Source organism: Equus quagga, chromosome 18 (assembly GCF_021613505.1).
Source record: "Equus quagga isolate Etosha38 chromosome 18, UCLA_HA_Equagga_1.0, whole genome shotgun sequence".
Lineage (NCBI taxonomy): Eukaryota > Metazoa > Chordata > Mammalia > Perissodactyla > Equidae > Equus > Equus quagga.
In genome coordinates, this window is record NC_060284.1 from 21,357,753 (window position 1) to 21,459,842 (window position 102,090).

At 41.7% G+C, this 102,090-nt stretch overlaps 2 protein-coding genes across 2 annotated transcripts; one reads left to right on the top strand and one right to left on the bottom strand.

Moving 5' to 3' along the window:
• Window positions 1-3,578: 3,578 nt before the first annotated feature.
• Window positions 3,579-63,379, bottom strand: LOC124230090 (translation initiation factor IF-2-like). Its single transcript, XM_046645837.1, has 3 exons — window positions 63,222-63,379; window positions 60,075-60,896; window positions 3,579-3,627 (listed from the first exon to the last, which is right to left on the bottom strand). Exons 1-2 carry the CDS (start codon window positions 63,377-63,379, stop codon window positions 60,146-60,148), a joined length of 909 nt encoding a protein of 302 aa, XP_046501793.1. The 3' UTR covers window positions 3,579-3,627; window positions 60,075-60,145.
• Window positions 63,380-64,212: 833 nt separating this feature from the next.
• On the top strand, window positions 64,213-67,140 carry CCN1 (cellular communication network factor 1). Its single transcript, XM_046645484.1, has 5 exons — window positions 64,213-64,533; window positions 64,813-65,026; window positions 65,380-65,736; window positions 65,868-66,079; window positions 66,192-67,140. The coding sequence occupies exons 1-5, from the start codon at window positions 64,471-64,473 to the stop codon at window positions 66,492-66,494; spliced, it is 1,149 nt and encodes a 382-aa protein (XP_046501440.1). The 5' UTR covers window positions 64,213-64,470; the 3' UTR covers window positions 66,495-67,140.
• Window positions 67,141-102,090: the final 34,950 nt, after the last annotated feature.

Sequence of the window (102,090 nt, forward strand, 5' to 3'; positions counted from 1 at the left end):
ATAGATAGATAGATAGATAGATAGATAGATAGATAGATAGATAGATAGATGATAGATAGAGATAGACACACGTGCATATTCTAATTCATGAGTCCATGTCAATACTTCTAATTCAAATTTAACATTATAGTTTAATATTACAAGTCTCTTTACTATCAGATGTTTTAAAAGAAGAATGAACAGAAGTGGTAATGAGTTGGATGTGCAGGATAAGGAAAAGAAAAGATCAAGAATGACTCTCTAAATTCACTGCTTGAGAACCTGAGCCTAGATGGATGCTGCTGCTGCTGCTGCCATTTTATCAACATAGGAAGTAAGATGAAGGAGGAAAATTCATGGACGTGGGGTGAGAAGTGAGAAATCAATTGTATATAGTTCAGTGTTTTATTTTATTAGTTATAAAATTAAATAATCTATTTAAGAACTGACACACACAGGTGAATCAATGACAAGACAGGGATTTTACATAGGTGTAAATATGTAAGCTATATTCAAAGTACCAGTCAAGATTCATCTAACATTGGGTACTTTTCAAACACCATTAATTCTGTGAAATCTCTGTACCCCAGTACATGGATGAAGCTTGACACCTGAGTATGACTTATCAGGGCAAGAAAATCTTGCTTAAGCAAAGGAGGGAAAAAAAAATGAAGGTGAAGATCTTCCGGGAATTAAAGGAGAAACCTTAAAACAACTCTGGATTTAAAACACGGTGTATTTGTTTGCTAGGGCTGCCATAACGAAATACTGCAGACGGGGTGGCTTAAACAAGAAAAGATTGATTTTTCTCACAGTTCTGGAGGCTAGAAGTCTAAGATCAAGGTGTTGGCAGGGTTGGTCTCTTCTGAGACCTCTCTCCTTGGCTTGCTGATGGCCACCTTCTCACTGTGTCCTCACCTGGTCATCCCTCTGTCTATGTTGTCTGTGTTCTAATCTCCTCTTCTTATAAGGAACCAGTCATGTTGGATTAGGGCTCACCCTTATGACCTCATTTTACCTTACTTACCTCTTTAAAGACCCTATCTCCAAATACAGTCACATTCTGAGGGACTAGGGCTTAGGACTTCAACATATGAATTTTGGGGAGCCACAATTCACCCCACAACACATGGGGTAGAAAAAAGCTCTGTGATAGAATAAAGATAAATGCTCGAGAAACTTAGCATGTCTTCTTGATGGCTGGGTCTCATTTCTGACTGGACAAATACAATCTGGTCGCTTTATTACTCTACAATGGCTTGAGCAAGTTTGAGATGATGATTAAATAATGAGCCACACGCTCATCCACATTTCTATGGTCAACGATGAATATACACAGAGAAAATTAGAAACAGAAGGATATATCCACCCAGTTTCCGCCAAGATTTTCTAGGCTTTGAACTTGAGTCATTATGCTTAGCTTGCTTTCTGCCAGGAGGGTGGCATTTAATCATTGCTTTTCCCTTCCTTTTTTAGGAAAAGTAGCCTTGTGCCAACCGACTCATCTGATATGAGCCTTCACTGTCACAAATGATATGGGAGTGGCAGGTTTCATGTATCTCAGTATAGGAAAAATTAAAGAAGAGGAAATCAAGTTTTTTAAGGATGCTAGAAGACTGGCACCTTCACAAATGGGAAAAAGGCTAAGGGAAGGGCTGGTGAAAGGACTTGACTGGGGACCTGCTCAGCTAGTTAAGGACACAGTGAGGACTCCCTCTTTTGACTCCTGTCCCAGTGTTCTTTCTACTTCACCACAACTAAGTAGCTCTGTGTTTAATTTTTTTCTGTTTAAAAACATTCTTGGAAATATTGCTTACAAATGATTTGAAATGCCAAAGAACATGATGGCACAGTGGTTAAGAGCATAGACCGATCAAACAAGCCTGTGTTTGAATCTCAGCTTTATTATTTACTATGATATGGCTTCGAGCAGGCTGTCTAACTTTCTGAAACCTCAATTTCCTCAACAGTGGAACGGGCTAATAACAGCACCTACCTTAAAAAATGGCCCTGAGGAGTTTGTTATAGCATTATTTCAAAAAAGACTAGTATCAGGTACATGGTAAGTATTCAATAAATAGGTGGAGTTATTAGTCATTATAATAGCTTAAAATTTATCAGAAATCAAATTTTCCATTCTGGTTTCCTAGGTGAAATGAAGCAAAGATAAATAAATAAGTAAACAAACCCAGAAACATCATTAGTTAGACCTCTTTCCATTTCACAGCCAAGAGGATGTTTATTACAGTGTCCCAGGATCTAACAGTTGAGCACAAGGGCAAAAAACAAGCTTAACAATTGCGTCAAAAAGTGTCACAAACCTAAAGATAAAAAATCACAGCCTAAGGGGAAAATCAACATCTCCGAGGGAGTAGAGTAAGAGAAAAGGAAGTTCTGAAACAAAAGAAAGAGCCTGGGGGAAAAATAGATGCTATCAGATCTACATGCTCAACAAAAGCATTGGTGCAAGCCAGGAGAGAGAGACCACTTTCCAGATAAGAGTGGAGTTAAGATGCCTAAGGAAAGTAAATGTTTATTTCCAGCAAGAAATACTCCTTTTCTTTCAGAGCCTGGGGTCCCTTAAGGTGACAGGGCCCTGCTGGAAAGCCTCTCATCCAAAATTAATGACATGCTATTAGTATTTTAAAGTATCTAATTGTGCACATGGGAAACGCTAGCCTCAGTTGAAGTAAAGAGCATTTTTGGATGGATGTGTAGTACAAGGGATATTTACTGAAAAGGCTATTTATTTTTGTCAGTCTTTATTACTTCAAAGGCCAAAAACAAGTAGTAAAACCAGAAGTGAAAGCACAAAGAATGATTTTATCCACAAAGCACGTAGGAAAGACGCGGCCGGGACACTTCTGGAACAAATGTCTGCAGTTTCTCCAGTTAAAATGAAGAAGGGCACTTTCAGTTATGTGGTCTCTTCAGTTCTTTGCTTGCCTGAAATGGTCACCAGTGACCCAGATCCATCCATACATTTTGTTTATTCTTCTCCTGCTGATTTCAGTTCTTGTCTAAGTGCTACGTTGAGAACATTCTGCAAGGCAATTTGGCAGTATTTATAAAAATGTTTAATATGATTATTCTTTGATCCAATAGTTTCACTTTTAGGAGCTTTTCCTATAGAAAGTCTAACTAAAGTGTTTGAAGATACGGATATGAGGAAATCTACTGTCCTATTGCCTGGAACACTGTAAATGAAAAACAATCTAAATTCTCATCAATATGGACTGGTTAAATAAATCATGACTTAGCCATATACATGCCCTGGAGTCAGACCACCTGAGTTTGAGTTCCCATTTCACTACAACTTATTAGTTGTGGCTACTGTAGTTATTTTCTATTGCTGCCATAACAAATTACCACAATTTTAGAGGTGTAAAACAACACAAATTTATTATCTTACAGTTCAGTAGGTCAGAAGCCCCATATGGGTCTCACTGGGCAAAAATCGATGTGTTAGCAGGGCTGGGGTTCTTCTTGTAGCATCTGGGAGAGAATTCTTTTCCTTGCTCATTCAGGTGTTAGTAGAATCCTGTTCCATGTGGTTGTAAGACTAAGGTCTTTGTTTCCTTGCTGGCTGTGTGCTGAGGGCTGCCCTTCACTCATAGGGTCCTCTTGCTGGTCCTTACACATAGACCCCTACATATCAAAACCAGCAATGGGGCGTTAAATCCTTCTCACACTGTCATCTCTCTGACCCTGCTTCCACCATCACATATCTCTCTAACCAGGCAGGAAAAGGTTCCACTTTTAAGGACTCAAATGATTAGATTGGGCCCACCCAGATAGTCTAGAATAATCTCCCCATCTCAAGCTCTAACCTTACTGTCAGCTGCAAATTCCCCTTTGGTGTGTAAGGTAATACAGTCGCACGTTCCAGGGATTTGCACGTGGACATCTTTGGTGGCCATTCTTTTACTTATCATGCCTCTCTAAACCTCAGGCTCCTCACCTCCAAAATAGCACTCTCTTCCACCTATGGTTCTTGTAAACTGCAGATGAGACAAAAACTCTTAGCACACAGTAATCACTCAGCAAATGTTAGCTATTATCATCATTGCTTGTTAGCCATTAAAAAAATGAGACAGAACCATATTACTGAGATAGAAAGAAATTCAAAAGATATATTTAAGAAAAGTAAGCTGTAGAAGAGTGTGTATAGCATAACCATCTTTTTGTAAAATAAGGAAAAAGGAAAAGAAAGATAGACATTTGTATCTGCATAGGGAAAAAAATGTCTAGATGGATACCAAGAAATTAAAATTGAGAAGGTGAGCACAGACTTGAAATTTTTTAAATAATGCATATTTTTAAATTTAAAGTGGTAGCCACATTAGGAAGATAGAGTGTTTATCTTCCAAACCAGCATGAAAACAAAAAGGAAATAAAGGAATGATTACTTATAAAATGACAAGAAAGAAGAAGAGGAAGAAAAGCACTGAAAAGCGTTGGTAAATAAATTCCGAGTAAGATGCTGGAAATAATCCCAAACATGTCAATAATCACAATAAATATGAATGGATTACATCTGTTTATTAAAATACAGAGATTCTTAGATTGGAGAAAACAATAAAATCCAGATGTGTGAAGATAGCATTTAGGTAAAATTTTTAAACAAAAACATTAACAAATATATTGATTATGGAAAGATACATATTTAGTAAAAGTATAGGAACAGAGATGGAAAGTAAAAGTGCCAATTTCAGGCTGGTGGTTGCCTCTAGGAAGAAAAGAAAGAAAATAGTGTAAGAGAAAGTTACAAAAGGGATATCAATTATATCTCTAATATTTTATTTCTTCCTAACAAAAACAAAATATTTGAAATGCAAATGACTGGATATTTGCCTTTTAAAATTCTGGTTTGTTATATTCTGTACTTTTCTGTGTACATAACAAATTTAAATTTTTTTTATTTTTATTTTTTGGTGAGGAAGATTGCCCTGAGCTAACATTTGTGGCAATCTTCCTCTATTTTGTATGTGGGATGCCTCCACAGCATGATTTGATGAGTGGTGTGTAGGTCTGTGCCTGCGATCCAAACCTGTGAACCCTGGCTTGCCAAAGCAGAGTGCATGAACTTAATCACTAAAAAAGCCAGCCCCTAAAAAAATTTTTTTAATAACTGTACTGTAAAATCAGAAATAAAGATGATGTCTTGATGGCACATGTAATTTGAGTTCTAGAAAAAATTCTAAAATTTTAGAGGTAAACATAAAATTAGGGCAGACAGATGAAAATGTATTTCCACTATCTGTCCATCAGTTAAAGTTACCACCTATTGGACACTCACACTAGGTTAAGGATGATACTGTTTGAAAATGCTCAAAATATGTACACGAAAATGTTTAAGAAGACTCGAGCAGAAACATGCATGCAAACCTAACACAGTTCACAAACATCAAGAAACAAAGAAGCAATTGGAATAGTGATTAAATTTCTCAGAGAAATTTAATTTTGAGCCAGATTCTGAAGGAGGAGAGGTTCCTGGATTTCTAAGAGGGAAGAACTCAGGCAAGAAAATGGACTGTGCCAAGGCACAAAGAAGGGACCTCATCAACAGAATGCAGGGGACAGTAGTAGATTAAGGTGGTTGGAGGAGAATTTCCTTCCTGAAATATTGAAGAGCTATGAAAACAAATATAGGTGTTTACAAGGACATAAGCACAGAAAAATGTCAATACACAATTAAATAGAAGATTTAGGCTACCAGGAGAATAGATCTGACATCACAGGTTTACATTGATCATTGACAATCAAATTCTTTCCTTTATATTTGCTGGCTCCAATGGAGCCACAGTACAAATATAAAGCATAAAGAAGATATTTATGAACTGCTTTGAAAGAAAGAGGAGAAATGCTGATGGAGAACCATGAGTGAGCCTCAGTTCATGCTCCATTGGAAGTGTTAGAATTCTCTCTCTAGGGTTAGATACAACTATTTAATAGATTAACGCAGACAAACATCCTCCCCCCAAAGAGGAAAATCTATTTTGAAAATACCCCACTTAATGCCATCAAGATATTCTAATGTTAGGCTAAATTCATCTTTCTGCTTTCAAATTAATTTGAGTGAGGGGCTGGCCCAGTAGTGTAGTGGTGAAGTTCGTGCACTCCACTTTAGTGGCCCAGGATTCGCAGGTTTGAATCTCGTGCAAGGACCCAGCATAGCTTGTCGAGCCATGCTGGGGTGGCATCCAACATAAAATAGAGGAAGATTGGCACAGGTGTTAGCTCAGCAGCAATCTTCCTCACATACACACAAAAAACAAATTAATTTGAGTGAAAGGCTCAACCTAAGTTATACTGGGAGGATGTAAGCGGCCATGACACTAACTGGAAACTTGAATCGATCCAGATCTTGTGGCTTACAGCACAGAAAGTGCCCTGTGATCCACCTGGTCAATCACCAGGTCCAGCTGCCTCTGGATCCTCATCAGCTTCCCTGTGGTCTCCCCAAGAAACAACTACCAGAGTGAACTCATGCTCTCTCTCTCTACAGGCCAATCTGAACAAAGCCTCGCCGTGCTTAAAGGCTTCCCCAGTGGTCCTTGCAGTGCAGTTCCCTCACACTGATGTGTCTCTGTGAGTTGTGAAGTGCGTCACAGGTCACATGTTACTGATAATTAAGCCCCAAAGATTTCAACAACCCAGTTTTCTCAGCCCTGTGTCTAGAATGCCTTCTCCCCCATCGCTCAGTGACTGGCTTTGCTTCCTGGCAAGCTCCTGCTCCCGCTCATCTCCGCTCAGTTGCTCTCTCCTCTGTGAATCCATATTCCTGACTTCCCCAGCCAGCTCAGATTCTTCTCCTAAAGCCTTGCTGTACTTTGTATCGACTTCCGTGTAAGACTTGTCTTGTTTGATTGCAACTGTTTATACAACTGTCTCCCATTCCATGGTGAGCTACTTGAGGACAGAGACCACGTCTTAGCATTTTTTATATTGCCAGTAAATAGCAGCTTCTGATACATCCTAGGCACGTAGTGAATATTAATAGATTCTGAATGAATAAATTAGTACTACTACTGATATGGGGCTAAGAGATTCCCCAGTCAATTAGATCAACATTTTTTCCCATTCTTGCTATATGTGACAGCAGGGAAAACCTTTCTCTCTAATTATGTCAAATAACACTGTTCCATGAAGTCTCTGCATTTTGAGAGTAAAGGTGGAAGGAATTGTTTTTCCTTTATAAAATTAAAGGCTTCAATTATTGGCAAAGAGAAGATGCTATATTCATTAGAGGAAAGAGTGGTCTGGTAATTCTTTCTATGTTCCTGTAACTAATTACAGATAAGTAATTTTTAAAAAATTAGTGCCCATAAAAATCGACCTCAAACCAATAAGGATGATGAGTTGAATCATAAAAATTCCATGCTATTTACATTTCCTCACACACACTCAGTGCATTTATTCTAAATGGAAAAGGACAAATATTGGGATAAAAACATTTAAACTACAGAAACAAGAAACTCCAAATGCTTATCCTGCCTAAAGGGCAGAATTTAATTCTGTGCTAAACTACTGTATGTGGGATTAAGAGGCGTGGTTAACCAAACATTTGAGAACAAGTAATTACCGCTGAATCGCTCTATCACATATTTGTCTCACACATAATTTACACAACAAGCCCACAGAGGGGAAGGATAAAATGCTGTTTGAAACATTTTTTTCTAGCCGCAAATTTTTCAGGATTACTTTTTTCCCTCCTCATCAAAGATTATTTATTCCTATGGTCTGGGGTTGGATAACGGTGGGATATTTTCTCTCTGCTATATAGAGACAAAGAAATAACATCTTCAACCTGTTATTCTTGGCTGTGTCCTTCTAGCCCGTCTCAGGCATCTGAATGTGGAGGTGCACAGCCCTTGTAGTTGGTTTATGTAATACTTTCAGAGTGGAGGGGATATGCAAGGGAACATTTTTATTTATTCATTTATATTTTCATTCAATAAACATTTATGAGACGTCTATGCACCCAGAATTGTGCTGGGCTCTCAGGATATCAGTGAGCAAGACAGGGTCCCCACTCTTGATGAGCTCACAGTCTAGTATCAGAGACAATTAAACCACCAATTACAATGTGGAACAATAAGCCGCCGAGACAGGAAGAAACACAGGGGGTTGTAGGGATCTGACACCTGTCTGGGAGGGTCAGGGACAGCTTCCAGCAAGATGGGCCATCTAAGTTGCATCACACATGACCTGTAGGGCCCAGACAATTGAAGGAGGGTCGGGAAGTGGAAAATTCAAAGCTGAGGGAAGAGTTGGAAGAGATCAGAGTATGAGCGGGAAAGTGGTAGTAGACGAGGCAGGGTGGTGCTTACTAATGGAGCGGAGCAGATATTTACAAAGATATAGAGTCTGAGCATCTGAATAAAAATTTCCTCTGCTCACAGCCCAGCACCAGCTTCTTCGGCCCTCCGCCCCCTCTCTAGCTGGGATACCTGCAATAAAGAGGACAGTTGAGAGCTCGAGTATATTTGAGAGAGACGTGAAGCCTCTGGACAGCAGCATCTTGGCTGGACTGGTCTGGCATTTGCTCTCATTTTAGCATTTTGCATGAAGCAGGGTGATAGGTGCCATCAAACTATAACTTGTCTGCATGTCCAGACCAGCTCTGGCTGTAATTCAGTATTTGGCAAGAGGCTGACCTGGGGCGAGGGATTTAACCACATTGTGCCTTCGTGCCTTGACTTTAGAATGGATTGCAGTGAGAATTAAATAAGTGAGTATATGTAAAGTGCTTAGAACAGAGCCTGGCCCAAAACAAATGCCCAATTAATATTAGACATATTTATTTTACTCCTCATATGGGAAATGCCGATGAAGCTTAGTTGGCCAGTTATTTAAAGAAACAGCACACCATTTACAGGAACTGAGCTCAGGAGTAAAGTTGTCGTTAATATCTTTAGCCCTAACAGAAGATTAAGACAGGTAACCCTGTGAACACAAAGGTTGAATTTTGGCGGCCATTCAAAAAAGTTACAATGAAGTTTTTTGTTTACGTCCATTCATTGAACACTGACTACCCTCACATTTTTGAGTGTCTACTGAATGTCAGCATGAGGGGTATAAAGATACCTGAGATGGACTGACAATCTGTTATTCGTTCAATACATGCTTCCCAAGTACCCAGAAAGTACAAAGTCAATGCTGAGGATGGAATGATGCATTAGACCCTCCAGCAGAAGATGACACAGGCTACAAAGAGGCAGGGACAATAATAATGAACGCTTTCTTTATACCAGGCTCTGTGCTAAGTGGCTTACCTGGAATATCTCAAAGTACTGTGGGAGTCGAAAGGATGGAGACGTGGTTCCCCTCTGGGGTGATGAGGGAAAACTTCATGGAGGTGGAGGCATCAGAACAAGATCTTAGAAAACACTTTGCTTCTGGAGCACTTTGCTCAACCCTGGTTTTACGACAGGACAGATCCAATGGTCTTTTCTAAAGATGCTTCTTGGTACAAAGACTTTTAAAGGAAATATCCAATAAAACGGGATAGTTTCTACTAAAAACTTTCATCTGACTACAAAATAGAGCCACTACCAATCTGAGTAAGAGTCCAGCTGTTGCTTAAAAATTAACAACTTCTCATTACATTATCAACACTGATAGTCATCTTGCCTGCATCACAGTTCCAGTCCCATCTCTCCCGGAATGCTCCTTCTTTTCCACGAGTCACTGGGAATCACGTTTGCAGCACACTCGAGGATCCTGCTCCCAGTTATTGGTTGTGTAATTTATTGATAAAGCAAAGCCAAATATGAGTAAGAAGGAAAGTCTAATTAGAAATGAGGCACTCAGTGTCCCAACAAGGAAAATTCCAGAGCTTCAAAAATAGAAAATCAGTGATGCATAGTTTGAGGGCTTTGTTGCTGAAGAAATAATCCCAGTATTTAATAAGACAGAAAATGGATTAAACAGATGGGGGAAAGTTATCAGTAGCAGAGAATGGGCACCTGAAGAGAAATAGAATGATTTAGAACTAAAATGACTCTAGCACACACTGAAGAATATCTATTTGTGTCCCGAAATAAATTTTACAGAAAATCTGTATGGAAAAGAATATAAAACGAGCCACGAAAACATAACAGGTTATGGGCTAATACAGAAATGCTGGAGTCACTTTTTTACTGGATTAAGTGGCCAATTTAGTTAAATAGTTGATTTGTATGACTTTATTTCTTTATTGAATTGACTACTTGAGAGAATCAATCAAAAAAATAACTTCTAGTAGAGTGTGCATGCAGCTTTATTCTGATAAACTTGACCTTAAATATACAGAAAACCTTTTTTTATAACAGAGAAACCACCCCAACGGCACATGTATCTATAGTTTCTTCTCTGCCTATACCTATCTGAACACGTTTTCAACCAGTTGACCATCTACACTTAGGTCGGCTCACAGGACCTGCATTCTGCCTTATAGGAAAAACAGCAGAATCTCAGTATGTTTAAAACTCTTTGAAAATTATAGGACCAAAAACTCAGTTTTGAGGGTCAGTGAGTTGCTGCATGATGCTTACCAGATCACTTAGCCTCCACGCTTTCTAATTATTATATTGCACGACTAAAAGAATGATTTTCACACACATGCACACACCATACTCCTGAGCACAGAGAGACAACAGACTGATCAGGAGACCCTTCCATCTGCTAGAAACAGAGAACTGGAGACAAGAGGAAAACATAGCTTCTGAGTGATGGCATAACAAGTTGCTATTTATACCCCATCTTCCCCCAGTGATGTGAACCAGGGGTCATTCCCTGCCAGAGAACAATTTTAGAGAATGAGCTTCCTGGTGAGCTCACAGCTTAACACTGCTTGTATCACCATCTTGAGTCAGCAGTGGATAATGCCATGCAGAATAAACTAATTTTAGTCATCTGTGGGATCCTTGTAAACACTCCATAGTGACTGTTTTAAAAGTTGGTGTGAATTTGCTATCTCTGCTTCATTTCCTGCTCCCAGTGATCCACTAGGGGTATTTTTAGATGACAACATCCTACAGGACTTGTCTAGGTGAGTTGCTCTGTTTCAGAGCTGGCATTTGAAACTTCTCCTACAGATTCCAAAGTCAGAAGGCCTTCTGGTTAAATGAACCAGAGAGGTGACTAGCAAAGATGACAACAAAGGACACGGCAATGTAAGTGTCCTATACAGGCTAGAGGAAAAAGCGCTGCCCACATTACTCTCATTTTAGCAACACTTCCAGTGAGTCCCAGCCCACAGCTACATGGAGGGGGAGATGAGGAGAGACAAATACTTATCCCTGAAGGTAATCACATTCCCTCCAACTATTCTACTGTACATTTGGAGTGTGACATGATCCCCAGCTTCTTAATCATCTGCTCATTCTGTGAGGCACCTCTGGGCTCTGAGTCACATTTCACTGGCAGTCAATCACATGCTGAATATAGAGCTCCTCTAATTTGTTCAGTATCTCGTGGGTCACTGAGAAAGAATAGGGCCTGAGGACAAACTCCACTGGTCAGATCGCCCAGGCCCAGGTGTGCTATCACAGCCTACCACACTTGGCCAAGAACTCATATTTCATGGAGTGAGAGCTATGTGTAAGGCCTTGCACTAGGGTTTTGTGTTTCCGAGAAAGACGCTGGGTTTGGCTGTATTTATCAAGGAATGTGGAAACCGAGAGGAGAGGCTGGGTTGGGAAGAAGAGGGTAAGGAGAATTCCAGGCAAATGAAACCCCTGAGGTTGGCAGTGAATAGCCCATCAGCCAGAAAGAATGTGAAGGGATCCAGTCATATGTGAAAGAAGTTTCTTGGTTTTTGGCTTCTTCTTGAAAACCTTCAACACTAGAATGTTTGATATCAATTTGTCCTAGTCTAAAAAGAGAATTAGAGAACTTCAAAGGAAGTGTATGAGGAGCAAAGGGAGGAGGGAGGAAAGAGGCAGAATCGGAAATATTAATATGGAAAAAGAGCGAAATGGTGTGTCCTATAATTATTTTTATAAGAAAGGCAGCTAACAAGAGTTCCAGTGTAGAATTTCTATTTCTTGGATTTGTTGAAAGTAACTTTGAGACTCTTGGATTTGGGGGGCCAAGACTTTGCTATAGGAAACTTCATTTAAATGCCTCTTTCCAAAGTAAACACACATCATACCAAGATATACAACCAATGTGTAGCTTCACTGTGCAGCTGGAACACGCAGCCCCACTGATTGATTCTACCTTACCGAGAATCCCAGTGTCCTCAATTACCCTTCTAGAAGCCAGTTTGATGGACTCCCAGTTGAGTAAAGCAAGTCTTTCAGAGCAGAGGCAGCTGCCGCCGTCTGACCCATCTACTAATGAAAGGCGTGTCAGCCGTCTCTGTGAACCATGCAGGCAGTGCCCCTGCAGGATCCTAAGAAACCAACCTTTTGAGGAATGTTGTGTTAAGGAATGTCTGGAATGTTTCTAGTCCTGAGAGTTCCCGGGAAGCCTATATGGTCCATCATGAGGAATGAGCAAAGCAGTATTACAATGTTCAGCAAGGCTGATTCACGTCAGAGGGAGATCAAGGGGAAAAGTCATTAAGATGAGGGATCTTTTCTCAACCACTAAATGCAGTTTCAGAATTTCTTCCTGGATTCCAACTGCACCACACAGACCATCTACTATAGTCCCGGGCTAATGAGAGGGTAGGTGCTAAATAGGCTATAAATTTTAAACTACAAAACTAGCAGCTACCTGCAATTTTTCTCACACTGGCCTTTAGCTTAGCATGTGAATGAGTGAACACCGTGAAAATATCAGCACAGCTGCGCCTTTGATTTTATGTTATTAACAACGGTTATTCATGGAATCAGGAAGTTCTATTTCTAATTATATTTTAAAGCTTTTAAATATGTTTAAAGGTTTTTAAAATTCTATTTATAGGTTGAAGTCTGTAGGCATGTATACACGCACATATATGAATCCACTTTGCCTGAATGCCTCTTTTGTTTAGCAGAATTGTAAATTTGTTAAGGCTGAAGACTTTGCTTTAATAAAGATATTTAGCATTTATAAAATCATATTTAATGTGCAGAGTAACATGGTCATTTATGTTTTACTTTGCGTTTTGAATATTCTCCATCATAGGAGTTCTCAAACTTTGTGTCTGCATTCCACAGTGAGAAATACATTAAAAATTTTGATTCAGTACACTCAGATGTATGCACTTATACGTTATTTATATACATATATAACTATGTAAGACTGTATATATGTGTGTATATATATGTATCTGAGACAAAATTTCATGAAACAAAATCTACCCTTACAAAGTGTGATGTACTCTGGTGTTTTCTATTTTATCCTATTTCTTCATTTGGATAAAATATCAATCATGACTCAGTTTACTAATTTCCTTACTCACTAATGGGTCATGATCTGAAGTTTGGGAAATCCTGTTCTACCTGATCCTTTAAGTAATTTCATAATTCTATTAAAGGAAATAAAGTGTTGCAATGCAATAATATGGGTATCCATTTGAAATGATTCAAGGAAATAAGTGAGTGCTAAGAAAAGGACTCTGTATCTTTCACTTAAGCTAATTATGATCATTATTATGATGTTATCACATTCTGGAGAACATTAACTTTTTGAAAATGAGAATAGTCATGTTACTCTTCTTCTTTTTAGACAGCATTTTTCACAACCTTTCAAACTTAAAAATTAAGCTGCCTCTTTTCCTTAGTCTTTCCACCACCCCTCCACCAACTTTTTTAAAGAAAAGATAATGATATTTAATAGAACACAAAATTAAGACTAAAAGTCTGGTTTTACCATAACAGACTTCTCCTAGATTGCCTCAGGATTATAAAAAGGCCATACACAGCATGAGGATAAACAAAGAATCAGGCTCTGGGCGCTCAATGATTCCTTAGAAGTGATCTGTAAATGTGACTTTTGAAGATAAGATCAGACATTAATTACCAAGAAAGGGTAATTATTTAAAAAAATTCGTGGTGACACCATCTGTGAAAATGGAGGTTCATTCCGTAGTGTGAATACTGATTCCCTAATTCAGAGGTCCTCTACTTGTCGATAAAATTGATGGGCTGGGCAGAACTCAGCAAGTTGAAGACGCTGAGGGAACTATTTCTGAAATAGACGGTGTATTCCACCTTAACACATCTGGTTTGTAAATTTAGATTTTTGCCTACTGAGTGAATTAAAATGGGCCCTACTTAGACCTTTTCTGCCCACAGAGTTCACAAATTGGTGTTGAGAGATAGGTATTTTAAAAACACAAATACCACAAATAGCACCACGTGGATTTCCTGGACAGCAAGACAGACAGACTCTTCTGATAAGAATGACCTTTTGAGAATTGCCTCACTGGACTGGCCCCTCCTCAGTAGCAGGTTGGGTGGAAACACTGTACAAATAACTTCCCCACCCAGAGCAGGAAATTTTGACTACACAGCTCTCAACATGCCCTTCTATCCCCCACCCCACTCGGTTCTGCACAGGCCTCCCCTGACTCTCCCACCACAGTGCTCACCACACCCAGCTGTGCCTGTTGACTTCTGCCTCCCTCACTAGGCTAGACTCTAAGCTGGAGGGGGCAGGCAGGGTGTCTATCCTGTCCAGTGTTGCATCCCCAAACCAGCATGGTGAACTGGGCACATTTTTTGGGCACTCCATAACAATGTGTTGAGGGAAAGAATAGATGAGCGAATGAATTTTAAATTAATCACCCACCTGCAGCCCCCCTTCAAGAGTCAGCCTTCTCCGTACATCCAGCTTAGCAAGAGGCAAGTTCCAAGCACTCTTCAGGGGAACCCCTCCCTGCAAAAGTCAACAGGGAGCCTCCAGCCAGCGTCCGATTACAGCTACAGCCCATGGGAGCAGCCCTAGGAGTCTCAGAGGGGGTGGAAGCTGCTGATCCAGGCATCTGGAAAATCCAGAAGCAGCAGAGGTGGTGACATCCAGGGTCTGATAGAAAAATTTAGACATCATTTTTGCCTTCTCTTCCTCCAAACTTTTTGCAGCAAGTACTTCACTGCTAAAATGAGAGAAAGGAAGGAAATATTTTACAGGTAAATTGCTATGGACAGCATTGCCCGAGGTATATAATAAGCTTTCCATAAATATTTGTTCAATGAATGAACAAAGAGGGAGAATCCAGTCCCTATACACTAATTGCACTGCCTCATTTCTAGAAACAAGTCGAATCGGAATCCTGCTGATAAGAAGAAAGCCTGAATGGTGTATCAGGCCTTTAGCAGCTCTTTGGGAGAACTGAGGACGCACAATTGCCCTAGGTTAGTTCTTCCAAAGTGTATTCTAATGCACTCCACAAGACATTTTATGAGGAAAGAAGAAAAGGACTGATTTAGGAAATGCTGCAAATAGTATTCCTTTCCTATAGTTTCAAAATTCATATTAAAGTATCAAATGGATATCAAACAATCTGAATGGCTCTACAGTAAAGTCATTTAACCATGTTGAATCCAGGACATTCCAAATTCATCTGACTAGTGAAATCTTATTTGAAGGTAATGCCTACTATCACAGTTAACAGTTTGGGATTAGCAGGACTACTTCTGTCCCATGACCCAGGCACTTCTAGCATCTTCCAATCTCTGACTCTTGAGGCCTGAATCCACTACCTACTTAACCCTATACGAGACACAGGGGGACCTGATAGAGGTCCATTACAACTTCTCCTCGCTGTCTCCAAACAATGGGAAAAAGGCAGAAGCTCAGGATACTCTACATGTCAGTACCCAAGCTGCTTTCTACTGATTCTATATTCAGTTCATTCATGTCTCACAATGCCACCAACCCAGCATTTATGGCTTCTAGTGAATAATAATAATAGACACTGGAGAATAAGAATACCTGCCATTTATTGTATAGCTACCACATACTTTCCATACTGTATTATGCTTTACCTTTTCAATACCTCTTGTGTACCTTACATTGCTCACGATGAGCCGAGGAAGTAGGTATTTTTGCCCCCATTTTATAGATAATCTTTAGTGCCTCAAAGATGTTAAGTTCTGGATATAGAAAAAGTGGTACTCCGAGGGAAGTTTAACTACCTTAAGAAACAAGAAAAATGTCAAATAAACAATATACCATTATTCCTAAAGGAACTAGAAAAAGAAGAAAAAATAAAGCGTAAAATCAGTAGAAGGAAGGAAATAAAAATCAGAGTGGAAATAAATGAAAGAGACTAAAAAGATAATAGAAGAGACTAATGAAACTAAGAGCTGGTTCTTTGAAAGGATAAACAAAATTGACAAATCTTTAGCTAGACTCACTAAGAAAAAAAGAGAAAAGATTCAAATAAATAAAATCAGAAATGAAAGAGGAGAAATTACAATGGATACCACAGAAATACAAAGGATTATAAGAGAATACTGTGAAAGGCTATACACCAACAAATTGGATAATCGAGAAAAAATAGATAAATTCTTAGAATTACACAACCTTCCAAAATTGAATCAAGAAGAAATAGAGAATCTGAATAGACTGATCACTAGTAAGGAGATCAAAACAGTAATCAAAAACCTCCCCAAAAACAAAAGCCCAGGACCAGATGGCTTCCCTGGTAAATTCTATCAAACATTCAAAGATGACTTAACACGTAAGCTTTTCAAACTTTTCAAAAAAACTGAAGAGAAGGGGACACTTTCTAACCCATTCTATAAGGCCAATATTACCATGATAACAAAACCAGACAAGGACAACACAAAAAAAGAAAATTACAGGCCAATATCACTGATGAATATAGATGCAGAAATCCTCAACAAAATACTACCAAACCAAATACAACAATACATTAAAAGCATCATACACCACAATCAATGGGGATTTATTTCAGGGAGGCAAGGATGGTTCAACACTCACAAATCAATCATGTGATACGCCACATTCACAAAAGAAAGAATAAAAATCACATGATCATCTCAACAGATGCAGAGAAAGCATTTGACAAGATTCAGCATCCATTTATGATAAAAACTCAATAAAATGGGTATAGAAGGAAAGTACCTCAACATAACAAAGGCCATATATCACAAACCCACAGCTAACTTCATATTCACTGGTGAAAAACTGAAAGCTATCTCTCTAAGAACAGGACCAAGACAAGGATGCCCACTTTCACCACTCTTATACAACATAGTATTAGAAGTCCTAGTCAGAGTAGTCAGGCAAGAAAAAGAAATAAAACTATCCAAATTGGAAAAGGAGATGTAAAACGGTCACTGCTTGCAGATGACATGATTTTATGTACAGAAAACCCTAAAGAATCTACCAAAAAACTATTAGAAATAATAAGCAAATAGAGTAAAGTTGCAGGTTACAAAATCAACATACAAAAATCAGTTGGGTTTCTATATAGTAACAACAAAGCAGCAGAAAGACAAATCAAGAATACAATCCCATTTACGACTGCAACAAAAATAATAAAATACCTAGGAATAAATTTAACCAAGGAGGTGAAATGCCTGTACACCACACACCGTGAAACATTGTTGAAAGAAGCTGAAGAAGACACAAAGAAATGGAAAATATCCCATGCTCAGGGATTGGAAGAATGAACATAGTTGAAATGTCCATGCTCCCTAAAGCAATCTACACATTCATGCAAACCCTATCAAAGTCTCAATGACATTTTTCATGAAAATAAAACAAAGAATCCTAAAATTTACATGGAACAACAAAAGACCCCAAATTGCCAAAGGAATCCTGAGAAAAAAGAACAAAGCTGGAGGCACCACAGTCCCTGATTTCAAAATATACTACAAAGCTATAGTAATCAAAACAGCCTGGTATTGGCAGAAAAACAAACAGAGATCAAGGGTACGGAATCAAGAGCCCAGAAATAAACCCATACATCTATGGACAGCTAATTTTTGACAAGGGAGCCAAGAACATACAATGGAGAAAGGAAAGTCTTTTCAATAAGTGGTTTTGGGAAAATTGGACAGCCACATGCAAAAAAATGAAAATAGACCATTATCTTACACCATACACAAAAACTAACTCAAAATGGATTAGACTTGAATGTAAGACCTGAAACCATAAAAATCCTAGAAGAAAACATAGGCGGTACACTCTTTGATATCAGTCTTAACAATATCTTTTTGAATACCATGTCTACTAAGGCAAGTCAAACAAAAGAAAAAAGAAACAAATGGGACTACATGAAACTAAAAAGCTTCTGCATGGCAAAGTAAATCACCAACAAAATGAAAAGACAATCTATCAATTGAGAGAAGATATTTGCAAATCAAATATTCAATAAGGGGTTAATATTCAAAATATATAAAGAACTCATACAACTCAACAACAATAAAAACCAAACAGACCCAATTAAAAAATGGGCAGAGGATCTGAACAGACATTTTCCCAAAGAAGAGATACAGATAGCCAACAGGCACATGAAAATATATTTAACATCACTAATTATTAGGGAAATGCAAATCAAAATCGCAACGAGATATTACCTCATGCCCATCAGAATGGCTGTTACTAAAAAGACAAGAAATAACAAGTGTTGGTGAGGATATAGCAAATAGGGAACCTCATACACTGCTGGTGGGAATGTAAACTGGTGTACCCACTATGGAAAACATTATGGAGATTTCTCAAAAAATTAAAAATAGAACTACCATACCATCCAGCTATTCCGCTTCTGGCATTTATCCAAAGAACACAAAAACCCTAATTCAAAAAGATGTATGCATCGCTATGTTCATTGCAGCATTGTTCACAATAGCCAAGACTTGGAAACAACCAAAGTGCCCATGAACAAATGAACAAATGAATACATAAAGAAGATATGGTGTATACATATATATATAGAGAGACACACACACACACACACACACACACACACACACACACACACACACAATGGAATACTACTCAGCCATAAAAAAGATGAAGTCTTGCCACTTGTGACAACATGGACGGAACTTGAGAGTATTATGTTCAGCGAAATAAGTCAGACAGAGAAAGCCAAATACCAGATGATTTCACTCATATGTGGAAGATAAAAAACCGACAACAAACAAACACATAGATACAGAGAAAAAATTGGTGGTTACTAGAGGGGGAGAAGGGAAGGGGGGGCAAAAGGAGTAAAAGGGCACATTTATAAAAAAAAAGATGTTAAGTTTTGTGGGATCTAATGACACCATTTCTTATGCTCCCTCAACCACATTAATAAGAGTTGACACTTATGTAGTATTTACTACGATCCAGGCACCAAGTTTTCACTCATTTAACTCATAACAAACCAATGAAGGTACTATTACCATCCCCATTCTCCAACTGGGGAAACAGGCTGAAGAAGTTAGCCAATCTGCCTAAGGTCCCACAGCTAGAAACTGGCAGGGCTGGAATCCAGACTGAGGCTGACGATTTTTATTGGTTCTATAATAAAGAAAGCCATTTAACCACATTTGACCCAGGCCTTTCCAAACTTGTTTGACTGGGGAATCATTACTTGCAGGTCCTGCCTACTATTACAGTTAACAACGTGGGAGAACACGGTTTGGGAATCACAGGCCAAACTCCGTCCCCTTAATCCAAGTACCTCCAGCCTCTCACAATCCCTTCTATGCCCTTTACCACGATGCTCTACCCGCTCTCTTAGGGACCCTGTAGAATCCGTTTGCTGCCCATGTTTCACTAACCACGTCTCCTGGCTACAGAAGCCAGATGTCAAAAACTGTCCATCTGCAATTTTGATTCTCTCTAAAAGCCTTATAACGTAACCAAATCAGTGTAGCACGTTCGTAAAAGTTAATGTATAATAAATTATTTTAGAATATAAAGTGACTTTTACCTCCAATATCCATATAGAGAAAAACAATCTTTTGTGCTTTGAGCAACTAAAAAATACTAAAACCCTAGAGGTCTCCAGCATTGTGAAGTTACAAATTGCAGTGTGAATATCAAGTAACTCTACGAAGGTTGTGTAAAAGAACCGAGTTCAACATGTCACCTGCAGTCTCACTATTATTGTGACGGATAAAATCTAACATGTATTGGGTGTTTATCATGGGCCAGGTACTCTGCCATGTGCTTTCCAAAAGCTATCTTATTTCACAACATCTTTATGAGATCCATACTGTTGTCACGCCCATTCTACAGAAGCAAAACCCAAGGCATTAGTTGTTTAAGTAACTTGCCCAAGATCACACAGTTACCTAGCAAGTGGTAAAGCCCAGAAACGAAGGGGAGAACCTGGTTTTTAAATGTCCCCAGCCATTTTAGATGCTACCCCTGGGGTGCACAGAGCAAAGCCAAGTTTGAGCCCCCAGGATCTAACAAAGTGATCATTTGCTTTTTGCAAGCCCCACATTAAAAGGTACATGACATCCACCAAATGGTTACCCTTGGGGAACCTTCAAAATATGTCAACTGGAAAAAAGATGCCAGAGGGGGAAACCCTAAAACCTTTCATTGCTCCAAGATGATATGTTGGTTTGGCAGATCTGGCTCATCTTAAAAGGAGGTTTTTTCGGAAGGTATAACTGAATAATATGGTATTAAAGAAACATGATTCGAGTTCTCATGCTTATAAAATCATGGTTGTCATTTCTAGGTTTGCTGAAGACTGTTTTGCAATCCCTCACTAAGTTGGAGAAAACCAATACTGTACACACTTAGGTACATTCTGCTCTTTTCTTCCCTCATCAAAGAACCTCATAGGGTTTTTAGTATTTTTAGTTACTCAAAGCACTCAAAACAAGGATTGTTTTTCTCTATATGGACATTAGAGGTAAAAGTCACTTTATATTCTAAAATAATTTGTCTTACACTAACCTTCACAAACATGCCACATTGATTGGATTACTTTATAAGGCTTTAGAGAGAATCAAGACTGCATTAAGAAAGTGATGAAAAATTTAAAATAACTGGAGACTTGAGCAGTTTATGGTTTTCTTAAAGACAACTACAGGTGTATTTTCAAGGAGGTAAAAGAGATGAAAACAAAAGGTAAAAATGATCATCTAATGAGGCACAGAGGCAGCCTTGCGAAGTTGCTCCTAAAGAAAATCTCGAAATCAAAAACTGTAGAATAAATAATCCTGGGAGGAGATAGAGCATGAGGTTAAAAAAAAGGCTCAGAGTGGGGCTGGCCCAGTGGCCTGGTGGTTAAGTTCAGCATGTTCTGCTTTGACAGCCCTGGTTCAGTTCCCGGGTGCAGACCCACACCACACGTCAGTGGCCACACTGTGGCGGTGACCAACGTACAAAATAGAGGAAGATTGGCAACAGATGTTAGCTCAGGGTGAATCTTACTCAGCAAAAAAAAAAGTAAAGAAAAGGCTCAGAGGCCTATAGCCTGAGTTCATTAGGTGTGTGACCTTGTACAAGAGAACTATCTTCCCCATACTTAGTTCCTTCCTATTTAAATGAGGTTGTGAACAAGACCTACCTCCTAAGTTTGCTTGCTGTGAAAATTAAATAAGATAATTTATAAAAAGCCCTTAGCACAATGTCCAGGAAGCGCTCAATAACTATTAGCTATTAAAAGCAGAAAGTGTCATTATTGTTGCAGCACACATGAATGGGTGTGAAGGTACTTTAAAACAAAACAAGAATAATCATAGGTTTACTGCTGTAACATAAATAATAGAATTGATACGTTGTAGGTGCTCAGTAAATATTGAATGTATGAATCAACCAATCAATGAATCAGTGAATGGAGTCACAGGAAGAAAAGCTTACTCTCAGAAAAGCTAAATTCTTTGCCTTCTTCCAGCCCCTTCATCCCCTCTAATATATTCATCAGAGAGAAGTTATCCACCATAATTCAGAATAGTCTTTCTATATTCCTCATGCAGCATCTCAGTTCAGTGCAGTCGATTTTAAACTTTTTCCAAAACTAGATTAATATATACACAAGTGCACAATGAACTTATAAACAAAAACTCTAAGTGATCACAACATCATGATAGGAGAAAAAGAGGTTCAAAGATGAAGTTATATTGAACTTTTATTTCTTTAACTTTTTTAAAAATGACTTTTATTTCTGTCTAAATAGTGTGATTTAAAATGTATGAATGTTGTGTGAAAAATATACTATATATATTTTTCTTTATTATTTTTTTTCGCAAAAAGACAATTATAAAAGAAAAGGCAGTGTGTTGAGCTAGGAAGTGGGAAGGAAAAGCAGAGATATTGGTTGTTTTCCTGCCGCTAGGAGAGATATCATTATTTTACGTTCCTTCAATTCAGTCACGTACCTTCAGAAATTGCTTTTGGCCTCTTTCCAATTCTGAACCATGAGCGAAATCACAAACACATTCGACAACAATATGTTCCTCTTGCGTAAATGTCTCTTCTAGGCCACATACATAATTAAAATCCTGTTGACTCAGGAATAATGTCTCAGAACTGAATGTCCAAACTCTGTAACTTTGCTTCCTTTTCTAACCAGACAGCACTGCTGCCAAGAGCTTCTGGGCCCTCTGCCTCTTTTCTCCATGTATAATTATTATACATTATATAGCATATACTTGATTTGCCAAAGCCTGCCAGAAAAGGTTCCTGTGACTACTTATTTGAACTTGTTGTGTATACACGTGATGAAAAACATGGTGAATCAAAGCAAAAGAAAAAGAAGGGGTGGGGTGGGACTGCATGTGCTTAGCAACTCTTTTTTTTCCATGGAAATGAGATGAAAGACTTAAGGCCAAGCAAAAAAAAAACAAAAACAAACACACACACACACATGTATATGTATTGCTTTAAAAAGCAGAATTCACTTAAGGTGAAAGAATATTTTAAAAATTAATGATGCCATATTATAACACAAATTCTTGGTTTCCAATATTTGAGATGAGGAAATAGACCTTAAAAGGTCTTCAAAATGTATATGAGGCATAAAATAAAGCACTTTGGCTTTCCTTTACCTTTGGGCAGCACCAGATTTAAACCAGACATGAAAATCTATCCTATTTTTAAAGACCTCTAGAGAAAGAGGTTGCACAACGTTTCTTAGGAAGTTGTTCCAATATTCCTCCCACTCATAAAACTCTTACATTCTAACCTAAATCCCTCACGCTCTAGTTTCAGCCCATTTCCTTTTGCTCTGCCTAAGTAGGGCTGAAGAACAGTCGCTTACTTACCAAACCAACATTATGAGAATATTCCCAGTGCTGTGCATTTTTTTCAGCAATGGAAATTAAACACACAGCCTGCAGTTGCCTGGATCTCTTCTATTCCTCCAAAAATATTTAGATATGATATTGGCTGTTTTTCAGTTTTCTGAAAGTTCTCCATTCTTCCACAAATCTTCAGAAAGACCTGCCCATCTTTTAAAGGCTTTACTCTGTTATTTTAGTACATATCTATATAAGCTACAAGTAATTGCAGATTTTAGTTTATCTAGCTAATTTAAATACATTTTTCACCAAATAGCTTCCTACTTATGCTCAGTTTCTTGTAATTTATTCTAGAACTTATTTCAGAAAAACAGTGGTCATCAAACTTTGGTGTGCAGTGGAAAATTAGGGAAGCTCCTTAAAAATCAGATGCCCAAGTCTTGACCCCACTCAGTAAAGTATAATCTTTAGGATCCTGACATCTTTCAGTTGCTCTCATTAGGAAGTCTTAACTTGGTTTAGTTAAGAAGAGCACTTTTTAAAAAGTTATCAAGCCCATTATTAAAAATAGAAACAAATCAAACAGGAAAAACACTAAAAAAATGTCTTCTCCTTCTCTTCAGTAAAGCCCATTCTGCTTTTGCACTTAAAACTGACACATTAACAGTCAAGTATTTGGTGTTCTCCTGGACATCGACATCACAACCCTCATTAGCAGGGAAATCAAAACCAAACCAAATCTGTGCCTACAAGTTTCCCACACTAAAACTAAATGCACTGCCAACAGGCTATTGATGTATAATACATTATCACATGAAAATGAGATTATGACAAATACAAGACTACCACTGTCTGCAAGTATATAATGCATTCAACATAAGTTATGCAGTAACTCTTTCAAAATTTATGCTGGTCTCGGTGGATATGAGCTCATTTAAAGGACTCTAAAAGGCAAGGTAAAGGAAGAACTAATTAATGCATAAAACAACATGGAAATAGAAACATCAACATAGTGGGAAACGCTGAGGAGGCGTTGGAAGGTTCTCTGTGACAGGGAACAGCATCCTTTCCAGGAAATTTTAAGGTGAAGTGGGTTAGGTCTGTGCTTAGATCCTAAACCATATGGTATTATTATTATTAGTGTTGGATTGCCATAAAAGGGGAACTCCGGGGGCCTGCCTCAATGATTTGCCCAGGTGGGCTTGATTTCATTTCTTTCTCTGACATTCTTAAGCATCAGTGTTGGATGTACCGAGGCAGTTGGAGCTACCTCAGATAGTCTGTGCTCTGCATTTTCCCACAAGTACACAGGCAAAAGGGAAAAGCAAACAAAACAGCACACTCAAAGCTGCTAAAGCAACCACAGAAATGCAGGTCAAAACGAAAGAGTTCAGAAATTGCTGCCAAAGGAAAAAAGTCAAAGTGACAAAAAGATGGCAGCCAAATGCCAAGAAATATTCAAGGACAACTCAGGTGGGCCAAGAAAGGTATCTCTTGGGATGAGAATTTTCAAGATCTATTCTCTTAGCACCTTTCAAATGTACAATACAGTACAGTGAGACACTGCATTACACCATTCTGGTCAATGATGAAAGCGTACACAATGCTGGTCCCATAAATTAATACCATATAGCCTAGGTGTGTAGATATGTAGTAGGCTAGACCATCTAGGTTTGTGTGAGTACACTCTATGATGTTCGCACAACGACGAAATCGCCTAATGATGCATTTCTCAGAATGTATCTCCATCAAGTGACTATGACTGTATTATTAATTAAAGTCACCATGCTGTATATTATATACGTAAATATTGAATCATTATGTTGTACACCTGAAACTAAGACAATGTTATATGTTAATTATATCTCAATATAAAAAAAAAGAGATATCTGTTCTTACCAATTTGTCCATGAATGTGTGCCCATGGGGTCAGTTATACTTGACACTGTTGACTAGCTTTTCTTTTCTTTTTGGATTCAGGATCATCGTCCTTTTCCAGTTCTTCCCCAAACTTTCAAATTCTTTTTCCTCTGGTTGCTCTGTTTTATTTTCAATGAATTGTTTACGTGGTGTTTTTCGCTACAGTTTCCATTCTTAATTCTCTTCTCTTTTCCCTCTATATTCCCTTTGTTTAAAAATCTTATCTGCATCCATGGCTTCAACTATCACCTAAATGAAGATGACTCTAAAATTACATCTGTAGCCCCATCTCTTTCCCAAAATGAAATTATAGATTTTTAAATGCCTCCTGGACATCGTCATCTGGAGTAGGATTCAATGTGTCCCAAATCAAACATATTACTTTTGCTTCCAAACTTACTGCTTCTCCCATAAAATGTTCCTGATCACCAATTCCAGTATATGTGTGTGTGTTTGTGTGTGGGGGGGTGGGCGGTTTCCTCCTGCCCCCACCACGTAATTCTCAAGACACCAACTGGATGTCCTACAATTCAAGTCAATTCTAACACTATTTACCCAGAGATAGCATCAGATTCCACTGATTAAGTGTTCAGTCCTGCAAGACTGTCCCACCCCAACTTCGGACACCAGTCCCAAGGCCAGGTTATTACCTGTGCTTCTGACCAACTTACTATAGATTGGAGATTCCCATGACCTCCTCCTTGGATTTCAGACACTAATTGCAAGTTCAGGTTGTTATCTGTACTTCTAACCAACTGGCTATAAATCAGAGGTTCCCACACCTTCTCCTTGGGTTTGATTAATTTGCTAGAGCAGCTCACAGAACTCAGAGAAATATTTTCACTTGCTAGATAACTGGTTTATTAGGGAAGGATATAACTCAGGAACAGCCAGCTGGAAGAGATGCATAGCGCAAGGTATGAGGAAAGGGCACGGAGCTTCCATGCCCTCTCCTGGTGGCCACTCTCCCCAAATCTCCCCATATTCACCAACCTAGAAGCTCTCTGAACCCTGTCCTCTTCCTTTTTGATGGAGACTTCATTACATAGTCATGATTGATTAAATCATTGGTCTTTGGCAATTGATTCAACCTCCAGGCTATCTCCCCTCCCAGGAGGGCCGGGGTGGAACTAAAATTTCCAACCCTCTAATCAAATGGTTGGTTCTCCTAGCAACCAGCCTCCATTCTTAGGTGAAGTCCAAAAGTCACTTCATTAACATAATGAGTGACACCTTTGTCACTCTCGACACTTAGAAAATTCTAACGGTTTTGGGGGCTGTGAGTCAGGAACTATGGAGGAAGATCAAATATATATAAGAAACGTAGTTTGGTCATTTGAATGGCCAAATATACATTTTTCTTATACATCACAGTTTGACATCCCATATCTTCAATTTCTGTTAATAGCACAATCCTCTCCATCATGTCTATTTCTCCCTTTGCTGTACCCCATAGGCTAGCAAGTCCTATTGATAGCATCTCTAAGGCAAAGCACATGTCACATCCACTCTCACTGGTTCTCCCCTAGATTGACTCTTCATTAACTCTTGCCTAGTCTATTGTAACAGTGTCCCAGAGGGGTTCCATCCCTAAATCGATTCTTGAAATCATAGGCAGGTGATTTTGATGTCACAGTTTGATTCATCATCTCTCTCCTTTTTGAAATCTTTCTATACTGCTCCATTGGCTATCAAATTTAGTTCAACTCTATTTTTATAAAAATAAGAAGTTTATTGAGTGCTTTACATATATTATTTTACTTATTTCTCCAAAAAACTTATAAAGCTTGTTTGTGTATGAAATAGATAATTATAATTATGAAATATTTTCATCAATTATGGATATATCATTGATTCAGTAACCTCTTTTTAGGTGATAAAGAAATATTACACTAAATATCCATATTGACTGTAAGATTCTTCTTGATTTCAAAAAAAATTAAAACAAGAAAAAAATGTGAGACAAGGAAATGCAATATCATCCCATTTTATACCAAGTCAATGCTCTTTTCACTATACTATGTTCCCTTATCATTTGGCCTAGGGTTCAACTTTTTAGTCTTTTTCCCCTCTTTTCGCTTCGTGTTCCTTGCATTTACTCACTCCTGTGCCTTGGCCTTGATTTAGGAATCTGTGTTCCTCCTTACTCCACATGTCCAAAGACGGCTATGCTTCAATATGTGGCTCAACCCCCTGCTTCTTCATTAACTCTTTCCTGATTCCCCAAATGAAAGCAACCTCTTACTCCTCTGAACCATCATACATTTTGCACTCTCGTAGGAAACTACTCTCCGTATCTTGTAACAGGGTTATGTATACTCTCTCTCTCCACTAGAGGGTAAGTTTCTTTGAGATCCAGACCGTAACTCACACATCTTTGCACAGCTACCCCCAATGCCTTCCTCCTGTCCTCACTTTATAAAGCCTGGCAACTTCTCACATATGATAGCCTCAAAAAATATTTATCAATTGGATAGCTAATCAGAACACATTTAGTACTTTTCCTCTATCATTCATTATGAACAAATGAAAATTGATGGTCCCCAAGCATTTTGCTACTACTCAGCCAAGAATCAAGGTGTGGTACTTCAAGAAAACTTCATTCTGCTGCCACAGTCAAGTCACAGCTTGACAGGCCTGCAGAGCTCACTTTTTTTTTTTTTTTTTAAAGATTTTATTTTTTTCCTTTTTCTCCCCAAAGCCCCCTGGTACATAGTTGTATATTCTTCGTTGTGGGTCCTTCTAGTTGCGGCATGTGGGACGCTGCCTCAGCGTGGTTTCAAGAGCAGTGCCATGTCCGCGCCCAGGATTCGAACCAACGAAACACTGGGCCGCCTGCAGCGGAGCACACGAACTTAACCACTCGGCCACGGGGCCAGCCCCTGCAGAGCTCACTTTTTATAAGTCATGGTCTTTTTATTTCTCCAAGATTTAAAACTTTTTTTGAAGGAGGCTTTTTAGAACTTAGGCTAAACCAACTTTCCTTTTAAAAATGTAAAATCTTTCCAAGCAACAAACAGAAGAAACGCCCTGTGTGCTAAAGTGGAAATTTTTTGTCATTTTGTTCTTGCCATCGCCTGGAGGGGAAGTTGTTGCGGGAAACCTAAATATTTCTTGGCCTTCGCCCCTGCCCTAGTATTTCATAGGAAAGTGTTACATTAAAAAAGAAAAGCATTTCACAGGAATTTTTTTATTCCTCATTATTACAGTCTCAGACGTTAGTGACGCTACATAGATTTGTTTGGTTATGTTTTATAGGATACAGCAGAATCTTGTGATGATCTGCTACTCAAACTCTTCAATTTGGTGGTGGAGCTTGAAAAAACTTTAAACACATTTTCTCATTTAGTTTTCAGAACAATCCCCTGATATAGGTATTAATATATACATTTTACAAATAAATCAACTGAGGCTCAGTTATTTAAGAATCCTTTCATCCCAGGTCATATTGCTAATAAATGGCAGAGGTTGGGTTTGAATGCAGATCTCCTTATTCTAGGGTCTGAACATTGTCCATAATACTACAAGGGAACTTATAGGAGAAACTGGTGTTTTTTTAATATGAGACCATTCATGGGAGAGTCTGACAAATTACTCTCATGTCCTGACCTTTGAAAAGACACCAAGAGTGAATAATCTGAAAAGCTTGCACATGCAAGAATCCATGTGATTTTAAAATGTGTTTCCTCAGCTCACTACTGCTTAGATTCTGAGAAAATCAGAATTTTCTATCCTCTTGAACCTCCTCTCTACGTTCTCCTATTTCCAGCTATCTGGCTTGGAATGTCTGTCATAAGAAAACAGGCGGTTTATGTCACCTCAGATCTCAATTTCTGAAAACCTTCCAACATCATAAACCCAGATAAATGGTGATAACATATGAGGATCCAAGGGCTAGATCAATGCTTCTTCAGTTTTTTGAAGGAAATAGCCCTCTATCTATCCATAACCTCAATCAATGTATTGATTTATGAAAAGCCACCCACAAACAGGGAGAAAGTGATGGCACCACCACGCAGGCCCACCTTGTCCAACCACAAAGTCTGCTTGCATACTTATCCCCTCCAGCCACCCTCCATCCCCTTGCCACTATGGCTAGTATTGATTTTTGGCTAATAATCGTTAAAGATGAAATGGGGAAACACAGGTTTTCAGACCACACCAAGGAAATCTTTGAAACAAACCTATGTTGGTTGGCTTACACTGAGTGATTTCACAAAAATTTATGAAATGTATGTTTAGTCTCTATAACAACCTTGAAAGATGGGCATAACTATCCCCATTTTATGAATGAGCATACTGAGGCTCAGCAAGATTAGATAACTCACCCAAGATCATACAGCTAGAAAGTGGCAGAGTTGGGATCCAAACTCTCTGTCTTCCTTCAAAGTCTATGCTGTTAATGATTCTACTACACTATTTCTCAGATCTATTTTTATGCAATATTAAGACGAAGATGAAGTCCAACATAATATACCACCAGATTATCCTCACAAGGAGCCAGTAAATATGATAACAGAAGACAAAGAATGATACAGAACTCCCAATTTGTTTCCATTTCCTCCCTCCTCACAAGAATTATTCTTAATTAAACTCTCAGTCACAACTATCTGTATACACCTCTAAGACATTGAACCTTAAAAACAACAACAATAAAACAACAACAGTTCAAACTTTCTACTGTTTTGAAGAAAACAAGAATATAGGAACAATAAACTATGAATAAACTACCATATATAAACGATACTCTGAGATCTACCTGGGTGACAGGCATCTCCCAGCAAGACTTGGCTGTATGACGCAGACTTGTTCATAATGAACACAGAAAACAAGCAACTGCCTCTAAAGCTGTCTTCCATCAATTCCTGTGGTTCTGGACCATTGACCAATGCCAAAAAGTTGATCACTTCAAGAAAACATACCCACAACAGCATGCAATCCTGGTATTTGGTAATTCCTGAAATAGTTTAGGCAAGTTGAGAGAACACTAAAGAAAGGAGAAACATAGCACTTAAATTGGTCATGGTGAAATTGGAGAACAGCGGGTACAGTTGTTCTCTTTGGGCAGCATGGTGCCATCTTTGTACAAGAGTACTTGTTTAAGTAATCATTTGAAAATCTTGATGGGTTTTATCTGTATATATCTATAAAAGTGGGCCTGAAAATGGAAAAATAATTACTTATACTATTGATCTCTTATCAATAGTATAGTCTCATAAACTAAATACAATTAAGATGAAGATGGAAAACAGTGGCCAAGCCAAAAGCAGAGAAATCTTTGCCTCAGTTGCATGATGGTTGGACTTCAGCCAGTACTCCATGTGTCCAGCGGTGAAGGGAAAGAGTTAAATTAATCAGCATAAAGAAAATGCTAGAAATATGCAATTAAAGGCTATCTCTAATTCAGGAACTTTATAGCCTTTTTAGTTTGGTACTAGCATGCTGTTTACAATAGGTAAGTCTATTATTTGAGTCTTGCAGGTTTGTTCATCTTTTCAGGAATGCATCACGTCCGGAGGTACGTAGAGGACTGCCGGTACCCAGCTGTTTTGTCTCCATGCCCATTCATTCAAACTAAACAAATTGGATGTCAGAGTGATGAAGGCTGCAGAATAAGAATAAGAAAACTCAAACAACTTCTTTAGATCCAGGAGTTGGAGCAAGCATCCACATTTTTGCACGGAGAAGAGCTGAAGCTAATGCAGCTGCAAACCAACGCCCAACAGAGGCATAGGCACATGCAGATGGCACCGCTTGAAGGACAGATAGCCCTCAGGGTTGCTCCCTCTTTCAGATGTTGTGGGGAAAAGAAACTAGATACATGAATTGCATTGAAGTTCACCGTTCTAAAGAACAGCTAAAGAAACAACCACAGAGCACAGGAATTTCTTGAGCGGATGAACAGCTGCCAGTGAGTGCCCAATTCTGTCCACAATTTGCAGGCCATTATTTCCTTCATTCAGACACCCAGAAGCCCTCTTTTAGGTGTGTTTTTTATCTGGCAGCTCTACCTATCTTAATCAGACTGCCTTCCCTCATGCTAAATAAACTGGAGAAGAAATTTCTACCTACCCACTCATCAAGGACTACAAGATTCAACTGACATCCTGCAAACCTCAGAATGGAACATGAATCCTTTAACTACCTGGACACAGTAGCTGACTATCAGAAAACTGCCTGTGGCCTCCACACATCGCCACACTATTTACACAGCTGATGGAAGCTTGCCCTGGTTGAGGAATTTGGCTCTAGAGGATTCCCTTTAGAATTCCCAAAGGGCCCATTCACCCTGTCACACCCGCACAGATGCCTGTGGAGATAGGAACAGTGGGGTTCATTTTCTAACTTCCTCTGTACACACTATAATTCGACATGTTTATTTAAAAATGGGGGGTCAGAGAAGAGCCGGGGGAGCTACAAAACCTAACATTATATGAGATATTTTCAAAAAATATTTTAAGCAAAGTCAACAACCCCCTTCCCCTGCCACTCAAACATTCCTCTGCTTCATTCAGCAGCCTAAACTCTGCCCTCCACATTCACAGGCGCGAAGCAGGGCCGGGACGTGACTCCCGACAGAAAATGAACCTTTCCAAGAAGCTCAAAAAGTCAACCAACTCCCGAAGCAGAGAGGAGACAAGCAGCGAAGCAGAGGCCCTGAAAAATCTTCTTTAATAATTTAAAGCCTTGCCGTTAGCAGGAGAAAAGAAAATATCAGACACATGATTTTATCAAGACAATAAGACACAGCAGAGGTGATGAGGGAGCGACAGAGTAATTTCCTGAAGCCCTTCTTGCTTTTTTAAAGGATCAATTTGTATTCTGTCAATTATTAAACTATGTTAGAAATGACAGTAAGCTATCGATTTCTCCCGCTCTCACTGCTAACCGTGATGGCAGTGGCAGTCCCATCCTGCCAGCGGTGGGGCCTGCTTTTCCCAGTTGTGAATGACTTCTTTCACTAGGGAAATTGGTCAGGAAACAACTCTCCATTCGGGAAAGAGGCACATATGAGATGTAAATGTTATCCAAAATGTTCCCTTTCTTAATTTCCTCCCTTGCTGCTAATTTTCTCCGAGCCTAAATAATTAATCTTCCTACACTCCTCAAATAAACTCCATCTAAATCAGCTCAGCCTAAAGGAGAAGAGGCAGCTGACCCTCCCTTCTTTCCTTTGGGGAAGGCAAAAGGAGAGTGGCCAGATTAAGGGCCTAGGTTTTGATGCCAAGCTCACTGAGTTTGACTCAACTCTGCTAAGTGACTATGCAATTTTGGACAAATTACTTTCATCTCAATTTCTTTCTTCATATCAATTTTCTTATTTGTAAAATGGGAAAAATAGTAGTTCCTAACTTCTGGGGTGGTTATGAAGAATAAACATAACACACCTTCAACAGTACCTGGAACCACGTAAGCACTCAGTGAAAGTTCCTAATTACTATTAGTGGCTCTTCCATCTCTAAAGGGCCAGATTCAAGCAGACCACCCAAGGACAGAAGGCAAACAACACTGATTAGAGACAGAAAAGTCATAGATAGAAGAGTTCTGAGCTCTTCATGGAGCAGAAGCAAATGAAAATCAATGTAGTCATCCTTTTATTAAAAATCTAAATGTGATATGATACTGGTAATTATTTACAGGCTAAGGGTTTACAAGAGGTGAGGAGAAGACAGTCTTCCTATATTCATGATAACGGGCAGAGCTTTATTCGAGAAATTAAGGAGAACTTCAAAAAAAGTAATTTAAAAATAACTGAACAATTAAAAAAAGGAAAAAGAAAAGAAATGCCTAAAAAAGAAAAGGTTAATGAATAAGCGACTCATTCCACGATCTCCGTTATGACGCTGGTGTTTAGGGAAAGAAATAACCTCATATTATAGGCTTTCTGGGATGCAAGCAGGGAGTTACACTATAAATTATCATGTACTCTGGGGATTGAGTTAGACCCATCGTGTAACTCAATCTCTGCCCTCACCCATCTCAGAAGGTCCAGCTTGAACCCTTTCCCATCCCCTCAAAAGAGAAATTTGGCCTTGTAATTATGAGAAAAGAGGCCAGAGTAGGGAAACCCCAGGTGGGAGGGCTGGAACAACCACTTACTAGCTACGTGGTGGTAGGTGAATAAACTTGCTGAGTCTCAGTGTCCTCATCTGAAAAATGGGGCTACGAATTGTAGCTATCTCAGAGGGCTGTGTGAGCATTTCATGTGACATGCACATTGGGGATACAGGTCTCCCACCATAAGCGGCAGCAGGCTGAGCCTGATTCAGCTGTTCGTTAACAGATAAGAAAACTAAGATCTACAGAAGTTAAGATCTAGTCCACAGTCACAGAGTCGATTTATTTCAAATCTTGGATTAGAACCTAAATCCTGATTCCTAAATCAGTATGTTTGCACTAAACATGCTTCCGCCTCCATGGAGCTTTGCAGAGATTCTCCCACACTGATTTTGCCCTTTTCTGAACATCAACTGCATTTTTAACCAGTACCATCAGTGTAACTCTTGGATAGTCTTAAATGATAAATTTGTTCCCTCAACCATATTGTAAGTTCCTTGAAGTGACAGCAGAGGTTTCAAATGTCTTCTATCTTTCCAAAGGCGTTTACTCAAATTCTGGGCACACAATATTGTTAATTGATTGGTAGAGTGGTTGCTTGAGGAAGAGATTTTACTCCAAATAAAATGTTACTGTTGATGCTGACCAGCTGTTCAGGTCTGCAGAAGATTAGATTAGAGGAAATGGGTTTTGAACATGCCCAAAGAGACCCATAAAAAATTAACTGCAAGGGAATTTAAACACAGGAATAATGGAGCAAAGAAGGCTGAGGGCTCTCTCCTCGTGTAAATGTTTTTAAAAATAGACAGTCTATTTTTAGACAAAAATAGATTGATACAGGCCGTTGGTTCCTAACCTGTAGTTGGTAAACCCCAAATGTTGCAGAGTTACTGCAAAGGATCTGCAAAATGATTTATACATCACACTTTGTAGAATGAATAAATAATGTCTTGTACCTTCCTTCCCCCAAACGCATGTCCAGTCCATTTTGATTTAATAAAATACAAATTCTTTAGAAGCATTGTGGATTTGGTTGTAACTTTTGTCTATGTTGTCTTTTTTAAATTGATCAATAAAACAGTGGCTAACATTTATTGAGCATTACAGTGTGGCAAGCAGAGTGCTACATTATAGAGATTATTTTGTTTACCTCTTATTAGTACCCAGAAAGTAGGTACCGTTGTTATCCCCATATTACACACAAGAAACTGAGATTTTTAGAGTTTAATAACTCATCCTTCAGTTATGCTGGTAGTAAATAATGAAGCTGGAATCGGACTCCAAAGCTTGTGGTATTACCCATTGTGAAGCCACTTGCTAATTGACGGCTGTGAAACATTTTACCTATTTTCATCCATGTATGTGTGTATAGGAGGTGGGTGTTCATTCATGAAATTTGATGTTTGAAAAAGATTCTCATATCTGCACAGGCTAGTAACAGCACAGACCAGAGGTTAGAAGTGGCTCCAGGATCATTAGCTCTGTGACTTTAGACAAGCCAGCGCTCAGAACTAAGGGACTCAACCGGTTGATTTCTTGAGACAGCTCCAAGCCAGAAATTCTATCATTCTATAATTCAAACCATCAGTTCCCAAAGCAGATTCTGCAGAATTCTGGTTGCAAGGGAGGCTCCAGAGAAAAAGGTTTCCACAGCCAAACAGGTTTGAGAAACATTATAAACTGAAAGAACGATCATACACAAAAGAATATCATCTTTTGGAAATTCATAATTACACTTTCACATATTAAAAGCTCTGAGAAGTCCTGCAGAGCCCTGGATTACACAAAATTAAACATGTTCTCTTCTTGTAAGACTTCTCAACAAGGCAACTCTTTTCATTTTGTGTAACCCAGATTACCCTAAAAATACTTGGGCATTAAACCCCTTCTGTACATAACTATTTCATGGAACTAGTTCCACAGAACATTCGTAGGTTATAACCCAACTTTGGCAGTTAAAATATGTCTGTACTCATGTGGGAGGCTATGAAAAGTGACCTTTTGAGAGTCTTCCAGAAACTGTCATTCCATAGTGGTATTGGCCTTCAGAAAGCTCTTGGGTCTCAAGGTATGTTTATCTAAGGACTATACCTACTGCTAACTTTTTTGTTCCTCTTCAAGTACGGAATAAAATTTTTATAACAATGACACCCTGAAGGTTATGTTCTTCTATTCTTCAAAATCTATTCTAGACTAATGGTTCTCAAACTTTACCATCATCGGACTCACCTGGATGGCTTGTTAAAACAAAGACTACTGAGCACCCCCAACCCCGGAGTTTTTCCTCCAGTAGCTCTGGAATGAGGCCTGAGAATTCACACAACTAACAAGTTCCCAGGTGGTGCTAATCCTGCTAGACCTCTTGTATTAGATCTGCACCACGAGCTAGAACGTGGAGGATGTTCAACCTCTGCTTCCGTCATCAAGGGCTGTTATCGCTTCTCTTGCTTTCTGGAAGCTTGACTCTTTGATATTTAGCCAAATGTCTATAGTATTTTCTTTGTGCTTTAAATTATTTACTTTCAAAAATTTCAAAAGCTTCAGGAATCAAAGATGAAGAGAGGAGCTAGGAGAATAGAGAGTGTCTTTGATCAGGCTTTAACAGAAGAAGATATTCTGAAAATACTCAGTTCTCATTTATTTAAGAGCTAAATCTCTTATTTCTCATTTAATCGTATGGATTAAATTTCAGTGGGGTGAACTTATTCTTGTCTCCTTGGAGAAATGATTCAGCAATACTTTGTAAATATAGATAAGTTTTATATTACTGACACTTGGGCTGGGGCTCCATTCACTGGAACCAACAGACCTTTAATTATTACAATAGAAATTTCTATGATGCTAGAGAAGCTATAGACTCAAGGGGCCCTTTAAAATAATGATGATTATAAATGTAGCTACAGAATCATAAAATTGGCACCGCCTGGTATAATGGATGTGTTCCCGGAAAATTGCAAGTTAAATTACTGTCAATTGGATCCTATTTACATATTTACATATTCTAATTTTAGATATGCCCAACTGACACTGTTTCCTAACTCTTTAGTTTGAAGTTTCCACTTCTTTTGTCCTCCCCAGTCCTATTGGCCTGTCCAGGAAGAAAGGACAGAAACCAATCTTTACTGAGCATCTTCTAAGGGCTACCTCATTTCATCTACGTCAAATCTATGATGAGGGATTGATCCCAAGAAAAGCTGAGGCCCAGAGAGGTTCCAGTCACATGGATAAGTGGTAGCATTAGGACTAAACCAGTTGTAGCCAGTCCAAAGTCCACTCTCCTTTCACCTCACCTCACCAGCTACTCTGCAAGTCCTTAGTGATCCTTGGATGGAATAGAGGAGCTCAAGTATTAAAGGCCCACCGTAGAGGAGAATTATTTGGTGTTGGGATGAATTACCCACAATCTATAAGCTTTAAAATTACTATTTTCACATATGTGTCACCTTAGAGGTGAAAAGATCTGAAAGTGAAATTAAGTGAGAGAGGCAGGGTGGGTGCTAACTAATGGATAAAATTAAATCAGAACATTTTACTCAGAAGGATGCAAAATATTACACCTTTACAGACTGTTGTTTCATAAGCCCAGCAAACATCCCAAGGATGTAATAAAAAAGTACAGTTTCAAGGTTCTCCATGAGCACATTTACATTAATCTGATGCTTGAGAGGGCACATACAGCATCAGTCGATATGCTCTAGCCATAGAGAAAACCCCACCACCAGCTTGCTAGCAGTGCCTTGGTTATATAAAGCAGTTCACGGCAGGGTTCTTGGTAAAAGGGAAAACATCCCATATACCCAGGCTCTGAAACCCTGTGCAAACAAAGTTCTTCCAAGTAAGCTGAGCTCTGCCCACGGAGCATTCTTTAGGGCTTAGTATATGTGTAAGCTGAGTTCCCTGCTATTATCCACACTATGTCAGGAAGGATTTTATGAATGTGTGACCTTAGGTTTTAAAAGGAGACCACAGAAGTTGACAATGACCTACACTACCCATGAATGTCAGCCTTTCAGCAAAGAGAACGTTACTGATGAATCCAGGCAACTACATAGGGCTGCTCTGCAACTCTGAAACCAGGCAAGAAATTGTGTTTAAATAGTTGCTTGGGTGTGAGAGATACGGCAACTGGGCTATTCACAATACCTCTGAGAAACTGTTAGAAATAAACAAGGTTTGTGACTAGAGCTGTACTACTCCACGATCTGCTGGTTTCCACCGGTTGATTTCCCAGATTACTTTGGTAACCTTACGTCAACAGAAACCCAGCTTCTTCTGAGCATACCAAACACCACTGTACTGCGTAGAATGGTACCAACTACTTGCTCATTCAGAGGGTCGGGATTTCTAGATTAGAAACACAGACCAATATGAGTTACTACTTTCCTTCCTTCCTTCATGTAACATTTACTAATCACCCACTTATATGAGAGACAGTAGTGATATAAAGATGATAAGACATGGTCTGTTTCCCCAAGGGGCTCAGTCTAATCTACAAAATAAACATGAAATACACATGACACTACAAAAGAACAGATGTTATAATAGAAGACAGAATGTCATGGGAGACCAGAAGGCAGAGGCCTACTGCATCATGCTTCACAGAGGTGACATTTCAGTTGGGTGTTAACTGATGATTAGGAATTTTCCTGCTGGAGAACAGGGTGATAGAACTCTTTAGGCATAGACAAGATCATAAGCAAAGACGTGGCAGTGTGATAGGGCATGGCATGCCAGGAAATGGTGAGAAGTTCTGTGTGGTTGCAAGCAAGGGGAGCTGGAGGGAATGATGGAAGAAATAGCAGAAAGTCTACATCTTCTTACCCAGGGAAGGGTTTGGGGTGGACTTGGGAAATTGAAGGCAGGTTTCCAGGACTGCTGAGGCATAGGTTCACTGGGAAGGGGGAGAGTGGGTGGGATGAAATCCCAGGGGAATGACTAGTCTACCAAGTATCCAATCCAAATACATCTGGATAAGTCTTTGCTGAACGAAGGTCCAAGCCCAGTGATGAACTGTAGCACGTCAAGCCATCATCTCTAGAGAAGGAGTCACTGCTACTGCTTCTCTTATAGATCAGGAGAGAAAGAAAGCCCTTTCCTTTCCTTTCAAAAGGATACTACATTACCTCCTACACACACTGGCCATCTTTTCTCCCCAAAGCCTCCAATGCAACTTCCATACTGCGGCCAGAGTTTTCTTCCTAAAACACAACTTTAAAACCTGGCTTCTCAGTAGCTTTAGTGGCTGAAGCTCAAATTCTTCAGCAGCCTTAGCTTTTCCTCATACAATATACCTTTCTACACTTCTGTGCTTTTGCTCATGTAGGAATGACATGACTTTCTCCCCTATTTGTAATCTGTCAAAATTCTACTTGCCCATCAAAGTCCGACATAATGGTCACCTCCTCGATGAAGCCTCCCTTAACTCTTCCTGTCACGACTGTTCCTTCCTCTTTGACCTATGTCACCTTGCTGGTTCCAACTAAGAACCTATCTATGCTGCCTTGTCTTTTAGGCAGTCTGTGGGAGGTTTCGATGGAGTGGGCATCTTGACTAGGGAGAAGGGAAAGAAGGGAGGAAAGAAGCTTGGCTTTAGAGTGAACCCAGTAACTGACTCCTAGACAAGAATCAGGCTTTCAGAGGCTGTTGAGCAATAAATAAGTGAGACACAGTTAGAAGCCAAAGTAAAAGATGGTATTTTCCAGAGATGGCCACAACAACATTTCCCAAGCTTTTCTACAATGTGGCCTCCCATCAAGAAATGGAGCCTATTTCCCTCCCTTGAGTCGGGGATGGCCTTATGACTCACTTGTAGCAAAAGAATGTTGCAGAGGTATTGCCACATGACTTCTGAGGCTAGGTCAGAAAAGACCTTGCAGCTTTCTCCTGGTTCTCTTGGGATGCTTGCCCAGCCTCCATGTAAGATGTCCGATCACCCTGAGACTGCAGTGCAGCAGAGGCCACATGTAGACAGTCCCAGCTGAGCTCACACTTCTAGCCTTTCCCACCAAGATGCCAGACCTGTGAGTAAAATCTAATCTTAGATCCTCTCAACCAGCCTATCTGCCATGAGAGTACCACTTGGTGACTGAGCCACCTCAGGAGGAGCAGAAGAGCCTCTCAGCTGAGTCCTGTCCAAATTCCTGACTCACAGAATCCATGAGATAGAATTCAACAAGTACTGTGTTAAGTTACTAAGTTTTGGAGTAGTTTGGTATTCAGCAGTAAATACCAGAAAAGCCAGGGAATGAATCCTGACCCTGCCTTTTATTCCTCAAGCTAATCAATCCTCTGAAAGAGTTATAATCACCAGCCAATTCAAGACGAAAACTTCTGGGACCTCCTGAAAACATCTAGGGTGCTTGGTGAGAACCAGTGAGTAACTTGGGTCCTAACTGTGAACATGAGGCCAGAAGCCACTGGGGCCAGAAGCCACCTGCAAAGGACATGCCGCTAATCTGACCAGTAGAAGGTGTCCCATCATATGCCTGCGGAGGTCAGAGGCATGAAAAGGCGCCCTGTGCCTGGCAGACGGTAGAGACTAGAGGCTCGATGAATATCTGTTGTATGAATTGACTGAATCCAGGACCTGAGGCTCTATTGGTGGTACTGTTTATGGAGAGGCCAGAGCAACTGAGGCACCACAGGAAGCCATAATGAGCTTGTAATTGTTTATGTAACACAGATCTCTCCTGAGGCATTTTAGGCAGAGCGCTCGCAGGTTGGAGAGTTGGGGCCAGCCTGCTGGACTCTGTGGTGGACCTTCTGAGGAGTGTGCCTGGATGTTGTTTGTTTTGCCCTCATCTGGTAACCCAGGCCTCTGTGCCTACCATGAGCATCCTCACTTGGAGGTTATACTTGTCGCTCACACAGTATTTACATTTCTCTTCCCACCATTCCATGGAACTCATTAGCTAAGTGTTAGCACCCACAGATCCCCCAATAGTTTTCAACCATTATTCTGAGCACTAAATGAAGCATTCCTCTTTCCTGAGCTCTCAATAGCTTCTTTTTCCTGAGGACCATATTTAATATCTCTCATATGGATTTAAACCTGGTAATGCCTGAAGGAGAGGTTGACTCAAGACCAATGTACAGGCCCTCATAGTTATGCTGAAAAGGACACTGGGAGATTTCTGATCTCCAAAGCAGCTTTCTTCCACTGGGAGAAGAGATCAGAATCACATCCCATGTTTTCAGGAGACCTTTAATATTTTTATTCAAGGAATATTTTTGAAGCCATAATTCTGACTGAGAATGTGCTTTAAGCTAGAATTTTATGAGTAAGATTTTGTTGTGATTTTTCAAATGGTTGGAAATTGTATTAGCCAAAGACCTTATTTTCATTAAATTGACAACAAATTAGATGATTTTCAGGATTATAACTGTTTTCCCTCACATAAATACTAAGATTTCCAGTCTCCTGGAGAAATCTCAACTTTGTCTCTGTTTTTAGAATAAAGTCAGAGATTTGTTAACTATACTGCAACTAAAATGTTAAACAAAAGGGCATTTCACTCCTGGATTCAGGTTGAGAAAGACTTGAATCAAAACAAATGGAGAGACTGGCTTTAGAGCCAGACAGAATCAATTGTTTTTGGGTCAATTTGGGTTTGGGGAGCCTAATGAAGATTGATCACTCAACAAGGACTGGGATTAGCACACTGTCACTCATCATTAACCACCGCAGTACCCCAGATTGCCTCTCTTGAGTCAAGACACCTTTGCTTTCACATGCATTTTTCAATATTCTTGACTAATGGCATACATGTTAATCTATTAGCAGACTAATGCATGTTAATTACCACTTACATTATTATTCAAATATTTAAGAGTGACTGCTAAACCACTTTTTAAATGTGATACTATGCTCCATTATGCAGTCACTTGAAGCTAAATCTACAAAACCAAGCAGTGCATTTCTCAATGGTCTACTGTCTCCCTGGACCCTAAGTTCCTTGAGGGCGGGATCTGGGTAGGATTCATCTTTGAATGCTTCTTGGTGTCTGGCCCAGTCCCGTGCATACTGGAGTGAAGTAAATAGTTTTGGAATGAATGAAAAGAAGCCTCTTTGAATAAGAAAGGGTGGATTCCACTTGAACACATAGACTGGTTCTCTGGTAACATGTGATTTCAAAGGGACATGTGTACAGCCCTGTAGAGTTTGCAAGCACTTCCACACATTTATTGTCTCTAAGCCAAATGTCAAAAAGCTTGTTTTACTGTTGAGGAAATCAACCTTTAGAGAGATTATGAGATTCATCCCAGATTTTCTGATTCTGCAGTTTATGGAATTAGAAAACAAAACCACACATACACTCAAACACAATCGGCCAAAATTCACTCAAGAGGCTCATGTTTTTAACATGGTCTTAATCTACCCACCTCATTATCATCAAAGCTATATTCACAGGGGGAGGGTATTGGACAGCACATCTAAAATAATCAGTTTCTTCAATGGCCGCCAGATATGCCCACACCCCATTCCCACAGAACACACAGAGTGGCTGATGAATGCTGATGTGGCTGAACCTGCCGACCCAATTTCTAGTGCATGCACAGGAAATTCAATGCCTGGCTTTGCAAACACCTAATCATCAGGTACAATGTAGTGAGACAATGAAAAATCAACTAAAAATCTGGTCCTGAAGAAAGCTGAAATTAAGTATTCTTGACCAGAAATGTTTAGACTTTCCTTGCAATATTAGGAATATGGGAGTAAGGCAAAAATCTCCATAATGCTACTTATTTTGACATGTTTTTAAGCATTATATAAATACACTTTTTATCAAAATGATTTAAAGGCTGTCAGCACTCAGCTCGCCATCCTCCTACCCCTTGCAGTTCCACAAGTGGGGTGTGAGTGGCAGGTCCAGCAGAAGGCATGAGCAGGCTGGGAAGAGTTGCCGCCTCCTTCTGTGAGTCAAAGCCAAAAAAGGTTCCTCACCGCTGCTGGTTCTTTGATCTCCTGCTCCCTATTTTTAGAACTCTTCTGTCCAACACCCTCTGCCCCCGTTGCCATGACCTTTCGTGACACGCTTCTTCTGGAGGTTATTTTGGGATCATATTCCCTTCCCAAAGTATTACTACAGCTAGAATTAATGTATGAGGTAGAGCCATACAAGTCCTCGCTTGAAAAAGTACCCAAAGCACATGTTCCCACATGAGGGTGAGCGCTGGTGTACAAAGGACAGATACATCATCCATATTTTTAGTCATCAAAGCATTCTAGAAGGACTGCTTAATGTAGTTGATACCACAACCTCACAAGACAGCGTTGTCTAGGTGCAGAATCTGGGCACGTGGATTTACAAAATGCGTCCGGCACAGCTAAAGGGATATATGTGTGTGTGTGTGTGTGTGTGTGTGTGTGCATTGTTTAAGAGGTAGAGAAAGGGGAGACATAACCATAAAGAAGATATAGGATTTATCACTTCAGGTTTCTTTTTCAGATTTTACTTCTCCCTAAATCTATAAACCATATATAAGGGTCAGTGCCTGCAATGAGGGAAGGGCAGAGAGAACAGGCATGCTTTGACTGCTCAGTATCCCTTAGAAAAGTATTTCTACACACACACAATTTTTAAAAGGAGAACAAAAATTTCCTCATCAGAAATAACAACAACACATAGATCCAGGAGAAAATTCCTCCTTAGCGAAGACAGAGACTATGCTTTGTGTTCATCACTACATTTCCCGTATCGAGCACAATGTTAAACAAACAGCTGCATCAATGAGATAATTTGATATACAATAACAGCTAACCTTTACTGGGTGCTTAGTGTATAGCTTTGTGACAAGCACCGTTCTACAAGATCTGCATAAATTAAACCATTGAATGCTTACAATGAACCTATGAGATACGTGCTTGCATTGCTCCCATTTGAGAGATGAGAATGCTGAAGTACAGAAAGGCTAGATATCTTGCTCTAGGTCAAACAGCTCTTAAGTGCGGGAGCCAGAATCCAACATCAGCTACTTTTGGATCTAGAGCTCATGCTTGCAAAGAAACGAGTTGTCTGCCTCTGCTACACCCATGAGAAGTTTGAAGAGAAGAGCTAAACTCACTCAGTATTATGAGCTGAATTGTGTTCCCTCAAAATGCGTATGTTGAAGTCCTAACCCCCAGTACCTCCTAATGTGACTGTATTTAGAGATAGGATCCTTAACGTGGTAATTAAGTTAAAATGATGTCATTAGGGAGGGCCTTAATCTAGTATGTTTGGCATCCTTATAAGAAGAAAACATTTGGACACAGATATGTACAGAGGGAAGACCAAATGAACACACAGGGAGAAGGCCATCTGTTAGCCAAGGAGAGAGGCCTCATAAGAAACTAACCATGCCAACACATTGATCTTGGACTTCTAGCCTCCAGAAATGTGAGAGAATAAATTTCTATTGTTTAAGCCACTTGATCTGTGATTTTTTGTTATGGCAGTCCTAGCAAACCAATACATTCAGTGTTAAGGTATAAAACTGAGCCAAAGAAAATGCATTTGGGTCAAATTAGTCCAAACAAATAAAACCAATCCAAGGCAGATAGTTGCTTCCCTTCCATGGATACAGGTTGACTAGCTATGCAACTTTTGCAAATTCTCAATTAGGTGGGAGGTGCTGTCAGGACATTCCTTTGGATGACTCAGACAGCTCCATTTTCAGAGGATCCCTGAAGAATACAGTGACTGAAAAATGTGACTCCAGGTATAGTTGGGTACATGGTTTCTACGTCTGAAGATGTTCTTGCCCGCAGGTATTTCTACGTTCTGAACAAAGCCCTTTCTTTTCTATATACTCATTTATCAGGTACCTCATATCTTAAAGTAGTTTTTAGTATAAAAGTTACACTAAAAAGAAAATAATGAGAATATAAAAATCACTCACAATCCCATTATCCACAGATAAATGCTATTAACAAACATACATATATGATTTTATGTGAAAGTAAAATCTTGATGTATATGGAATTTTTTCTCCTGCTTTTATTCAATCAACACTGTTTTGAGAGATTTACCCCAAGTCATTAGTTTTCAAAAAAACATGATTCTTAATGGCTGCATGATATTCCTTCCAACAGATTACACTGTAATTTATTAAACATAATACTCAGTGCTAGCAAGGATATTGTGAAGGAGGCATTCTCCTAAGCTGTTAGTGGAGGTATAAAATGTTAGGACCTTCTGGAAAGCAGTTTGACATTATGTATCAATATTATTAAAAGAATTTACACCCATTGCTCCAGTAATAAAAGGCAAAAGACAAGCGTTTATGTGTAAACTGTCACCTCAGTGAAGCCATCCTTGACCATCTTATTTTATATTGCATCCCTGCCTTTTGACTTTGACTAGTAGAGACACCTCAGTGACATTCTAGGTCATTCAGTAGAGACACAAGTAGAGTCTCATCTTCATAGTAAGGCTGAACTATCTCTTGAGTGAAGGCTAGTCTAGATCTGCCCCAGAAAAGCATAAGGTCTTGAATGGGTCAAACTGATCAGCATGTAACTTAACTAATTGCCAAAATAAAGTCCCACACTATTTAAAGAAACACAACGAATCCATAAATTCTACAATGTAATATTTACAATACTCAGCTTCCAATAAAAAAATACTAGGCATGCTAAGAAGCAGGAAAACATGATCCAGAATCAGGAGAAAAATTAATCAATAGAAACAGACCTAGAAATGACAGAGATAATTACACTAAAAGATAACAACATAAAAAAAGCTATCATAGCTTTGTACAAGTATTTAAAGTAAAACACATACAATGAGAAGAGGAGTGGAAGATATTTTTAAAAGAATCAAATAAAAGGTCTAGGGATGAAGACTATAATGCCTGAAATAAAAATTTCATTGGATGAGGTGAACAGCAAATAAGACACTGCAGAAGAAAAAATTAGCGAATTTGAGGGCATAGAAATTTGGAATATATCCAAAATGAAACACAGAGAGAAAAAAGACTAAAAAAAATGGACAGAGCCTTTGTGGCTTGTGGAATAACAGCAGTCTAACACATGTGAAATTGAAGTCCCAGAAGGAGAGGAATAGAGGACAGAAAAGTACATGAAGAAATTATGGTGAGAAATTTCCCAAATTTGATGAAAACTATAAACCCACAGATCCAAGGATCTCAATGAGTCCCGAGCAGGATAAAATCAAAAAATAATTGACAACAAAGCATATGATTATCAAATTACTGAAAACCGATGATAAAGAGGAAATATTAAAAGCGGCCAGAGGAAAAAAACTTATTACCTATAAAGCAACAAAGATAAGAATGACAGCTGACTTCTTTTCAGAAACATGAAAGCCAAAAGACAATGGGACAACATCTTTAAAGTGCTGAAATGGCCATGGGGGTGTGGGGGAGGGTAGGGAGCCTATCAACCTATAATTCCAAATCCAGCAAAAATATTTCAAAAATTAAGGCAAAATAAAAACTGTTTTAGATAAACAAAAGCAGAGAGAACTTACCATCAGTAGACATGAACTGCAAGAAATGTTCAACATCCCACAACTAGAAGGACCTGCAGCTAAGATATACAACTATGTACTGGGGGGGAGGGGTTGGGAAATAAAGCAGGAAAAAAAAAGATTGGCAACAGTTGTTAGCCTAGGTGCCAACCCTTAAACGAAAAAAAAGAAATGTTCGAAGAAGTTTCTCTAACAAAAGGAAAATTGTATCAGATGGAAATTTGGATCTACAGAAAGGAATAATGTGTCAGAAATGACAAATATGTGAGTAAATGTAAAATACTTTTCTTCTCATTTGAAAATTTCTTTAAAAGATAATTGTTTGAAGCAAAAATAATTACCAGGCATTGTGGAGTCTAAAACATTTATAGAAGTAAAATGCATGATACAATAGCACAAAGGGTCAGAGAGGGAAAATGAAAATATATCTTGTGAGGTTTTTACATTATGCACAAAGCAGTATAACGTTATTTGAAGAAAGACAGTGATAAGTTTAACAATGCATATTGCAAACCCTAGAGCAATCAATAAAAGAAAATGAATAGCACTAGAATGACTTTCACATTAGAACTATACAGAAAGGAAGAAAAACAATAAGGCTTAACCCCCGTTGAGAAATGAGGAATCCATTCTGACTTATTGGTTGTTGTTTATAAAAACCCTGTCAGGCTACTATCAAAGTGTGTTTTCCAAGAAATATTTAATTTACCTCTCAGTAATATTAGTTTATAAACCGTGTTATTTTTTCTACTGATTCTGTATCTTTCAGTGGAAAATAAATTAATGAGCATCTTGAACATAAAATCAACTTAAATTTTTAAAAATATATGTTCTTTGTGCAATAAAATCTATATCATGCTGCTCTATATTATTAAATATTAGTTTACTTTTCCTCACACAACTTTAACAAAAAGATAATGTGACTCTACTTCAGGGAATGTATCACAGTGGTTTATGCATAAGCTCTGGTACCTGACTGCCCAGGTTCCAGTCTCAGCTTTACCACTTACTAGACATGTGGTCTTGAGCATATTACTTAAAATCTCTGTATTTTAATTTCCTGTAATGTAAGGATAATAGCACCTACCTTATGGAGTTGTAATAAGGATCAAATGACTTAATATATTGAAAGCACTTAGAAAAATACCCAGAAGATAGTGAGTGCTATAAGACTGCTATCTATTATTATTCATAAAAATTAGTAAAATATGGAAAGAGAACTGAGATTCAAAGAGATAATAAACATAGAAGATGTTGTAAAGAAAACTACTTGAGAACCAGGAGAGCCAGTTTTAGTTCTACCCTATCACTAACTACCAGTGTTGCCGTAGACATGATGCTAAACTTCTCTGACCTCATTCATTCGTCTGAGTGAATTCCTTCCTCATTTCCTACTGTCATCTCTGCACAGATATTTAGTGAGAACCTAGTATATTACACAATGTTAAGTACCAGGATATTTGTTCTCTCAAGGCTTCTGGGGGGAGAAAGTCACATAAACAGACAATTAAAACAGTATAACATATTAAGTATAATGATGGAGATCTCAGAATTTCCGTCCACTGAAGAAAGCCTGTTTTTCCATGGGCCTGATGAACTATTATCACCCTAACAAAAGTCAGTTTACAGTGTAGACTCGTATGACTCCTGTTCTTACTTTGACCATGCTTCTCCCATTGGTGATGTTAGCTCATGGAGCTGAACGTTGCTGGAGATCAGATGAGTAGCTGAGTGATTCCTTTCTGACTTTCCTTTAAAAAGAAGTTGTAAATGGAACCAAGGGTCAGCCTATTTGACAGAACTCCTTCTAATCCCTCCAATAATGAAGATTTAATTGACTACATATTTTAACCCTCAGGCAAGAAGCTACTTTTGAGATAGAATCACAACAGCTCATTACTACAATTTCCCAGTTTGAACCCCTTCTAATCCCTAATAATCCCTCTGGTCCAGGGTGAAACAGGAGGCCAAAAAATACACAATGGATTTATTTTAAACAAACAAAAAAACCCAGCAAAAATGAGAAGTTTTAAGGCAATAATTTCATTGTATTAACAAATCATATTTAAGAAAAGAGAAACATGGCATTGATTTAGAAACTACTACAACTGTCATAAACACTTGAGGACGTCTAAAGATAAAGTAACAATGCAGAGTATTTTAATAGTTTACCATAAAGATCATCTTTGTTCTATTCAAAATATTCTTTAATCAAGAAGGAGAATAAAAGTTATTGTTATGGTTGAATTGTATCCCCCAAAAGATATGTTGAAATACTAACGCTTAGTACCTGTGAATGTTAACTTATTTGAAAATAGGGTGTTTGCAGATTGCTATGGGCTGAATGTTTGCACATCCCCCCAAAATTCATATGTGGAAGCCTAAATTGTCAATGTGATGATATTTGGAAGTGGGGCCTTTGGAAGGTAATTGGGTCATGAGGGCGGGGTCATTATGAATGGGATTAGTGCCCTTATAAGAAGAGAGATGAGAGAGATGATCACCCTTCTGCTGTCTTTGCTCTGAAGACACAGTGAAAATGGTCTTCTGCAAACCAGGAAGAGTGCTCTCACCAGACACTGGGTCTATTGGCACCTTGCTCTTGGACTTCTCGGCTTTCAGAACTGTTAGAAATACATGTTTGTCTTTTAAGACACCCAGTGTGTGGTATTCTGTTATAGCAGCCTGAACTAAGACACAGATGTAATCAAGTTAAAATGAGATTACACTGGATTTGGATGGACCCTAAGCCAATGACTGGTGCCTTATAAGAAGAGGAAATTTAGATACAGACACACAGGCACACAGGGGAGACAGCTATATGAAAACAGAAGCAGAGATTAAAGTGATGCATCTATAAGCCACGGAACACCAAGGATTGCAGCCAATCACCAGAAGTTAAAAGAGGCAAGGAAGGATTCTTTCCTAGAATCTTTGGAGGTAGCGTGGTCCTGCTGACCCCTTAATTTTGGACTTGTGGCCTCTAGAACTCTGAGAGAATAAATTTCTGTTGTTTTAATCCACCCAGTCTGTGACACTTTGTTAAATCAGCCCTAGAGAACCGGTAAAGTTTCTTCAGAAAAATTCCAATTGCAGGATTTCCATTTTAGCCAAAATGGAGAAACAGTAACCAGATTTACCTTCCTTCTTGAAACAAATAATAAAACTGGACAAAATATACAAAACAATATTTGTAGACATAGGACATCAAACAGCACAAGACAGTGATTGCTTAGAGTGAGGAGATAAAAGAGATGAGACCTACAATTGCCTCAGCTTCCTGCTTAAAAGAATATCTAGGCAGAGTCCAGTAGTCTCCCTAAGTTGACCAGGCAGAGCTAGGTGTTTAGGGGAAGGCAAAGTGTCTAGAGACAACAGGGCAGAGTACTGTACATGGAAGAGCTGCCCAGAGAGAAAGTCTCAGAGATCTGAAAAGGACGGCCCTCATGCCTTCACCTAGGTAGTGATCAGTGCGTTCAGGTGAGGAAACTACCCGAGGCTGGGAAAAGAACTGCCTAAAAGAAGCAGAGGGAACAATTCTTGGAACACATACAGAACTGAGAATAGTTTATGTTCCCACCAGCCAGAGTGAAAAACTTCATAAATCATGAGACATCAGCTGGAGTACTCAGAAAGGGGTTGCTTGAGTGGTGGGGACAAATTAGTCCTAGAGTAAATGCTGCTCTGGTTCCTGACAAAGCTTAAAAACAAGACGTGAAAGGATTAACCTATTTCCAAGTAACTTAACTATGTTCCAAACAAAATCTAAGAATATTTTTAGGAGTATAAATATATCCAGTACCCAAGAAGGTAAAATTCACAATGTCTGACATCCAGTCAAAAATTACCAGGCATACAAATGAACAGGAAAATATGATCTATACTGAGGAGAAAAAAATTAATCAATAAAAACAGACCAGAAATGATACATATGATAGAGTTAGTAGACAGGGACATTAAAAGAGTCATTATAACTATATTCTGAATATTCAACAAGGTCATAGAAAGATTAACCATGCTACACAGCAACAGGGAAGATATTTTAAAAGACTCAAATCAAGCTTCTAGAGTTGAAAGTACAATGTCTGATGTGAAAAATACAATAAATCTGATTAATGCAGATTATATACCTATCATAAAAGAAAAGATTAATGAACTTGAAGATATAGCATTAGAGATTATCCAGAATAAATACACAGAGAAAATAAAAAGACTAAAAATAAAATGAACAAAGTTCCAGTGAGTTGGTAAAAACTTCAAATTTTTAATACACATGTAATTGGAGACTTCAAAGTACAGAGAGGGGGTATGCTGAGACCAAAAATATATTTGAAGAAATAATGGCTGAAAATTCTTTCCAAATTTGATGAAAATTATAAACCCACAGATCCAAGAACCCCAAACACAAGAAACGTGAAGAAAACTACACCAATGCACACCACAATCAAATTGCTTAAAACTGGTGGTAAAGAGAAAATTCTTAAAAGCAGTCACAGAAAAGATACATTACATGGCGAAGATCAAAGATAAGAATGTCAGCAAACTTCTTATCAGAAACAACATAAGCCAGAACAGTGGAACAATATCTTTAAAGTAATGAAAGAAAAAACTGCTAACAAAGAAGTCCAATATCCAATAAAAATAGCTTTCAAATATGAAGGTGAAATAAATACTCAAATAAGTACATGAAACAACTGGTAAAATATGAATAAGTCTGTAAACCAGTTAACAGTATTGTACTCATGCCAATTTCCTGGTTTTGATATTGTACTACAGTTATAAGATGCCACCATTGGAGGAAGCTGGGCAAAGGGTGAAGGGTGAAGGCACTGACTCTGTATACTATTTCTGCAACTTCTTGTGCGTCTATATTATTCCAAACCAAAGAGTTAAAAAAATGAAAAGGAAGCAAATATTTTTTCATACATGCAAAAGCTGAAGGAATTAATCACCAGTACATCTATACAAGAAACATTAAACATTTCAGAAACAAGCAAAAGTTATACCAAATGTAAATCTGGATCTCAACAAAGGAATGAAGAGCACCAGAAATGATAAACGTGGGTAAATATAAAATATCTTTTTTTCAGTATTTTATTTATCTTTGAAAAGATAAGTAACTGTTTAAAGTCAAAATATTAACACTGTATCATGGAGTTTATAGCATATGTAGAAGTAGAATATGTGGGAAAAATTGCACAAAAGCAGAAAAGAGGAAAATGAATGCATACTGTTGTAAGGTTCTTATACTATATTTGAAACCATACAAAATCACTTGAAGGTAAACTGATAAATTTAAAATGTATAGTATAAACCCTAAAGCAACCACTGAAATAAAACAACAGAGAGTTACAGCTCATAAGCCAATAAAGGGAGTAAAATATAACTATAAAAACACTCAATCCAAAAAAGGAAGAAAAAGTAGAAAAGAGGGATAAAAAATAGATGGGAAATATAGCAAGAGGATATATTAATCCTAACTATATCAATAATCACATTAAATGTGAATGGTCTAAACGCCTCAATTAAAAAGTAGAGACTGTCGTATTGGATAAACAAGCAAAACAAGAAAGCCACTTTAAATATAAAGACACGAATAGATTAAAAGTAGAGATTAAAAAATACAGCACACTAACACTAACAAAAAGAAAGCTGGAGTAGGGAGTAGATTTCAGAGCAAAGAATATTACTAGGGATAAAAAAGGTATATTAGTAGGAGTTCTCCAGAGAAACAGAACCAATAGAATGTGTGTACGTGTGTGTGCATGTGTGTGCGTGTGTGCATATTTATTTATTTATTTATTATAAGGAATTGGCTCATGTGAGTACGGAACCTAGAGATGGAGGAGAGCCAATGATGTAGTTCCAGCCCAAAGGTCCGCAGGCTTATGAGCTGGGAAGAGCAGATGTTTCAGTTCAAGTCCAAAGGCAGGAAAAAACTCATGTCCTAGCTTGAAGGCATTCAGGCAGGAGGAATTCCCTCTTACTCAGCCTTTTGTTCTATTCAAGCCTTCAACTGAGTGGATGAGGTCCACTCGCAGTGGAGAGGGTAATCTACTTTACTCAGTCTACCAATTCAAATGCTGATCTCATCCAAAAACACCCTCACAGACACACCCAGAATGTTTGATTGAATAGCTGGGCACCCTATGGCTCAGTCAAGCTGACACATAAAATTAACTGTCACAGAAAGTCATTTCATAATTATCGAGTGGTCAGTTTATCAAGAGGATATAGCAATCCTACACGTTTATGCACCTAATAACAGATTTTTAAAATACATCAAGCAAAAAACTGACAGAACAAAAGGAGAACTAGACAAATCTTTAATTGTAATTGGAGATTTCAATACTCCTTTTTCAATTATTTAAAGATTAGGTACACAAAAAGATCAGTGAGGATATAGAACACTTGAACAACACTATCACAACTATCCCAACTGACATTTCTAGAACACTCCATCCACAACATATGGTCGATTCTTTTCAAGATAGACCATATTCTATGCCATAAAACAAGTCTCAGTAAATTTAGAAGAATTCAAGTCACGCATGGTTTATTTTGTGACCACAAAGAAATTAAACTAGAAATAAATAACAGAATGATGCCTGGAAAACATCCAAATGTTGGATCCTAAATAACACATTTTTAAATAACCCAAGAGTCAATAAGAAATCAAAAAGGAAATTAGAAAGTCCTTTGAACTGAATGAAAACAAAAGCACAACATGTAAAAATTTGTGGGATGCAGTTGAAGCAAGATTAGAGGGAAATCTATAGCACAAAATGTTTATAATAGAAAGAAAAAATATCTTAAATCAGTGACCTCAGTTTCCACATTGAAAAACTTGACAAATAAGGGAAAACTAAGCCCAAAGCAAACAGAAGAAAGTAAATAACACCAGATGGCACAGCACAAACAATGGTGGAATCAAACAATACTCTAAAATACCACTAAATGTAATGGAGTCCTGGAGTACAGTTCCTTTACTCAACATGCTGTCCCTTCTTGTCCTCTTCCATTGTGATCCACTGCCTAGGAAAACGGTTTCAAATAACTAGGCTCACCTTTAAAACTATACAACAGAAATCTTGAGATTCACCGTGCACCATTTCAGGTAAGGCCAAGAATATAATTCACTTATCTACCAGCTATCATTAGAACACCAGAAGATATAAGTTTACCCAAAAGACTATAAATATCAGGAAGCCTGGATTGCTTACCAAAGGAAAGCAGAAAGGCATTCAAAACAAAAATACCCAACCCCTTATTAATGAGAAGTTGTTAGAGGACCCTCAAGGCTTATGCTGATAACGACGTCCTAGGCATAGACAATTAAATTTCTCTCCAAGCAGACAAAAACATAGCTTGTTCTTCCAAGCTTTGCAGAGAAAGCATTGAAAACTCCAAGAGCAACACTGTCCAGTGCAAAGAGAAGCCCTCACCCCTAGCATGGAGGCCATGTTCAGACAGGGATCCCGAAGCAGTTCGTGCACCCTATACCTTTATGAAGGGACTTATTGTACAGTATTTACACATACACATTATTTACACATGCTCTCATCACGCCAGACTGCATCGTCCTCAAAGTCAGGGACCACATCTTAGTCATTTTTGTATCACCAAACTCTAGCCTGCTGTAATCATTTAATAAATGTCCTTTAAATGGCAAGCTCAAGCCCTTTAGAAATCTAAAAGGTTATAGGTAACAGCCAATGTGATAGCCTGGTGATAACAGAAAACAAGATGAGGCTTCAAATCCAAGTTGAAATCAAGGAACAGAGGCTTATTATCTCTTTTCTTAGTTCAATCAGATTTTTCAAACATTTTAAAAATGGATTTATTTCCAGCAGTTAGTGAGAGTTTGGGTGGGACCAGGTTTTATCTGAATCAGTCTGCCCATCCTTTTCCCACGGTGTTCTGGAAGAAAGCACAGAGCGATGACTCACAACTTGGCGCTCTTCTTAGTTCCTATGTACTGACACCAAATTGTGTTCCAAAAGAGGTGTTTATAAAGGATCAAAACCTGGATGCTTGGCCCTAGGATATGGTTCGTGTTATAAGCTTTCCAACATGGTGCTAAATTAACTGCATTTTGTTCCAGATGGTTAATGACTAATAAATGGAGAGGTGACTTCAAGTGGAAATTGTCTCAGTTCTCACTTTATGTCACTTCAGATGTCTTCCCTAAGTTTGTTCCCACTCCCACCCTCATCTTCTACCTCTTTTCCTGGTCCCAGCTTTCAGGGTTGCAAGTCCTTGGAAATTGTGTTTGCAGTATGGCCCAGCTATGAGAGTAGACCTTTTCTGGTTACCTTTCCTGGACTGAGACTCAAGGACTTCTCTATGCAAAATAGCAGAGCAACGACCTTGACAGTGCAGGAAACCCAGAGGAAAGAAAGGTAAATGGAGTCCAGATTAGTTGCGGCAACAAGAAAAGACAACAAATCCACAGGAATGTCATAATTCACTATGTTCTTCTTATTCCATCCCTCCCATCCTTACCTCCCCCAACACATGAGCGTGCGCGCGCACACACACACACACTCCCCAGTGCTCTTGTCCAAACCCCCTTCCTATAGTCATGTAACTTCCTTCTTGCAGCAGCCTCTCAGGTTACACCTTAGTACTCCAGCACAGCCTTAGGCTGCCATGGCACTTCCCATCTGTCTTTCTAACACAAAATCCCCAAATCATACTTCCTTCACTATTTCTAATTAAACTCTGGACCTCTGGAAACTGTCATCTGTCCCTAGAAAACAGAAATCACCTATATCTAAATCATTCTATACAGTGCCTAGCAAGGAAGCAAATGTCAGTGCAGATTTAATGTCACCATGCCTGTTCTCCGATTATAATGATGATGACGACGTCGACATGATGGTAATGATCCTATTCACTTTAATTTGTACCTCCTTTTAGAACTTAGACTCACCAGTGGCTCAAAGACTTTAGCATCAATGGATCTGCAAGAGCTAAGAAAATGTTAAAGGCCTGGCTCTCTAGAGGCAAGGTGGTAACAAGAAAAGAAAATGGAAAAAGAGTGAACACTCACAAAGGGAGTGGAAACTCAGGGAGTCAGGATGATGTAGCAGAAATGCAGAAAGGGCACTGGCTTTGAGTTAGGTAGGCCAGGATTAGAATCCTTGTTTGGGGAGTAGAGTCCTTAACCACTGGCCCCGTGGCTGAGTGGTTAAGTTCACGCGCTCTGCTTCAGCGGCCCAGGGTTTAGCTGGTTCAGATCCTGGGCATGGACCTAGCACCGCTCATCAAGCCGTGCAGAGGCAGCGTCCCACACAGCACAACCAGAAGGACCTGCAACTAGAATATACAACTATGTACTGAGGGGCTTTGGGGAGAAGAAAACAAAAAAGATTGGCAATAGATGTTAGCTCAGGTGCCAATCTTTAGGAAAAAAAAGGAATCCTTGTTTGGTCACATTCTAACTGTCTGATCTTGGACAAGTTGCTTAACTTCTCTGAAGCCCTATTTCGTAAGCTTAGAAAGATGTTAAAATGTTGATCTTAGAGGATTCTGTTGAACATTAAGTGAGATAACCTTTAAGGCATTTGGCTCATGTCAGTTCCCTTCCCGCCCCCCTCAGAAAGAAGGATCTATAGGGATAATTTCCAACAGCACTCAAAACATTTAATTGATGCATTTTTAAAGGCTCACCCTAGGGTCCTCACTTTCAGGTGTTTTCTAATGTCTCACGAAGATGCACATGTTCCCTGCAATCGCCAGCTTCAAAAGGAATCTGTATGATAGGGAATAATTGTGCCTGACCCCTCCCATCCATCAAAATACGTAAATCAAACAAGATCACGTCTTTAAAGTCTGAGACTCGAAGTTAGACGTCCCTGATCTGTATTCTCAAAGGAACTTGACTGCACTGCATCCAGAGCATCAATCACTGTATTATAGTATTTGTTTAAGTATCTGCATTTCCCGTGGGCTGTGAGAGCCACTATGGCAAAGTCTAGATGTTATTTCTCTTTGCATCGCCACCTAGCATGAAGCCTGTCATACAAACCATATTTACGGGACTGAACTGAACCATCTGTCTTCTGGATCTGCAAGGCTTCAGTACGCATTCTACACTTGATAATTCCCAAGCAGCATTTCCCAGAGCCTTAGAAATTTCAAGCCTTGAACACATATTGTCTTCATCCTTTAAGAATTGACTGTTTAGGTGATCAAAAGGTACAAACTTCCAGTTGTAAAATAACTAAGCCCTGGGGACGTGATGTACAGCACGGTGACTGCAGTTAATAATACTGTATTGTATATTTGAAAGTTGCTAAGAGAGTAGATCTTAAAAGTTTTATTTATGTAATTATTTAAATGTTTTGGTGAGGACGGTTGGCCCTGAGCTAACATCTGTGCCGATCTTCACCTATTTTGTATGTGGGATGCTGTGTCGGCATGGCTTGACAAGTGGCGTAAGTCTGCACCTGGGATCTGAACCTGCCAGCCCTGGTCGGCTGAAGCAGAGCGCCAGAACTTAACCACTACACCACCAGGCTGGCCCGAGAGTAGATCATAAAAGTTTAAAAAATTTGAAAATGGCTTTTCTTTTGCTTTTATTTTGAAAGCTAAAACCTAATTGGAGGAGAGAGGGTAAAAGATTTTGAAGAAATGCCTGGGACTAGCCTCAAATTACACTATGCATTTTATTTATTGCCGTAACCCTGGGCACCTCACCCCTACTCCAGCATCTGAGGCTCAGGGACACCTTGCCTAAGGTGCAAACATGGTGTACTTGGTGGGTGTCTGGAGGCCTCTGTGCTTAGTGACTCTGTTATGAGAGTGACCACAGGTTCCGGGAGGCGGCAGCTCCATCTGCCTCAGGTAACAAAATTGCTGGTGATGACTAAGTAACTGTAGAAGTTTCTCTTAATCTCTGAGTTCCTCCTCTGCTCTGACACATCTCGTTTTCTTCAGAGGAGATAGGAACAAGCTCGGGCAAGGGTTCTTGAGGAGGGAACCCTTTTTTATGGTTTAACTTGTTCATTACCAGACTCTCAGGAAGAACTCGGTGTCCACAGCTACTGAAAACACTAATAAGCTCAAGACACATTTAAAAATGTATTTAAGAGGAAGTCAAGAAGTTGGGAGCCAGTTCCTAAACTTTAAGGCAGATTTAATGAAGGGCAAATACCACATCTTCCCTCAAAAGAATGGCCTTTGGAGACAGAAACTCTGTTCCACCTTAACAGCTCTGTGCCCTTGCAGCAATTACTGACTCTAGCTAAGCCTCAGTGTTCTTATCTTTTAAATGGAAATAAAATACTCACCCTACAAGGTTGTTTACAAACATTAGATGAGATCACTAACTCATCTATATATACTAACTGCCTAGTCTTTGGTTGGAAAAATCCAGGCCCAGTAGATACAACCATCCTCATGGCTCCCCAACACGGAGGCCAAGTGTCAGCTGGCATTAATCCTAAGGCATGGCGTTCTGTACCCGGTTGATCCCTGGGGCACTTGAGTGCATGACCCCTGAGCTGGGGCAACCCCATTGTCTTATAGATGAGGAAACCAAGGTGATATCTCACGTGCTCACTGCTGCCTGTAGATTTCTTAGATGGTCCTGGGGGCCCCAGTGTAAGCAAGAATCCTGGGCTGGATGGATCTTAAAATCACATCATCTATATACCATTTCTCAAATGATTTTATAACTAGAGTTCATCTAGTCTAAAGAATAGAGAATATTCTCTAGAGAATAAGGCTAGCTCGTTCTATGCTAATTTAGTAAAAGTGAAGGTAATGGTGGTGCTTAGCAGTCAGAGTAATTGTAATTTATTAAGCACTTACTATGAGCCAAGCATCCTGCTAAGCATGAAACATGTCTTTGTCTTATTTTGCATAATCACCCCAACTGCCAGAATCCTCCTTTGCTCTAATCCTCAGACCTGACGAAGCTGGCACGAAAAAATGTCTTCAGTCTCTCCGTAGGATCTATCTGTGTGCTGATGTACTGTGCCCAAATCAAATCCTTCCTAAATTCTAAACGTGCTATGTGTGGTTCTAAGTGGGCAATTGAGAGACAGGTATCTCTGGAAATAAAACACAAGAGATGGAATCTGGAGCCACCTCCATTTGATAGTGACTTATAATTATATAATATATTTCGTATTGCTCAATCACGTCTAGAAGATGGATTGCAGGGTGGAGTGGGAGAGGTGCCTTCCAGTCTATTCCAATGAAATGTTTCTGTGTTATCACAAAACGAGAAGTTCTGGAAGGTAAGGGGGTTAGAAATGCCTGGCTTCCTTGGAGACATGCCAGGTCGAGGAAATAAACAGATATAGTTCCCACTAAACACGGATGCCCTAAAAAAAAGTGTTTCCTATCATGCTGCCAAGGCAATGTTAGCTGCTTACAATATAAATTCAGGGGGAGAAGTAAGAGGGATGCTGAGTAGTGTTTGGGGAGTGAGTAAAGCAGAAAATAAGAAAAAGATACTTATTCCAATATTGTTGATAAAGTATAAACTCCTACACCTGAGTCAAGTGGCAGCCCTGATTCTTAAACAAACGAAAGTCTGGTCAACCTGACAATTAAATGGTACCCACAGTACTAGCCCCCAGTATTTCATGAGTGGCTAGGGGTAACAGAACACTGGAGTAGGACAGGCTCTTAGAGACGTTCAGTCCAGAGGTCACAACTGGCAGCCCCCAGACATTGTCTTCTTTGGTTTTCCTAAGACTAATTCAGACGACATTTTAACATTATTTACTTAATTGCCAATATTTAAAAAATTTAAAGACTTCAGGGTCAGCCCTGGTTGCCTAGTGGTTAAGTTTGGCCAACTCTGCTTTGGTGGCCTGGGTTCAGTTCCCGGGTGAGGACCTATACCACCCCTCAGTGGACATGTGGCAGCAGCCCACATACAAACTAGAGGAAGATTGGCCACAGATGCTAACTCAGCAATAAATAAATAAATAAATAAATAAACAAATAAATAAAAGACTTCACATAAAAATCCAGATCTCTAGTATCTCTTTAAAAAGATGAGAAAATAGGCAAACACTGGACCTACATTTTTACCTCCCAACCACTCAGCACCCCATAATTGGTCCCTAGTATCCCCATAGTTCCCTAATGCTGAGGCCAACGGTCAGCTAGCATTAATCCTTGAAATGGCACTTTGTTACTTGGCTCATCCCTGTGAACCCTCATAGCTCACCACTGCCTTTAGGCCGAGTCCCAGTGCTACCACAGGCAAGGCCACTCACAGAAGGTCCCTGCTGACTTCTCTTGCCAGCTCCCCAAAGGAATCCTATGGTCCAGCCACACTAGATGGACCCTCAGCATGCATGGTCGAGGCTCTTTTCCCTCTGTCTCAAACGTCCTTCCCTGTATCAGACTCTTGCCCATCCTTTCAAACGCAGATTAGTTCCATCCTCACTCTCCAGCAGGAAGTATCCACACAGCATGTTATACCCACTTCAGCAACAGACTGCAGAGTCCTCCAGGGGAAGATCAATGTTAAAGTCCTCTTTTTTATACCTCTGGTGCCTACCACATGACGCATCATGAGCTTTGAATAAATCTGGGGTTCAGAGAGGATAAACAATTTGCCGTTGGAGACATAGGTAATTATACTCATAACATATAGTTGGAAAAAACAGGTTAAAAGCATAGTCAGCCCATGAGGAACACTCAGACTGATGAACCATCAAGTAAGTGATACTGAAAACTTTATCTCAGTGACAAATGCAGTTCCCACCAGGCTCACTCCAGAGGTAGGGACTGCCGGATCAATGTGGCTTGTGAGGTGTCAGAAGAACCCCAAGGGTCCCAGATATCTCCCAAACCAGCCTGCCAAGGTGCCTTAACGTCCACCATATAAACTTACCTGCATTAAGATTTTTTCTGTTAAAATGCAGCACCCCCTCTCCTCCCCTCCCCAAGAGCCGGTGCATTAAGCAATTCTTAAAGGTTAGCACAGCTTCAGTTAACTTATCAACTATTTTTCTCTCTGATGCATTTATCCTAGAATATGGGTAAGTTGTGATAGAGTTAAATAAAGGCAAAGTTCCAGGAGAGGGAACAGGCCTGAGCATCTGGAGTTAGAGATGGGAAGAGACAGTGTAACACAGTGGTTAAGGGCAAGGCCTGTGGGAACCAAAGCGGCTGGATCCAGTTCTGCTACCTGCTAGGTGAGTGCCCTTTGCTAGTCATCTTCTGTGCCTCCTTTTCCTCGTTTGGATAGAAGATGGTGTTAACAAGAGGATCTGCCTCAACGGAGCATCCGAGAATTAAATGAGTCAATATAGAGCAAGCATTCCAAACAGTGCCTGACACAGAGGGAGCCCTATATAAGTGTTTGCTTCTGTCACTACTGGGAGAGGATGGCATGAGATTTAGCCCTGAAAGGGGCTGCCCCAGTTCTACTACCTGCTGGTCCTTTCCCAATTTACTGATGAAAGATACAAGGTCTAGAGAGGAGGAGCAGCTGACCGAAGGCTACAGGCAAGCGGACGGCAGAGCTAGGGCTTCCTCTCCAGGGCACCTCCCTCCCCGCGCGCCCCCGCAGGGAACTCACCGACGAGGGAGAGAGGAAGGGGCTGTGGGAGAGCGAGAGAAACAGAGAGCGAGCTCCAGCCTCTCTCGCTTCTAGGGATAGGGGGACCCAGACCCTTTGGGACTTCTCCCCAGAGTCAATTCCATGTCCCCGCTCTCGGGTGGGCTCGATGTCTGAGCAAACGCCACCCTCTGACACACAAGCCCACACCCCCGCGCCTGGGCGTACCCTCTAAGTCTGGCACAGCACGCCAAGTCGCTGCCCCGCTGGGAGGACGAGTCAACAGTGGGGTGGACGGGAAAAGTGACACAATCGGCCGTGCTGCTCTCCCCGCCAACCTCCCACGCAGCGCGGGGCGGGCCTCGGCGCCGGCCGGGGTGCGGGCTGGGGCTGGGCTGCGGCGGGCTCCCCGCGCCCGCGTGCCCGCACGCCCGCCACAACCGGGGCCCGGCGGCCCGAGGCCCGGGCGCGGGCACTGCGCAGCAACGCGGCGGCCGCGCGGTCGCCGGCCCGCTTCTGGGGCCGCCGCCGCCACCGCCCCCCAGAGCTGGATGACGGAGTCTTGAAAGACTTTCACCAAATATGGGCTGGGGCTGGAAACGTCCTGCGCCGCGCGCCGCCGGAAACCTCGAGTCCTGGCAACCGCGGCGACTGGGGGCGCGCGGGCCGGGCAGCCGGCAGGGGGCGGCGGGTAGCAGGCGGCCGCGCGCGCCCCGCAGCTCCAGCCCCCGGCCGCGCCAACCCTGCACCCTGTCCCGCAGGGGTCCTGGGGGCAGCCGAGGCCCTCCCGATGCGTCTGCCACCCACTTCCCGCCGCCCTCCCTCCCGGCTTCCTCTGGCTCCCTCCAAGATCACTCCAACACACGGGGTGGGGGCAGGGTGGAGGGGAAGAGGATGGCATGGGGCCGCCACCTTAAAGCTGACCTTTCGCAGTCACCGTAGATTTTTCTGTTCATTAAGGTGGCTATAAAAAGCGGAGTTGTGAGACTGGGTGTGCAGGCGAGTACCTGACTATGAAGACACACGCACGCACACACACAGCCATTACAGGCGCTCCTGTCGTCCAAGACTGGTTCTCAGGGTGTGATTCCCCGAACGAGCAGCATCAGCATCACCTCGGGACCTGTTAGAAACGTAACTAATAGGAAATGCTGAGGTGGGGCCCAGCGAGTCAGTCTTTTAACCAGCCCTCCAGGTGATTCTGAGACGTGCCAGAATTTGAGAACCACTGGTCTGGGGCTAGGAAACCGGAGTCGCCAGGTTTAGGGCGATTATTGTTCTCAGTTGCTGCCAGACAGTGAACCCTTCTTTTGGTGACCTAAAATTCCCTGGCAGCAGTGGGTGAGAGACGTCCCCACCGCTCAGCCCAAAGCTGCAGGAGACAAGCAGCCCCTTCTCCGTGCCTTGCAGCCCAAAGAAACAAGGCGGCCGTTATTCCCTCGTGGGGCACCCGTATTGGGAGGGAGGGAGGGAGGAAAAAGAGCAAAGGAGCCATGCAGAATTAGCACCCGAAGACACTTACCCATAAACATTTGCACATTTCCCTTCCAATCTGTCAAGGTGAACTGATCTGCGGCTCTCAGCAGAGGAGGCGAGAAGGCGAGGGGACGGCTGGGGTTTCTGGACCGTCCTTGAGCAGGACATGAGGAGCTGCTCTTCCTCTCGCTTGGTGCTGTCCTTTACTAGCAGGCGCACCAGGACATAGTATACGGAAAGGCTGTGCACATAGGTTACTCCAGCCTCTCCGGCTCCCCCACCTCCTGGCCCTGTTTACTCCAGCTCCCAGCCCCCTCCCACAACACACCCCTTGCTTTAAATGGGCAGCTGACGGTAAGGTTCTCTAAGTTTCTCCTCTGGGGCAAACTCATCCTCGAATATTCCCAGTTGAAGTCCAGAAACGAACCCACACACCCTTGTTAGAAAACTTTAATCTGATTTTTAAAGGAATCTCTGGAATGGCGTGTGTTTGAATGCTGTGCAGCAGGCTGAATCTCTTTGCGCAGCCCCCACCCCTTCAATAAAAGAACAAGGTATATACACGGGCCAGTTGGATCATTCATTGTAATTTTATTTTAAATCATGATAGACAGGTTGCGTGAAAAACAAGGAATTCCAAAGAATTTCCTGCTCTGGGAACAGAAGTTAAGTCTATATTTAACAACATTTGAAGCTGTCAAGAATGCTTTGTGGTTGGATAACAGAGGCAGAAAAATGTTAAAAACGCAGGCTACTGCTATACCCAAATATGGAAATATTGTTACGTCTGGTGTCTGATTCACCATCTGGAAATACTTACAACCATGAAGTCAAATAGAAAAGACGCCACAACAGAAGCCAGGAACGCTCCTCTCCATTCTCTCTCCATCACCTCCTCCCACCCAGTACTGCGCATACTCACCTCGCCCCCCCATCACTTCATTAAGAAGGAAACAATAATGAAACTCTAATACAGGAAAAGAACGTTTCCTAAATAGCAATTGATGGATTGGCTTGGGTAAGATATAGGGCCCAGACTTTCCTCACTTTTTTGGCATAATACCTGACGATCTATCGTCTTGAGAGGTAAACCCCCCACCCCACATCCCTCCAACAAAGCCTTTGAGATCCTACTCCCCCAAGCAAAAGCCTCTTAGACTTATGAAAGGGCACTTTGGAATGAATGAAACTTAACTCTTTCCTGCCACAGTTCTCCTCTGGAGAATGTTTTCACTGCAATAGCTTCTCACTGTGCTTATCGGTCATTCACAGAAAAGTCGGCACTAAAGGCCTTCTTAAGTAAGACTTAAATTATGAAGACTGAACAGCCCTGAACATTAAAAAGGACAAGGAGTCCTGGAGCACAAGTAAAAGGGAGACTCCCATAATTACTTGTGTATGTTTTTATTAAAATTACACAAGAAGATAGTTTTTGAAACCTTGAGGGAAAATTTATCAGCACACTATCAAAACGATACTGATGATGACTGATGACATTAAAATGAATTGCCTCATAGAGTCTTCTGCTGAGTATGTTGCAGGTAGAATAGGATCTTAAAATCTGCCAACATTTTTATTACAGAATATTACGTCCCAAACCTTATTTCTCTGTACTGGGAGAGAAAAGCATTGCAATTCACTTGAAATGGGAGGCTTCTAAATGGTCCCAAGGAAAGGAGCTAAAACTCGCACAAAACTTTCAGCTTTAAGAAGTCTGCCTTTTCCGGAGATCCATTGGGTACAGCGGTGTTGGAATCTGGTTTGGCCTTGCAGTATATGCAGGTGATGACCTCAGTACAAATCTTTCCATGGTGGTCCCCTCCGCTTCTGGCTGGCTGCTTAGTTATCATCGCCTCCCGCCCGCGGAGGGATGCTGGATGGGCTTACCCCGTCTCCCGCATCCGTAGGAAGTGTAAGCCAGCCTCCCGGAGAACTCCCTGCGTTCGTTTCCTCCCGGACTTCCAACCCAGGCAGTGGGCTGGAACAAAGTGGGAACCTCCAAAAACAAACAAGTACGACACACCAAAAAGGGGAGGGGGGGCCGAAGGGGGAAGACCTCTGATTGGGAAGCTGCCAAACATGGGGGAAGTTGATTTTTTTTCTCGTTCTCATTCATAAACGCCACTGCGGGTATTAATTTGCAATACACAACTTGGCTAATAAACACCATGCCAAAGCTTTGGGACTTGATCCGAGCATGCCTCTATGAAGTCCACAAATAGATTCCTGGCTGCAGGCACAGTCCCCCTCCCCGTTCGCCTCTCTCAATAGATAACTTGACTCTCACCTTCGCTGTAAACAAGCAAACAGCTCGCTGCCTTCCCGGGTGAGGGCTTCCAAGGCTGCCCGGTCAACTCGGCATCACCAAACAAAACGACTTTTGTTCGTCCCAACCAGGTCCTCCCACCCTCCCAGTCCAAGCAAAGTTCTGAACTCGCCCCCCTCGTCCCTTCCACCACCATCACCACCAGCACGCCAATAGAAGTCGTTATTTAAAGTGGAAAAAACGGGAGATTGTTTTCTTGACGCGTCCAGGACCAGGAAAAAAAAAAAAAAAGGTGCAACGGAGCCAGGGGAGGCGCTTGGCAGCAGCCCGCGCCAACCAGCATTCCTGAGATGTTTGAGAATTCTGGAACGCGCAGACAGAGCCGACGTCACTGCAACACGCGGCGCAGCAGCTGGCCCGTATAAAAGGCGGGCTCTGGGCGCTTGGGCAGACCGCGAGCGAGAGCGCCCCCGAGCAGCACCCGCGCCCTCCGCGCCTCCTGCGAAGGATCTCGAGAGAAGGACGCCGAGTCCGCTCCCGCCCCGGCCCTCGCCGCTCTGCCAACCGGCCCAGCGCACCCGCCGCCCCGAGCCCGCCGCGCCGGCCCTCCTGCTGCGCCCCGGTGTGTTGGCGTCTTCGCTTCCGCGCTCGCCCGGGCTCCTCCTGCGCGCCACAATGAGCTCCCGCACCGCCAGGACGCTCGCCTTCGCCGTCACCCTGCTCCACTTGGCCAGGCTGGTGAGTTCTTTGGCCACCGCTTCCCCGTCCGCTCTCCCAGCCCCTTCCCCTTCCCGTAGATTGACCACGGCAGAAAAGAAACTAAAAAGTCCGGCGGCGTTTCGGGGGAGCTCTTTCCTTAAGCCCCTGAAGACGTGTCGCGGGCCTCCTGGCGCGCGCAGCCGCCCGGAGTGGCCAGGCTAGACGGGATCAGAGACCCCCTGCCGACAGGGTCCGCGACCCCCAGTCCCTTCCCCTGCGCCCCGCGCCGAGTCTCACGCGTGTCTTCTCTCCCTCCAGGCGCTCTCCACCTGCCCCGCCGCCTGCCACTGTCCCCTGGAGGCGCCCAAGTGCGCCCCGGGAGTCGGGCTGGTCCGGGACGGCTGCGGCTGCTGTAAGGTCTGCGCCAAGCAGCTCAACGAGGACTGCAGCAAAACGCAGCCCTGCGACCACACCAAGGGGCTGGAATGCAATTTCGGCGCCAGCTCCACCGCTCTGAAGGGGATCTGCAGAGGTAAGATGCTTGTGGTTTGGCCCCTTTAAAAAAATAATAGTCCCCGTAGTCCAGAAGTTTAGTAATTTTGAGACCATGTATGGTGATGCTTTGTTGTTGGTAGCTTGGCAGAAAGGCACATGATTTCAGCAGTCTGGAATGCAATTCAGTGTGTCTGGGCCCAACGAAAAGCGCATACGGAAAAGTGATTCCTGACTAACTTATTGTTCTGGTCTGGAGTCTCCGGGGAATTGCAGGGAACTTTACCATAAATTGAATTTAACAGCAGAAAATATGTATGAGTTTCAGGCCGTGTGTAGTTCAGAATCTTAACCTTATCCTCTTCTCCCTTTCTCTTTTGGTGCTCTTTACAGCTCAGTCAGAGGGCAGACCTTGTGAATATAACTCCAGAATCTACCAGAACGGGGAAAGTTTCCAGCCCAACTGTAAACATCAGTGCACATGTATTGATGGCGCTGTGGGCTGCATTCCTCTGTGTCCCCAAGAGCTCTCCCTCCCTAACTTGGGCTGTCCCAACCCTCGGCTGGTCAAAGTTACCGGGCAGTGCTGTGAGGAATGGGTCTGTGATGAGGATGGTGCCAAGGACCCCATGGACGACAGGGACGACCTCCTGGGCAAGGGGCTGCCATTGGATGCCTCAGAGGTGGAGTTAACAAGAAACAATGAATTAATTGCAGTTGGAAAAGGCGGCTCCCTGAAGCGGCTCCCTGGTAAGTGGAGACTAAGCCCATAAGACATTGTACTGAAATACTTTCCTAGTTTGAATCTTTACAGAAATGAGTTCTTGGATCTGTGTGTGTCAGGATGCCTCTGAGAAATCTCCCCTCTTGTTTGTCTCTAGTTTTTGGAATGGAACCTCGCATCCTATACAACCCTTCTTTACACGGCCAGAAATGTATTGTTCAAACAACTTCGTGGTCCCAGTGCTCAAAGACCTGTGGAACTGGTATCTCCACGCGGGTTACCAATGACAACCCTGAATGCCGCCTGGTGAAAGAAACCCGGATTTGTGAAGTGCGGCCTTGTGGACAGCCGGTGTACAGCAGCCTGAAAGTAAGTTCCTGAGGGGCGTGTAGGCTGTTCCCTGGCAGCTGGGTGAGATGTGCACTGCTCTTCCAAGAAGGAAGCCTCGTCCCTAACTTTCCTTCTCTCCTCTTTCTTACAGAAGGGCAAGAAATGCAGCAAGACCAAGAAATCCCCCGAACCAGTCAAGTTTACTTACGCTGGATGTTCAAGTGTGAAGAAATACCGGCCCAAATACTGCGGCTCCTGCGTGGACGGCAGATGCTGCACACCCCTGCAGACCAGGACTGTGAAGATGCGGTTCCGCTGCGAAGATGGGGAGATGTTTTCCAAGAACGTCATGATGATCCAGTCCTGCAAGTGCAACTACAACTGCCCGCATGCCAACGAGGCAGCGTTTCCCTTCTACCGGCTGTTCAACGACATCCACAAATTTAGGGACTAAATGCCACCTGGGTTTCCAGCACAAGGGTGGACGGATGGGGAGAAGAGTGCCAGAATCACGGAGACATGGGTGGGGGCGGCAGGGGTGAAGGGACTCATTGTAGAAGGGATGCATTGCTCATTCTCGAGTAGTATTGATGTATTTCGAAACTGCCAGGTGTGCTGGTGCAGATGGACACTAACACAGCCGCAATTGGAGAATACTTTGCTTCATAATATTGGAGCACACGTTACTGCTTCATTTTGGAGCTTGTGCTGTTGATGACGTTCTGTTTTCTGTTTGTAAATTATTTGGTAAGTGTATTTTTCTCTAGGCCTTTTTCCTTTAGGTTCTGCAAGTGTAAAGGATAATCAGATTAGCTAGACAGCTACAGCCTTCCTCCTTTGACAGAAGTAAATGGGGAAGGGTTCCAGCCCTTCCTGAAGGTGACACTCTGTGAGTGTCCATGAGAGGCAGCTATCTGGCTCTGAACTGCAAACAGAAATCAGGTGTTTTAAGACTGAATGTTTTTATTTATCAAAATGTAGCTTTTGGGGAGGGAGGGGAAATGTAATACTGGAATAATTTGTAAATGATTTTAATTTTATATTCAGTGAAAAGAATTTATTTATGGAATTAATCATTTAATAAAGAAATATTTACCTAATATCTGAGTGTGCAGCTTTCATTATTTTTAGAGACTGTCCAGAATCATTGGGAACAATCTAGCTTATGCATTCCATCATTCGGACGGGATTTCTTGAGTGCCTACTTTGTGCCAGGAACTGTTCTAGGTGCTTGGGATAGAGCAGGGAAGTAACCCACAAAAATAAGACAATGATTGCTTTTTTTATCTTCAGTAGAGAAAAATCTTTGCATTGAAAGTAATCTGTTTAAAAAACATGTGTTGAACACCAGGCATTGTAGGAAGCACGAGAAGGAATCTGAAGCTAAGTTTGTGATTTAAATAATAATGCTTTATTTTCACAAGAATTCAAAACCTAAGGGTCTCCATCACCCGATCACTGTGAGGAGGGTCCAGTTGAGTCATTTATCATTTTAATCACTAGGTTATTGTACATGTCACTTCAGTAGAGGACAGAAACTTTAATGAAAACAGTCCATAACCCAGGCTGCCCAAACTAAATCCATGGGCAAGATTAAGTATGGTTGGATAATGTGTTATAAAAAGCCACTTGTTTAATAACTTTCTATCTTTCCAACATTGTTCCTAAAACTTAGAAAAATGACTTAAAAATGTACCTTTGGTTGGGATCAGAGAAAAAAATCTTGCAGTCTATAGGAGTCAGTTTTCACTGAATGAGCTTGAAGCAATGACTTGTGTTAATCCTAATAAGCCGGTGATTAGGTAAACATGCTGTTAAATGCAAAGGAATGCAAGGAATTTCAAGTACTCTTCCAATAGCGTGAGGACCAAGCTACCCCGTACCCCTTTCCTTTTTATAATATACATTATATTGATGAGGGGGTGGTGGTTAGAGAGCGTTGGCTATCCAGAAGGTCAAAGGCTAGATGCAGAGCATTCCTTAAAGAAAAGGACCTGACTTCTCGGTCCAGGAGAGGTTGAGAAGGCTGCATCAATGTTTGTGAAAATGTTGGTAGCCTGTTTTAGAAGAATCCACATCTTTAGAAAGCACTGACAATAAACCTTTTATAGAGAGAAGTTTTTCTTTCATTGACCCTCTTGGCTCCTGTTCAAATCCATAGTGAAATATTTCAGTCTGCACTTGGTTAAGAGAGTACTTGAGTTTTTATGCAATAAGAGAAAGTGCTTTAAAAGGGGAGAAAGGGAACACTTACAGGGTCCTGTAAGGGTGATTTTTCAAAAATAGTATTGATGCTTTAATGAAGACCTACAGAAAAAGCATTCCTAAGCATCTGTTTTAAAGCCTTACCGAAATGCATAAAGGTTAATATAAACAGGATAGTAAAATCTATCGGCAAAGGCCTTCGCTCTTCTGATTTTGATGATGTCTTGCCTGAAGTCTAACAACTTGTGTCTACTGAGTAGTCAGTTTTTCTTGCCTGAGGCATTCAAATTTTAAGGTATTTGGGAATTTCAACACCACCTGGCTCAGTCTTGGATGCAGTTAAACTTGTCAGTGCAACATAATGCGTGAAACATAGTAAAGGTGTGGTGTTTTTGTGGTGCAGTCTTGTTGAACAAACATCTAAGTTCATAGGGAAGATTTACACATTCCCAGCCACCAATCCTGGGGTATTTTCCTCCAAGAGTAGAGCCCAGCAAATGACTTCTTACGTAGAGACCAAGGAGCAATATTTTATAGATCCTTTAAGCGTGTAGGGAGGTGTGTTTGTCCAAATAAGCTTGGATGTGAAACAAAACCTAGCATGGGAAACACTGGATCTTTGGGTCATTGATCTTATTGTAGTAAATACAAAAAGGGGACGTGCAAGTGCTGGTTCTGTTTAGATGAGAGTGATCAATTAATGCAAAAAGATGAATAGACACAAATTATGTCCATTTTATTTGGCCATAGGAAAAAAGTGAAGAAATTCCAAGTAATTGAGAATGAAATTATGTGATTTAGAAAAAAATGACTCTTATAGGTAGGGCATAGAGCTCTGTCTACTTCAAATATTTAGAAAACAAAAGAAAAAGCATGCGTCTACATATATGAAATATAAATTACAGATATAAACATTCATCATAATACATATGTACCCCTCCACACACTGTAAAGATTTTATGTTGTTGTCACTTTCTAATCCAAAAGACCCTGGTGGTCTTGAGCTGTTTTCTTTTTTTGATAGAGATGTAAGAACTGAGAGTTACAGGGTGACCTCTGAATCTTAGAAATGTAGTGAATTTTCAGAACTATTCTATGGGACATTTAGCAGCACAATAAGTGGTCTCAGCATGAAGATTTTCACATAAATGCATGTGGTATCTATTCCACAAAGAGACGCAACTGAGTCAAAATCAGCAAAGTATATTCTAGAGTTATTTTTCCAGTAGGGAGACAGATTTGATTAGTTCACAATCTCTTCTCCTGCCTTCTGGCACTATTTGAATGTCAGTTGGGCAATAGCAAGGACCCAGTAGGACCATAGTACAGAACAAAGCTGTGTTCTGGGCAGAGTGGCAGGTGATGCAGTGGAAAGAATCGCAGACTGAAATCGAGAGACACGGCTCTTAGCACCAGCTCTGCCATTAATTTACTGAGTGACTCTGGGCAAGTTTCTACTGTTTTAAAATGGAACAGTAGCTTTCAGCATTTTTGTCACCAAAAACATTCTTTTTCATATAATCTTTTTGGTACATTGACTCCCATACCTTAAAAATTTTTTCTCCTCAAGCAACTGAATGTATGAAGTGAAAAATACTCAGGTCTTTCTGTGGGCAAATGAACTCATCCCTGTGAAGCCTTTGAAAATGTAATGTTGCTAGGCCCTCTTTACTCTCTAAAGCACCTTTGGTTACAGGATGTGGCAATCTGTGGATCCCACAGCCTGTAGGTCCATACTTTCACCTCCCTCTATAGCCCCGATATCTAGGCCTCATTAAATCCCTGCCCTAAATAACTCATTCTTTCAAACAAAGCACATTGTGAAGCATGACAATGATGTATGTGTCCTATGAATAGAACAGACATTTGTGACTTACTTTATTGGTGGTGGGCAACATTCATCTACGTAATCTTATAAAGTGCAATTCAATTAAAGAAGTACTCAGATGCATTTGTTAGCGCTTTACAGTTCTCATCTATTCTGAATACACCCCTTTCTCACATCCAGTGGGAACATCCAAATCTAAGCCACCATCATCTCTTGCCCGAATTACTGAAATAGCCTCCTCACTTGTGGCCCATTGTATTCTCCAAAGGTGGCTGCAATAATGTCTTCCACCCCACGTGCCCTTCTGCAATGTGATCTTGTGGTTCCTCTGTCAATAGATGGGGTCTATTTTTTCCATGTCCGATATTTTCACCATAAGCATCTTTGCCGTAAACATCTTTGCCGCAGCATTTTTGCCTCAAGCCTTTTTGCCATATAACTAATTGGCCGTAGGCAATTTTGCCATAAAAGGTAAAATAACTGGTTGACAGTTTGGTTTGACCATTTGGTTTCGACTAGAAAATACAGTGTCAAACTTACTGGAAGTGTGAAATAAGAGAGTGTAAAGCAGATTGCATACTACACTAGAAATTGATAACATATCAGTTTGCAAATCCTGTGAGCACAGTCATCCCTCCCACCTGTCAAAACCAAAAGTTTACCAAGCTATGGCGAATATAAAAGAGGAGGCTAGACATTCACAATGATGTTCGAGAGCACGAATTATCGGTTCTTTAGCTAATTTAGATATAACAGCTTGTTCTCTAGCGCTGTCCTCACCAAATTTACCACTCAATATTAGAAGTTGAAGGCAAAAGAAAAATCAAATAAAAGAAAAGATTATGTGATTCCTGATGGATATAAGTTTCTTGAAAACAGTGAAAATTTGTTGCTATTTGATAGTGGAGAACATCATGTGGACAGAATTTTGGTATTTGTCACAGAATCTGGCTTAGAAGATCTGGTGAAATATAAGGACTGGGCAGGTGATGGAACATTTAAATGTAGTCTAGATATGTACATGTTTCATTACGTCCTTTTTAATGTTGCTCTTTTATTTTTCGTTATTTTATCCTTTATTGCAAAATTGACCTACAGCCCATTAGTTATGAGGCAAAGATGTTTGCAGGAAAGATGTCTATGGCAAAGATGCTTAGCGGAAATTACCTAGAACCCTATTTTCCCACCCTCTTGGATCTGAGTGTGCTCTTTGACTGCTTTAACCAAAAATATCCAGGAAGCGATGCAATGTGGTGCCAGTTCCCAGTGTAGCACTGGCTAGGAGCTCCTACTTCCTTCCTCTGAGAAACGAGCTTCCATGTGAGAGGTATAACTACCCCGAGACCAGCAGGTATGAGAAGCCAATGCCACATGGATAGGCCTTAGTGGACGAGATGCCATGTGGAGAAAGAGAAAAGTCAGGGAGTATTGAGTATCACAGGCACATGAAGAAACCAGCTTGGGAGTGGATCCTTCGGCCCCAGCTGCCTCACAAGCTGACTGAACCGCCAGTTGAGTCCTTCCCAGATTTCCTGACCCAGAAAAGAGTGAGCTAACTAATATGGTTATTTTAAGGCCCCAAGTTTTGGGTATTATTTGTTATACAGCAATAGTTAACTGAAACATCATTGGTTTCCATTCTTGCCCTGCAACCATCTATGTTCCTTACAGGAGCCAGAGTGATTCTTAAAAAATGTAATCACAACACCCGAATCCTTGGTTTAAAGGCTTCACAGCTTCCCATTACTCTTGGAATAACATTCAACTCCTTACTTGGCACACAGGTCCTGGACCCCGCCCACTCCTTACCACTCACCCTCACTCACCGTAGTCCCACTTGCCTTTTCCTCTTTGAAATAAGCCAAGTAAGTTCCTCCTCAAGGCCTTTGCACTAGCTACTCCTCTGCCTCAAACGCCCCTCTCTTGGAGCTCAGCTGCTTCTTCTCATGCAGGTCTCGGCATAAATGCTACCCTCTCAGTGACCTTCCCTCGCCACCCAGTCTAAGGTAGCTCCTCACATCCAGCTCTCTTGTTTTCATCGCGGCACTTTGCACCACCTAATATTTTCTTGTTTATTATGTCTGCCCTCCTAGAACAACCTCCATGAGAACAGAAAATCTGTCCGTCTTTTTCACCACTATAAAAGCATTACTTGACACTGTGCTTGGCATAAAGCAGGTGCTCATTAATGTAGAATAATGTTGTCTTAAGATGAAGCTAAAGTAGGAGGCACCCCCTCACTGGCACAAGGTCTTCCTTCTACTTCACCTTGGGCTTTCCTCTAACCTGTGTCATTCATTCATCCTTTCATTCATACATCCAGTCGATAGACACTTGTCTGGCACTGCTACATTCCAGGCACAGTACTATGCAGTAGTTGATGAAGAAGTGTGGTTCCTTTACTTTGTGGTAGAGGAGACACACGTTTAAACAAAAGTGAATTAAGGTTAGGTTCAGCTGTGAGTAACAGAAAACCCAAATAACAATGACCTAAGTAACATCGGCGTTTATTTCTCTCTCATGTGTAAATCCAGGTGGACAGGGCAGGGCTGATGTGGTGCCGCCAGGTTTTAGAGACCAAAGCTCCTGCTATCTTGCTGTTCACCATGTGTGGCCTCTATTCCCTAGTTCACCTCATGGCATAAGACCTCACCTAGCTACAAAGAAGCCTAGGAAATGTAGTTTTGTCCTGCGTTGCCATGTACCCAGCTAAAATTCAGAGCTCCTGTTACCACAGAAGGAAGCACTAGTGGTCGGTACCACAAAGCCAAAATATGCTGTAATGAGTACAATAGGGCACAGAGGAGGGTTAAGGAGAAAGCTACTAACTGCCTGGGGCTGGGATCGAAGAGGGCTTCCTGGAGGCGTTGTCATCTCAGTTGTGTTTTGAAAGATAAGTAGGTTGGAAACTATCTAAAAGCCTTGGTGCTAATTGGAAATTTCTGAAATAACCAGTGATGGCTTCCTCATCTCATCCATAAAGACAAATCAAAGACATCTCCACCACCTGGGACAGGAGTCCTACAGGCCGTTAGTATTTGAAACAGTCTGTATTTTTGCTTTGGCTTCAGAAGTATCAGGAAGGGGTATCTGTATTAGGGTTCTCCAGAGGAACAGAGCTAATAGGATATCTGTGTATATTTACACCCACACACATATCAAGAGAAGGAGAAAGATTTATTTTAAGGAATTGACTTATGCAATCATTGGGGCAGGGAAGTCCAAAATCCTTAGGGCAAGCCAGCAGGCTGGAATTCAGGTAAGAGTTAAATCCGCAGGTCAGGCCAGGCAGACTAGAAACTCATGCAGGGTTTCTATGGTGCAGTCTTGAGGCCAGATTCCTTCTTCCTTGGGAAATCTCAGTCTTTTCTCGTAAGGCCTTCAAATGATTCCAGGCTGGGTATTTTTGTGAGAAGTGTGTCTATTCCATTTATAATACCACATCACATTTTCCAACCGACACTGAGTAAGTCGATCAAAGATATACACCGCATCCTGAACTGCCGCTGAATTTAACCACCTATTTTTATAGTAACCAAATAGCCTTCCCAGGAGAATTTCTACAGATAGCCAAGGAGTTTGCTCTAGGATTTTTTTAATGGCTCAAAATCTTTCAAGTGCTGTCACATGAATAATACTCATTTTTTGAGGCATTCAATGACCTCCAGAGAGATTGAGAACTTGCCTAAGTAGTTATAGTTAGTTAGCCAGTAGCAAAGTGGGAGGTAGACCTCAGAGGATTTATTCTCCAAGCTTATCCCTGACGGAGGTATTTGGGGCACGGGAAAGCATCTGAGTTACAGGGAGGTTTGGCTGGTTTTTGGTGTCAGTGTGGCTCCTGGGAAGACTTCCGCCAATGGATGACCTACAGGTGAGTCAGCATCTTCAGCATCCTATAGCAAGGATGACGCCCTTCTCCAGCAAACAGAGAATGATTCAACATGGTAAAAGTTTGGATCTTCTGTTAAGGAGGTCTGCTAGCTTAAAAAAAAAGTTGCTCGTTCATGGAGGGTGTTTGAATTCCGGGCTCATGAGCAAAACTTTCAGAGAACTCCCTCCTATGGTCCAAATTAGTTTGTTCTTGGAAAGGAGCCCACAGCTTTAATTGACTTCTTGCATTCAAAATGATACTTGGCCATTTAAAGCGCTCTCTTTAATGTTTGGGGTGGGGGTGGTTCTTAACAAAAGAAAGGCATACTTCTACAAATTCAACATGATAAGAAACACAGAATGTCAAAAATGAAGGTCCCTAGTAAACCCTCCCCCTTCACACGCATGCACACGCTCACACACACAGCCCCTCTTAAGTGCAGAGTGTGTATTATTCTTAGAGATTTTGGGGTGTGCCTAACTTCACATTTATTAATATCACTACTATGAACAAAAAAAGGTTAGACTATACATAGGCTTTACGTTCACTATATCTTGATCAATCCATGTTGATCCGTGTAGTTCTCGCATAGTCATTGTAATGGTTTCATAGACTTTCATTGTGTTATTGATATGCCATAATTTATTGAAATACGTGGTGTGGCAGACACTATGGGATATCCATCTAACAGCCATCCTCCCACTTCCTTGACTCCTTGCTAGCAGAACCCCAGTTTTGTTCAGGTGTTCTCCCTCCCTTGTGTTCAAGGAAGGAAATCCCGTCCCAACTCTAACGCTAGGGATTGCATCAGGACTGGCTTCAGCCAGCATGATGGTCTCCTCTCCTTATCTGGGATAGGTTGTGACTTAGTCCTGATCAATAATACACAAGGAGATATCTCCTGGGAGGAGGGGGAGCTTCTGAGAAAGGGTTTCCTTGATAATAAAAGGAGACTGGGAGAGGAAATGCCTTTCTTCTTTGCTGGACCTCATCCCCCTTGAGCCCAGGAGGGAGGGGCATCATTAACACATTGAAGATGACAGGGCAGATAGATGGAAAGCCCCTGGGTCCCTGAAGAGATCACTGAGCTGTTGAATCACCCAACTCTCGGCCCATCTGACAGCCAGACCTTTTGTTTGGTGTGATAATAAACCTTCCCTTGTTTAAGCTATTTTTCTTAAGTCAAGTGTTACAGCTAAAATCATCCTAACTGATGATTTTACACTTAGCCCTTTTTGGTGTCTATAGACTTTATAAATAACATAGTGATAACCTCTTCCAAAGGAAAAGAAAGTACTTTTAGATACGAATGAATGAACCAACCAACAAATATTTGGGAGGAATATAACTCTCATTCATTTACCCTATATTTACTGAGTATATATCACCTGACAGGCTACAGGCCAGCCAGACACGAGTGACAAATAAGGAAATAATGGTGCCTGGCCTGAAGGATGTTAGACCTAGCAGAGATAGCAATGTATATCAATAATTCTGGTGCATTGTAACAGTGCCAGAGAACCTAAGAATATGAGGGCATAGAGAGTAGTCAGAGAAAGCTTCACAGAAGACAAAATATCTGAACTGGGTCTTGAAGGATGAATAGGAGTTTGCTATTTGGAATCACCTCCAAAACTTAAAAACACTGAAGTATTCGAAGCCTAGAAATACTATCAAACTCAGCAAACTTACAGTCTCAGACAAGACCTAAGTAGTACCAGCCATTTTGCATCTTGGTTTTTATGGCTGATAGGAGGAAAAGCAGCCCTCATCAGGGACCTATAGGAGACATGCCCTGGTGATGGGGACAGGCCTGTCCTTTCCATAGGAGTTACCTTTGGAAATCCCCCACTGCCACAGTAACAAGAGCTGCCAGCTGCAGGGGGTAAATTAGCATTGGCACCACCAGCTGGAACTGGTGGAGGGCAGCCACTGCATCATACCACCAGGAGACAAAGCAGTCTGCTTCTCCCACTCGACAGCCTCAATATGACGGGTTGATATCAGGACCCAGCCTGGGCCTGACCCACTGGTGGGTCATCCGAGGCAGCCCCAGTGACTACTTGGACCCAGTGGCAAAGGCAAAAAGCCCAGAGAGAAGTGGCCTGGATGACTTGGTTACTGCCACCTGATGCTCTTGTGTTTGTGCCACAGGTCAGATTCTCGCAGGAGGCCAGCCCCGTAATGATTTCCGGTTCCTCCTAGAGTAATGCTTATACTTACCACTAGCTGCACACAACTTTCTTATCTAGGGTTTTAAAGCCTGCAGTAATATGACAAGCAAACAAAAGGCCACAAGGGCAGCTCAGGGCGGGCTCCTTAAACTTCATCTACTCTTCCAGACAGGAAAGAATTATCATAATTGCACTCATAAAGCAAATGTCGAGACGAGGCATAACTAAACAGCCAAGAGTTTTTACATTCTGTAAAATGGGCAAGTATTAATAAGTAATTCATAGTCTTCATTCGCTATATCAATGATAATTGAATTGGAGGATTTGTATTATTTTATTATGTCAATGCACTTGGTCTACACCATTCCAGGTATCCCCGTATGCTCTTAAGAACTTATTTAACCCCCACAGTCACTCTTACTGTCATCTGCCTAGAAGCTGCACATTCTCTTTATGCTCCCAAAAGTTAGAGGCCGGATCTCTTGGCACACTGGGGGCATGCAGCCATTTAAATAAATAGAACATGGCAGTGGGTCAGCACCAGCAACAGGAGCCACTGCTTTTTTGGGTGAGGAATGGTGAAGCCAAAAAAAGAAAGGGAAGAAATCCCCTGTAACATTAGACAGACTGTAAGAAATTATTCTGAATTTTGGCCAAGAAATCAAGATTAGCAGTCACATTGAACTTTTTTTGGTAATACATTTTTGGCCTCAATAACAAAAATTCATTCATTGGACATATCTCTGTACATATATTTATATCTATCTGTTGCACTTACACACACACACCCACGAGCTGTTGTTTATATTCCTGTCTGTTACAGGCCAGGCATGGTTCTGGGTCCTGGTAGGTACAACTGGCCAAGGCCTTGCCATGGAGCAGTCAGCGAGTCAACACCAATTCCTCATTCCTGAAGGGCTGCTACCCAGACCTGTTCCTGCTGCTTTGCTCCTCTGGCTTTCTCATGACCGGCATGGAAACGAATCATGGCTAGGCCATGACATATTTCCTGCTCCCAGAATGGAGGAAAGGCAAGGCCACTCTAGCCCAGCTTCCCTGGATAACTGTGGAAAATGGACATTACTTCCAATTTATGATATACATTCTCTGCAAAGGTAAATCCATGAGGTATAGTCACACAGGGGCCCAATTTTATCCTTCAAACATCAAATCCCACTTAGTTTCCTGGGCATTAAACCATTATTTAGCACTTTCATATACCTATTTCATCTAAGACACTGACAACTGAAAAGAGACACCATCATTTTACATACCACTAAGAGAAATCCAGTCAATTATGTCCAACTGTGTCATATTATGTGCAGTAAGATGCTTTTTTTTGTTTTTTTTTTAGGAAGCTTAGCTCTGATCTAACATCCACTGCCAATCCTCCTCGTTTTGCTGAGGAAGACTGGCCCTGAGCTAACATCCATGCCCATCTTCCTCTATTTTATGTGGGATGCCTGCCACAGCATGGCTTCACAATCAGTGCGTAGATCAGCACCTGGGATCTGAACCGGCGAACCCCAGGCTGCCGAATCAGGATGTGAGAACTTAACCTCTGCACGACCGGGCCAGCCCCGGAAGATGCATTTTGATTTCAGAGCTGAGCAACGGTAAAAATGTACTTTCTAGAATCAACGATATCCAGGAGTTTGTCTAATTAGACTGTGAGGTCCTAGGGGACAGGAGTACACGTTACAGTCTTCTCTGCATTGCTCTGCCCAACACAGTGTCATGCACATAGAAAGGAGGTAGTAAACACTCTTGAATGAATGAACGAATGAGTAGCGGATACAAATTCTATGTTCCCCTTACAGAAAAATGTGCTGAGCAATCCATCAGCCCACTCAATTAGAGGCAAGAAGGCCCAGATTGGGTCTGGCTCTTCCTATTGCACCCAACCTTGGAAACAGCCAGGCTCCATGAGCAGACATGGAGGGAGCTCCCAAACCACAGCTCCTCCAGCACTTTCGGCAGCTCCAGGCCTGTTCACCTTAAGGCCTGGTCAACAACTTGCTGGCCAGACACACTGTGACGTCAGGCTCCCTGGGGACCTATTTATGTTTCTCCTGAAAACCGGTGTGTAATATCAAACTCCTGAAAATAAAGTCACAGTTTAAGTGGACTGTGAGAGCTGGCTATTTAGAGGAACCTGCTGGCGAGTTCTCTTGTAAAGTCAATAACCACCCCAGATTTATCTATTTTATGACTTAGGATTTTTGTGTATCACATTCCCGTAGAGCCAGGCACACCCTTATATTGAGTTTCCTCACAGTGGAGTCTTTGTGCTGGGTCAGTGGCTTGAAGCGTTTTTGCCGTGACCGACCTCTCTCCCTTGAGGGTTCCTGGTCTGTTCAGGCCCCAGTTAGACCAAAACCCCTCCCCCAAGTGCCAGGACTTCCTTGTCGTGGAAGGAGCAAATGGAAACCACATTTTCCTTTGTTCTATTTACTTTAGAATGAAGTTATTTCTGACCAGAGTTGCATTCCAACTTTAGACAGATGGGCCATAGCGATAATGCAGGTATGTACCCTGCAAGAACAGAGCAGAAGTGAGCATGCCACATGCATGCAGAGGGAGAGCAAGGGCTCCTCATACATTCGACCCATGTGTACTAAGCATCAGAGACATTCCAGGTTCTGTGCCGCCTCTTTTGAGGATTAAAGAGATAAACAGGTCTCAGCCTCTGGCCTCACGTCTAGGTACGGTAAGCTGTGCTGAACGATACAATGCAGGTCTGAGGCTGCCTCAGCCTGGGAGAGTTAGGGAAGGTTTTACATGGGGTAGAATCTGGAAGTTGGGACTTGGTAGGACAAGGGGAGAGAGGGCAACCAGGGCAGTGAGAACAGCATGTGCAAAGGCACAGAGGTGCAGGAGCAGGGGGGCCCAGGAATCTGGGAACTGTTGGTCAGAGGGCACTCTGCAGTCCCTCCCTTTTTTCCCACCCAGAGCCCATGACAGTAAGGTAGAAGATGCCCCTTAACTGGGCCCATAACTGCAAGGTTTCCAGGGAATCCTAAGCTTGACCTCCCAGATCCCCTGTTTCCCACAGACCTGTGAACCTGCTCTCTCTAGTCCTGGTGCTGTCAGTGCTGCAGGACCCATTGCCAGGAAATGGAGTCCACACCACTGAAAAAATCTTCTCCCCTATGGTTTTGCAGGCTAGAAGGTGAGAGAAGCAGGAGAGAGCCAGTTGGGTTCCCTGACGATGGTTCTAGAATGGGGCCGTAACACCCAATGAGAAATGCCAGGTGACTTGCTTACACTTGCTTAATTGTCTTCCCTTGTCCTTCTTTCCTAACACGCTTGCGAAATCTGCAGGCTCATATTTGCCTGACCTGCTCCTCTGACTCTGCCCCCAGAGAGTGATAAATAATCCCTGGAAAACACAAGTTCTCATGACCCCTTCAAATGTAAGAGACATCGGAGGCAGCGGCTAAGGGTCTTTGAGGCTTGAATTCTCATATCCCTAATCTCTGGGCTCAGTCTCCTGTCATCATCGTTGAACAATTCTCCCACTGACTACTGGCCGGCAGGTGTCATCTGTTTTACTTCTTAATACCAGTCAGTTAGGATAAGGATGACAGAACTCCAGGATAAATCATGGGACACTTGAGAGAGACTTAGAGGTTCCTAGCTACACCTGCTGCCAGAACCCCTTCCCCATCACCTTGGCAAGAGGTGATCCAGGCCTTCCTCACTGACAGAGATGGCGCCCACTCTGCCTCTTTCTGCAGTTCTTGCTCCAGAGTGTTAGCCATTCTTCTGAGTAACTTGAAATCCATCTCCCAATAACTTTTAGTAACTGTTAATGGTTCTCCTCCCGACATGCCTCAAATAAACGTAATCCTCTTCCACATGTCATATTTAAGTCCTCTAAACTATGTACTCATCCCCACCTGCACTCTCGGCCTTTCTCTTATTTTTTCTTTTTTTCCTAGGATAAACATTTATAGTGGGTGCAACATGATCTCGTCTTCGGGCCTTTATTTCCCTGCTTGCTTCCAGGTACCTGAGTTTGTCAAAGTCCTCCTAAAAATGAGATATTAGTGGGTTAACAGGGTCCTCTAGATCCTCCCTGAGCACCAAGTCCAGGTAGTCTATCAGCTCCTTAAGGAACCTAAGGCTACTTCTATTTACATATCCGCCTTCCCTACTGGATCACGAGCACTTCCCGTCTTGTCTTCCCGGCATCCAACACAAGTACAAGCTTAAACTTCAGAATCCAAGAGACGACATGGTACAGGAGAATTGAGTCTCAACTTTTTTGGTTTCTCCAGACCCCAGCACATAGCCCAGTAACCAGCAGGCACTTAATAACTGTATGGTCAATCAACCAATTCATGTATTTAATGAAAGCAGGCTAAGCTTGCATTGTTTCCTAGCAGTATGTCAATGCTTATGGTTAACTGAAATTTTATGGAGTATTTCATATAATCTTCTATAAGGATTATCTGCCACTTCTACATGTACTGTTGACTTTCTTTAATGTAAATTTAGGACTTGGCATTTGTGTAACAAACATTTCCAAAATTTGGGGGCTTAAAACAACACCGATTTGTTATTTGTCACAATTTTGTTTGTTGACTAGGCTCATCTGGATGGTTACTCATGCAGTGACTCAATTAGGAGCTTGGCTGGGGCTGAAAGTCCAAAATGACCCCTCATCCTCCAGGGTCTCTCTTTTTGTGGCTTTTCATCATTCAGTGGTCTAGCCTGAGTGAGTTTCTTTACTGCCAAAGAGCTGGCTTCTAAGACAGAGTGTTCCAAGAGGACAAATCCAATGTGCAAGCACCTATTAGGCCTCTGAGTGCCTCACACTTACTAATGCCTCATTGGTCCATACAAGTCACATGGTCACACCTAGAGTCAATATGGGAGGGAACTCTATAAAGTCATGGATACCAGGACATGTGGTTCACTAGAGGCATCAACGTTACAGCCTACCACATTGATCCCTATCAAATTTCATTGTGACATTCTTGAGAGGGAGTTTTTTTTCTCATTTCTTTACAAAATCCAAATTGTTCTGGATATAGGCTAGCCTAATGGTGATAAGGACATATCATTTACTGTCTACTGAGTGCCAGGTTGTTCTTTACATTTTATGATTCTTAAAAAAATCGCAAGGATAGAATCGTCACACCCATTTTAGAGATAAGGAAATTGAGGTTCATGGAAACAATCAGTTCCTCAAAGTCTCACAATTAGTTGAAGGCAAGATTTCCACCCGCGTCTCTAATTCCAAAGCCTGCGTATTTTTATCCCCGCACCATGCTGTCTTTCAGTCTGCACTTTTGACTCAAAGAAATGTAGAATTCCCTGCAAAAAAATGTTTCTTTCTCTAGAGTTCTTTAAATGTTTAATCTCATTTTGCCCTAGGGTATTTTGGTTTCTTTTGTTTCATATAGCTAATTCTCCTGAGTAGTGAAAGAGCCCTAAAGTGCTGATCATACAGTTGGGCGGGGATGTTTAAAAATCTGAAGGAAGGTTCTGATAAGACTTTACGCATAGCTCTAAGGCGGGCTTCCTATACAAAAAAGCTGGGTTTACGCTTGAAGTCAATCTTAACTCCATCCATACTGTCTGAATTGCCAGCCTAATTGGCCTCCAAGTAGAGAACTATGCTTTTTTCTTTATCTACCCTGGTAAATTATTAAAGGGCTCTTCTGCCCAGGGAGAGATCATTAACCACCTGGGAGGCTGCAGAAGGCATCTGGCAGGTGCAGCAAGGTGAACCAGGGCAGCTCCGGTTAGGATGGCAGAACTGGCTTCCTCATGCAGCTTCCATTGGTCAGACAGAAGGAGGGAAAGGCCACCACTGGGTGGGGAGAGGGGGGCTGAGCCAGTGGGCGAGAATGAAGAATGGCAGAGGGAAAGAGGGACTCCCCTGTCCAGCCTGCAAACAGATTTTAAACTCACTGGGTAATAAAAATCCTATTTGCCTGATTAAATGCGTGCCATATGTACCCGCATTTACCCACATTCCCTCCTCCCTCTCCTGGAGGGTGGAACTACTGCGTGACTGCCCTGTTACATGTAAAAGTAAAGGCTGGGCAGGCGCCAGATTGGTCCTTGGAGAAATGTTTGTGGAGATGACACAGGAGAGCAGGGGAAGCGGCTGGAGTCACCGAGCCTCAGCTAACGTCTTCACCAGCCCAGCCTCTTCATGCCCCAGGTGAGGTGACATGGAAGGTTATGTGACATGGCCAAGGCCACTGACATTGTTAGTGTCAGAGATGGGACTAGAACCCACATCTCCCACCTGTAGGCCAGGGCTTTTCTCGGCTTTTGTGCTGTTGCCAATCTCAATAGCTTTAATGAGTGTATTGGGTGGACAGTTGAAAGCACTTTTCCTAAGAAGTCAGGGGACTAGAGCATCCAAATCTTGGCCTGTAAGGCCAATAATTCACAGCCCGGTTCGTTTCCTGCCCTCATTCCTCCTTCACTGACTGTTCCTTTTGGAAAGTGGTGCGCCTATTGGAGAATTCTCACGCCTGTGAATCTGCTCTCTCAGCATTTGCATCCACAGAACAGACCCCAAGTACAACCTTTCACTCCTCTGCTCAAGGATCTTGCAAGGATTCCCTGAGGTAACACGCGGTTCATCTTTATTCTCCCCGATTCACCTGTGTGGTGCTAGAACTCCGCCTCATGCAGCTCTGTCCCTGTGACACACACACAAGAAATCACCTTTTTTGACTTAGGGGGTGACACGTTCCCTTTGTGGATGACTGTACACCTTGCCAACTGTGGAGTTAAACTCGGTGAGGAAAGGGATGGATGGAGGTGCAAGCCAAGGAGAAAGATCTGTCCATGATTATTTAAACTCATTTAATAGACACGTACCTATTTCTCACTGAGAACAGAGTCCAGGGTTAGAGGCCTGTACTTCAGGATGGGAGAGGCAGATCAAAACGTGAATCAAAATCGTTTCAATTCATGCAGAATGTGAGCGGTGGGGTTACATGGCATGGCCAGGGCCAAGATCAATACCTCCACCTTCCAGGAAGAGACTTTTTCCTCAACCTTGGAGCTGCTGCCAACCTCAGTAGGTGTAACAGGTCTATTGGGCAGACACATTGAAAGCAATTTTCTCTAGGGACCAGGAGTCTGGGGCTGAGAGAGGCAAGCACAAAGCCCTCTGGAGCCAGACTACGGAGCCTCTGCTTCTGCCTAAGGCAGCCAGAGGAGGCGACAGGTCAGCTGAACCTTGTAGGACAAGCTGACAAAGGCTTAGGGAAAGGCATTCTGGCAGAAGGAAAAGCCTGGCAAAAGCGAGGAGTGCTCTCTGCAGTCATGGGCCAGTCATAGGCTGCTCTGCCTAGTGACTTCCTCCAAGCCCACACAGCATACACGGGAACCAGGTGCAGAGCGTCTGCGCTCACGTTCTTCGTTGTGGGGGGCCTCCCAAGGACGTCTGGAGAGCTCTGCCTCAGGTTCTTATTGTCTGAGGTCACTGAGCCTCCTGAAAGTATTTCAGGAATGTGAAGCCTGACTCATTCTCTTCCTTGAGTTCACAGTCTGAAGTTCATAAAACCGCTTTCCCCTTTAGTCATTCTTATTCAAACAACGGCCCACATGCTTCACAGATGGAGCTGGCAGGAAGAATCCAGGGACACATTTTTTGCTCAGGATGTGGAAGTAGATGAGGAGTTACGGAGATCAAGAAGAGAGTATTCACAAGAGCCAGGCTTCTTTGGCAGGGCCATCTAAACGCACAGAGAATGGCAAGCTTGCTCAGAGAGCAGATCCTCTGGCAGAAAGGAAAGCTGTGGAAGCCATCCTCTCTGTGCCTTGGTTTCCTCCTCTGTAAACAGGGACAATAACCAAACCCACTTCGGAGGGTTGAGATGAAGAGTCAATGAGTTAATCCATGTAAAGTACTTACAATATTGCCTGACACATAATAAGCACTCAAAAATACTAGTTTATTATTAATATTATTGCTCCTTCTTACCAAAGAGTGAGTGTTCTAAACACAAAGTGATGGAGGAGAGAGGAAGTCTTCCTGGAACAGGACCCTTTGGGTGAAACCTGAAAGGAAAGTGTCCCTGCAGAGTGTGGAGTTGTCTGGATGAAGAGGACTTGGGACACACAGTGGGAAGGGCAGTGCCAAGGCCTGGAAGAGAAGACACTCAAATGTCACATCTGGCCAGATGCCAAAGACAAAGTTTCAACTAAAGTACTTCTTCCAGGTTGGAAACAGGTATCACATGTCCAGGGAATAAACACAGGGCCCACAGAAGCGATATTTAGGGCATGATTGGGCATAGAGAAGGCCCAGTGCAAGTTTCCAAATTGGTGTTATTCCCCTTATTTCTCCTGCTGCCGTGGAGGCAATGAAATTATCAGTGAGGCATGCAGACCAAGAACAGATCAGATGCTCTGTTTTCCCCCTTTCTGAGTCCAGCTCACTTTAGAGGATTGAAAATGCCAGGAGACTTCCAGATCAAAACCCCCATCCACCCTGCCTTGGAGCTGATTTTGGGATCTGTCCTAGAACACATCCTCCGTTGTCTTGACTCCAAGGTTTGAGTCTAAGTGGTCTGACCACTGCTGGAATTCTATTTGGACAAGGCGAACCTCTCTCTGACTTTCAGAATACTCCCCGAACAGGGAAGCCCACTCCTGCCTAACTTAGACAAGGCACTGGGCAGCTGGTGGGGACAGAGAAGGGAAGCGCACAGCCCCGTGGAGCCTCTGGAATTCGTTTCCCCGGAGCAGTGTTCTATTTCTTCCATCTCCCTCAGCCTCTCGGTCCCCATCCCCTCTCCTCTCCCACTCCAAAGGGAAAGGCTGAGCACCTGCCTCTGTGTGCGTCTGTCATTGTAGTGACCACAAAGTAAGAATCCTACGTGAATTTGAAAGGCCTTTAAAAAAAGTAAGAATAGTCCTAGTGGAAGAGATAATTCAAGGGTTTCACTGAAGGGAATTGAAAAAATTATTACCAGCTCAAAAAGAGAGCTGAAAGATAGGAGGAGAAGGCAATGCCCGTCCTAATTTCAGACCAACGAGCAGCTATAACTTACATTACTCTTTCGCTTCATGAAAGTTACTGGAGAGTTGAGACGAGGTGATTCTTGAAAGAAGGAAAGGTTATTAGATTCCTTACTATTAATCATTAAAATTCTTCAATTTTTTATTAACCAGCTTTTTTTCCCGCTAATAATAAAATACAAGCGTATGGCAAATAATTCAAAAAGTGTAGAAGGGAATGAGGTGAAAAGTAAAATTCCTTTTCTCCAACCACATCCTCCTCCCCTCACCTCCCTGAGTCCCACTCCCCAGCAGAAACCACTCTAAACAGTTTCTTCCTCATCTTTCTAGAATTTTCTATGTACATTCCAACTCCCTCTCACACAACTCTACTCCTTACCTACAAAAGGTCTTCAAACTTGGGATCTAGCAGCAGCTCTTCTAGTCTTCGTATGGCTGGCTCCTTCATATTCTGCTCCTGTCTACCTAGAATTGTCATCTACTCAGAGAGGTCTTCTGTGACCTCTGTATTTAAACAGGAATCCCATGATCACTGCCATTCTCCACCCTGACACTCCATACTCACCACTGTCTACCCAACCCTTAGCACAATGTCTGGCACGCAGATGGTATTTGACAAATACGTGATGGATGCATGAGTGAGCACATTAGGTGCACACATACACCACACACCTGTATAGATTCTTTCCACGAAATACAAGTGGGATGGTATTATACACAGAATTTTGCAATAATAATAATTATTACTATTAACATTTCTTAAGCACTTATGTTCTAAGGACTATTCTAAGCTTTTAGCATGTATTCTTTCATTTAATTTTTACAACAACCCCATAAGATAGGTACTAATACTGTTCCACTTCACAGTAGAGGAAACAAAGAAATGGAGACATAGGGAGGTTAAGTAACTTCCTCAGGTCACACAGGTCACAAATGACTGAGCTAGCACATATAAGATTACCTTAATCTTAAAATGACTGTTTAGCATTAATTAACATATTTTAAATTTTTTTATTGAGGCAAGATACACATAACATACAATTTACCATTTTAACCATTTTTTAAGTGTACAGTTCATTGGCATTAAGTACATTGACATTGTTGTGCAAGCACCACCACCATCCGTCTCCAGAACTTTTTGCATCTTCCCAAACTGGAACTCTGCACCCATTAAACAAAAACTCCCCATTTCCTCCTTCCAGCCCCTGGCAACAAGCACTCTCTTTTCTATCTCTATGAATTTGACTACTCTAGGCACCTCATAGAAGTGGAATCACACAATATTCGTCCTTCTGTGGCTTATTTCACTTAGCATAATATCTTCTTTAATTAACATCTTAATGAATAATTTTATTGAATAAAATATGTGAACACATGATACAAAATTCAGAAGGCACAAAAGGACATAGAGTAAAAAACCACATTCTCCTCCCACCTCTGTCTCCAGGCACCCCGGAAGCAAATACTCTTCCCAGTATCCTTCCCGAGAGTTCTATGAACATACAATTATATATGCTTACATATTTTTTTTAATAAATAATAGCATATTCTACATACTGTTCTGTTTGTTGCATTTCCCATTTAACTATATACCTTGGAGATTGTTCCAGGTCACTGTACATAGAACTGCCTCTCAGGAAATTATTTTTTATTGAAATATACATACAGAAAAGTGCATATACTATGAGTGTACAGCTGGCTAAATTTTCACAAATCGAATATATCTTTATAACCAGCACCCTCCCAAGAAAGAGAAGATTATCAGTCCCCAAAAGTCTCTCTCCTGCTCCTTTCCAGACACTACCCATCCCCTCACCAAGGGGAACCACTCTCCAGACTTCTTAACAGACTAGATGAGGTTTGCTAGATCATGTAGTTTTTATGAAAAGAATCACACTGCACAAAATCTTGTACCTGGCTCATTTTATTCACCATTATGCTGGTGAGATGCATCCATGTCACTGAATTTCAGCCAAGACTTAACAATATCTTTGAATAAGTGGAGGCCCTGGCTGCTGCTGGTGAGACCATCCCTGCTGGCTTGAGGTTTTGCATGTCATACACACATTCTCTCCATCTCACCCTCGCAACCCTCAAATTTCTTTAAATGGTTTTGTAAATGCCTTAAAGAGTCCACAGATAGCCAAAATTCACTTCCAGATGTGTCCAACGATGAAAACCAGTAGCCTCGTGTTGAGATGTGTGTAGAAAGGTATGTCGGAGCGAGGAGAGGGGAGATTGGGGCAGCAGCCTTTGTTTCTGATGAGCATCTTTGCAGCCACAGCTCAATACGACATGCTTTTAGAGGCCTCAATCGTTCAGCCAGGAACTCAAATCTCAAATTCCCTGAACACGAGGAATCACGACAAAGCACTGGTTTGCGTTCCCTCTGCAAATGTTACTTTTCAAGTGTAGCCAAAACTACTTCCAAGTAAAGAGTAAAGCAGCTTTAACTAATATCAGCAAAGGCCTAAGAAGAGATGCAGCTAATGTATTCCATCTGTTTGTTTGCTCGCTTGTGCCCTAAGACTCAGGACAAAGTACCAGTTTGGGGGAGGAATCGGAAAATAGGGGCAGGAACATGGTACCAGCAGGGCAAAGTTGGACACACTGTCCACTTGTGGGCCCCACTCATGAATTTGAAATTCCAAACTGTCAAATCAGTCCCCATCCCTCGTCTGGCAATGACAGGAGTATCTATTTCCAGATATGAGCTGTTAAGCAGCAGAACCAATCTGCACATTTGTGTGGGGCCAGTCACCACTGCCCTGATTGGCTCAGGAGGCAACATGCAGGACTGCATTCTTGTGGTTCGTCCTTCCAGAAAGGCCTTTCCCAAGCACAACATGTGCCTGCACTGGGTCCAGCAGAAGAGGCGGAGGCAAAGGATGTGCCCTATGGCAGACTCTGTGCTTCTGGTTTTGGCCCATCACATTCCTTCTCCCCACATGGGCCTTCTCTTGGAAGGCTCCACTGCATGGGCCCCCAGAGACCTCTGCCCTATTTACCTGCCAACCTGTAAGAAATAATTATAGCGGCTGCCAGAGAGCCTTTCAAACTGGTCATGATCTCACTCAGTTATTTTAGCAGCAAAAAAAGTTACAGAAGACTCAAGATAATCCAAAAATCATCCTCCAGCTATCAGTTAAGATGTGGAAGGAGAGAAGAGGAAGAAAGAATAAGCATAGGAAAAGAAGAGTAAAGAGCTTATGAGAGAAGTTGAAAATAAACCTTATCCAAGTGCAGAAAGAAGATCCCACTTAAATGCTTTATAAAGACTTCCTTTGATGAGTAGTAGAGTACTATATAAGCTGTGTTACTTTCTAATGACTTTTCAACCTGGCATCTATTGAAAGGTGTTTTATACCCATTGCAGACAAGAGGAAAGTGTGCAGGGGGTGACCACATACTCCCACAGCTAGTCAGGGATGGGGGAGGGTCTGCCAAGGCCAGAGTGAACTCTCAGTCCACATCAACAGGGGCTGCTGTTTCTCTGGCCCGGGAGCTTGTAGACACCGCTCTTGGATAACTAAATACCACTCCGTTTGGTGGCTGTATTCCACAAAATTATATCACATTCCTCCCTGGTAACTTCTCTAAAAAGAGAATGGAGATGAAAAATGCCCATAACAAAGGTTTTCATAGGGGCCCACAAGCTCAACTGGCTGGAATCTGAAGAGGGCAAATAAATGGAATGTTCACCCTGAACGATTGAACAGAAGATAAGCAAACATCGGGTGCCAGAGCAAACACACAGGAAATCTGACTCACCTACTCTGGGAAGGGCTATCGTTCTTGAATTAGTCCTGAAATGGGAGGGGGTTCTTATTGACTCTAGGGTTTTGAACCCAAATCTGAGCAAAAGCCTCAGTCTTGATTCCTGGAGGAACTGTGTAGAGTGCAAGGCCCAAGGATTTTTAGAGCTGGCCGTGTCTAAGAATCAGCCTCACATGAATAGAAGTTCCAAGAGTCAACAGTAGCTGGCAGCATTTAACCTCTTCAGGCTCATGCATGGCAGGAGCCTTGACTGTTAGTGCCAGGAGGTATCTCAGAGATGGGCCATGGCCGAGTCCTTCACTCTACAGATGAGGAACCCTAGGTGCAGAAGGGGTAAAAGGCTTGTCCCAGGTCACATAGCTGGTTAATGGCACAACTAGGAGCAGAGCCCAGGCAAGCTGACTTTCATTCCCTGCCTCAGCCAATGTGTAATCCAAGATCAAAGTAGTTGGGGGGCAGGGGGAAGGGGAAAAGTAACGGACTTTGAAAGTCATTAGAAATCCTATCATTAGATACACAGCTAACATCATTAGCCGTCTAAACCTGCTGATGTCCTCATTGTGAGAGGCAATGTCTATTGTATGAATGAGTGACAGGTACCATTAGCTATTTGTGGCAGACTTTTTTTTCAAGTTTAGGGTTCGAGTAATAATACATATATAGAAAGAGATTTACATGATGTAATCCCTGTCTAAACATACACTTTGACCATTTTATTATGTAGACTGAATGAGCGAACATTTGCCCCTTAATTTGCCAGAAAAAAGAAAACAACAAAACTTGAATTATACACAGAACAAGGACAAAGTTACGTGGCTTGCAGTTTAAAAACAAAATTGGTTAGGACCCGCTCCCCTTTTTCACTGTTTATCAGTTTTTAAAAAGTGACTTGAGTTATAATGAAGGTGTTGAAAAAGCAGACGTAAAGACAAAAGTCCATTCAATCAGCCCTACACATACCGTGGCAGGGTGAGGAACAGCTTGCCCAGTTGTGGGTTGGGGTAAGGAAGAAGGACATGCCTATGAAAAGTACGAGGGGGCTGGTATATTTTAGATGCTTACTTCTGAGGGCCCTTCAAGAGGCTAAGGGAAACTAGAATGCCAGGTTGAGAGAGGATACAGACTTTTTTCCTCATTGTTTCCTAATGTAGGTTAAACATCAACAGTGTAGAATCCTGAAAGAGACCTCTTGTATTCTATTCCAGATAGATGAATGACATACAATCATAGCCAGTCAGGTCTAGAAGGACCCCAGAAATCACCTAATCCAGCATCTTCATTTTCCAGGTCAGAAAACAGAGGTCCAGATAGATTTAGTAACTTGATCAAGGTTAGCACAAGTCTCAGTGTGTTTTGCCAGCCTCCAGCGTGTGTATTGGAGAGGGGGCTGGCGTGAGGGTGGGGCAGATGGCGTTCCAATAGGTCTGTGAATCTTTCGAAATGCAAGCCATATGAAAAGTGTATGCAGAGTACTTCCCTGGCAGATTTCAATCTACATGAATCAACTTGAAGATTCAAACGACGACGATTTTAAAATGTTACAATTGCAATAACTATTCAGCCCTCCAAAAGTGTTCAGAGTGGGGAGCAGGTGTGAATACCTTGGAGATGGGTCTTCTGTCCTCTCAGAGGTGCTAGAGCCTATGAGGAGCTAGAGCACTGTTGGTGACATGGAGTCAGGGTGGGGGGCGTGTCAGAGCCAGATACTGCGAGGCCACACTGCTCCACCAGGCAAATGTCACCACCTTGCCTCGACACACCCTCACATTTTGCAGTGGACAACCTTTCAATCCCTTGAAAGCTGAAGTCTACAATTTTCAGTGATCCTCCAGTCTGATGACAACTGTCCACAAAACCAAGACTGGCCAGCACCGCACAACCTTGGCTGCCCCCAAAGTGCAAGTTTGATGAATGAGCCCACACTCAGAGCATAACTGGGCCTGGTATCACCACTCCAGAACAACGGCTACCATCTATTGGGCACTTAACTATGTACAATGCTCAAGACCTGTTGTCTCATTTCCTCTCAACAGCAACAATGCTCGGTCCGGGTATTTGCCCCTTTCAGAGATGAGGAAAGCCAAGGTCAGCCAGGGCTCAGTAACTCACCCAAGGTCACATGGCTACTAACTGGCAGAAATGGTTAAACCCTTGACTCTGATGCCAAAACCTCTGCCTGCTGGGTTAGGGCCCAGGCAGGTGGAGCGGCACCCATGCGCCCATGTTCCAGACTTTAAGTTATTGTCAAGAGCCCTCTTAATGCCAATATTTATTCGGAGGCCTATTGTCTGAAACTTCATGTTTGTCATGCATACAGGCAACTTCCTTAAATTTCTCGGCAAATTTCTACCAAATTAAAGCACACGCACTTCCATAGCAACACTGCAACACAAACACGGTGTAATCTATGTCCACTGCAGTACACAGCTTGGAAGGCTTTTTTTCTTTTTTAAAGAAAGAAAACCCCTACATCTGTGTACAGTCGAACTGAATCCCATGGCAACAAATACAAACATAAACGTGGGTTCTTTTCTTTAAATCTTCCTTCTTTCGTTTGCAGGGGTATAGTTTTAGAATATCAAGAACTGGTTTGCAACACTTGCGACTAAGCAGGGCCCCAATTCGGTGACAGACGAGCCGCCAGCCCGGCGCGGGCCTCCTGCGGGACAATGGCCCCTGCCCGACGCGCGAGCGCCGTCCCGGCCGGGAGCTCTGGCCGCCTGCTCTTGACGCACGCGGAGCCCCGGGGCCGGGCTCCCGGCCTCCAGGAACCCGAGAGCGCCTTGGGCGACGAAGCTGGGTCAGTACCCGCGGGAGGCCGAGTACAACCCGCCCCGCAGGACCGCGTGTGGCTGGGGCAAAGGGTCTGTTGGACTCCCCGCCGGGCAGGCCGCTCCTGCGCGGAACACGGGGATGTCCCATCCCTGCATCACCGCGCACTTGGGACCCTCTCTGCGCCCCTACGCGACCAGTGCAGTGACTTCCTCCCTGAGCAGCCCCGGCTGCGCCTCCAGGGACCGGCTGGGTTTGGAGGCAGCGGCTGGCTAAGTGATGCAGGTAAAGGCGGGTTTGTCTGTCTGCAGTCCCTGCTTCTTCCCACTGATTCTCTCGTCTCCCCGGAGCCCAAGCTTTTTAAGGCTTCCACGTCTTGACATTGGCGACGCCACCGAAATGAAGACATTCTCAAGCAATCAGGTAACTGGGGTTGTGCAGTGATTTGCTCCAGTTCCTACAGCCGAAGGTCCAGCACTCACTAGCCGAAGGAGGGAGGAATCTCACCGGGTGAATGCCATTCTCTGTGTTTCACATCCACGAACCAGAGAATCTTGCTATGACCAGGTGCTAAAACCTGAAGAAATGTTCCTTGGCTGCTTCCTCACTGGACTTGTGCTGAGGTATCTAAATGTCTACTGGGGTGAGCCAACGGAGGTGAGGGACAGTCAGATGGTGATAACAAGGACACCTACCATTTCTGGAATACTTACTGGATGCCAGGCGCTCTGAGAAAGTCTTTATAGCGTTTCATCCTCACAAACCCAGGAGGCAGGTAGTATTATTCTTCTCACTTAATGCATGAGCCATCCAAAGCTTTAAGAGGTAGTCTGTCCTGTCCAGGATCCTGCAGTGGCAGAGCTGGTTCCGCCCAGGGCTTCAGACTCCTGAGCCCGTCCAGGAGTGATTTCCCATAGAAGGGGCGGGGGCCGCTCAATAGAGACACACAAGTAAGACTGTGCCAGGAGAGACCCCATTGTTCCTCAGGCGAACTTGAACCAGCTTTAGGATACGGAGGGGAGAGCAATGGGAACATCCCTTGCTTCTTGTCCAAATTCAAAGAGGGGATCCAAGGTTCAGTCAGGAAGACTCTTTTTTTAATCGTTTTTTGTTTTCAGAATAAAGCGGCAATGACCCAGTGAGGAAGGAAAATGAGCACAGCCTGCCCTGGTCACACAATTAAAACATATACGCTGGCCAAAGGTACTTCCCTCCTCCACCTCTTCCTTCAGAGAGAGAAGGGCCCTTTTTGACCTGGAAGCCTATTAAAGCATTCCACTGGGGAATTCTCTGACCCTTCTGAAGGGATGCTGTGAGAAACCTTGTTCCTTAGAATGCAGCCACACAAAGGGTTTTGTGCAAATACTGAGCCATTATTCTGTAAATGCAAAGAAGCATTAGGGATGGTATGTGAACAAAAACTGGACAGAGGATGCACGCCCAGATGCTGTCTTGGCCAGGTTGCAATTTGAATGATCTAATGTTTTCTGGCTCCTTCTTACTTTGCTTTTCCAATTTGGTTTGAATATTTGCATTACTGTATTATTTTCCCTGTACAATTGCTGTTGTCTGTACACAATTAGGTCATTTTTATAGTTGGGTGAGGAGATGCTTCAGACGTGAGAGGAGCTACAGTTGGTAGCTGGCTCCCCCCTGGGATGTACGCTGAGATCCCCATTCCATTGGTTCCAAAGACTCTACCTGTGCCCAGGTCCTGAAAGTTTTAATGTAGGTCATCCAACCAAGTGGAAAGAACCACAGCATCTCTCTGTAATGGTGGGTAAGCACATCTTGTTTCTATAAGTTTCGGGTTGGTTTGCTGATTTAATCATGCTGTTCCTTGGGCCAAATCTGACCCTGTATTGCTATGCTCCAGACAAAAGAAAGGACTCTTTCTTGGCAGCCTGTGGCTTCTTGTTCTGTAGCAGGTCTGCTGAAGTAGACTCTGGGCAAGGGAGAAGGAAAGAGAAGTAACAGGTGAGGAGGAACAGCAAGCTGCGCCCAAAGGTGAGCTCAGAAATGCATGTAGAAGTTCAAGTCAGTACAGAGGCTGGACTTTGACCTAGGACTTTGAAGAATGAGAGAAAGGGGATCCCAAAGGAAGGGAGGCTTATTTTACAGATGGAAGCTGATTAGGGCCATGTTTACAGAGTGCTCTGCAATCCCTAACTGGTGTAAAATCTCACTGATACACACCCCACTAATCCAGCTTTCTCAGCTCTTGGGTATTTGTGGCCCTTTGGGCAAGGCCAGTGCTAAAGTTTATGTTTGTGCCACCTTTGAAATAAGGTTGGGCTAAACAAATGGAAAGGACAGGCTGTGATTAAAGTCACTGGGGAAGCCCCCTGACTCTTACAGTGCTTCATAATCAGACATGACCGTACCCAGCTCATTGAATGCCCCATTATGGGCAGGACCATCTCTCTGGCTCAACCTTTGCCTTCTTTCCTGCTTGCTTCCTCTCTTGGTACCTTAGATCTGAATCTAGGACATTGGCCTTGTATTTCCCCTCTTCTTTCCTCTTTTTATCCAAATCATTCATTCATCATTTATTTATTAGACAGTTGATCACTTCCCATGCATCAGACATGTGCTACATGCTGGACTTACAACAAGCGAATAAGGAGCCTCTGCTCTCATGGAGCTCACAGTCTCATGAGGGACACAGACAATGAGGTGTGATGGGAATCATGTGAAGGGAAACCTATGTCCAGGTGCTGAGTGATGGCTGAATGATGAGGCAGCTAAGACTCAGAGAGATGGAATACCTTATCCAAGCTCTCATAGATGGCTGATGACAGAGTTGGAACTAAGGAGATCATTCGGGAATAGAAACCTGGCCTCCTGCCACCACCTCCTTCCTGAGGTTCTCCAGAGCCCCACAGTCAGAGCCTTCTCATCTGGTTCTTTCTCATCCAGTTGCACATGGTTCATACTCACCCTTTTCCCAAGACTACGCTATTCCCATGTCAGTAAAATTCACATTTATCACTAAAGCCAGATGTCTGCCCTATCTCTGTCTAAGAATTGATGTGCTGATACATTGAGCCAATAAAGGTAAAAGTGCTTTGAGTGCTAAACTGCAATACAAGCCCAAGCACCAAAGCCACTATCTAATATGTTAATTCAATCAATGAATCATTGAAGGGATTAATCACAAATCAATACTAGGTTCTGTGAGGATGAGGCATGTCTTCATGTGTAGTGGGGCCTCATCCCTAAAGGAATTATGGACAATTTGGTGGTACAAGGTCCAACAGGGAAGAAAGTAGGCATTTATCAAATGCTTATCATGTGGTAGGCACTGCGCTACCTGCTTTTCCCTACAGTATCTCCAATAATCCTCACCACAAATTAGGAGGTAGGCATTCATTTCTTTCAGGTATGGATGGAAGGCCCTACCCCGATCCCTGTCTGTTCAAGCACAATACTGTGTAGTAGCTAAAAGCCTTGGATCAGGACTCAAACTGTTTGACTTCATATCCAGGCACTGCCAATTACTTTCTGTATGACTCTGGCAAATTGCTCAAATTCTCTCTGCCTCAGTTGTAAAATCGAGATGATAAGAAAGCACCAATTTTATGCTTTGTTGTAAGGATAAGGTGACCATACATGTGAAGTGCTTGCCATGGTCCTTGGTCCAGAGCAAGCACCAGATAAAAGTTAGGGACTACTATTATTATCCAGCTCCAACCCCTTTTTATCTGCAAAGCCTTCCCAGATCCCCATCAGAATTGGTCTCTTTTACCTCTATATCCTCACATCACTGTGGGCGTGCCTCTCAGCACATTCTTATGTGTACCTGGTTATTAGTGTCAGGCACAGAAAAAACACTCAATAAATATGTGTTTTTGAGTTTTGATTGTTGGATAAATGGATGCTTCTGTCTTCCAGAACTACATCACATGCTCATAGAAGGCAGGGAGTATTTTGTTTCTAGCTTCAAGGTAGACAAAACATCAGGATTTTCTAGATAAAACATAACAAAGACACTTTTGAATACATGGCCAAACTCTCAGCTGAATTAGGGAAATTCTCAAGGAGACACACACACACGCACACACACACACATACAAAGTGGGAATGGAATTGAGAGCGACAAACGGTCACTGAAGCTCTGCTACTTTGGGAAGTCTATCTCAGGGACTTTGAGATTTGGTTTTAGGGTCTTTATGGGAGACAGGAGACAAAGCTTAGTGCCTTCAAAAGATGGAGAGTTGGAACTGAGACTTCTGCATAAAAGTGAGATTCACAAAGGGATACTACTCAGTGAAAGGGTAGAATAGAAAAACCCCCTGCATATCTGCAACGAAGAAAAGCAAGAAAATCTGTCTGTCTTGGCCTGGGCTCATCAGATGTTAAGATCACAGCCTTCTGCTCTCACATGTTTAGGGTTTGAATTTATACTATCTACATGGTCTTGGAAACTTCAGCTGGAAAGTTAGTTTCAATTGGTCCCAGGGTGGTAGCATCCCAGGTTACCTGGCAGAATCAGGTCTTCTCTGGAAGGATAGCCACTGAGGCCTCACTGGAGTCTAATAGAAAAAGCCCCACTGAACATGAGATCACAATCTAAAATGAGAAACCACACTAGGAACAAGCTACCATGAGTGAAAGCCAGTAGAAACCACAATGAACAGAATTAGACATTATATAACAGTTTTCATGTACCACATATAAATTGTTTAAAATGATTAAAGAAATAAAAAGGGGAAACAAAAACATGAAAAAAGAATAAATAAAATCTAAAAAGACTAGGCAGAAGTGAGAAAGAACCAAATACTACTTCTTGAAATAAAAAAATATAATGATTAAAATTATAAACACACTGAATGAGTAAAAGCAGAGTAGATACAGGTAAAGAGAGAATTAGGGAACTGGAAGATAAATCTGAAGAAATTATTCAGGATACAGAAAAAAAGGAAAGGCAAAGAAATGGGAAACACGAGATGTTAAGGGGTCAGGAAGAAAAAAATGGAATGTGAGAAAGGCAATATTTAGAGAAAATGGCTAAAATGTTTTCAGAATTAAGGACAAGAAGCAGGATTTGTTTAATGTTTGAATCTAAAGCACCTGGCAAGTGCCTAGTACATAGTAGTTGCCCAGTAAATGTTTGTTGGGTTGAATTGACAAACGTGTTGTAGCATTTGCTTGTCCATTACTTCGTACATCTATTTATTTAAAAAATATTCACCAGAGATACAGGTGAGAACAAAATAGACAAAATCTTTGTCTTCATTGAGTTTATGCTCAGGATGAAGAAAAGAAATAATAAACAAGAGAACAAATTAATACTGAAGATACTTTTAGACTGTAAGAAGTGCTATGAAGGAAGTAAAAGGGTTATTAATAGAGATACTGGGAATAGGCTTTCACTGAAGAAGTAAGACCTCAATGGTAAGAAGTCAAGTGAAAACTTTCCAATGACATAGCAAGTGCAAGGGCCCTGAGTGAGAAATAACTTGGCATTTTTGAGGAAAGGAAAGAAGCCAGTGTGCTGGGAGTACAGCGAGTGACATGGAGAGAGGTATGAGATGTAATCTGAGAGGTGGGCAGGAGCAATGGGATTTTTTTTTTCCTGAGAGCAGCAGGAAGTCATTAGAAGATTTTAAGCACAGCAGCAATGTGCTCTGTCACTCTGGCTACTATATGGTAATGGATTGTAGTGGGGGCAAGAATGGAAGCAGGGAGCCCAGTTAGTGATTTCAATCTTCCAGGCAAGAGATGAGAGTAGCTTGGACTAGCACCATGGCCGTGAGTATGGAGAAAAGTGGATGGATCTAGATATATTTTGGAAGTAGAAACAAGGTTGAAGCATATACATATATAGATGTATATACAAGATGAAGGAAAGGGAAGGGGAGATCAAACATGATTCCTAAGTTTTTGGACTGAGCAGCAGGGTGCATAGTGGTGCCATTTTCCAAGATGGAGAAGAGTAGAAGAGTAACACTTGGGTGAGGGTGGGTTGGGAACATGAAGCACGAGTTTTGTTTGGGGCATGTTAAGCTTGAGATGGCCTATTAGACATCAGAGTAGAGATCTGTATATAAGAATATGGAGGAACTCAAGAAAATGAGCCCCAAGCCAAGGAATGCTTATATTTTGAGACTTGTGTTTCCTTCAAGATCCTCCTAAGTGTAAACTTGGATAGGAGTACGTGTGGGGGACTGATCACTTCCAGCTACAGACTCTGTGGGAACAGGGTCAATGTAGCTCTGGAGTTCAGGAGACTGCCTGGCCTATTGCCCAACCCTGGAGTCTCCAGGCCCATCTAACTCTGATGCTTTTGGTAGCTGCTGTATTTTAAGCCAGTGTGCTTTCTGAGGGATGCCAAAAGACTGAGTACAGAAACGATTTGGTGACAAACCCAGGCAGAAGGGCGGAGAAGTTGTCACGTAATCTGGCTCCCATCCACTCCCGCCCACCAGCTCAGAGCATTGTATCCAAGAGATCCAAGGGAGTAGAATCAAGAACATGACGCATCAGGAGGTACAAAGAAAAAGGAGATCCCAGCATGAGGTAATGACCGAAAAATGCCATAGCCCATTACATAAGCGAAAGTGAAACCTCTGAGGAACAAATAAACAAAGGGTATCATATTGATATAAAAATACAAGAAGCTCACTCTGTGGTTGCTGACATACATCATTGTGGAAACAAAATCATGTCCAAAGTCACTATGGTTAAACTTGGAACCACATGACAGAAGCTTTAGGAAGTTCCAAAATAATCAAGAATAACTTGACGAAGTAGCATTCTTCCTGAGGCTCGTGGCATTGAGAGAAGGGACAAGCATCCCTCTGGAAAGGAGGGACAACTCAAGGGGGCTAAGTGATTCAAGGTAGTTCATATGAAAGAAGGAAACTACTGCTGCCTTAGAAAAGGACCGAAATTCACTGACATTAGTCAGGATTCAGCTCTCAAGTTCATGAGACTATAGTAGTCTCAGCTACATATGCATGTGTATATGTATATATTCATACTCAATGAGAAATTTCTCTCCTTTTATTGCTCAAGAAAACCAAGACTGCCACTTTAATTCTGTACTTGATCATGTCCACCTTGCATTAGTCACTAGGAAACTCACAACCAAATTTGCAGCCCATCCTTAACTTACTAAGTACTTAAAACAACTTTAAGTAGCATGTAGCTTGTGTGACATCTTCACTGTTGGCTTAATCTCGTTTTTCTACCCTTATTTTTCTCTCATCCCCCATTTTCTGATTTTTTAAAAAACAATATATTTGACATGCCATTTGTTTTGGAATGAAGTAGAATACAAATGAATAAATAAAGTTTCTGCCCAAACAAGGCAGCATGAAAAGCAGTCATCTGGTGGTGTTATGACATCTCAATGAACTGAAGAGGTTCTAATTACTATCTGTTAGACACCCACATCAGAATCATTAAGTTCATTAGATAGACAGGAATCTTGCTAAGCCATAATAGGGTAGCAAATTAAACGTTCATGAACAAAAGGAGGAGGTATTCAAGGTAAGATGGGCAGAGTCAATAAAAACAATGCAGTGTGCAATTTCAACTCCATAGGGGTTGATTTCTACCCAGCCTGGTCCGGGAAAGGCTTCCAGGAGGAGCTCCTTCAACCTGCCTGGGTGATTCTCCTACAGAAACTTGGCCATGTCCTGGGCATGGCTGGTCCCTCAGCTTCCCTGTATTGGAATTAACCAGACTCTTGTCGAGATCAGTGAGTCAAAACTCACTTCTGACCTCTGGAAAGGTTACTTTGCCTGCTTTCAGATTATTTATCTATATTTTAGTAGTTTTTATTCCTTTTTTCTGTTTTTTTTAATTACAAAAGTAATTCAATTTTTTTAAAATTTCAAAGGAAATACAAAGGCAATAAAAATCTAAATCGTACCAAAGTATATAAAATATAAACTCAAACTTCCTCTTTGTTCCTCCTCTTCTCCCATTCCCTTGCTCCTCACCATTCATCAAGAGTAACCAGCAATAACTGTTTAGGATGAATACTTCTGCATCTTCTCTATGTACATTTAGACATATTTACACACACCTCTACATTTATAAAGTCTGTGTATAGCTTTATTTTTTAAAGAAGAATTTTTCTATTCACATTATTCTGTAACTTGCTTTTTGCACTCATTAAAATATTGTGTATTCTACTTCTCTTACCCATTAACTACATTCTTTATAATGGCTCCCGAATGAATCATGAAATCATAGTGAAAATATACCATAATGTCTCAGCCTATCAAGGAACATTTAGGTTGTTTCTAATATTTTGATAATATAAATTACTGTTGCAATGAACATTCTTACACCTGTATCCTTTTGCTTTTATTTATTTCTAAGAGTAGAACTGCTCGGTCAAAGGGTATGCATGTGTTAATTTTGATAGGCACTGACAAGTTGCCTTCCAGAAAGACTGACCAATTTATGCTTCTGCCAACTATGAAAGAGTGCCCTTTGTTTACATTCTCATCAACAACAGGCATTGACAGTTTCTTTTTAATTTTGGCAAAACTGATTGGGAAGAGCATGATACTTACTTTAATTTGTATTTACCTGATCAGTAGTAAGACTGATCATCATTTTTAGTCTTCTCCTTTTACTGTGGCTATAATGAAAGACAAAGCTGAAAGCGTGGTTTTGGTTTATTTCTTTTAGATACAGATGGCCAACCAAAACAGTGATATTTTGAGCTACTGTTTCCTAAGAAGATCCACATTTGAATGTTACACATTTCCACATTAGAAAAGTCAGTCATAATTGAACTCCCAATAAACCCGATGTTTTTTCTGAGATTCATTTAATGGCTTTGGCCCAAAGCATTAAAATATGTCAGGACAATATGCTGATACTGTTCCCTTGTATCAACATTATCATACTAACAGTTACAAGTAACAGAAACAACTCTGATCAAGTTATGGAAAAAGAAATTTATTAGACCACTATTGGGAGCCTGCTATTGGGCTAATTAATATATGACTGGGCCCCAGGAACCTCCATGGTGGTCTCATATCAGGCACGGTGTGGCTGGGAGGTCACCTCTGCACAGCAAATGTTTTAAGTTTCTTGATCTCTGTGCTCAAGAGTCTAATTCCAGGGAGAAAGCATCTTATTGGCTTAACTTGGGCCTCAAGGGAAGGCAGGCTCCTAATTACACTTCAACAGACTGAATCCAACAGGAATGAGATTCTTCTTCAAAAGGAAATTGGGGGTATTGTTAGGAAGTGAAATGGATGTTAGTCAGATGAAAACAATACAAAACAAACAAGCAAAACTATCCCCTACACTAAACTTTCCAGGTGCCATTTCTTCCCTTCACCTTGTAAACTTGTCCAGTGCCCACGGTCACCATGAATAATCTGACAGACAGCATGCTGCTCACATCCAGAATGGGAGCTCAAAGGGCAGAACAGCAGAGACCATCCTACTCCTTGAATTTTGTGCAACACTTGCTCAAGTCCTTTCCATTATTCCAGCCTTGGGATCAAAATATGTGAGTCTTAGAATAAGTACAATTATCCTGAGAAGTTTTAATATTGTCCTTCACTCATTCTCCATTCTCCTTGGTTATCCTTGAAGGCATAGAAATTTTGTGTATTCATTTATTCACTCATTGATCCATGCAACTGCTGTTTATAGAGAGCAAACTTGTGCTAGACATTGTTCTAGGTGTTGAGGGAACAGCAATGAAATGGAAAGACAAGGTCTCTGTCCTGGTAACAGATGAGGCTGGAAGGAGTAAGCAAGGTTGAAATTGGGACTTTGGATTTTATCTGAAAAGCAATAGAAAGCTATTGAAAGGTTTTGGGCAGGCAAGAAATATGATCAGATTATACTGTAGATACATTATTCTAATTGGCATGTGGAGAATGGACTGCAAGAGAATAAGAACAGAGGCCAAGAGCCCTGTCAGAGGACCAATGTAGTAGCTAGATGAGAAAAGCTGGTAGCCTGGACAAGTTTGGTGGCCAAAGAGATAAAGAGATGTGAACAGAATAAAGAGATATTTAGGAGGTAAAACCAACAGGATCAGGTGATGGGAGTATTATAGGAGAGGAAAGAGAGAACTCTGATATTTTTGGCATGAGCAACTGGATGAATAGTGATGACAATGGGTAACCTAGAAGGGGCTGGTTAGGGGTAGGTGGAGAAAAGGATGAATTAGCTGTGGGTCACACTGAGTACATGTCAAGTAAGCAGTTATGTGTCAGGTCTGAAACTCAGGAGAGAGATTCAGAATGTGGAGTTATTGACGGTCACTAAGCCAAAGAGTTAGAAGACGTTGCCCAAGGAGAGGGTGTAGATTGAGTAGAGAGGGTCACCAACATTGAACTCATATTTTATTTTACTTTTTATTTTTTTTCTGCTTTATCTCCCCAAACCCCCCCCCCCCCCCCCCCCCCCCCCCCCCCCCCCCCCCCCCCCC

Coding starts and splice junctions, on each gene's coding strand:
- LOC124230090 (XM_046645837.1), bottom strand. CDS start 63,379: ATGATAACTAAGCAGCCAGCCAGAAGCGGAGGGGACCACCATGGAAAG. Junction 60,897..63,221: donor TTCTTAAAGCTGAAAGTTTT/GTGCGAGTTTTA, acceptor GTGATCTTGGAG/GGAGCCAGAGGAAGCCGGGA.
- CCN1 (XM_046645484.1), top strand. CDS start 64,471: ATGAGCTCCCGCACCGCCAGGACGCTCGCCTTCGCCGTCACCCTGCTC. Junction 65,737..65,867: donor CTCCCTGAAGCGGCTCCCTG/GTAAGTGGAGAC, acceptor GTTTGTCTCTAG/TTTTTGGAATGGAACCTCGC. Junction 66,080..66,191: donor CGGTGTACAGCAGCCTGAAA/GTAAGTTCCTGA, acceptor TCTTTCTTACAG/AAGGGCAAGAAATGCAGCAA.